The following is a 121,896-nucleotide window of genomic DNA, read 5'->3' on the forward strand; positions in this document are numbered from 1 at the left end:
AGGTAATAGGACCTCATCCAAGGAGATAAATTAGGTCGAAAACCAAACACGTGGTATAACGTATTGCTTACGTTTATATTTTGGCAATTTTGTACCCCTAGAAGGAAACAAGGTGGACCGCCCAAATTTATCACGATACATATTAGGGTCCTATACTATAATACCCAATGTTTAAATTGGGCAATTTCCAAAATTTAAGGGGTGGGCCAAGGTACCCCTCCCAAAAATTTAAAGGGGTGCATTAATATACCCATATGTTATGAAAGGTAATGGACCCCTGTATACGCTCATATAACTATATAGGGTAATAACACCTCATCAAAGGGGATAAATTAGGTCAAAAAACCCCGAAATTTGAATTTTTGGCAATTTTTTACCCATGAAAGGGAACGACATAGACACCCAATACTGATAGAGGTACATACTATGGTCCTAGGCTACCATACCAAATTTTTAGATTTGGCAATTTCCAAAATTTAAGGGGGGTGGTCCTATGTACCCCTGCCAAAATTTAGGGGGTGGGCCAAGGTACCCCTGCCAAAATTTAGAGGGGGTGGTCCTAGGTACCCCTCGGTCATTGACCCCGGGCCAAGGTCATTGACCTTTGACCTATGATAAATTACGTCAAAAACCCCCGAAATTTGAATTTTTGGCAATTTTTTACCCATGAAAGGGAACGACATAGACACCCAATACTGATAGAGGTACATACTATGGTCCTAGGCTACCACACCAAATTTTTAGATTTGGCAATTTCCAAAATTTAAGGGGTGGGCCAAGGTACTCTTCCCAAATTTTTCAAGGGGTGCACCAATGTACCCATGTCTTATGATAGATAATGGACCCCTATACATGACCATATAACTATATAAGGTAATAGGACCTCATCCAAGGAGATAAATTAGGTCGAAAACCAAACACGTGGTATAACGTATTGCTTACGTTTATATTTTGGCAATTTTGTACCCCTAGAAGGAAACAAGGTGGACCGCCCAAATTTATCACGATACATATTAGGGTCCTATACTATAATACCCAATGTTTAAATTGGGCAATTTCCAAAATTTAAGGGGTGGGCCAAGGTACCCCTCCCAAAAATTTAAAGGGGTGCATTAATATACCCATATGTTATGAAAGGTAATGGACCCCTGTATACGCTCATATAACTATATAGGGTAATAACACCTCATCAAAGGGGATAAATTAGGTCAAAAAACCCCGAAATTTGAATTTTTGGCAATTTTTTACCCATGAAAGGGAACGACATAGACACCCAATACTGATAGAGGTACATACTATGGTCCTAGGCTACCATACCAAATTTTTAGATTTGGCAATTTCCAAAATTTAAGGGGGGTGGTCCTATGTACCCCTGCCAAAATTTAGGGGGTGGGCCAAGGTACCCCTGCCAAAATTTAGAGGGGGTGGTCCTAGGTACCCCTCGGTCATTGACCCCGGGCCAAGGTCATTGACCTTTGACCTATGATAAATTACCTCAAAAACCCCCGAAATTTGAATTTTTGGCAATTTTTTACCCATGAAAGGGAACGACATAGACACCCAATACTGATAGAGGTACATACTATGGTCCTAGGCTACCACACCAAATTTTTAGATTTGGCAATTTCCAAAATTTAAGGGGTGGGCCAAGGTACTCTTCCCAAATTTTTCAAGGGGTGCACCAATGTACCCATGTCTTATGATAGATAATGGACCCCTATACATGACCATATAACTATATAAGGTAATAGGACCTCATCCAAGGAGATAAATTAGGTCGAAAACCAAACACGTGGTATAACGTATTGCTTACGTTTATATTTTGGCAATTTTGTACCCCTAGAAGGAAACAAGGTGGACCGCCCAAATTTATCACGATACATATTAGGGTCCTATACTATAATACCCAATGTTTAAATTGGGCAATTTCCAAAATTTAAGGGGTGGGCCAAGGTACCCCTCCCAAAAATTTAAAGGGGTGCATTAATATACCCATATGTTATGAAAGGTAATGGACCCCTGTATACGCTCATATAACTATATAGGGTAATAACACCTCATCAAAGGGGATAAATTAGGTCAAAAAACCCCGAAATTTGAATTTTTGGCAATTTTTTACCCATGAAAGGGAACGACATAGACACCCAATACTGATAGAGGTACATACTATGGTCCTAGGCTACCATACCAAATTTTTAGATTTGGCAATTTCCAAAATTTAAGGGGGGTGGTCCTATGTACCCCTGCCAAAATTTAGGGGGTGGGCCAAGGTACCCCTGCCAAAATTTAGAGGGGGTGGTCCTAGGTACCCCTCGGTCATTGACCCCGGGCCAAGGTCATTGACCTTTGACCTATGACGTCACAAGAGTGAGGATGAGTCATTCGGGCATAACGGGACCACTACTACTTTCAATAATGTGATTTTTTACTTTCTTGATACATATTTTCATTTGTTTCTCCTGAAAATTTGTACGTATCTGTAGGAAGTTATTTACACTTGTTAAGCTTTTATTACATAAATATGTTACAGTATAGAAGTTAGCTAAGAAAATAGCACAGACACAAAACAAACACGAAAAAATATTTTTACATATTTTCTTATTTTAAACATATTTCGTACATATTTCATTGATTTTTGTTACATATTTATGTAATATTTCGGTACTTTGTACTACATAAAAATCCGAGCCTTAGTAATGACATCCTCAAAACAGGGCGCTGAAGGTTTGTGGGGGGAGGAAATTGTCACTGTGTATGGGATTCTGGAAAGAATGCCATCTTTCGTCATACTGTTGAAAAGCTAAATTTCCCTATTTTTATCATATTCGCAAAATTTCACTTTTTCCCTCCGTAAAAATCTTTGTTAAATCTCCCTACGCCCTGGGAAATTTCCTTATGAACTGACATCAATTAAAGGGGTACTTCTAGTTGACGTGGCATGATTGTAGCTTTCCGGACCTAACCGACAGGACAATTGCCAAAAGTGAATATTTTTAATTTTTAGGGGGTCTAAAGAAGAGATGGAGAATTTCCCCATGTTATTTATACTGGCCTTTTTTGGACATATAATCTCATGTTTTAGGTACTTGAAACTGGAATACAAATGTGAAATTCGGAATGCTTGTATTATACCTATAAGGTGTTACAAGTAATCTCTATTTAAATTCGGAACTAATAAGTATGTGAACCCCTTACTCCAAACAAACTGAAAGAATTCTAATGTATTTTGAAGAAAAACTCTCAATGATTCCATGGCTCTGTCTCAGCTGAAGTTGTAACGTTGTTTCTTCAGTTACGTTACATTCCCTGATTCCAAATGTGTATAGTAGGCTTATACCTAAATGTATCCAAAACAATGGAAGGTAAACACAATAGCAACCTATTGTATTTGTAATAGTGAAGCACCAGCGGGGCGCCCAGAGACAATGGATAGAGAGTATAGTTGTATAGAAATACACTATTGTTTAAATGACCTATGATGACAGGTAATGGTTGTTGTACTATTGTATGTATAGTAGTGACACAAAAGAGAATAATAAAAGATGTCAAAGTTGTAAAGATAAATGATTTTAAAAAACCTTGGAAACTTGTTGAACAATGGGAAGCTTGTTATAAAGAATAATAAAAGAGAAACCTTGGGAAAATTAATGAACAAGGGTAGCTTGTTATAAAGAATAATAAAAGAGAAACCTTGCAGGTGCATGTAATGAATAATAAAAGAGAAACCTTGGGAAAATCAATTGAACAAGGGTATAAAGAAATAATAGAACTATAGAATACTTTGCAGGTGTATGTAAAGAATAATAAAAGAGAAACCTTGGGAAAATTAATGAACAAGGGTAGTTTGTTATAAAGAATAATAAAAGAGAAACATTGTAGTTGCATGTAAAGAATAATAAAAGAGAAACCTTGGGAAAATTATTGAACAATGGTATAAAGAAATAATAGAACTATAGATTACTTTGCAGGTGTATGTAAAGAGAAACCTTGGAGCTGTATGCGTTAAAGAATAATAATTTAGGTGACGAACAATAGTGGATTGTTATAAAGAAAAATAAGACTTTTTAACCGGGCGGTGGCGGAAACGCGAACACGGCGCGGATGGTAATAAACTTGAAAATGAAGTAAAAGAAAGGATGATTTACCTTGAACGTATATATGAAAAGAATTTTTGGGATTTTTGTTTGTTAGTGCAAAGAAGAGTTTTTATGTTTTTGTATTGTGTTATTAACATGCTTAAATATTGTTTTGAAAAGGAATAGGTGACTTGTATGAACTTGATGGTAGTGGAGGACGCCATCTTGTTTGTTTGAACTGTTTAAATACGGGAGTTTTGGAAAATGTTGTATGTATTTTAGCTATGGCTGCTATACAGAAAGAAGATTTCGTGTATGCGGATGAAGAGACGATGTTTTCTCCACCGTGTGTGGAGAATAACCCGAAGACCGAGAATAGCAATTTATCGGTAAACGGCAGAGCAGACTCTCCAGAGAGTGTAAAAACTATTTATTTATCATCTTCGGATGATGATGATGATAATGATATTGAAGAAGATGAAGAATTTGTGGGAGGATCACCATCCTTATTGTCGAGGACATCAAGGTTTTGGAGTTTGAATTGCCACTGTAATAATTATAAAGTGGACACGAAGTGCATTGTGAAATCGATTAAAGAGTGGGAAACAGATAAAATGTTAATTTGTAGCGGATGTTATGAAAGTGTTAACAATCAAATGGCCGATGAGTGTTTATTCATGAGTGATGAAGAATTGGTGGAACGTGCCATATTAACTTTAATAGATATAGAAGTTGAAGAACTGTTTTATACATATGCCAAATCGCATATAATAGGTATATGTACTCAAGAATTGTTTTATGAATTATACTATGATTTGGTTGAAGAAAGGGATAAGACATTTTTAACAGACGTAATTGAAATTTTTAGAATGAAAGACAGAAAACATGTGTGAACTGATCTACAGATGAAAACTGAACTTTGTGTTTGTGTAAAGACATATAAAAGTGAAAGAAAGAATTAAATTTTAAACTTTTAACTATATATGTATACATATTTCGTATTTTGAAAATTTTGTGCATCATGTAGTGAAGAACATATTAGTGAAGTTTGTGTTTTAAAAACTATAAGTGCATACTTACGTTTTAATAATAATATTTCTTGTGAACAATGTTTAATTTATCATGATATTGGAACTTTTGCTGTAGGATATCTATCCAACGATATAACTTTGATTGATTTATTAGAAGAACATCATAGTGAAATTTTAAGTATAAACTTTACACGCAAAACGCGTGAACACCGAATTTGTTGTTACGTTTTTTGTTAGAAAACAAGATGCAACCTTTTATTGTAAAGATGCAGAAAAATCACTTGGATTAAAAATATTTTTGTAATATCTAAAATTTTTTATAACATTAATTGTATTGTATACAAAGAAGAAATAATTATTATTATTTTATGTATTGATTGATAATAACATTAAGTTTTTTTGTTAATGTAATTTTATTGTATTTTGATGAAAATATAAAGAAATAAACTTTTGCATTATAATAATTTTTATTGTTTTTCTTTTTAAAATGGTTAATGAAATAAATAATTAGAAAAATTTGAAAATGATTGCAAATGATATGTTTGATATTTATTTTTTTTGCATTTACTTATATTATTTTACAATTAGTATTGTTTCACATGTTTGCATTTTTTTAATTTTTCATAATATTATTTTACATTTTAAGAAACTATTTAAAGATAAATACAAATAATAATAAAATATATACGTATATAAAAGTTTAATACTTAAATAATTTATGTTAAAAAGAAATGTTTTTTTTTGAAAATACTAAATTACTTGTACACTTTGTATTACCGTGTTAAAAATTGCAAAGGAAACTTTACATTTGTATTTTATCGTTTGTTTTGGATAAACTTTTTTTTTGTATTATGTAGAAAATGTTTGGAGAATTTCTTTTATTAACTGAACTGCTTATTTTTAAAGTTACGTATTATCAACAGAATTGTTTTACGAAAAGTATTTATTTATTTAACTTTGCGCATTAAATTGCACAATCATGTTGTGTGAACTAATAAAATTGATTTGAAAATAATAAAATGTGCAAAACATATATTAATATTTATTATGTTTTGGATATACAATACAATTTTATTTTGTTTGATGTTAGTATACTTTAAAAATACATGTAAACATACATACATACCTGAATAATGAAAAGTAAAAAACATATGTTGCAGTTGGAAGTTCTGTTAGCCAATGGAAACTATGTTCACCAATGGAGAGTAAAATACCAACTTATAACACGCATGCGCATTAGTTAAAACTTTATACGCATGCGCAAATTTATTTATAAAAGGAAAACACATAATGCAGTTGAAAGCTGTGCTAACCAATGGAAAATAATACTAAGTTTGTAATACGCATGCGCATTTGTTAAAAGTTTATACGCATGCGCAAATTTATTTATGTATACACAGGAACAATACTTAAATAGTATAGTATTTGTGAACATGTGTAGTAGAAATGTATCCCAATCCGAGTATACTTCGCCACGAGAGAAAGAACTTAAACTTGTTAATAGGAAGAAAGTTATTTGTGAAGTAAAATTATTATATCCTAATGAAGAACATTGTAATTCGTTTAGAAGATTTTATCGAAATGACGATGAAATACAATTTGAAAAAGTGTATCCTAATACAAATATTGAAATTCGTGAATTAGATAATGTAAACTGTAAGTGTAATCGCTTTAAAGTAAGTAAGTTGTGCATAAAAGAACTTTTTGAAAATTATAAACTGAATGAACCACTACTTTGTTCTGCATGTTCATTAAGAATACCAGATGAGCGCCTTCATTTATGTTTATTAGCATATAATAATCGATTGAAACGTGCTGTGTGGGAATTTGTAATTAAGAAGACAACTCGTGACATAGTGTTTAAACTGTATTTGAAGAAACATTGTTTAGACGATAATTACAAACAAAACAAAACGCTTTTAAATAGATTTAATTTATCATATGAATCACTTACATTTTGTAATACTTATATTTCTGAGTTAGTGGAAGTGTTTTTAAAAAGTAACAAAAATGCCTACAGGAATGAGACCGTGTCTGTATAATTGCACTTCTTTTTTTGTGAATGAACAGTGTGTGTTGGATTGTATTTCAAGATGGAATCCAGAATATAAACTTGTATGTGAAGGGTGTTTCGAAAACTCTCATATTATAGAACACCATGATTGTATTACTTGTGACTATGAAATGATGTGCTTTAATGCGTGGCGTGTTATGGTACGAGGGCGTACTTTTGATGAACTGTATGAAATTTTTTCATCATATCATGATATTGAAATAGATGATTGGACCTTTATTTATATGTTATATAATATTTTATTAAACAAAAATTATGTTGCTTACAATTTTTATAATTTTTAATTTGTTTGATGTGCTAGTGAAATAAGTAAACGAAGTAAAAGTTATACATTGTAAATACAATAAATTTGAAAACAATAGTTTTTATAATTTGAAATAGAAAATTTTAGTATGATGAAATTGTTTACATGTACATGAATTTAAAATTAAAATAGAATATAACATTACATATTTATTTATATGTAATCAGTTTTAAATTATGTGAAAAATAAAAATATTATTTCTATAAAAGTATTTTTGTTATTTTTTATTTTTTTAAATACCTAGTTTGTAATTTTTGTACGCACAAATAGTTTGTCATGTTATGTGCAAAGGGATTTAGTTGTAATTTTGCACGCATTGGAATTTATCTTGCATTATTTTATAATTGTGCATAAAATCAAATTACATAATTATTTAAAAAAATGAAATAACATTTGTAAAGAAAAAAGAATAAAATAATCATGTTTGAAATACATAGAAAAAAACTTTTCAAAGGAAAGTAGAAAAGAACTATTGTTTATATTAATACTTTAATATGATAAGAAGAAATTTTTAACATCGAGTTTGTTTTTTTAGTATACGCAAATATTGTTAGGACAAGTTTTTTACAATGACTTTTTAGTATGCAAGAGAATATTTATTAACGAAAAAAAAGTTTATGGAAAACTGTATTATGAACGTTATTGGTTTATGCTATTGATATTTTCGTTAACAGTTTATTTTAATATTTTCTTAAAAGTATAACACTAGTGAAAACAAAAAAGATTTTTTAGTAAACATGTACTACAAATGCCACAACTTATAAAGTTGAAATTGCATACTACACAATAATAAAAATACTGAAAAAAAGTATTGATCATTTGGTACCTAAAGATAGTTTTCATGGTGGAATGTTTTAATGCATTGTACGAATGTACCAGCGAAGAGTTTGTAGCATATTATGATGTTACCAGTCTTTACCCCCGGGTAATGGCACGTAAACCTATAATATACAAGGGGCCTGACTTTCCACAAGTGCAAAGTATTCATGGATTAGTGAAATGTACTTCCCAAAGACTTATATTTTCCAATTTTACCATATACATGTAATGATTGCCTTTTTGTTTGGGTTATGGAACAAAGTGACAACAATTGCGTGCATAATGATACTGAGCGTGTTCTTACTGGTACATACTGTACTCCTGAACTTCATGTGGCTTTAGATTTCGGATACAAAATTCTACAAATTATCGAAATTTGGGAATTCAAATTATCCGGATCAGAAAATAATCTGTTTAAAGATTATGTCAATTCCTTCTTAAAAATGAAACAGGAGTCTTCAGGATTTCTTAGCTGGTGCAAAAGTAAACAAGATCAAGAGAAATATATTGCAGACTATTATGAACATGAATACATTCAGTTAACGGAAAATAACATTGAATCAAATCCTGGTCTAAGATATAGTTCCAAAATATTTCTCAATTCATTGTATGGAAAATGGGGACAAAGAACAGATTTATCTCAATCTGTAATTGTAGATACTCCAGAAAAATTTTTGAGCACCACAATATGAGGTACAAACTGTATTGCCTATTGGAGAGCAACATCTCATTATATCATATAAAAACATTGAGAACAAAAACAAGCCATGGAAATTTTCCAATGTTGTCGTTGCAGCCTTTATCACATCATGGGCTCGTCTAAAACTTTACGAGTTAGTAACAGCTATAGATCCTGATCGTGTATTGTACTGCGACACTGATAGTATTATGTTTGTACAACCACGTAATGAAAAGCCTTCACTTTCTTTGGGTTCCTATTTAGGTCAGTTAACTAATGAAGTTCCTGATGGCTGGGAAATTGATGCCTTTATAGGCTTAGGGCCAAAAAATTATGCCTATAGAATGAAAGAAGTTCAAACAGGAAAAGTAGATTATGTATTTAAAATTAGAGGAATAACTTTAAATCATCGTACACTACAAGAAATTAACTTTGATCATTTTTATTAGCTAGTTCGAGATAAAGCTGAGAAAAAACAGTTACACAATCCAGGAAGAATTGTTCGTAAGCCTGGGTTTGTCATCGTATCCAAGTGTGAAACTAAAACACATCAGAAAGACGACGATTAAATCATAACAGTATTACTGTCTATAGAACATTGCCATATGGTTATCAAAGTATTAAGTGTGTTAAATGATTGGTATTCTATGTATTTGTAAATAGTAAACTGTCTAAAGGTATCATGATGTCATAATATCATCAAATATGTCCATAAGTTTTCCTATGAGTTGGTACTTGTACGTATATATAATGTAAATATCTTATTTAAATATATTTATATATGTATATCAATACGCCAAAATACAATATTGTAGACTATATAAATACAATAAAGCGTTACAATTTATAATAATATGTTTTATTCCTCCAAACAAATATTGATATAATACGAAGTATCTGTATTCTATATAAGATAAAGGAAGAATACCTATGCTTCATATAAGGTTATTTATACAAATTTTATGTTTTTACAATAAATGACTAAGTTGGAAACCAAAATGATGGCATAATGGCTTCTATAAGGTGAACAAACATCTTAAAAGTAAGTAAAGGATTAGAATACTGTAGTGAAAAGATATCTATATGCACATGGGTTATACCACAGTGATATCCTTTGTGCTTCAAATATCAGCAAACATCTTTGGTATGCTCACACATTTTAGTATTTCTCGGAACATCTTTGGTATGCTCACACATTTTAGTATTTTTTCGGAACATAGTTCCTCGGAGCTTGCTTAGCAAGCGATCCAATGAATATTACGAGAGGTTAAATAAATAAGGAGCTTGCTTAGCAAGCGATCCAATGAATATTACGAGATGTTAAATAAATAAGGAGTTTGCACAGCAATTTAAATACGATCACAATCAAATTTTAACAACGAGTTTGCACAGCAAACGAACCAACAAATAAACAGAGTTTACGCTGGAAGCAAACAAATAAAAAAAATTAACAACGAAGTTCTTGCAGAACTGAATAATTGTATAACAAAAACAATAAAACCAGTTTAAACCAGTTTAAACACCTGCAGCAAAGCAAACAAAAGAAATTCCTAGCATTACTAACAAAGGAATTTTTTAAACCCAGTAACATAAGGTACAAATTACATTATATTGTGTAATATTACTAATACTAATTTAAAATATGTTAAAGCACCTGCGTACGAAACTACAAAACCAAATGCCTATGGGTACGAAACTACAAAAGGAAATGCTTTTGGGTACGAGATTACAAAACGAAATGTGTTTGGGTACGAGATTACAAACTGTGTTGTAGCCTATACAAGTAGTAGTGTTATATTCCGTGTTAATATTATAATTATTATTTTTGACGGTAATTAAATTATATTTAATGCATAGTATACATATACTAAACGTGTACGGCAAATCATAATACATTTTTATGTTTATGTTCGGTTATGTTTGCAACCATTCGTGTAATACATGTATAAACATGTACAGGAATTGTAAATAAACTCTTATGTTTATGTTTGGCAATGTTCGGGAAACTTCGGTTAAGTTCGGAACCATTTGTGTGGTACATTAACCAAAATGTACAAAATTGTGGATACATTTTTGTTTGTTCGGCAATGTTCGTAAAACTTCGGTTAAGTTCGTGTTAACTTGTTTAAATTTTTAATTAATGGTGTTTTAAAAATAATGTATACTAGATTAATGCAAAGAAAACACATTAAAATTCATCCGCCATGTTTGTTTCTTGAAACAACGCCACCTGTACCATAACATTTACATTAGTGTGTATAAGACTGTGCGTGTGTGTACATGTGCCATAGCAAGTTACCGAGTGTTGTTTGTTTTCTATAACCGGCAATACCCCGCGCAGTTTCCGGGCGGCAATATTTTACGCGTCCCGCGTCGCGAAAATCTTTTTCCGGGCGCAAATACCGCGCGGCGCGCACCGGTCGCAATAAAAAACGCGCGGCGCGCACCGGTTACGGTAAAAAACGCGCGAAAAAGGTATTTATTTTAGTAATATTATTTATTTTACCTATTCATATAAAAATATATCTTTTAATAAGCATATTTCCAAAGTTTCAAAAAAATCGACGCCATATTGTTTATGCAAATTCATTAAATTTTTATTTTCAATTTACAATGTTCTAATCTATATATTAGTGTTCCTTAGGTCCTAACGATTAAGAAAATACTTTTCTTTTGTTTCTACGACCAATAGTTGGCCGTCAAAAGCCAAAAATGTAAAATGTACTTTTTGAACACCCTGTATATAAATTTCAAAAAAAATAAAAATTCTTCAAGTTTATCATGTAGGGTGTCTTTCTATATAGATTTTGACCTGACAAATCGATTTCTGTAATCCATTTTCTCCTACGATCAACCGTTTAGGAGCTATGCCCATTTAAAATTATTTTAAAGTTACATTGTTCTAATTTGTATCGTAGTGTTCCTTAGGTCCTAACGATTAAGAAAATACCTTTCTTTTGTTTCTACGACCAATAGTTGGCCGTCAAAAGCGAAAAAATAAAAAAACTGTACTTTTTGAACACCCTGTATAAAATCGAAAAAAATAAAAATTCTTCAAATTTATCATGTAAGGTGTCTTTTTATATAGATTTTGACCTGACAAATCGATTTCTGTAGTCCATTTTGCTCTACGATCAACCGTTTTGGAGCTACGCCCATTTAAAGTTATTATACGGAAAAAATTTTAGTCTATTTGCATCAGCGCCACCTATATAGCAACACATGTCAGTACCATGTATGCTTTTGTGCGGTTAACATCAAATCGTATCGGTCTCGTCTTATTTGTACAACCGGCATTCCCTCATACGCTTACCGACAAAAAAATATTTTGTCGTTTCCCGTCTTTTTTTTCCCGCCATATATTAGTGCTTCGTATGTGCTTCAAACATCAAAGAAGACAATTTATCTTACGTAAGTATTAACATTTTAACATTTCTATACTTCACATGTGCTTTTTAGTACACATCATAACAGTATAATGTAGGTTTACATACACATATCTGATAAATCCATTTCTATTATTTCAAATGACACACATATTTTTTTTTAAAAAAATAGTCACTCAAACGCATTTACATATTCACTTAGAATCTTAATAAACGCGCGCATATACGCCACTGATATCAACAAGCAAATTATTCGTTTTCGTCCATGTATTTCAATCAATTCGTATTCGTTTTCTCTTGGCTTACGACAACTTTTGCAGTTTCTGTGTTCAAAAAACAAGATTTCACCGTTCCTTTTAAAGACCGTAAATCCCATTGCATTCAACTAGGAATAAAAAAAGGGCCTGAAGCAGCATTCAGGTTAACCTCACCCCTCTCACGCACACTAACGCATACACACACACCAATACAAAAATACATTCTTTTTCCGCATCTATGGTTCGCGCTCTTCAAGTCAAACTACAAACAAAAATCCTCCCGCCCCGCCACACCTCCGCCCGGGTCCCTAGCCTACAATGAAGCAAACTTTTTTCTTTTTTTTCCTCCCTCTCTCGCTCTCTTACGCTAGGTAACCAGTCTGTACACTTTGGGCTTCTTGCTGTTTTAAATTGCCTCATAAAAACCATTGAGGAAATGCACAACATTTCCGGTTTGCGTATTTCAATCTTAAAAATTCCCGTAACAAAATCTCAATGGCTTTTTCGGTTATAGTTAAGGAGCCGTACTTCCCATTTAGGGAAGGACAAGAAACGCCATACTTTTAGGAATTATTCATTGACTATCTAGGATGTTAAAAAGTAGGTAATAAACTGAGTTCTTGCCGTTGTACTTAGAGTGTTCAGGTAGTGCAACAGTAAGATGTATCCTCATGCACGGGAGATGACAAGTAACTGTTCTTAACTATTACCTCTTTTTCGTTGATAATAACGCTTACAAAAACTTTTAATTCAGCTTTATTCTTAACCAATTGGGTTCATGTTGTACTTTGTGCAATATTCATTTTAATATTCCCATTGATTTTCGTTTATGTTATAAGTTTCACTAGTGAAAAATGTACATAGGATTTCCTTTTTTAAGTATCATACATATTCAGTGGAGTCTTGTACACATAATGATTTTTTATGAGATATTTTTCAAATTAAGCCATTAAAATGCAACAATTGAGGAAATATAAAAATAATCGCTAAACTGTGAAACATAAAAATCCCATGGAAATTATGAGTTATATATCAAAATTTTAAGTAAATTTTGCACTTAGAAAGAAATTGGTCTCAATCTTCATTCCTCCTTCAATCACGATCAAAATACGTTACCAATACACATGTTATAAAACTTCAAAAATGTTTTTAGGGGACAAATAATCTGTATATAATGACAAAGAAAATTATTTTTAAAAACGGGTAACAGATAAGAGGTGAGTTTTATTTATCTTCTTTTTGTTCTTAATAATATTATTTTCATTGCATATAAAACTAACTAACTAAGTCTATGACCTATGGAACCCAGAGGTTCACACAAGCTCTTCACTAACTTTTATCCATACCCAATTGCATACAGTTTCTACTTTGTATTGCAATCTCTGCGAAATTCATCTTAATATTTTCCTACCATTTGTGCATAGGTCTTCCTAATGGTCGTTTTCCTATTGGGTTTACCACTCAAGACTTTAAAAGCGTTCCATTAAACCTATATGACATGCTCACCTAAGCCTCCTAGAGTTGACAACGCTAAAATGTTGGGTAATTCTATAAAGTATGTACTTCCTCAATATCAAGCTTTCACCAATCCCCATTCTCATTTCTCTTGGGTCCAAATATTTTTTCCTAGGATTCTGTTCTCAAATACTTTCCTCAGAGTAAAAGATCATGTGTGACAACAATTTGACTGCATATAGTTTACGAAAAATTGTCTTTTTTTCTTCATATGAGTATAAAAGGAAAAAGTAGAAGGAAAGTAATGGATAGGAAGAATAAGATAAGTATAATTTTTAAAAAAAACAGATGAGTCAAAATCATAAAGCGTAAAAATTATTTCCCAGGTCTGTCGAATGTATAATAATAATAATAATAATAATAAATATTTAGATAGCTGAATGCTTAGTTGGATTCCAGCTTGCACTAACTAAAATTTGTCTTTTATTTGTACATTTTGTAATTTAATCAAGTTCAAAAAGCATCTTTACTCAGCAATTAGAAATTATATTTTCAGCAGTCTTCTTCTTCTTATAAGGTTTCTATAGACTTTTTCCCTGTAATTTTAGCACCAAAACAATCTTAAATCCTTGTGAAACTAATATCCTTCGCTGGGTCTTTCATAAAAAAATATACAATACCTTACTCCAATGCATTTCTTAGCTGCAGTCTTTCTAGAATCCACCAGAAAACTGAAAAAGAAAACCATAAAAAAAGAATGTGGTCGCTATAAAGCCTTCCAACCACCCAAACAACCAAGTAACCTTAAAACCTGATTTTTTCACAGTTCAAATTACCTAAAGTAATCATATTGGAATTAATAAAACACACAAATTATAATGTCTAATCTAATTTTCTTTTTTTTCCTTTTTATTTCTTATATTTACATTTTTTTTTACATTTTTCGTTTCTTTAATTTTAATTTTTCTACCGCCTCAACTCTTTTTACAGCTAGTATTAACAATTTTGCTGTTTCCTCATCTAACGGAAACAATTTCCACAGATCTTTTTCTTCTTTTTTCATTTTTTCTTTTTTCTTCTTCTTCTTCTTCTTCTTCTCTGCCCTTTCTTTTTTCAGAATTGTTCTCTTCATTTTCAGCTGATAATAACATTAGGTCTAATTCTTTAAATGTGGAAAAAACATCAAATGAAGTCGACGGTTGTGATCGCTCCATCCTGCAACAAACAAAAATAAACACTTATAAATATCAAATAATACTATAAAATTTCACAGATTATATTTAAGCATGCCTGCTGTTAAAAATATATCAAAATAAGTATCACCTTATTTTTTATGTCTCTCAATAATTCATTCAATCAATTATATAACTATCAGTAACAATTCACTGTTCTATTCTCAAAATAAATAGCTACTATACAATGAATACTCAGTTATCACTCTTATACTTATTCGCTTAGCGCCTATAATTTGATCTATCAAAGTTATTTCATTATTTAAATATTAGCTCTTAAAACTTGGATCTTCAATACAAATAATGACTCTAATTATTTTTTATTTGTTCTCTTCTAAACAAACTGCTATTATTTATTTATTTGATTTCCATCACTAAAAACTCTGGGGGAGCTAAGCTCCCTAAATCACGTTTATAACGCAATTTACCTATATTTTCAACAAAAGTAATATTTCATTCCTTCAATCATAAACAAACTAATTTTTTCTACAATTTTTTACCTTAATTTTAAAAGTAACCTACATATAAATGTTCACAAGACCTTAAAAATCGCCAGTTTCATTCATATTCTAACAAAATTACTTTGTAACCCTCCCAACAAAAAAATTTGTATGTTTGTCTATCCCTAGATATCCAAAATATCAAATAACATACGTCCTTATTACGAATGTATCAACATATTCGTATCATTTATATGAAATTCCACAAAAATTAAGCAAGAGTTTTTTCTAGGAAACAATACTAACAAGACAATATTCAGTTATCATTACGTTTTTATTTTACTTTTCCTACACAAATCCTAAATTATTTTCTCTAGTACACTTGCTTCATAGTTCTATTTTTTTGCTTAAGTCATCATCATATGTATTTTGCCTTTAATAGCAGGTTCCTTGCCGCAGCTAACAAGCTTCCATGCTTCACAGCCCGCCGCTAACCTTTTCGTCTTCGCGTATAATCTTTCTGTTTTAATATCACTCATTAATTGTAGTCTTCTTCGCCCCCTCCCTTTCTTTCCTGTCAACATACCCTCTAGGACATTGCCTAACAAAACATTTGGTTAAGTAATCTTATAATAAACAATATTATGTTCGTAAACTTTTCGGAATGCTTCCGTTTCCTTCCACATCCTTAATGATCATCTTCTTTTACCCTAACTCGCATTACCGTGCAATATAAAGTGCTAAGTGTCATAAAAAACAATTCAATATTTTCAATAAATTAATATAAGAAAACAAAATCCAGTTTTCCTAAAAACTATTGTCGTTCATAAGCTCCTTCATGACTAAGCGGTTAGCGTACGCGCATTTGGCATGGGTAACCAGCGTTCGGTTCCCGGGGCAAACTCATGTGGTTCCCATTGCACGTAAAGTTGTAGGTCCACGTCTCATATTGCCTCGCTGCTCAAGGGTACGCTAAACTCATAATCAACTTAACCCGAGTAAAATCTTCTTTATACCCACATTTTAAATACGGTCATTTGATTTTTTCTATACTTATATTTCAATAATATAATTCATGAATTTACTTTCAGTCTGACTAAATATTTTAGCCCCCCAATGCTTTTATGTTTCCTGTATTTTTATTTTTTATTCTTTCGGACATAAGGGCAGTTACATAAAGCTATACAAGAGGTATAACGCAATATATATTCCAAAAATAATAATAATAATATTTAAGTCGCAAGCACACTCCCTCAAATAGTAATATTCCCAATAAAAAGTCCATATAGGTATTAATTTCAATTAAATTTAGGCATTAAAACATTTCTCTGCACGTTATTAGTTGAATCCATACTAATATTACACATGCAGGGTTTTCCCAATTCTTTAGCTAACAAATATAATTAGTTTTAAGACACAATAAATTACTAATAATTCAATTATCTCTTTTGCAAAATAATTATGGTACACTTGCACCTACATTACCAATTTTCATGACATAAATGTTGGTGAGTGTTTCCAATATTAAAAAACTGTCATCGCCAAACTACTACATAATAACAGTGTGTTTAAATCCATGGCACTATTACGTAACCTTCTATCTACACGCAAAAATATATGGCAAACTACACTTTTCCAATTAAGATAGCGGTGCCTTAAACGTAAAACAATTCAGTTCAATTCATCACATTCACTCAACTAATTTCAATTCCACATTATTTTACATAACATTGCTTTTGTTTTTCAATTCATGAATTAACTAAAAGTTTATATTTCATATCCTCTTTCTAATAATAAATTCAAATATATGTTAAGGTGAGTTTGCGGTACCTTAATATTATAATGCGCGCCTCCGGTGCTTCAAATCTCTCATACAATCCCAATCCGCAACAAGTCAAATTTATGCTGCGCAAACACCATATGTGTAGGTTTTGTCGGGGTTCTCCCGCTTCCTCCCACTTTCTATATACTTTTTCAAGAGCTTTCTGCATAAAACAAAACAATATAAAAAATTCATTACTCATTATCATCATCATCATCTCCTTTAGCCTAACAGAAATACACAGCAAAGGTGTGCGCCATAGCTACTACGTCACTGTAAAAAGGCATGTAAGTACTGCCATATCACATCTTCTTGTTTCGTATACACTATACAAAACCACCGTAAGCGCAATTCTTCCCTTTCCTCCCACTATCTCATTCCACCATTTCATCCATCTCGCATTATTACCCTTTAGCCTAACCCGCATAAGCGTAAAACGCCAAACTTAAAAATTTTATTTTCTATAGCATTTATAAACTTTTATCTTTGCACCATCTTTTGCTTTCCTTTCGTTATGTTCGAACGGTACCTCAATGTTATAATGCTCACCTCTGATGCATGCAATCCCTCCTTCAATTCCCCCGCAAATTAACTTTCTGTTAAACAACATTCTGTTAGTGGATTTTCCCGTTTCCTCCCACTATCTCATTCCACCAATTGTTCAATTATCATACACATGCCTTAATTATGCGTTAGTCTTAGCGTAAAGGGTATAATCGTCACACGATAAACTGAAATATTCCATTTTGTATGGCATTCATAAGCTTTTATCTTTGCACCGTCTTTGCTTTCCTCTACATATGTTTCAACAGTACCTCTAGTGCCTAAGGTCTTTCATTTAATCCCTAGACATGTAACTTTTTAGTGGACAACATAAGGTACATGGCTTGCTTCACGTATTTCTATTTCCTACCACACTCTCATTCCACCAATTGTTCAATCATCAATCATTTGCCTTAATCACCCGTCACTCTTAGCCTAAAGGGCATAATCGTGCAACGCTAAACTGAAATATTCCATTTTCTATGGCATTCATAAGCTTTTATTTTTCCATCGTTTCCTGCTTTCCTCTCAATAAACTAGGCTACACATACTATAGTCAAAATGTTCGCAACTAAAACTAATCTTTTCCATAAAGTCAATTAAACATAATAAGCTCGGTAGTTTTCCTCTCTTAAGTTTAAAAATAAATAAAATAATTTATTTCTTACCTCAAATCTAGAAATTCCTTCAAAATATCTCTTCAAAATCGATCCAGGAAAAAATCTAAAACAAAAATAAAAAAATAATTTTAATATAAATTCTGCACCTCCTTCACAAACACATAATATCATTCTCTATATATATTAAAAGTTTAATAAAAATTACTTGGGTGGTTTACAAATAAGTTCTATGCTATTATATAAATTTAAAAATTAATTCCACCTCAGCTTTTCAATATTTCTCATTTATTTTTCTTAAAAGTCAACAAATAAAAATAAGCTCATGTTACAATTTACATTAAAAATGATATTATATTCTCACTTCAATTATCTATAAAAGTTAAGTTCTTTCATTATTTCTTTATAGAATAAATATAAAAAAAATTCAACTTACCTTCCAAATATAAGTATTTTCTATTAGCTAATCAATCCTTTCCTTAACTATCAAGCACAAACGCAATGTCACCAAGTAAACTCTAAACTAGAAATAAGCGTGTTCTCCAAAACAACTTATTTATATTTTTTCACAAATAAAGGGTCAAACTAACGCCAAACATTTTACGCTTTCTTTTTTTTCAAATCTTATCGTCCCCTGCAAACACTTACGCTCAATTACTGTATGTCTTAAAGCAATTTTTTCTCTGTAAAAGCCAAAATTCTTTTAAAAGACTACCCCCTACAACTTCCCTTGAATACAACACAAAATTTACGCAACTATCTCTCTACAAACAATAAATTCTCACATAAAAGAAACTCTTTCCCTTAAATACAGCTTGTAGCGTCTAGATACTTCACAATAGCCAAAAAAAAATACAATACACTTTTGTAGGTTCTGCAAAACGAAAACGAAACCAAATGTTTGCCTTTTTCAGTTTTATTATCTTATTCAGCACTGGAAGAGCTCTTTTCCGTCTCTCTCTCTCTCTCTGTAAGTATCACACCATACGTTAACATTTTTTCAACTAAAAATCTAACTTACAATCCATTACAACATGTTCCTTCAATACTAAGGCGTTCAGCTTTCGTGCTTCAAGTCTCAGCTTCAGTCACACTTTACACCACATACATATCTTAATATACACCCATTATAATCATATTGTTTCACTAATACATTACATATCTATAATTTACGTTATACAATATCCCATCTAACGTACCAAAGGTTCAATCCCCGACCCAAACAATTCAACTTTATGGTAAACAAACACCATGCTCGTGGGTTTTCTTGGGATTAACCCGATTTCCAGCATTTCACTCATCTCTCATTATTATCGTCTCCTTCACCCTAGCCGCACACGCATCAAAGGTGTGCGCCCTAGCTACTACGTCACTATAAAAAAGCATCTAAATACTATCATCTTGCAATTTCTCGCAATTCTCCCATTTCCTCCCACTATCTCATTCCACCATTTTACTCATCGTCTCCCTTAGCCTAATCGAAATAACCATGCAACGTAATCTTAAAAAATTCAATTTCAATATTCCATCTAACGTACCAAGGGTTCAATCCCCGACCCAAACAATTCAACTTTATAATAAACAAACACTGTACTCCTAAATTTTCACGCTGTTCTCCCGTTTTCCAGCATTTCATTCATCACTTATTATCGTTGTCTCCTTCACCCTAGCCGCACACGCATCAAAGGTGTGCGCCCTACTTACTAGGTCAATATAAAAAACATCTAAATACTCTCATCATGCATTTTCTCGCAATTCTCCCATTTCCTCTCACTTTCTCATTTCACCATTTTTACTCATCGTCTCCCTTAGCCTAACCGGAATAACCATGCAACGTAATCTTAAAAATTTCAATTTCAATATTCCAACTACAAAAATATAAGTTTGTAAGCATCAGTATTATACACGTATTATTCACTAAGTTCATGTCTCATGTAGCCTCGGTGTTGAAACCAAGGCAAAACTAACATCAAGTCAACTCAAAATCCATTCAATTCATATTCTGTTCATTCCAATTTTCATGTATCTTCCTAACAATTTTAATCCAATTATCACAACACTAATAAAATATTTATCTTTAATGTTTCAAACATCCATGGTTCAATCCTCAGCTCACAGCATATATATTTTCCCATATTTTATTCTATTTTTTTCTCAACTATAATATAATATCAAATCAATCTTGTCTCTTCTCATCTGCATCTTTTCAACTATTTGGCATAAAAATTCAACTAAATTAAAACTTCAAACAAATCCATAACCCCAAAATATCTATATTTTTTTTACTGCAAATATTCTCTTATTTTCCACGTAAGTTTCTCACACTCCTTTTCAAAACTACAAAAAATCCATTCATGATAGTATCCCTAACTTCAACAATACTTTTTTTTCTTTTTTTTTCTCCCTCTGTTAAACCATAGTCATAATAGCAATCTCACTCACAACCTGTCTGTTTTCGCCCTTTCGTTTTTTCACAAAAACAAGTACAAAAACTATTCTTTAAAGTTAACAAGAATCTTTTACAGAAAAAGGGCTTTTTCTTTCTTTCTTTTTCCATTCTATCAGGGCATGCTAAATGAAACATTTTTCTGTCTAACAAGTCAGAAAAATCTTTTTTTTTTAAAAAAAAAGAGTTACGTTCAACTCGAAATTACAGGGGGTCTCAACCATCAACAATAAATGTCACATACGTTTTTTCTCAAATAACTTTCTACATCCTAACAACTTAAAAGATCTTTTTTTTTCAACTATTTCAATTCTTTCTTTCTTTTCTAAAAAGAGTTAGACATACAGGTGTGTCGCAACTAACATGACGTTTTCTCATCCACACAAAATTCACTGTAGGTGTTATAATCCTTAACTATTGCCCTAACAAAACCCACGCCAATTTAAAACCAAGCCTTTTGCTTAAAATAACAATACAGTTCACATGCAATCTTATGTCCCGTCTCCCAGTATGAGGCAATACATTAACTTTTAAAAAGTATCCTTAACTTTTACTTAAGTCCTACGTTAATTTAAACTGGTCCTTTGCTCAAAAGGACAACACAGTTCCCATGCAATCGTGTGTCCTCTCCCTCAGTATGGGGCAATGTAATAACTCTCACAAAGTGACACGTAACTATCTCATTCTTACATTCTCTGTCCTTCAAATAATGATTCCTATTTCTTTTTTTTTCACATATTTTTCAGTTTTCATGCAGTAGAAGTCACAGTCCCCAATTAAGCAATGTTTTTTTACTCCATAGGAGAACACAGTTCACCCCTCCAGCATTCTGGAACACACACATACAAGCAGGTGTCTATGTTCCTTTCTTTAGTAGACATCAAAGGGTTCTCTCCCTACCCATGCCATTCTTAGCTTACATGACTTTCTCACTTCCTGCTGTTAAAGTATTCTCCGACATCTATATGTTACATTAAAGTGACAATATATTCTTTCTTTTAATGACACAAGGTTCAAATTACGAGACAGTTACAAGAACCTTCTCAATTTCAAATTGTATCCTTTTCTTTCATGTTTCCTATGTTTCTAAAAGGCATTTCACATGTCTTTCTCACCTCCTAGGGTTAAAGCATTGTGCAACATCCATATGTCACATTAAATTGACAATTTTCTTCTTTCTTTAATTGACACAAGGTTCAAATTACGAGACATCTCCATAAGAGCTTCACTATTACGAATACAATGGTGTTTGTCGGCAATCCAATGAACAAAGAACACACACGTTGGATACATTTAGGTATAAGCCTACTGTGTATATTGAATATTTATATAGATCACGACATTATCATGAATCACATAACACAATTATTCACTTTTGAATATATATATTCACTTTCAACATATAACGTGATTGTCACATTAAAATATTATACATTCGGTTATTACAAGATAGTTTTTCGTTCTATCTTTCTTAGTTACCGTAACAACAACATCAAACAGATAAACAAATTGTCATAGCAACGAAATTAGAAATATTTCGATATGATACAAATATTTAAATTATTTCTTTATATTTTTCTTCTTCTTCTTCTTAATTGCTTGTGCTTTTAAAATAGCACTTTTGCCCGTAAATATTAACAATACTTAGAAATTACATACAAAAATAGACACTATCGTTGTAAAGTACTATTTGTCTTGCACAGAGAAAATGTATGAGTATGGAATGAGACGTTGATCGTAAGACTTGAATTTAAGGTATCAGAAACTTTATTCAACTCTCTTGTAAAATTCAGTGCATTTGCTGCCTTCGAATTCCGGTGAAAAAAATGTTCCGATAGAACTTATAAACATCATTTACGCTATTGCTGAAAATCTGCAATGCAAGCATTCCATTCATTTTTTGAATCATTGTGAGTTTATGTGTGCTGAAGTTAATTTATGGTCGACCTTTAGTTCGGTTCTGAAGAATCTTCAGGAACAGTTTTCCATAAAAATTGAAATGATCAATTTAGCTTTATAATAAAAATTTTCTATAAAAATTGAAATTGGTAAATTCTCCTTTATAATAAACTCGCTCTTTATCACGAAAATAGTTTCGAATACATTTCAAAATATGAACGAAATCTGAAAATCTCAGGATCAGCAGGATTTAAAATTCAACTTTTCGAGGCCATCCTCTTCCCGCTTATGCCCAAAGATTTTAATACCTTCTTATTTGTTTGGCTGTCATCACATGTCAAGCTTCCAACTTAGCACCTGCTTCCTCAAGCTGCAAAATTACTTGTATGAGAATTTTTTATGTCTTCTGGTGTTACATTTTTGCTGCCATAAACTACTACAGCTCATAGGTAAATTTCATAGGAAAAGAATTATAAATACGAAAATTAGGGTGAGTAAAACAAAATGTTGCTAAATGGACAAGAAAGTTTTATTTTCGTTATATTCGTATTTACTGCTATTTTGACATGAAATTTGTCACATACATACATTTCTTTGCCGATTATACACACACTAACATTGTAAGAAATACCGAGCGAATTCGTTATTAAACTATATTCGTACAACAACGTATTTATAGACATGCGACAATAATTTTGGACATGAGTGAGGCGCTGTTCCCTTGTTTTTGATAAAGGTGTCGAGTGTAATTGTTGCGCGCTTTAAAAATCATATTTCTGTTCGAGTTAGTGCAAATTTTCTGAAAACAAACACAATTTGTGTGACAATTTTAAGAAATCTATAAAACTTTTGGAAATTCTTCTAACTACTCCAATGACAACAGCTGAAGCAGAAAACTGCTTCTCTAATTTTAAAAGAGTTAGAACATTTTTCAGAAGCACAATGCGCCAGGAAAGACTCAATGCTTTGGCTGCCTTATCAATAGAGCGTGATTTCATATCCTCCATACCGAACTTTAATGATAAGAGTAATAGAACATTTTCCACAGCAGTAGACACGTCGATGGATTTGCATTTACAAACTACAAAGCAAGATAACTATAGCATGGACGTGATAACTAAAGCATGGTTTGTAAGTTTTATTTCTGAGATTATGAAGCTAATTTCCTAGAATTTCCGAAACCATCTGCTTTAAGGGAAGCAGGGTTAAATTGAGGTTTTCGCCCAAGCTTTACCTCATCAAATATCACACCATACTTTTTACTACTGCCCAGTTCATCTTATAGTATTGAGAAATTGTACCAGAAGTGTGAGACTTTACTCCATATGGGCCTTTGATTCCTTTACAGAGTCTTCCTAAATACTGTTCCGAGTGAAGAACCAATAAGTCATGCCGCAAACAATGATGGAGTCTCTTAGGGAATTTTATTTTTAATAATAAACTCTCGAGAATAAATTTATTATTGCATCTTATTCCTTTTGAACTGATTACACTTTTCAACCATCACATCTATTACAAATTTATGTTTCTTATTTAGACCTATATAATCCCTACAGTGACATTTCTTAATGTTGAGCAGCTTATTTTTTATTTATTTTAGCGCTAGTTGAAGACAGACTAATTTTAGTACGCACTAATGTTCTGTTCTATATATATATATATATATATATATATATATATATATATATATATATATATATAAAGTTTTTCCTGCAACATTAGTCGCTCTTTAGTCCCAGTTAGAACAAGGAGCAGAAGTATCATATCACACCTGTTTCAGAATAGATTAGGTTTTTATTACACATGTCAGTAAGGTTTTGCTTTGTGCGATACATTGGCCGTTACTGGGAACGGCAATTTTCTCTCCATTCACAATAATGTATCGACTTTTACGAAAAAAAAAACAGAGAAGTGAGAATCACAAATACTCATTGGGGTATATATTGAGCATCTCTAGCGAGTACGTGTGTTTTTATCGTTGCTCCGTAAAAGGAGCAAAAAGAGGTGGTGAGAAGTGTGTGTAGTGACAAGTGCTATACATAGTTGGATCCGTGAATGTTCGGAGAGGACGATAGTGAAAACCATATCAAAATTGGACCACTGGTTCCTAAAATATAAGTGAAAAACTGGCCACAAATCTCACAGTTAATAACATTATAATCAATGTAAAGCATATAGATGTGTTTATAGTGGGAAGTATTTTAAAAAAGTAAAAACTAAAAGATCAGCATTTCCTGTTGTACTCATCGACTGTGTAGTGAATGAACTTGTCAATATACAGCTGCGGATGAACTTTCTAAACGGTGAGTAAGGACTTTGAATATTTTCTACATTTCTCGGACTAGAATTACTCATATAAAAAAGATGTACAGCATGGGCTTTTAAGCCAACTTTGGGGCACTGTGGCACCCGGACCGAAAGGACCAGGGACTGAGGGTCCTCAACCCTCTTTACTTCCTCCCAGGACCTCCCCTCCCCCCTTCATTTTTTTCTTTTTTCTATTTTTTTTCTTTTTCTTTTTCTTTCTTCTTTTATTCTCTCAAGTCCCCTCTCAAGTCCCCCCGTTCGGGAAGGGTGTCTAAAGTGTTCCTACCAAGTTCTTAGCTAAATCGCTCAAGAAATAAAAAGTTATTGCCCATCGTAACTTTCGTGTGGTGTATAGAACATACAAACTCAAACACGTTTGTGACTATTACTAAGAATAATCAGTGTTTAGTACACACCGGTGTGTGCGTATAATCACAATCCGAGTATGGCGATGTATAGATCCCCTCCGGGAACGCCCTCAAGGGACCAATATCCAATCAATCCCACTGTAAGAATCGACAAAACAGATGAAAACGGACACAAAAAAAGGACACGGGAAGAATCAACTACTCCGGAGCTCCAAACAAAGAGGAACACAATGGAAGAACCTGGGTTTGATACCATGGGCCAATTAGACCAAGAAATGACATATATTGAAAATCTATTGGATTGGAAAAAGATAGGCAAGACGCATTTGGAAAAATTGAAGAAAAGAGCAATAGTCTGGGTAAAGGATCGCTCACAACTACTAGGAAGACTGGAGCAGATGGAGAAGATGAACTCCAAACTACAAGAAAAATATGATAGCTTACAGAAGGAAAAACTAATAACCGAAATGGAGATGATGACAGGACAGAAAGGTAACAGAGGAGAAGACAAAAAAATAATTGATGAACTAAAATCCAAGAACAACAAACTAGAAAAAGAAATAGAAGACCTAAAGGTGGAAAAACTCGAAATCAAGAAAGACAGGGAAAGGCAATACAAAAGATGGGAAATAGAAATCATGGAAATAACCGAAAGTAGAAATGAATTAAGGAAACAATTACAAGATAAGACGAGGAAACTAAACAAATTAGAAGATGAATTTAATCTACTAGAGAAGAAACATAATCAGTTGAAAGAAGAACTTCACCAAACACAGCAATTATTTGGCAGAGAAACAATCGAGAATGAGAAACAGAAAAGCATATATAGAGAAAGAATTGCGGAACTAAACGAAAAACGGGGAGTAGATGGAGACACAGTTATAAAAGAGATCCAAAACTTAACAAGGAAGGTTGATGAAATGAACGAAAGAATAGATACGGACGATAACACAACATGGTCGGATGTCGTAAGAGGTAGAAAAGTGACAGAAAAAGAAAAGAAGATTCTTGAAGTGACTGCGAAGACGAAACCAGCACTGTTCTTCAGACCAAATGAAGGAGAAACGGTGAAAGAAACGGCTCAACGCCTAACAGAAACGATAGATCCCAGAAAAGAGAAATTGAAGATAACTGGCATGCGAACAACGAAAGATCTAGTTGTATTGGAGACTGCTACCAAAGAGGACCTACAAAAAATTGCAACCAAAGAGCAAATAAAGAGAGACTTCAGAGTTGAAGAGAGCAGGAAAAGAAACCCTCTGATGATTGTTTATGGAATCCCAGCAGATATGAAAGACGAAGAACTGGTTGCAGCAATCATAGAGCAAAATTTTGATGAGGATGAACTACTAGAAGCCAAAAACATTAAGGCACGGTTCAGAGCAGGCAAAAGAGGCCAGAAGAAATGCCACTTAGTTATAGAGGTTACGCCTATCACTAGGAAAATGCTAATAAACAAGGACAGGATCTATATAGACTATGAATCCCACAAAATCAAGGATTTTATTGTAGTCCCTCAGTGTTATAACTGCCAAGAATTTGGACACGTCATGAAGTATTGCGAGAGTAAAGACAAACAAAGATGTAGGTATTGCGGCACGCTGCGCCATAAGAGCGAGGACTGTGAGGAGAAAGACAAAAAGATTTGCGTTTCGTGTAAATTAAGGCACAAAATTTGTCAAACTCCAAATTCAGAAGAATGTGTCTCATACAGAGTCGCCCGAGAACGCATAATTAGTAAGATTAACTATGGATAAGCTGTATAGACCGTATAAGAACAAGAAAAATAAATCCCCAAGCAAAGTAAGAAGAGACAAACAAAGGCTAGAGGAATTCTTAGATAGGAAAAGAAGAGCTGCAATAACGACAAAGGAAAAATCCATACAAGTGGACCTAACGGATGGAGATAACCAAGGCAAAGAATTACAAGTAACACCGAAGAAGATGAACAATCTTAGACAAAGGGAACGTGAATCAACAAAAAATGATAAAAAAGATGTTAAGATTCACTTTGTGCACGGGGAAGATAAATATCTATTTCCGGTTACGGAAGAACCTATCCAGGATAACAAAATAACGTCAACTACACTCGCGGACAGCAAGGAAGAGCTAGGCACAATTTTTAGGGAGCCAAAACAACTATATGAAAACATGAACCACCTATACAGATTGGCAAAACTGGAGGATAAAAATATACTAAGTGTAGCATTCCGTCAAGTAATCAGAGATCTACATGATAAGGGAAGAACAATCACATATCCAGTTCTGGAAGAAGTAGATAGAATTGAACTTAGAACTTATGATCTACCAGCAAATGGGTGGGAACTGATTGATTTGATTAATGAAATATATGAAAGAAGGGGTATCCATTGGGAACTTGAAAATGTCTACAAACAAATGGTAAATGCGCACGGAAGAATATGTTTAGACTATAGCAGATCGGGTATGGATGCTTACGTTTACACAAAACATGCATAGTATACTAACAACAATAAAAATTGCACAGAATAATTCGCAACGTTCGAAGCTAGGTACAATGGAACTACGAAGATACGCGGAAACTAACGATATAGATATAGTTGCAATTCAAGAACCCTATACCTATAGAAACAAATTAACCACCTTCCCTGCAACGGCGAAAATAATATATGGAGGCCAGGAACCTTTAGCAATAACAGTAATTATGAACAGGAATCTGGAAGTTCTAAAATTGTCGCAATACTGCGACAAATGGACGGTCTGCACAGAGATCACACTGGGATCAGAAAAGATTTGGCTAGTAAACTCATATTTTCAATACAGTAAAGAGATAAACCAGTTTATTACAAAATTGCAACAGATAATTTGGCAAAACCCCGATAAGAAGATAATAATGGTCATGGATGCCAATGCAAAAAACGTAGCTTGGGGATCTCCATATACAGATACAAGGGGAGAAGAGATGGGAGATTTTATTGCGCAAAATGGACTCCTAATTATAAACTCAGGAAACAAACCAACATTTGTGGGACCCATGGGTGAATCGTATATTGACTTAACAGTAGGTACGCCAAATTTAATGGGAAGGATCAACAACTGGGTAGTGCATGATAAACTAACGAATAGCGACCATGAAGTTTTATCCTTCAATTTAATTATGGAGAAACAAAGAACAACTAGCGAAAAACTGAATACAAAGAAGATTAATTGGAAAATTTTAAAAGAAAAATTGATACTCCCGCAATTAGAAATAACGGAAGAAACCGACACGATGGTGACAAGAATTGAAGAAGCAACAGTGTTAGCAATAAGAGCATCAGCTCCCAAACAGATACAGAGAGTAGGTTACGGGGACTTCTGGAATCCCAAACTGGAAAGAATGAGAAGAATAGTAAGAGCAAAGAGGAAAAGTTACCAAGCGACGTGGGTACCACAGCTAAAGCAGATGAGACTCCAGGAGTACAGAAGAGCTAAAGAAGAATATCAAGCAGAGATTTTGGAAGCAAAGAAACATAGCTGGGATCTTTTCCTAGCTAGAAACATACAATTTGATCCATGGGGCTTGCCATACAAACTGATTATGCAAAAAATAAACCCGGTGATATTATGTACTGTTAGAAATGCGGATGGATCATTCACTAACACAAGGAAAGAAACACTGGACAAACTAACACAAAAGTTTTTTCCGAAAGATTTAAAAGAAAACGAAACTGAGGAACAACAACAACTACGAAGGAAATATGAAGAAACAGAACTAGCAGAGGAAATTCCGGAGACAGACCTGGTCACTAACGAAGAAATAGGAATGATTATCAAGAAATTAAAGTCTGGAAAATCGCCGGGATTAGATGGTATAACGAACGACATTTATAAACGAAATAAAGATGTTTGGACTCCATATCTGTCAAGACCCTTTAATATACTACTGAAAAGACAAGAATTCCCTGATAGCTGGAAAATTTCTAAGTTGATTATACTGTTAAAAAGTACAGACAAGGACCCAGTGGATATAGGAGCATACAGACCAATCTGCTTGCTAAAAAACATTAGTAAAATGTTTGAAAAAATAATAGCCAACAGAATAAACAAATATAGGAACGTAAAAGACGACGAACTGCAGTTTGGATTTAGGGCAGGCAAATCAACAGAGGACGCGCTAAATGCTTTTAAAGAACAATTGCAGACAAGTAGCTTCCAGAGGAAATATGCCCTAGCGCTATTTGTAGACATAGAGGGTGCCTTTGATAATCTTTGGATACCATCGCTAATAGATAATTTAAAAAGTATAGAGCTTCCACAATACCTAATAAATGTAATCAAAAGCTACTTCTGTAATAGACGAATATTAATACAACTAGAACAAGGGGATATAACTGTGAATAACGAAAAAGGATGTCCACAAGGCTCAATTTTGGGACCACTCATGTGGGACATACAGTTGCAACCTTGCCTTCATAAAATGAATAATAGCGAACAAATAGACAAAATAATAGCTTTCGCCGATGATATCGCCATAATAGTATCAGCAAATTCTAGAAGAGAATTAGAGGTGAAGACAAACCAAACACTAAACGAATTACAAAATTGGTGTACTGGCTGCAAACTAAAATTATCAAATAGGAAAACTAAATACATGTTATTCGGAACAAAACTGCAGAGAGATCCACTAATTAAGATCGAAGATCAGAAAATAGAAAGAGTAACAGAGTTTAAGTATTTGGGGGTCAATATTGATGACAGACTAAACTTTGGAAAGCATATTGAATATATTATTGAACGTGGAAATAGAGTGACAAATAAATTACTCACAATTGGCATGAATACTTATAAATTACCCATCCAAACACTCAAATTATATCATGAAACTTTACTTTGTGCGACGATGACTTATGCAGCAAGTGTATGGGCACATAGAATTATTAACAATAAAAGGATAAAAGAAAGTATAAACAGACCTCAGAGGAACTTACTTATAAGGTTATGCGGAGCTTTCAACACTACATCAAACAACGCTTTATGTATACTGCTAAACGTTAAACCTTTGAATCTCATAGTCGTACAAAGAGCATGCAATTATTGGCTAAAGAAAAATAATCAAGAAAAAATAAAAGAGTTAATTGGCAAGGAGGCCACAACCAAGAATGACATCGAGGTAGCCATTGAAAACATGTGGGATCAAGAATGGAGGACCTCGACTAAATCTAGGAGGTTATTCAATATAATACCAACAGTGGAGATGAGAAGAGAATTAAAATACCTTGACCCAGCATCAGGATTGATACACTTCCTCAGTGGACACGGACCCTACGAAACTTACCTACACAAGATCACAGTAAAAGACAACCCGTTCTGTGAATGCGGAGAACTAGGATCACCTGAACATCATGTTCTTTGGTGCCCAGTGTTGGAAGATGAGTTACAAGAAAGAGATAGTATAAGAACAAAAACGCTGGAACAGATAATCAGCAGCGAAAGGGATTGCAAAATATTAAGCAAAATCACACAAGCATACTCAGAAATTAGGAGAAAAAATTATTACAATGGAAACAAGTAGGAATCAAATATGGATAAAGTGAGATGGATGCGTGTTGGAGAAAGTGGACCCCTCCCCAGGACCGAAGGCACCTTCTGGAAGGCACCGGAATTCCGTGCTCCCCGGGGAAGAGTGGATGAGCCAGTGCATTCCCGGGCTAAACCTGGATCGGAACTTCGAATGCGCTGGATGCGTGTGTGTGAGTGTTTGTGTTCATACTAGGTGTTTCTTGTGTGTGCGCGTGTGTGCTACAGGAACTGTTACCCCGCTAGGGACTGGATGGCAGGAGTATCTCAGACTGGAAAGGTTAGCCGGTGTGCGGATCTCAGTTCGGATATAGGTGGTAGGACACAACGGACCAGGGCCTACACTAAGTGCTCTGAGTGGGCCCTGGACCTCAAACCTGTATCACTGAGATTACTCGACAAGGATACTCGACTGAGAACACTCCTCCATTGGACAAGCATAAACCACTAGGATCAGCTAAAACTAATGTAGCCATAGGGAAATCGTCTATGATTATAACTATATTGGAATGTGTTGAAATAGTGAGAAGAGTGAATATGTGCAAAAATGTATGTGATTGTAGCCAGTGGTAGTGCTTAGTGTTGTTATTCTAGTGTTAATCAGTGTTTACGGTGAAACTAGAAAAGACACACAGGGAAAAACCAAGTGAAAATTGATTAGTAAATTAGTGCATTTTCTAGTGAAACACAGGAGAGAAGCCCAAAACCATACAGGGATTAACCAAAAATCATACAGGGAGAAACCGAAGAAAGAAGAGGAGACCAAAACAAATAAATAATAAATAAATAACAAAATGAATAAATAATATATAATAACATAATTAATGGAAGAAGTATAAATATGGAGAACTAGTACACAAAAGAAGGAAATGAAATGGAAACTAAATAAAAATAACTAATATTGTAAATAAATAAATAAATGCGAAACAACAAATAAATAAAGAAAAAACTAAATATGCATAAACAATCTAAAAAAAAATTTTAAAAATATTAATAAATAAAACCATAGAATATTTAAACACTAGCAAAAATAACAGTCATGTTAGGCTAGGCTTAATTAGGTAAGATAGTTTAGTAAATAATAAACATTAATAAATTTTGATAAACTATTAAGATAGGAATAGGAAACAATTAGGAACTAAGGTAGGCAGTTAAGGGACATGCAAATGAGCACTTAGGGAAATTATTGTTTTTTGTTTGTTGTTTTCTTTTTTTGTGTGTGTGTGTTGTGTGCTGTGGTTGTTTTCCTTTTTCCCTTTTCCTTTTCCCTTTTCCAGAAATATAATGGATAATGAATAAAGAAAAGAAAAAAAATGGCAATGATGATAACCCGTTCCGGTTTAATTTTTCAGATACCGGATCTGAAAGACGGGCCTGAGCCAAAAAAAAAAAAAAAAAATCACAAATACTGCTTTTTCGCGACAACAGCCTGTCTTTGAATAGTTTTAACCCAATTGCGAAATTCATTCTTGTCCTTGAGTAGTGTAAATGGCAACTTCCCGCTATATTCGAATTTACAACCCGGCACAAGGCACAGTGGCATTGTTTAGTAGTTTTCTTAAAGAAGTACAAAAGAATTTACACTCTTACGCTCACACAAACAATAACTTAACTGCTTCTTAAGATACTTCGGACCAGCACGGAATACTAATTTCTTCCGACGTGGTGCCGTAGTTTTGCAAGACTACAGTTCCCATGGTAAAGGAATAACAAGATTTCAGATAACAATAAAGGAAGAACATTTCATATATTCGCTAAACCTTATATATAGAAACACCCTTCGGTGCTTAGCCAAACATCCATACACCGAAACCTCCTGACCCTGTTGATAAATATTTGTTCTGTACGACTGAGAAAATATGTAGAAGAAGAAGAAGTTTTAAGATATGTACGTAAATATTGGATAAGGAAGAAGAAGAGCAAGTGGTACACACAGCTGCACTATTTCGTCTGTTGTATAAGGAGACAACTCCAGAGTATAATTTCCTAAAGATTTTATGTTGTATGTGTGTTTCAAGTAACTTTTTGGGTTGTAGTTTACGAGAGCTTCATCACTCTTAAAACATTTTTAAAAAGCTAAAATTCTACAAAGGTAACATCCATTTAGGTAATAGTTAAGAACAGCTACTTCTCATCTCCCGTGCACGAGGATACATCTTACTGTTGCACTACCTAAACACCCTAAGTACAAGGGCAAGAACTCAATCTATTACCTACTTTTTAACATCCTAGATAGTCATTGAATAATTCCTGAAAGTATGGTGTTTCTCGTCCTTCCCTAAATGGGAAGTACGGCTCCTTAACTATAACCTCCATTTATTATTATCCCAGTTTACGGAACTATACTAGGAAATTTACAGGGAAAAAATATCTGAATATAATTTATGTACAATATTCCGTGTAGTTTTATTATACGGATCCATAGTATAAGTAGTGCTAATACTAGGAACTGGATAAAAGACTCGCGGGGGTTGGTTGGGTTCTGTTGACATATGATGGGCAAATCAAAGATGCTCAAATTTCCTGTACATTTTACAATCTATGGATCTGTATAGTAAAACTGCTCCCAATATTCCATATGCAACAGTGTTTAGCAGAATGGGTCCACTTTTTTTTTTTTTTTAAAGTTATAATTTCGATAGTTTCTGTTCACAGTAGGATAGGTTAGGTTACTTTTATATTAGATCATAGCGTAGGGGTACGTCATAATTTTAGAAAATATGATAGAATTTCGCTTATTGATATTACGTTAGTTTAAGTTCGTTTAGTTTCGCTTAGGTTAGATTTGGTTAGGTTATGTTAAGTCTAAGCATTTGCATCTTCCATTTCTCCCGTAAATTTTGTATTTTTCTTTTCTTTTTTCTTTCTTTTTTTTTTAACGTACTTCTGGACTCCATCTGCTAAACATTTACCAGAACGGGTTCACTCGAGCACAGTTCAGTCTAATAGGAAATTTATAGGTAAAATAGGACGGGCCATTAAAAGTAATGGTAAAAGAATATTTTTTTCACGATTTGCGTATTAATAGGTATATAATATAAAAACTAGTGAAAAAAAAGATCTCTGCTAGGTGGCCACAAAACACGAATGCTATCTGAGTCAGAGTAGGGTAAAATGTAGCGCCGGGTACATCCGTAGGGAGCAGGTGCGTTACCGACAGTAGGTATACGCGTCAGCGAGGCTAGTGAAAACATGTGGATTTTGGCAATGATGCGGGTTTTAATAGCACTTGTAATAGTTTCATACTAATAGCGCTCCACTTGTAAATATAAAATCAACTTCTTTACACTGTTCAGATTATTATTATCTAACTAACTTAACTCTATGGCCTATGGAACCCGGAGGTTCAATGCCGCGTTCACAAAAGCTCTCCACTGACTTCTATCCTTAGCTAACTGCATCCAGTTTCTACTTTGTATTCTAATCTCTGCGAGATCCATCTTAATATTGTCCTCCCATCTGCGCCTAGGTCTTCCTAATGGTCGTTTTCCGATTGGTCTTCCTGTCAAGACTTTGAAAGCGTTTCTACTTAGCTACATGACCCGCCCACCTAAGCCTCCTAGACTTCACGATCCTAACAATGTTGGGTAAACCATATAAATTATGTAGTTCCTCGTTATGAAGTTTCCGCCATTCCCCATTCCCGTTCCTCTTGGGTCCGAACATTCGTTTCAGGATCTTGTTCTCAAATACTTTCAGTCTATGTTCTTCCCTCAGAGTAAGTGACCATGTTTCGCAGCCATAGAGAACAACGGGCATGATTACCGTTTTGTATATTTTAAGCTTCAAATTTCTCGACAGAATTCGCGACGACAAGAGATTTTGAACCGAATAGTAACACGAATTCCCTGCTTTTAGTCGACATTTAATTTCTCCGTGAATATGATTTTCGTCTGTTAATATTGATCCTAGGTATTTGAAACTATCCACTTGATCAAAAGTATTATTTAATATTTTAACGCATCCATAGTTTGCTGTATTCCGGTCCCGACGCACTTCCATGTATTTAGTTTTATCTGCATTTACTTCTAAACCCATGTCCCTGCAAGCGTTTAATAAGATCTCTGCATTTATTTCTATTGTTCTCCTATCATCATCTATTAAATTTACGTCATCAGCATATACCATAACCTGGTGAATACCGTTCAATTCTAGGCGCTGGTTGCTATCTTTGATTTTCCTTATAGCGTATTCCAGAACAAAGTTAAATAATAATGGGGACAACGCATCTCCTTGTTTCAGGCCATTTTCGACGTGAAAGCTCGTGGACAAAAATTTTCCTACCCGTGCTTTACTTTGGGATTCATTTAAACATATCTTAATTAATCTAATTAGCTTTCTCGGTATTCCAAGTTCTGTAAGGACGTTGTATAATGTTTCTCTCCTAACCGAGTCGTACGCCTTTCTAAAATCAATAAATAGTTGATGTACCGGGGTATTGTATTCCCACTTTTTTTCGAGTATTTGGCGACTGGTAAATATTTGGTCGATAGTTGATCGATTCCGTCTAAATCCGCATTGATAATCTCCAATAATTTCATCTGCGTATGGGGTCAGTCTTGCTAATAGAATATTTGAAAGAATTTTATAGGATGTTGACAGAAGAGAGATGCCTCGATAATTATTACAGTCAGTTTTGTCGCCTTTCTTGTGAATTGGAACAATTATTATCTTATTACTTAAAATATTTACTTTCGGCGCACCACTCGAAATAATTGTTGGAAAATTATAATTCTTTAACTAATTTCCTTATTATTGTCTCTTAAATGATTTGCCCTGGGCGACATGAAAATATCTCACTTGACATAGATAAAATTTTCAGCTATCAGAAGTAATTGTTGAAGAGTTACAATTTTACAATTTGCGTATAAATATGGGATCTGGATGTATGGCACAAAAACTATAGTGTGAAAACACAAACCACCAAAACCACGACTGCTGTCTAACCGAGTCAGAGTAGGGCGAAGATGGGGCCCGAGCGTAATTCAGGGGGTACGGCCGAACGGTGTAGGTGCCTCAGCGACGGTGGGTATACGCGTAAGCAAGGGTAGTAAGAGTAAATAAATTTCGGCACTGATATGAGTTTCAATGGCACTTGTCATGGTTTCATACTAGTATCGCTTCATTTGTAAACATAAAATGTAGCTTCTATTCGTTGTGCAGAAATACACCGCCGGTAGAAGATAGTATCTAATAGTCATCTATCATATGCGCTGATTCATTTTGTCTGTCGTAAAACAGTTATAATGATTTTACACTATTGACACTAAAATACTGTTGTATTATTTTGTGTTTAATTCTATCGCTTGCAGAAATTTGATACAGGGTGTTTATAAAATCCTGCAGGAAAGTAAAACTCTATAACTTGGAAACCGTCACGTTTAAGTGTATGAATTTTTGGGGTTGGAAGAAGGGAAGTTTAAAGTTTTGTTCTGACCATAGCGCTCGATGACGTTTGTTCTGGTAATCACGTGACTTAAGACGGCGTGGTTTGCGGTATTAAAATCTTGCGTGTCAGTGCGGAGAAAGTTCCAAACAACGTATGGGAAAATACCCCCAGCAGAAACAAGTATCAAGATGTGGTACGAGAAGTTCAAAGAAACGGCAAGTGTGTCATATTTACCACGCAGTGGATGGCCAGGAGTCCAATGAAGTCGCTTAAACGTAGGTCATTGGAACTGGGAATACCGAAGTCAACGTTACACAAGATGGTACACAAGAATTTGAAGGTCCGTCCCTATAAGTTAAAATTTGTGCACGAGCTGATAGAGGAAGAGTGTGACTCCGCTTACAAGAAGATTGTGACCTTCTATCTCGATTTCTGTTTTCAGATGAAGCCACATTTCATGTCGGAAAAAGTGAACAGGCACAACTGCCGAATTTGGGGGGTGGAAAATCCACGTGAATTCGAGGAGCACAAGCGGGATGGTCCCAAATTCAATGTGTGGTGTGCTGTTTTAATAGACCACATTATCAGCCCTTTTTTCTTCGAGGAAGAGGCGGTAAATGGTAACAATTATCTGAATATGCCACAGACATTCCTTTTGCCAGAACTTACTAGGTTAGGCATCCTTAATGAGATCCACATGCAACAGGATGGGGCACCGCCGCACTATGCCCTTCAAGTTCGACAGTATCCTAACGAAGAATATAAGGAGAGATGGATTGGCCGAAGAGGATCCACACCTTGGCTTGCAAGATCACCAGATTTTTCACCTTGTGATTACTGGCTGTGGGGACACGGGAAGACCAAGGTGTATTTGCAGAATCCAGCTGATCTGCACGATCTCAAGAACAAAATAACATGTATTTTGAACATTCCAGACGAGCACCGCCAACACGCAATTCTTGGTTTCCCATAAAGACTGCTAGAATGTTTGGACGTGAATGGTGCACAATTGGAGGTTTGGCGATGTACCTTAACTAGCTGAAACAAAACTTTGAATCTTTCTGTAAGTACACCAAACAGTATTTGTTAATGCATTACGCAGTTTCCAAGTTATAGAGTTTTACTTTCCTGCAGGACTTTATGGGCTTCCTGTATGTCTTTTCATGCAAAGTACTCAATTTTTCCTGCAAATCTTCCAAAATATGGTGCGCCAAAAGTAAACCAGCACCTCTTATTCAGTCATTTTTCATATACACTCGAACTTATTTTATCGCGTAATATTTATTTTATTTTATCGTAAAGCACATGTAATGATTTTAGTACCACTACATTTGTAAATTTAAAATACAGATATATTTCCCTGTATTTAATTCTATCGCCTGCAAAAACTTGCTTTTTTCATGCAAAGTATTAAATTTTAACTGTAAATCTTCCAAAATGTGGTGTGCTAAAAGCAAATCAGCACCCTAACTGAATCAAGGCAGAAGCGCAACACGGAGGCTAAGTGATAGCAACAGTTGCGTTAGGAAGCAGGCGTGTCAGTGATCGTGGGTATGCGTGAAAACGAAAATTTCGTTAAAAACACTAGTTTACGTTAGGTGAATTGCTTTATCATACTGCAATTATTTATGTTTACGTTGTGGTAGAAGAATTAAATTAGTACCCTGATAAATGACCTTCCATGTACCCAGTTTCATTCACACCATTACTACAATATTCACATTTAAATATGTCACTGTTTCTCGATTTCTTTATTTTTATGGTCGTCCTATATTTATGACACTTTGTTCCCAATTGCAACATTTCGGGCCTCTTCACAAAACGTAAGAGCTCCTGTTTCTCACCAATATGCGTTGTTATAAAATTGAAAACCTAAGTGGCGCATGCAACTGCCATCTTTCAACAAATTGCCTCATTTATACTCTAATGTCTGACGTCTAATGCCTCTACTTATAATAGTACCAAGATGCAGCTTTTAACATGTCAGAATAGCATATTAAACTTGATTTGTTTGTATGAATTTCACGAAGAATAACCGATTTACCATTTCTTCTCTGTAAATTTTATGTAGCTGTTTTTCATATTCCTAGATCAACTCTCCAGTACTTAACTCAGATAAACTTTAGATAGTATTAACAATTACACTAGTTAACAAATTTAAACTTTTTGTTTGTTATATGAGAAAAATCACCTGATCTTAAAGGAACTTTTTGCGCTGAATTCGAATATGCACTCGGTTTCTCTCCATCACGTACAGTTTTCCCGTAACAGAGGGATTTTTGGGAAATTCCCTCAAAAATTTCCCTTTTTCAGATATTTTATTCCCCTAGCTCCTGTCCCCTTAATATAGTAACATAGAAATTATACCTAAGTATACCTTGATTTATATTTAATAAACCCTAAAAGTTTCGTAAAAATCGCTTTGTTCTTTCTAGAGAAATAAATATATTTGTATGTATACTGTGTGCACTGTTTATTGCACCTGATAGTAATGCTTTCAGATCTCCTGAGTTGGGGTAAAAACGATTTGCTTTATTACTACAAACACAGACATAAAAATGAATATTTACAATAGTCAACAACACACTTTCCCCCCTCCCCCCGCGCATTTCTTTCTTTTTTGTGTTCTTGATACCTGGTGAGGGAGTTTTGTACATTTTTATATTGACGTATGGTTTAACGCTACTTCACTTTCAAAGTTGTCTTTGCTGCTAAGAGTGCTTTCATGTTTGATCTTAACGGCATTACACACTGGTCCAGAATCAAATTCTAGGTGGCCAAAAACGAAAAAATAGAAACGCAATTCTTAGGCGCAATTTGTGCTACAGTGTTTCTTTATTATATACCTGAATAATTCTGTACATTTTTAAGTTTTCTTCTCTTCGCCGCATGGCGCCACTGTCGCTGAAAGAAAGAGCAACGGATGACGCGTTCGCCTAGTAATGATTTTCATAGTTGTTGTGACTGTGGCTTGTCGTTTACGAGTCGAATGTAAGCCTTTTGCGATTTTCTTTAGTTAATAAGTTCCTAAAGCTTATAATTTGTGTAATCAGTTTGCTTTTTTGTCAAGTTGCTTTAAAGGATGGACGAGTGATGTAAACACATAGTGTTTTTGTTTACATTTCGTAATTATTAGACTGAGAAAAAAAAAGTGCCTATTACTGCCAAAAGATTTCGACATTTTCATATTGTTTTGTCAATATTAAGTGCAATGAAGTGGGTTTCGTTGCCGCCGTGCGCCGCCGGTGTCAGATAAATGGACATAATGCAGCTATAGGTGAAAACCGTTGAGGAAAATTATATGTAATCGACTTTGTATGATTATTGTTTAAAACTGTGTGACATAAATCTTTTTTTTTTTATTTGATCATGGAAGAAGTTATTACTTTTAAGACTCTTTTTGAGCAGTGGAGGAAACAAATTAACCCACAGGGGCCTGCTACAAGAGCCACAAGGGATTATCTTGTCGCCTATATACAAAATTTGAGCACAGGTGTAATCGACGAAGAACTTTTAACATCAAAAGTAGCTAACTTTTGTGCAACACTACACAAATATTGGAAAGCAGCAGATCACAGCAGAAACAAATTTTTAGTGAAACATTCGGAGTGGCTAGAAACAAAATTCGAGATAAAACCGAACGTTGCAGCGTGTCCTGGAAGACCTTCAAAGAATTTCGAGGAAAGTAGTGAGCGTTCGAAAAGGCGAAAAATACAAAAATTGAAAGGTGATGTGTCAGTGGAAGAGGCGACTACTTTGTCAATGTCTTATCTACGAGACGAGGGAAAGCGAGCAGCCGCCGATTTGTTAAAAAGATGTGTTGCAAGGTTCGCCTACGAGACCTATAAAAATCAGAAGAGCATACAAACAAAGCATGGATAGGTCAACCGAAGTGACTCAATACACAGATGACCAAGCCCTGGCATTGGTGATGGATGGTAAGTTGTCAAAGCATAGCTACATCACATTACGAAAAGGGGCCATAGAACATAATTTGAAAAACTTTTACCCTCCGTACAACAAAATAGTGGAAGCAAAAAATCGCTGCTATCCTGAAGGGATTGAAGTGAGTCTAGAAGGAGCCAGAATTCCTCTTCAAAACTTATTAGATCACACTGCCGTAAGGCTTATAAAAATAGCAGACTGGACAACAGTGGAAGCGCTCCCACATTTAGAATTAAAGAAAGTGGTTTTAACTGTAAAATATGGCTGCGACGGTAGCTCAGGACACAGCGAATGCATGTATGTACCTCCAAAAAATGTATGTTCTAATGAACTCCCGCCAGGCGATAAAGGTAAACCTCTGGCAGCCGACACGATGGGACAAAAGAAGAAAGGAAAAGGGGGGAGAAAACAACCACATGCACCAGAAGAAACTCCGGATGCAGCACAAGACCAAAATGAAGCACTGGATATCGACGATGAACATGAAGAAGGTGACTCTCAAACTTCAAGTCTGCAAAGTGGAAATCTGTTTTTATTTTCTATGGTCCTTTTAAAACTTGAGGGTCTTTAAGTAATGAAGAACAGCAGGTCATGTAGATCAATGATAGGCCATCGTCAACAAAATTGTGCCGTCCTATAAAATTTATATATGTTAAAGAAACTGCCGAAGTGATTAAAAACCAAGTGAATCAAATGAAAGCAGAAGTAAATGATTTGGTTCCTTTTCAAGTGTATGTAGAATTCCAAAATAATCCTATTTTAGTTGAATATAAGGTCCTTTTTACTATGATAGACGGAAAAATTATAAATGCATTGACAAACACTGGAAGTCAAATATGTTATATTTGTAAATGCACACCGAAAGAGATGAATGATTTACAAAATTTAAAAAAGTTTAATATTAATCCTGAAACCTTAGAGTATGGTTTATCTCCTCTTCACAGTTGGATTAAATTTTTAGATTTAGTGTTAAAAGTTTCGTATAAAAAAAAAAAAAAAAAAACTTAAAAGCGCCGACAATAAGAGGAGCTACTGAAGCTCAGCGACAGGAAATGAAGATGATCAAAAAAGAAATTCAGACCCGATTCCGGAATGAAACAGGCCTACACATAGATAAGGTGCTAGCAGGAAAAGTCGGGACTTCTAATACCGGTAACGTTGCCCGACTTTTTTTCATAATGCACAACAGTCTTCAGATATAACAGGATTTGATGAAGACTTGATTCGAATATTTGGAAACATAATGATTGCAATTTCAAGTGGAGAGGTTATCAATGGAGAAGCCTTCGCTAAATATACAGAGGAAACGGCAAGGAGATTTGTCAATCTATACGGGTTGTACAGAATGCCTGTTAGCGTTCACAAGATTTTAATGCACGGAGCAGAAGTTATTAAAAGCGCCATCTTTCCAATAGGTATGTTATCGGAAGAAGCTCAGGAGTCTTGCAATAAAAAATACAAACAGTTTCGTATGCATCATACTCGAAAAGAATCATGCATGCATACCACGATAGATTTAGTTCATCAGTTACTCATGGATTCAGATCCAGTTATAACCACTCTTAGGAGAGCAACAAGAAATAAGCGTACAACTCTACCGGAGGAGGTAAAAGCTCTGCTATAGCTCCCGAAAGAGTCAGACACGAGAACAGAAGGAGATAGCAGTGAGGGTGAAGAACTATGAACAATCCGAGGACGAAGAAAATACTTTGGACACCTGAATAGACGATAATTTATGTGATATATTTTTTCTTAGTTTAAATTCGTTAGTGATCTTTATTATCTCATTTTAGAATAAATTACATACTTCAAATTGTTTGTTTACTTTCTAAAACTTATTGTTGCAGTTTCCAGTAACATTTATTTATTTTCAATAACCTTAACTCATATTCAAGGAGCCATATAGTTAATTTTACGAATAGTCCGCCATCTTGGATCCGCCATTTTGAATTTTAAACAAAAAACTGCTATCAGATTTGAAATCAGCGACCCCGAAAACCCCCCGACACTCACTCTTGAGCGATAGAAGGAAATGTTTCAATTGTCCGCCATCTTGAATCCGACATCTTGATTTTTTAACAAAACTTTACCAGATTTGAAATCAGCAACCCTGAAAACCCCTCTGTAGCAATTTTTAGCCACCAGCTATTTGAAATGAATTTTGGCCACCTAGAATTTGATTCTGGACCAATGTGCATTATACCCAACTAAGACCAGAAGTTTAGTTTGTGATCAGTACAATGGCGTCAAGAGGACGGCGTTCGTGTGTTAACTCACCAAATAGTTTTTGTTATGTGTGTGGCCAGTTTGTACTTAAAGGACAGTGTAGATCCATTACGCCATCGGTGAAACTAGCATATTATATATATTTCGGAAGTCGTGTGGGAGGTCAGGACAAAACTTGGGCACCCAACATAATTTGTGCGTCGTGCTACGTCACTTTACTTGCATGGGCCGAAGGGAAACGGAGGTTCATGAAATTTGCTGTACCAATGGTGTGGAGAGAACCCACCAACCATCTGGATGATTGTTATTTTTGTCTCTCAGTAGTTAAGGGACATTCTAAAAAAAGCAAATACACAATAAGTTATCCCAACGTTAAATCCGCAATTAGACCTATTCCGCACGGGGACGAACTTCCACTTCCCGAGTCCCCTACCAACTGGGAAGAGATATGGCCAAAAGACACTGATGATGATCATGACCTTGATGAACCATCGACATCAACATGTACATCCAAGGATCCAACGTTCATCCCTGACTGTGTTCGCGAGCCACATTTCATCCGGCAATGTGAACTTAATGACCTAGTCCGTGATTTGCACCTGACAAAACAAGAGGCGGAACTTCTGGGATCAAGGCTCCAGCAGTGGAACTTATTGGATGCAGAAACGAACATATCAGTGTACAGGAAAAGGCATGTTCAATTTTCAAGCTATTTCTCAATGCAAGATAATGTGTGCGTATGTACGGATATAAATGGATTGATGGCGGAGCTAGGAATTCCTTACGTTCCAGAAGAATGGAGGTTATTTATCGACGCGTCAAAGGTCAGCCTTAAAGCTGTCCTTTTACATAATGGAAATAAAAAACCTTCTATACCACTTGCGCACTCAGTGAAGATTAAGGAATCCTATGACACCATGTCAACTTTGCTAAATCTTATAAATTACAAGGACCATTGTTGGCAAATATGTTGTGATCTCAAGGTAGTTGGTATTTTATTAGGACTGCAGTGCGGTTACACGAAGTACCAATGTTTTTTATGTTTATGGGATAGCCGAGCTGATGACAAACATTATGAAGTGAAGGAATGGGAACCTAGAGTGAATTACTTACCTGGAGAATGCAACGTCAAATACGCTCCTTTGGTAGATCCTAATAAGATATTACTACCGCCACTTCATATCAAGTTAGGACTTATGAAAAACTTTGTCAAAGCCATGGACACATCTGGTGAAGGTTTCAAGTATTTGTAAGATAAGTTCCCTAACCTGAGTGATGCTAAGATTTCAGCGGGAGTGTTTATTGGTCCCCAAATTAGGAAATTAATGCTTGATGATAGCTTTGACAGCAAGTTAAACAGTGCTGAGCTAGCTGCCTGGACAGCATTTAAGTGTGTTGTGCGCAACTTTCTGGGCAATAACAAAGCTGAGAGTTACACAGAAATCGTACAGGACATGATACAGAAATACAAAGAGTTGGGTTGTAGGATGTCTTTAAAAATCCACTTTTTGCACTCCCACCTCAGCTTCTTTCCTGCTAACCTAGGTGCTCTCAGCGACGAACAGGGGGAAAGATTCCACCAAGATATAATGGCAATGGAGAAAAGGTACCACGGACGATGGGATCCTTCAATGATGGGGGACTATTGTTGGGGTCTTGTTAGAGAATGCGACATTTCTTACAAAAGAAGGAAGTAGTGTACGTTTTTGTAACCCAATGGAAGTTTCATATATTGTGATAGTTTTGATTGTCTTTTCATGACCTTTTGGTACATTTGTATTATTGTTTATTGTAAATTGTCACACTTGTAAATTATATTGTATTATATTTTATATATGTGTTTGTGGTAATAAAGCAAAACGTTTTACCTCAACTTAAGAGATATGAAAGCATTACTATAAGGTGCAATAAACAGTACACACAGTATACATACAAACATATTTATTTCTCTAGAAAGAATAAAGCGATTATTACGAAACTTGGAGGGTTTGTTAAATATGAATCAAAGTATAGTTAGGTATAATTTCTATGTTAGTATATGCAAGGGGACAAGATCTTGGGGTGTAAAATAAACGAAAAGGGAAATTTTTGAGGGATTTTCCCGAAAATCCCTCTGTTACGGGAAAATCGTACGTGATGGAGAAAAACCGAGTGCATATTCGAATTCAGCGCAAAAAGTCCCTTTAAGAACAGGTATTTCCTTTTATGTAACAAAACCTTTGTTAACTAGTGTTATCCATACAGCACTTTTTCTATAAAATTCGATGCAAGCTCCAAAAAGTAACCTGTTATTCACTTTTATAAGTTCGCTACCCAACAATTGCGTAGAAATAAGTACGAAAAGCATTGCTGGGTGGTCACTATAAGCAAGATTTTTAACCAGGTTTAGTGCAGGGTGGAAATGGTGTGCTTGTACGGGGTTTGACGATGAATCTGCACGTAATCTAAAATTTCTTTTCAAACTGGTCGCTACACTTAATATCCTTTCCCTTTCGTAACAAATTTCTGGTAGCTTAGAACCACAGATTCGTTATCTGTGATTTTCTTCCAGTTCCGTACTTCGCTTTAGACATACGCCCTGTAGCTTGAATTATTTCAGCAAACTGCGAAGATAAAATTGTATTCCTTATCGGGAGCTGCTGTGGTCCTTTAAAGTTGTTTTTAGTAGTTCGTTCAAATAGAAAACTCACATCACCTCTTAATCTAAACGCAAGAAACTTGTCGGAACACTCTCGAAAGTTCAATATGGATTTCTTATGCAAAAACAGTTCTTTTCAGCGGCGGTCGCTGGTGGAGAACCAGTGTGCCATTGCACTACCATAAATAATACAAAAAATTATATTATTTAACCTACTAAGGAACCAAGTGCTCAATTTAACACACGACACTTTAATTGCAGCGTTAGCATTACGAGAAGCTGGTTTGATTCGTGCGGTGATTGAATACGCTCAGAAGCACTCGAGTGCCAGATTTCTCCGGGCTCTCCCGATGGTCTGAAAACTGCTTTTGTATGCATGTGTGTTATTCGGGAATCAGCACGAAAGTATGGGGGAATAAGTAGCTTTTTGTGCCACTGTTGAGGCAGGCTCCAAGCGGGAGATTTCTTTCGGATCTGAAATCACCTGGAATTGCGTCATGTCACTACTGATTTACTTGTTTGCATTCTAGTATTTGCGAACTAGCTACTGTCTAACTAAATATTAGTTATTATTTTTTGTCATTTGGATTTAATTCAGAGAAACCATTAATTGCATAGAATACCATGTGAATTATGCATTTATGGGAAGTTTTGGTATGCCTTTTATTATAGCGCTGTTCTCTACTTTCCTTTTTTATTTATTATTATTATTATTATTATTTTAATGTTGAAATCTACGTTTTCGTCGCTATCACGACGAAAATGACGACAAACTAGCTCATAAAAATTTAGGAAGGCTAATGCCTGATTTAAAATTGTGTATGAAGCAGATGACCCGTTATAAAGAAAGATAACGTCAATTTAACAAGAACGTGTATTTGGAAAACAGTTGAACTTGTGGTTCTGATGTAGTAAATGCTTTATTCTGTTCACCGTGTATTCTCTTCGAAGATGACACAAGCTGGACAATTGTGGTGTCACTGACTTAGTGCATATTTGGGATGAATATATATATATGAAAGAAAAGTCAACAGTACACTTGAACAACATGTATTGTCACGGTGTATTTCACTTTTTTAACGTATAAGCATGAGCCAAAACGTCGCAGCACGCGCTATTCCGAACACGAGGGACCGTAGTGCTTGACGGTCCATAAAACTTCTGGCATACCGCCGAGGCATTCCATGCAGTACCGTGCCTTGAGGGGCGGGGGGCAGCGGGGCGCAAAATTCGGGAGAGAAAACAAAGGAAAAATTACTTGGAATATATGTATGGGGGCGCCTTTGTATATTCGCGCTCCGGGTGCTGATTTTCCACGGTGCTGATTCTATGCGATTTTCAGGACTTAACTTTTGCCTACTTTGGAACCACATTGAAAGCAAAGCATACCTGTTAGGAGCATTCTGGGAATTATGCACCCTAGGGAATCCCTTGATCACCCATTGCATGTTGCTGAATTAGATATTTTTGTATAGCCTATATGTGACTTCTTAACGCTGTTATGAACCGCCACTTCAGTTTCTCGAATTCGAATTAACGCGTGTTGCAATGTACACTGTAAACAATTACGGTCACATTTACTGACTGATTACCGTCAATTCTGGCTACCAGCTGATTACTCCAAAATTTACGGTATTACTGCAAAATTTATGGTTATGGGCCATAAAAAGGCACTATTTATGCCTTATTACCATAACTTTAACGCCAATACCGTAAATTTTAGGGTAATCGGTTGGCAGCCAGAATTGACGGTAATCGATCAGCAAATGTGACCGTAATTGTTTACAGTATACCTTTCCACGATTTTGGGCAGCCCTATCCCTACTTTTCACTACAAGCCTATGTGAAATTTTTCTTTTCATATGAGGAATTATCTCATACAGTTTATTGGTAAAGTTCATTAACACTCTATGTCTGCGTACCTATCACTAATTACTGTGTAATAAAATGATTATAAAATGAGTTATTTGTGCCTTTGTATGTTACTTTTTTTTTTACGGATATACTCTTTTACCTTGCACAATTGTGGCACTACCACTTCATATAGTCACGAGCCTCCACTGGTTTTTTGGTGTAAAATATAAGAAGTAGCTATATTTTCCAACAATTGGTGAAATGTAATAATGTGTATATAATTCTTTATAAACGAAAATAATGTATATATAATTCTTTATAAACGAAAATAATAATAATATTTTACATTTTGTTCGGTGTAAACAAGAGTTTATCTCTCTCGCCCACACTCAGATGATCACACAAATCACACACACTAATAAATAAGCTTGGAAATACGCCTCGCGTGGAGAGAACGCTAGAAGACGAACGGAATAAGAAGTAACCAAGTGATATAATTCATTGTAATTTTTATAATGAGTGATGCATTGTGATAAAGGTTTCTGCATCTTCCTCCATAAAAACACAAAGCAAAGTATGACTATAATATATAATGTTATTTGCATCGAATAATTCTAACACATTTTGTTCGTGTCTCAAAAGTCATCATATACGTAGCTATTGCACTCGGATTCAATATAGGGGCAGCACACCTATAAAGAAAAAAGACTATCAAATGTAGGTCAATAAATATCTGGATATTTATAAATAATATTAACATGTAAAATTAATAATGTAAACATCTGTGCAATTTTACTTCAATAGAAAATTTATAATCCCTTCCAAATTCGACGATAATAATAATAAACAGTTGAAAGACATCTTATAGAAAAAATTAAATGATTTTTCATTCATTTAACAAATTTTCCTCATACTAGTATTTTTTCCATGTAAATATTTTAACTCTATGTGTGATTCAATATTATTTTCATACGCGCACTAGTGTAAGATCTTATTATGGGACGCTATGGGCATCTAAGGTAAAATAATTTATGTGTGTGTGTGGTTCGATGTCCTGTTGGAGTATAGATATTATTGTTGTTCTTCATTTTGCTGGACTAGTAAACAAATTTTGGCCACTGAACGTCGTGATCCTATCTTTCAATGTGTTTATAAACTTTTATTTGTATTTAGTCATATTCAAAACAATACCATTCATGTTCTAGATATAAAACTGTGTGTTCTGGAGGTATGCTCGGAACCGAAACATTGATTCGAACCCCAGCACCCTTATAAGCTTACCTTCGACTTCAATTTATTTTTGTATTTGTACACAATTTTCAGTTATCATTCACAATGTTCAGTTATTAACATTTCCTAAATCTGCAGAATAGAATTGCATACGTACCTCTCGGCCATGGTTGCACATATTAGTTAATATACTGTTTTCACTTTTGCACAACGTGGGTAATGGATTCGTTATAAAGGATTCCGGAGTTAACAGGATTATTTGAATTTTACCCAGCTCAAAAATATACCCAGTGTTTGTAGTAAAATCTACATAAAAAACACCTGCAAAAAAGATACTTCAAAACTTGAATTGAAATAATATTAATGTGATAACTAACAGATTATTGTTGCTTTCTTCAATTGTATTTCTCAGTACTCGCCTATAGTTCAAGAATTGACTTAAAATATGTCTGTATGTATATGAATCAAGAACAAATTACAATTGAGAAACAATGCAATATGTTTGAGAGTCATGCGTAGCGAATTTTGTTCGCGCTCGATGGAATTCGCTGTAACGGTGTTCAACTGTGATTTGGAACGAAAAACAATTCGACTATGTTCCCTTAGTTTTTGTAGTACATACTTGCGTATTAGTACAAACAAATAACAAAATGTATTTCTCCATATGCAGGTTAATTGCAAAACGAAAACTGTTCACTTGAAGAAGAAAATTACCAAATGTATAAAAATCAAAATCTTACCGTGTACCCACTTACGATTTCACTTTCCACTATATTTCGGCCCTCTCTGTGGCCTATAAAAGCTAAAAAGCGAAGTCCTAAGTGAGAGCACCGGTTCGAGTACAAGATAAGATTTTAATTTCAATAATATGATTCCTATAGCTTGTATTAGTAACTATACTAAAGATACATTGAGCCTCTATTTTTTCAACATTGCACTTTGGTAATGTTGATCTTGAGTTACTTCTGGCATGTTTTGAGGGAAGTTAAAGGAATTTTCAGTCAGGACGGCTGGCCCAGGATTGTGAATCCTAAGGTAGTAGGGGATCTTATTCCTATTTTATATTATTATTATTAGAGTTTGGTTTATCAAGACTCCTTTATATTTACTCTGTCCGTGTGTTCAGTCAGGAGAAAAAAAAAAAAAACTCAAGTACTACTTTATAGATCATCATCAATTTCGGTCAAGTTGTAAAGAATCAAATTCGTTGGTGGACGTAATATTAAAACCGGAAGTGGTAAAATGAACCATTTCCGGTTTCTATATTGAAAGATTATTATCGAGCAAGAACGGTAATGGATAGCGAGAAGAGGTTTCATGCAGTCGATTAAGCGTCCAAAGAAAACATTGTATCTCCATCTTTAACTGGCTATTAAAACCGGAAGTAATAGAAATCCACTACAACCTCCTGTTTCAACATTGACCTTCAAAGCAAGAACTATAAGAGATAGCGAGAAGCGTTTGTTTTTCTTTTTTTAATCGATTTAGCTTTCTAAGAGAGGTAGCATCTTCTCCATTAACTCTATTATAGCCGAACGTGGCAGAAATCTTTCACTTTCTGTTTCATCGTTGATCACTATAGAGCAAAAACGGAAATAGACAGCGAGAAGCGTTTTGTGCAATCGGCTATGCGTCCCAAAAATTATTCCATCTCCTCTCTAATCTCTGTACTGAAATTGGAGGTGATAGAAGTTATTACTACTTCCGGTTTCAATATTCATTGAGAAAATATCATCTCATACAAACCAAACTTTCACGTGGTACTGCTACTTGTATACAATTACCTACTTCTTTCTTACTGTACAAAGTTTTCTACTTCCTTCTTTCTAGAAAATGAAATGTAAGCAAGTGGCTAGTGTGTCCCATAAACATGAATAAGCTTCTCGAATTTCCTTTGTGCTACAAGGGCATTTCATCGTTTCATGTATGAACAGAACATGAATGCTTAAAGTAGGTATATGGCTCTAAATGTACTTACAAAATTGAATAAAACCCGATAAAATCCAATTACATCCAATTTTATAAGTTGTCGAAATTATCTCGTGAGCCGTGTTATTCAGCTGTAAACTTAATACGTGGTCGAAATAAAGACCTTCTTACTTGAACTCACACTGCAACCTAGAAACATGATAAATCGAAGCCATATATTAACAGTAGGTTGAGCATTTCAGATTTTGTATAAGCAACAAGCTCCACAAAATGACCAACATAATGTTATTTATAGAATTGGAAAATTTTATTGAGTTATCCAGTCTATTTGCAGGGTCGTGATGTGAGTGAAGAATATGATAATCAAGGAAGTTAAATTAAATATTAAAACTCCTCGCGTGAAAATGATCATTACTATCCAGTCATCCTTAGAACTGTGAGGTCTTTCGCCGTACTTCTGCATCACTTAATTCAGAATCACTTCTAAAAAAGCTCCTTTGTGATTATATAGTTAGGGTGCGCGCCTGTAGCGCAGAAGGTCTGGATTCAATTCCCGATGGGAGCCCATATGGTTTGGATCTCACGTTAAGCTGTTGATCCACGTCTCATGTAGCCTAGGTGCTAAACTCCAATCTAACTAACCAACTAATGGTCTGAAAACTAAAAGTTGAACAATAGTATTCTCAGCCATTATTTTTCTATACACCGAAGGGTTTCTTTTATTATTATTATTATTATTATTATTATTATTATTATTATTATTATTATTATTATTATTATTATTATTATTATTATTATTATTATTATTATTATATTATCAAGGTCAGTGGTAACCCAAACCATTGAATCAGTATACCCGCACTGGTTCAGATTGACCTTGAAAGTCAGGGATAGTAAACAAATATAAAATGAATCAGGGAAATGCTTCAAAATGTGTGGAAGGAAATTTGCTGCATGTCAAAAATGAGTTAGGAAATTATTTTTAGCTCCACATAGAAGATATGAAAAACACCTTAAAGTCACGAAACAAATTCAGAAAGAAAATAGGAAAAAGACTGAAAATATAACTGTAGAAATGAAGAAACTTGAGGATTGGCGAAACGTTATTACTTCAAGCTTTGAAGTAATAACAAATTAAATTAAAATTTAAGACTCTGCTGAAGACAAAAATTAAGTTTGGTTTGTGCGTTGTAGATAATCAAAGATGTAGATCAAATTTTATGTATATTTATGCGTCTATGTTTGTAAGCGTATTCAGAAAACCGACATACTAACGATATATTTTTTATTACAAACAGAAACTTGTAATAAAAGTTGGATGGCTATTAGAATGGTGAAATCTGATCTATTTATTTATTTTTATGTAAACTTAACTATAAAATGATAATGTTTGTGGTGTCATAGGTCAGAGAAATCTACGTACTCAATCCTGTAAATTCAGGAAAATCAATATATAAAGTTCAGTGTGAACCCTGTTATTGTTTTGATATTTTCTCAGACTGTTGGAAGATTTTCAAAGGTGCAGATGGTATAATAATCTTCATCACTTTTAGTTATAGGATTTCAAGAATGCTGCTAGTATAATGCTTTCTGTGGCAGAGGACAGTCCTGAGTTTTTGGAAGAAGTAGGAAGCCAGCTTCAAGAGAACCTTGAAGATGAAGTGGTTCAAGAAGTCGTCAAAACTGGAACAGATTTACGCCAGTATTCACGGCAGATTGAAAAGGAACTTAAAGAGGTAAAGTATTGTTACTTAACGACGTAATAGGGTGTATATCAATTAAACAGAAAAGAAAGTCTGCTAACCAAATCAACCATATACCAACTTAACGTATACGTTTGTAATGCACAAAACCAATGGATAGCCTCTCCATCTCTAAAATTTCCTGTTAGGTTACGATAGGCCTGTCCTGATGTAGTTTTTGTCTATGTGGGTAGTATATGTGATTTTTTTTTTTTTATTAACATGGCGGTAGGTGTAGGTTTCTTGGTAGAATTAATTATCATTATGTCAGAGTAAACGTGAACAGGGATTGTCATTTATTCTTGAATTGACAAAGCTTCCAACGGAAATAAATATAACGATTTTTGGTGAGGATTCTTTTCCCATTAGGAAAGGGACCTATCTTCCTTTTTCATTAATATAATTGGAAAACATGATTTAGTTAATAGAAGGGTCATTGGGCTCTGATTATTCCGTTCATTTTCCCAGTTCATAGAGCCGGTTTAGGATGTTGAAATTTAGTGATTGTTTGATTCACGAGTTGTGTGATAATATGAATTAATATGTGTAGGGATATGTATTAATATTTGTTTTCATAGTTTATGTGAGATGAAACATGTATGTGTGATTTAGTACGTAGATAGTAGAAGTAATGTGTGAGTGAAAGTATGATTTATTTATTTACGGACAGTGTATTCTTGTTTGATTATTCGTCTCTTTTGGTCCGTCGTAATAAGTACATTGATTCATAATGAAAATTTATAGTAATTCCGTACCGTTATTCCATAGTATACTACTTATAGCTAACCGATCATACAGTACAAAGCGTGTTTAGTAGTGAAAAGTTTGTATTCATACTACCATCGCCATCTCTCGCTCGGTTGGGAACTACTCATCGCTAACAAAAACTTAAGGATCTAGTCAACCCGAAAATTGCCCTTTTTTTTGTAATTATTGATGCTTAAATATTAATTCTGGTCCATATAAATAAATATGTAGACAAATTACATTGTAATTCGGTATCTCTGAAAAGTACAATCATTTATATCGTTAGGTAATCGAATTATTAACAAAATCAAACTTTGCGTTTATCCTTAAACTGAAGTTTGTCTATATGGCATTCTTCTGTTGTCAGGCTGCGATTTCAAATTCTCTCTCTCCGTTGCTTTCTGAACAATCGCACTGTTGTCACTTTAAAAATATAATTGCATCTAGTTAAGAGAATAACTAATGATATTGAATTCTCATTGCATATAAAGAATAATATGAAGCCTTGAAGTGAAATATATACTGTAGTTTGCGCTGAAAAAATTTAGTATCAGTTCATACAAATTCACACGTATTGATCAGTGTACTGTAGTGGCTTGTTGATTAATGAGACTACTTTGAACAGTCTAGGGTAGAAAGGTGGAATAAGGTGTCTATAAAGAAGTTTGTTAATAAATATAAATGAATAAAAATAGTGATATTATATATATTTTTATTGAGTGTGAATAAATAATAGGACGCCCGTGCATATATGTGTGCCCAGTTGTAATTTTGCCAGAAGGTATATGTGTGAGGATAGTGTGTCATGTGAAATGGTGGATTGTATTTTCACTTCGTGGCTCAACATTTAATAGTAATCGGACATACTAACTGATCATCCAGCCTGACGATGCGAATAGTGGTCATGTAGCAAATGATTCCGGATAGTTTCCAATTAATCACAGAACATACTAGCTGTTTGCAGAATTGGTACAATTTAAATATATGCGTTCAGCTTACATTTGCGATACTACTCTGCAACTTTAAATTTTTCTTCCACGTCACCTGATTAACCTTTATTCGGGCAAGCGGGGCCTCCCAGGCCCAGTAGCTTCATATTTTTTTTTTTTTTTCTCGAATTTCTCAATAACCATAAATATTTCGATGACATAAAATTCTGAATTCTTCTATCTTTAGTCCAAGTTAGTCATGAACATATCGAGTTGATAAGGCTCCAGTTGCCGTCTACGTTACAAAAATAGCTTGCCCGGACAAGGGTTAAGCCAAGTTCACTACTGTTCGCAGAGGTGACGAAGTGGAAAGGATCGAATAATATAGAAAATTTATTACAGTATAATCTCGTTATATCGTTGTGTGCATATGCTCCTGAGTCTTACCTGGTCTCAGGGCACAGCGCACATTGAACGTTCTTGTCTAGGTGAGGTTTCCGTACCTGCAACCTAGAACGTATCTTCATTTTTAAGTTATTGGGAGAGCATTTTGGGGTGAATGAAGGTACACAGTTTTCGAGGAGGAAAAGTGCGAGTAGAAAGGAAATATTCATTCACAGTAAAGGCAATGTGTGAGGCTTTAATGCGAGTGCCTTTGTTTCTTAAAACGAATCTAATTTGAAATTTAATTTCCCAACAAAATTTTGGGTTGGTGTTAGATTGGAAACAACACAGCCTAAAAGGAAACATTCAGACACGAGAGCAGAATGGAGAGTATATGTATAGAAACTGCAATTGACTCGGATTTGCCAATAAATGAATACTACTTACGGCTTTGGTTCCATCCATTCCAGTTCGTAGTAATCTGTATGAACACTCACACTAGCACATCACTAATACACAGTTCTTGACTGTTGTTAAGTGACACTAGTCCGAAAACTGAGGTGGGAAGGTTTTTAGTCCATCAAGCATCTAAATTGATTGGAGATTAGCTCTGGGCGACGACCAATTATGAGTCTGGACTCCAGCATCGTAGACAGCTAGGCAATCATCTCTTCCTTCTTTCCTTTATGGGCGAAGTTTTCGGTGATGTTCCCTCGTTTGGGCGGACCACGAGGGTGTCTTCTAAGGATCTGAAATACCCTAAAAGTCTATGATAGTCCTTTTCTCATTTTAGGTATTTTCCTCTTCAGATTCATATATACTTGGATAACAAAATAACACAAATCGGAGTAGCTCGCACACAGAGGTGTTGCGAGTTTGAAATACCGAGGTAGAAAGCTTAATGTTACAAGTCCTTGCTTCTATTTGTAAGTTCGCTCGGCGTTGTTCGAAGGATCTGGCGTCCCTATCTCAGCAAATCAATTGCTTGTGATGAGAACGTTCTCTTCAGTGTGTTTCCATCCTATGTCTGCAGTTTCGTTGTGTGTTTTTTTTTCTTTTCTGCCCTATCTGCATGTTTGCTTCCGGCTAATGTTGAACGATTGAAAGCTAATTGCATGGGACGCGAAAAGAAATCATTTCTATGCAATGTAAAATTAAATTTAGAATAATCGCGTATCTTTATTTCCTTTTTACTCTTTTCTGATTTATTTTGTATTCCTTTTAGAAATTACAAATTAGATCTGTTTTACGCTCCCTCCGCGAAGTTGCAATTTTCTCAAATACAAAAATGAAAACTTGAAAAGATGCAATACGGAGTAAAACGAAAAAAAATTGAGTTTCTGAAACATAACAAAGTGAATGAAACTTGAATTTGAAACAAAAGTGAAACATATACATATGTGAAAATTTAAACTCAAAATAAGGGCGAATTAAAATGGAAAGCCCTGTATATCATTCTGGTCGTAAACACGTAAATTGAGTGCAAGACTAACTATGACATAAACATACAACAATCAAAATCAAAACATAAATGCAAATATTGAATATAAAATCAAAGCTGAAAGTAATGAAAATTATTAAAATCGCATAAAAGTATAACGCATGAATCTGGAAATGATTTCTTGAAATTGCATAATGTATGTATCATTCAATAATCAAAATAAATTGAAAAGTAAACATTAAATGAACATAAAAGATATGCGAAAGGTACGACAAAATTTTAAATCAATGTACCTGAAATGGAAAATATATGAGCACATACTTATTTCAGCAAGCACTAAGTAGTTATGGATAATGAATATTGCCAACTAAAATAAAATGCAAAATGAGTTTAAAAAGGAATCAAACTAAAATAACATGTAAATAAATTGATATCATATTCGCTTCTAGAGTCCTGTGTTACATGAACACACTCAAAACACGAATCCTGCACTAATGGAATAAAATTAATTCATCGCTAATTGCAAAATGTCAATGTCATTTTGTATATTACAGTAGCACTGAAAATCATGTCTCTATTAAGCAGGTTCAATGTCTGTTCGTGGAACGGACACCTATCTCAATAGTAATCATTTAAAGACAAGAATCCTCAAAATCATATTACAGTTTCTTAGAATGAGAGGAGGGGAGAACAAACATGTGTGTTCACTCCAACTCAAGGTCAACATATGACAAGATAACAAGAAGTGAGCGAGCGAGCGCTGTCAGCAAAGCTCGTCGCAGAGAAGCACGAAGTCGTGCGAGGAGAATGCAACAGAAACAAGCAGGATTCGGATCTGTGCATTTAAAACATTACGTTGATATTCATATTTTTTTTTTCTCTCGTGTGTATAAAGGAATATGTAGAGTTAAATTTGAGTTCAGGTTTTGACATGAATAGAAGTGAAGACAGAAAGAAAAGAATGATGAATATCCATTAATTCTCCTGGTATAGTCTATATACAAAAGTGTCAATGGAATTCACATGGTCTCTTGGATGCACTGTTGCAAGCAAGGGGGATGTTTCATACATACTCCATTCGCATGTCTAACGCAATTTGTCTTGTACTACCCTTTTGTTTCTCTGTTGTCTTCGTCTCGAAAGTCCTACGTAATAACGTCGAGTTATTTTGTGTCTTTCAAGGGGGGAATGTCTCCTTTTCTTCTCCGACGGGGAAGGAAATGTGAGTGGGAAAAGGAAATGAGAATGTGGGAGGAAAGGGGTTGGGAAGGCGTGGTTGATCAGACCACTCGATCAGGGTGGGGGAAGGGGTTGATTCTCAATTTCCGTTTCCAGTACTCTTTTTCCAAATCAGTGTCCTCTAAGTATTGCCTGAATACCTTTTTTTTTTTTTCGAACTTGAGGGAGAAGAGGCGGGATGCATAGTTACAAGGGGAAGGCTACACAACAGGAATGAGGCGAGGGTAAAACACAGGGAGAGGGGTTGACAGCAAGTTTTCGGTTACCATGGGGTACACAGTCTGCCAATGACCCTGGACTCGCTTGAGTTTCAGAGGCGGGGCTCTGTTTACGGAGTCTGTGGACATCCCTTGTGTATTACTCGCAGGTTGAGCGTTTTGTTGTTTGCCAAGTGAGGTGGGAGGGGGGTTTGCAGGTAGTTTTTTCAATCGTTCTACTGCAATCTCTTCCTCAATTTGGATACCTCTACCATTGACATAACGAACGAGATATTTGTTCTTGCCATGACATCTGCCAATAATGTGTCCACGGAATTTATAGGTATAATCTAAAAATTGCGGCACATTAACTTTAGGCGTGACATCTAGTATGGCTACGGGATCACCAACATCAAAGTCATGTGAACGGGGACTTGGGTGAAAAGCATCTAGCCTTTTCTTGAATATGTTCTTAAGTTTCTCTTGCGCCTCGTCTCGAATTTGTTGCAATAGTTTGAGACGTTGGGTATAGACTTCGGGGTCGGTGCAAGTGTCGAATTTGACATCAAAAGCCGTTCGGGGAAAGTGGCCGAAAAGAAGTCTATATGCGCTATCTCCAGTATTGGAATTAACAGACGTGTTAATAGCAAATGTGATAGCGGGTAATATCTCATCCCAATCATCGCGATCTTTACTTATGTAATGCCGAATGGATGATTGTAAAATGTCACAATATTTCTCACATAAGCCAATACTGTTATGGTTTTGAGTTGTAGCATACTCTGTTTGTATAGAGTATTTCTCAGCAAATTCCTTGAAAACTTTGCTGGAGTGGCTAGGTAATTTGTCCAGTTTTAAAATACGAGGGTACCCGTATACAAGAAAGACATGGGTGCGAAGCGCTTCTATGATTGTGTTTGCTTTCACATCAGGGATGGGGATAGCAATCAAATATCTGGTGGTGAGGTCAGAAACAATTAAGATGTAGGTATTCCCGTGTTTTGTGATTGGTAATTTACCTATCTCATCCAAAATAAGCGTGGAGAAGGGCTGTTCATTTGTTGCATAAGTTTGAGGATATAATTTTCTCTGATTGGAGTTTCGTTTGTGTAACAAACAAGACTCACAAAGGCGAACTTTTTCTCTTAGATATTCACGCATGTTCGGAAAAAAGATACGAGAGTGGGCCAACGCGTATGTTTTCTGTTGTCCACCATGATTACCAAGTTCAGGAAGCGTGTGTATGAGATGAAACGCTTCTTCTCTGAGGCTCTCGGGAATACACAACAGATATCTTGCACAATTAGTGTAGCGAGCAATCTTGTAAAGCTTGTCATCAACAATTTTGAAGCTTCGCAATGCTCTCGCTTCGGTTGGATTACGAGGCGGTTGATCGTCTTTCACCAATTTGTACAGCGGACCAAAGAAGGAATCGTTTTTCTGCGCTGTTACGACATCTACAGGGTTCAAAAACTTAAAATCTGGGATGCCTTTTGTCTTCTTTGCGTTCGACACAAAGCAATTTTCCGCTGCAAGACGTTCAAATGTGACATCTTCGGTATCGCATGGGCGGATAGTGTAACGTGAGAGGGGGTCTGCGAAATTGTCCTTACTTTTAATAAATTTAACATCAAATTGAAATTCACTGATAGTCATGTACCAGCGTAAAAGTTTCGAATTTAGTTCTTTCGCAGTTTGTAAGTAAGTCAAACTCTTATTGTCACAACAAAGAGTAAAATTCCTACCTAGCAAATAGAACTTAAATACTTTGAAGGTGGCAATGATGGATAAAAGTTCCTTATGGAGAATAGACAACTTCAGTTCATTAGGTGTTAACAAACGTGAGAAGTAAGCTATTGGGTAAAATTCAGTGTCAGACTCGCTTTCTTTCTGTAAGAGAATCGAGCCGATACAAGTTTCAGAGCTGTCCGTATATACCCATAGAGGTTTATTCCGATCATAGGGCTTTAGTACTTCGGAAGAGACCAATTTGTCTTTGATCGTTTCAAAGGCGGACTGCATTTCCGGGGACCAGTGGAATTTAGCACCTGTACGTAGGAGAGGACGGAAAGGGGCTACATAGTTGGCATAGTCCCGTATTCCTCTACGCATGTAATTCGCTAAACCTAAGAATTGTCTAAGTTGGCGTGTGCTTTTAGGTGGTTGGTATGTTTTCACTGCATTTATCAATTTCTCACTAATTCTATGTCCGTCTTGAGAGATAGTATAGCCTAATATATCTAACTGATCGAAAAGGAATTTAGATTTGGCAACGCTGCAACGAAGTCCACTAACGCGAAAACGTCTGAACAGCTTTTCTAATGTTAATAAAGCTTGTTCTTCCGAATCGCTTGAATAGACAATATCATCAAAATAATATTCGAGGGATTGAGGTTCCAAATTCGATAAAACGATACTCATAAATTTATTATAGAATGCAGGAGATACGTTTAGACCTTGTGGAAGTTTAGAATATTCGAAAACTCCAATGTTAGGAATAGCAAATGCAGTATATTTTCTGCACGAAGGATGAAGGTCCAAATGGAAATAGGCATTGGTGACATCGAAACATGTCAGAAATTTATGACCACTAAGTTTCTGAACAATGTCCTGGATAGGAGGAAGTTGTACGCTTTGAAATACAATTGACTTGTTAATTTCCCGAAGGTCAATTATTTTTCGAATCGCTCCTGAGGGTTTGCGAAGAAACATGACTGGCGATCTGTATGGGCTACTCGACCGTTGTATAATTTTGGCGTCCAACAATTGATTAATGTAATCACGGACTTCATCTTGAAGGGCAACAGGAATTGCGTAACTCTTACCTCGAAAAATCGAATGTTCTTTCATTTGAAATTGACATTGAAAATTTCGTGCGGAACCAATAGTGTCAGTCCAAGTCATGGTATCAGCATATTGATACGCTAATTTAACTATTTTGTCTTTCGTTTCAGGAGAAACGTTCGGTCCAATTTGTAATTTAGAGGAGTCAAAATTACGCTGACCTTCTTCTAAAAGCGGCGAGTTTACATAGGTGGGGTCAAAGTAGGAGTAAAATTCCTTATCTTGAGGGGCAGTTACCACCTCGTCTGCAGTTCCAATAAATAGCGAAGGCTGTAACGTTATACATTTCTGCCTGGGGTTGATGAGTTCGATGTAATTGCATTCGTTGTTCAGTAAGGCATGGGGTATGAGAATACCATGTTTCGCAAAAACGCGGGGGTCAGGTTCAATACAATATTCAACGCCCGTGTCTCCGTTGTGAAGTCGGAGCGGAACTACCGTACGAGAACGGGGTAACAACCTCGTTCGTTGACCTAAGGTGAAATATGGTTTCGAAGCATTTAAAAGGATGTTATACACGGATGCAGATAAACTAATGGGAGGGGTCGCGTTAAAAGCGTCTGGCGGGGGTTTGCCATGACGTTTGAGCGTCAAGGTGTTCGATTCCATATTGACCTGTGCCATATGTGGTCGTAAAAAATCCACACCAAGGATCAGACGTACACTTAAGCGGTCGACGATATGAAAACGATGGTGGAAGGTGTAACCATGAATTCTAAGGCGTAAAACAACAACTTCATTAAGCTGTACTGGGGCCTGAGAGATACCTACTATAGTGGTTTGAATTTGATAACGCTTGGCCGACTTGGGGACAAGACTTCTATCAATGATAGAGATAGATGACGCGCTATCTATTATACCATGAACGTCATTTCTACCAATTTGTAGTGGTATACGAAGAATCTCATTTGCTATAAGTGGTACGTGAAGGGTTTGAGCAAAGGGTTTGCGTCCTAATCTACCACGTGGATGTTTATTTTCAGAGCAAGTGGTATTGGTTCGATTTCCGTGAGGGACATGTGGCGTACGTTGTACACCCGTGGACCGTTGTCCGAAGGTGGGAGGGGGAGGGGAGCTCGGGGTAAGACTGCCCCCAACTGTCTTACCCGTAGCTAGTTTAAAGCCGGCGAGTAAGTTAAAGGTGGGTGGGGGTAGAAGCCCTGAGCCTCGGGATTCAATTGTCCACTACCACTTGATTGTGTTGTGGGTTGCATCGTCCTAGGATGGGGTGATGATCCCATACCCATAGATTGCGGAAAATAAGGCATGTACGGATAGGGTAATAACCTGGAGGGAAAGGGGTAACGGGATAAGAAGGATACTGTTTGCGTCCTCTACCCTTACCAAAGTTTCTAGGTTTACCTCTAATTTGACCTGCCTGTTCTGTATTTTTCACAGAAGGTGTAGGTTGATTGGAAGCCGTGGTGGAGGCTACTGAGAGAGTTAAGCCCTCTAAGTCTTTCTGTAATTTATCAATTTTGGCCGTTAGGTCCTCCGTATTTCCCTGGGGGGAGGGAGGTGCGTGCTGTGAAGCGTTCGAAGATGGAAGAACATGGCTAGGCTTGCCTTTGTATTTAAATTTATTTTTACGATGGTTGTTGGAGAGTTGAGGAGTAGTCGTATGGGTGGGTGCGGGGTTCGGCACTACAAAAGTGTCAAGAGACTCCGTAAAAGAGGTCGTTTGTAAAGACGCAAGCTCTTTCCGCACTGCTGCTTTGACTTTATCTTCCAACGTTTTGGCCTGTCTGCGTTCGAGACGATTTTTGTTTAGTTCAATTTGTGTGAGAACCTCCAAAAGCTCGTCCGGGTCGTCAAAGGCATGAAAACCAATTCTGTCTAAATAGTAAGGCAAAAGGCCGTTCTTAATGAATGAACATTGTTCTTCATTAGATAAATTATCACATTTATCCAAAAGAATCATTTTCTCGTAGACATAGTTACGGACGGATTCTGTTTCACCTTGTACTCTATCATGTAGTTGTTCAAAGATTGAAAGTTTGTCCCTAGCGCGTTTAAAAGCTTCTATGACAGCATCTTTGAATTCAGTATAGGTAGCGTTGTCCAAGTTATTGCGCTTAAGGAGAACACGAAGTTGACGTCTACCTTTACCTGTAAAACATGACACTACTACTTGTTTTGCCTGGTCACGGGGAATGTTATTAAGGAAAATAACATCGTCCATTTCCTTAAAAAATTCCTGAATATCATCCTTATCCGCATCAAAAGTCGGATAGCGAAAAGCTGCATTATGAACATGTACGACCGGTGGTGGTGGGGGTGGAGGTGGATTTGGTGGGGTTTGTTGACCACCTGGGGGAATCACATTCTGGTTTAACACATTTCCAGTATTTACACCATTATTTTGGTCTGCCATGTCGGATGACGATGAAGAAGAAAAAGGCTGCCTACAAATTGTTCTAGTGCGCAAACGAAGAGCAAATGCCTCTCTAAGCTCCTTGGCGTTTTTCTTAAGGTGCTTACGATTTCTTATCGCTAGCAAATGGATATCATCCAGTAAACCACCGAGGGATTGCTTGGAGTCTGTCGACATGCGGACAATGACCCATCAAGAGACTGGCATACAATGCTTATCTTCGTAGTCGTGCTACTAATAACAACAACGAAGGAAGTCAGCCGATTACAGTGTATGAGGCGAGTAGGTCAGTAAGTTCTCGTATAATAATCACAATGTGATTACAAAACACATGTAGAACGAGTTAAACAGGAAAGGATACCATCACAAATGCTACGCATAAAGATCTGAGTTCGATTCCAGAACCGGGATTCATGATCACGCTGTATGCCTGCAGCCTTAAGGGTACGAGCAGGTTGCGGTAGCACGTTGCATGGGAAGGACCACTGGTTCAATTCCTACCGTTAGAAGAGAGGGTTTCGGAACCACGTTGTGTGTCCGCAGGACCACTACGGGAAGAGCGGGGTTCGGCACTACGTTGTGAGCCAGCGGCCACAAGTGTGCGAACGGGTTTCGGCACCACGTTTCGTGTAAATCGGGTTTCGGCACCACGTTGGATATAGACCGGGTTTCGGGCAATACGATGTGAGCCCGTGGCCACAAGTGTACGAGTGGGTTTCGGCACCACGTTGTGAGCCAGCGGCCTCAAGGGTGCGAACGGTTTTCGGCACCACGGTACGGGTAAAACGGGTTTCGGCACCACGTTGTGTGCATATGCTCCTGAGTCTTACCTGGTCTCAGGGCACAGCGCACATTGAACGTTCTTGTCTAGGTGAGGTTTCCGTACCTGCAACCTAGAACGTATCTTCATTTTTAAGTTATTGGGAGAGCATTTTGGGGTGAATGAAGGTACACAGTTTTCGAGGAGGAAAAGTGCGAGTAGAAAGGAAATATTCATTCACAGTAAAGGCAATGTGTGAGGCTTTAATGCGAGTGCCTTTGTTTCTTAAAACGAATCTAATTTGAAATTTAATTTCCCGACAAAATTTTGGGTTGGTGTTAGATTGGAAACAACACAGCCTAAAAGGAAACATTCAGACACGAGAGCAGAATGGAGAGTATATGTATAGAAACTGCAATTGACTCGGATTTGCCAATAAATGAATACTACTTACGGCTTTGGTTCCATCCATTCCAGTTCGTAGTAATCTGTATGAACACTCACACTAGCACATCACTAATACACAGTTCTTGACTGTTGTTAAGTGACACTAGTCCGAAAACTGAGGTGGGAAGGTTTTTAGTCCATCAAGCATCTAAATTGATTGGAGATTAGCTCTGGGCGACGACCAATTATGAGTCTGGACTCCAGCACCGTAGACAGCTAGGCAATCATCTCTTCCTTCTTTCCTTTATGGGCGAAGTTTTCGGTGATGTTCCCTCGTTTGGGCGGACCACGAGGGTGTCTTCTAAGGATCTGAAATACCCTAAAAGTCTATGATAGTCCTTTTCTCATTTTAGGTATTTTCCTCTTCAGATTCATATATACTTGGATAACAAAATAACACAAATCGGAGTAGCTCGCGCACAGAGGTGTTGCGAGTTTGAAATACCGAGGTAGAAAGCTTAATGTTACAAGTCCTTGCTTCTATTTGTAAGTTCGCTCGGCGTTGTTCGAAGGATCTGGCGTCCCTATCTCAGCAAATCAATTGCTTGTGATGAGAACGTTCTCTTCAGTGTGTTTCCATCCTATGTCTGCAGTTTCGTTGTGTGTTTTTTTTTCTTTTCTGCCCTATCTGCATGTTTGCTTCCGGCTAATGTTGAACGATTGAAAGCTAATTGCATGAGACGCGAAAAGAAATCATTTCTATGCAATGTAAAATTAAATTTAGAATAATCGCGTATCTTTATTTCCTTTTTACTCTTTTCTGATTTATTTTGTATTCCTTTTAGAAATTACAAATTAGATCTGTTTTATGATATCGTACCAGATCGTCCAAAATCACCAGTGTCTATGAATTTTCATTTCTTCTACTTCTAGTATATATAGTGTTTTGAAATTATTTGACGCTTCAAGATATAGCGAATCTTGCGGACTGGGAGCGAATAGTAAGATTTGGCAGACAACTTACTAGTACAAAATTTATTTTAATTTTCTTTTAATTTTGGCAAATCCCTGTGAGGATTTCTTCTGTTTATCGACTTTAGTTTAGTTTTCCATACTTTACTCGTAACTTCTCAGTTTCTGAGGGGTCGGATGATTTTTTATTTAGAATTTTCTAAATTAAGAGAAGGGGCCGCAGTGGCTCAGTGGTAGAGCGTTCACCTCTGGTGCTTGGGGTCCCGGGTCGATCCCAGTCCCCGCCAAGTGAACTTTGTGGTGGACAAACACCGTGTGCGTGGGTTTTCTCGGGGTTCTCCCGTTTCCTCCCACTTTCTTCATTCCACCATTTCATTCATTACTCATCATCACCGTCTCTTTTAGCCCAACCGGCATAACCGTGGGACGTAAAATTCAAAGATTTCATTTCATTTCATTTTCTAAATTAAGAGACCACACTGACCTTCCGGTGGGGCCGGAGTCTCCAAGGTTTCGGCCGGAAACGGCACGAAGTGAGATTTCCATATAGCCACTGTCTTTGTGGAAATCTCGCTCAGGACACAGCCTAGCTCGTGGGCTTGGCAATATTTATCTTAGGCTACATATTTAGTAGGCCACCCGTTTTCGACATATATAAAAATATATTTGGCTGTGGATTGTCATATGTGTAAATTCGACCACTTATCTTTGTAGTTTCAGTGTTATAGCTTATTCTTTTGGCACGCCGTTCTCTTCCCTTCTCTAGCTAAACGTCTATTTTCTCTTCTCTAAGGATGCTTTTTTTTTTTTTTTGTTAAGATTTTCAACCTCCCCTCCAGTTTTGAACTTGACACATATCAACTGTTTAATATATATCATTTGAACCTGAATTACCAACTGAGATGTCGCGAGACACGATTCGTGGAGGTATTCGTTGATGTTGAATCACATTTCGACCCACTGCGATAGCGAGCGATAGTTCAGTATACAATTAAATTTTGCTTTTGTTCCTTATATTATTATCCGTTTGGAATTCTCCGTAGATTATCAGTCATTTCTACTTTCGTTTCCATTGGTTATCGTAAAGGTGAATGTTGTAGTTGTTTGGGCCCAAAAGTTGTATTAACATTTTAGAGTCATATATTTATACATATTCTGTGTTTACGTGTCTGCCTTGCACATTAAATGTCCACTATTTTAAACAGAATGCTTGAAAATATGAATTTTATCATTATGTGCGGTCAAGTAGGTAGATTTGTAATATAGTCGGATTTTCTTGTATGAATTGTTGCAACCTGAAAAATTTATATGTCGGGGTCATTAATTTGAAAGATTAAATAATTATTGACTATATGTATGTTGAGACATAAATACGTGTGAAATATAAATATATTAAAGTAAATGTAGAATGTTTAAGTGAGTAGATAAATATGTGTAAAGGGTCTTGGTATCGTACCCCGAACGGTCGTTGGATGCCATAGTTTCAAAATATCCGACGAATGTAAAAGGTAAGTTTTAAAATACCGCCGCATATTAGATAATTTCCTTCAAGTATTGTGGTATTATTAAGTAATATATGTAACGATTAACATCTTCTGTTATGATCCTAACTGTATGTAGCATGGAATTAAGGCAGGTCGTAATCGTAACCCTAATTTATCAGCAAATCTACCTTCAAATTTACAAACCTGAAAACTTTTTGTAGCACTACGTTTCAATTTTATCCATTATATACTAATCCTAAAAACTGAACAGTGTTTCCATCTCAGTGAGCAAGTTCTTGATACGAAAAGAAATCCCTTTGGACTTAGAAAATTCTCGTTTATCAATACGTTATACGAATATAACTAGGAATGTGTGTACCTTGTGATACAAGGAGATAGCGATTTAAAGCTGGTCAATGAACGAGTTAATAACTAAAATGACCCGATAAGTGACGTAGTCAACGTGGTATGAGTGACAAAGCTTTGTTCTCTTAATCTAGGATATGGAAAAGAATGTATAGACAAATACGTCTACAGACTGAATATGTGTCGTTTATAATTCATAAACATGATCTCATGTGTGTACATTTAGATAAAATGAAGTTAAAAGGCATAAACACCAAAAAGGTGCTTTAATAATACGTGTGACTTCACATATCGTCTGAAAGTACGAGCGAGGACTCGTTGGATTTTTTTTTCTTTCTTCTAGTTTTTTTTTTTTTTTTTATGAGATATGGACTCATTCTAACCACCATTTTAAGTTTTTTATGTAATATTACATCTTATTTTATCAACATTTAAATTATTATTATTTTCTGTCTATCTGTTAGTAACGCATATATGTATCTACATAGCTGTAATTCAATATTATATGGGAAATGATAACATTTATATGTATACTCATTTGCATATTCATAACATTTTGTGTTTAATTTTTCAATAGATGTAATAAATGTCCACAAGTTATAGTTAGATGATGGTTTCTTTAAGACTGATTCACCTATAACAATACATTGCCCTGTATGTATGTGCCTGTGCGTGAATGAATGACAAATTTAGTTTTAAGTGAAAGCATTTAACATTGATTTATGACGAAGGTGTTTATAATAAGTGTGTAATATCATGTTATATGTATTGGTGTATGACGGAGGTCATGAAAGGTAACTAGCTCTAAATTAGTCTAAATCGGCTCTGGGAGGAAAGCCAAAATAACAGGATAAGCTCAAATAACGACAGTCTTTTCAGGAATCTCAGAACTTCTATTTGTGGAAATTGTGGAAATCATTTTGGATTTATTTTTTCTTGGCTAATTCGGATGGGTGTTTAATCTCCACTATGGATATTCATATACTGGATAAAGATTATTAACGTTTGGAAATAACAGGCAATCTATTAAATTGAACTTCTCGTCACCTGGGCTGGATTAGGGCAACTCCCACTTGTGCAGTTGCCTTGATCCAGGTCAGGATAGTCTGAGGGAACATTTGTCTCTTCAGGATTGCTTCAGAATTGATCCTCAAGTAATAATTATGAATCATCCTTTCAATAACTACTCAAGTCCCTTACCATATTTCTATCATTATCCAGTAATCCTTTTATCTCTAGTTTCTTTCTCCTACCTTCTTTTCTTCCTCACCTTTTCTTTCTTATTTCTAATAAAACTGAAGAGGGTTCGTGATTGGGAGTTGTCGGTATAGACACGGTCATTAGATTCTTTGATGTTTCTCTTCGGAAGTCCGATATGAATTAGTTAATCCTAAAACATACATATGAAGCAAGAATTCCGAAATTCGTTTTCATTCATTTTTGTATGATATTTACTAAATTATCAAATTGAAGATTCAGTTTTAAGTCAGCAACTTTATTTCCCACTCACGACTAACTCATTTCAATATATTGAAAAGTGAAGTAATATAAGCCATCAAGGACATGCGAAGAAGGAAGGCCACTGGAGACGACGACATACCAGTAGATTTGCTCAAGGGATTAGGAGACAATGCAATGAAAGTATTGACTTCACTTATTAACAAGATCTACCTGAGTGGAGAATGGCCAAAGGATTTTCTTGATGTTACAATGATTGCATTGCGCAAGACAAAGTAGTGCAGCGGTCACAGAACCATTAGCCTTATTTCCCACACTGGAAAAATTGTTGCACGCATACTGAACAGGCGGCTGGAAAGTAAGATAGAAGAGATGTTAGAATATCAGTTTCGATTCCGGAAAGGAAAATGCACCAGGGATGCTATTGGGTTGATGAGAATTATATCAGAACGAGTTCTTGATGTGAAGGAAGAGCTATGTTTGTGCTTCATCAACTGGCAAAAAGCTTTCGACTAGGTCAGTTGGACGAAACTTTTGAAAATATTTGAAGAAATCGGAGTCAACTGGAGAGCGACGACTCATTCGAAACTTGTACGTAGGACAACGAGTGAAGTTGCGCTTGAATGGAGAAACCAGTAGTGTGGACATCGGAAGAGGAGTCAGACAAGGATGTAGTATGTCGCCACAACTATTCAATCTACAGTGAATGTTTAATGAAGGAAGCATTAATGGGAATTGGGGATTTCAAAATTGCAGGGCAGATCATTAACAAGATAAGGTATGCAGATGATACAATTATTATAGCTAGAACTGAAGAAGGGCTTCAGGAGATGATTGACAAAATAGTTGACACTGGAAAACTATATGGAATGGAAATAAACATTGGAAGTCGAAAGTCATGAGAATATCCCGAGGAAACGCGTCTTTACGGGTCAGAGTAGACCAAAAAGAAATTGAAGAAGTCGAGAATTTCAAGTATCTGGGAAGTATTTTGACCAGAGACGCTTACTAGACCAAAGAGATCAGGTCAAGAATAGCCATAGCCAAAGAAGCATTCAACAAGAAAAGATCACTCTTAACTAGCAGGCTCAATATTAAACTTAGGAAAAAGTTGGCCAAGTGCTATATCTGTAGCTTTGGACTATATCGTTCAGAAACTTGAACATTAAGGAAGTTAGAGAAAAAGTATTTAGAGAGCTTCGAAATGTGGTGTTGGAGAAGATATAATGGACAGAGAGAGATACAAACGATGTTTTAAAACGGATAGGAGAGAAGAGGACACTTCTAGCCAGCATCCTTCGTAGGAATGCCAATTGGATTGGACACATCTTGCGTTGAAATTGTCTTCTTCATACCGCCATAGAAGGAAAGGGAGGGATAGGAAGAAGAACACAACTGATAGATGATCTGAGAAACATTAGAAAATATTGGGAGTTAAAGATCGAAAAACGTAGAAGAAACATTTCCAGACCTAAATCTAAAATTAAAAAAATAATAAATAAATAAAAAAAACTCTTTAGTCCCAGGGCCTGCCGAAAGGCAGAATACTTAATAATAATAATAATAATAATATTATAATAATAATAGTTTTTATGACCTGGGGAAATGGATGTGAAGCAAAACTGCATTTCTCGGTTATTTACAAAATACTGGAAGCATATCGTGACTGCCTCATTGTCTAGCTGTTTGTAAGGGTTGTAGTGACTTCAAGTAGAGGTCGCAGTGAAGATGTACCCACTCTAGTAATGTGTGTACATTGTAGTTAAATATATATCACATGTGTAGAGTCGAACGCAGTAACAAACAGCACGGAATTTCTACGAATACTGTGGTGAAGAACATTCCATGCAATGAAATAGACACACGATTGGATCGACATTGCAAGACAGTTCTGTTTGTGTTACTAGTGTTAATGTGAGCAACATACGACTGGGACATTGTGTTTGATCACTGTGTCAACACGTTGTTAATGTTAGACGAATGTAGGCGAAACTTTCGAAACGCAGCACAGATACATAGAGCTACCCACAACCTTCTCAAAAAATCTGTGCTTGGAGGGACGTCTGCGACAATATGGTAATATCTTCCGAAGACAAGGTTTGGGTCATTACCCTTCTGCAAATGCAGGACATGCTACAGCTCTTTTTGCAGCAATAAATGTCAACCCTCGTGTAACTATTAGAAATCTAGCTCAGGATAACAGACTTAATCAAGGATCTGTAGTACATATTTAACACCAGTACAAGTTGCACCTGAAACATCTCATATTATATCAGGCACTATCAGTAAATGATTTCCATGTTAGAATGCAATTTTGTGTGGTGGGAAGTTATAGAAAACAGAGAGTGAAACTTTGTACCCATCCACCATATTGTTGAGTCATGAAGCTACATTTACAAATATAGGATTCGTAAATTGACATAATATCCATTATTGAGCTAGGGCCAATCCACTATACCAGCCACTACTTCTGCATCAGCATCGGCGGTATCAATGTTTGGTGTGGCATTCTGGGTGACTATGTTATTGGGCCTCATTACTCTGATGGAAATCTTACTGGTAATGCATATGCCACATTTGTCAGTGATATCTTACCACAGTTTTAGAAGACATTCCTATCGACGAACGTATGTGTATGTAGTTTCAATATGACGATGTTTTCGCACACAACGCACGCAAGGTCAAAGCCCTGTTGGACTGACGTATGCCTGATACGTGGATTGGGTATGGGGGTTCTGTTTACTTCCCCTACAATCACCTGACCTAATCTCACTTGATTTTTTCTCTGGGTTTTCGTTAAAGATCGTGTGATTTCCACAGTACCGACAACCATTGATGATACCAAGGCGCATATTCGACGTGCGAGCGCATCGATCACGCAAAAATGCTGCATGTGCGTGCATCCCTACGCCGCCGCTTACGGAGGTGTGTGGAGCAGAATAGAAAACATACTGAGCATCACTTGTGACGCAGTATGTGATGTACGTACTTTGTTTTACATACCTTAACTTTTATTTTCCGTCATCAAAATGCCATTTGCCGACTCCAGTTTTTGTCCCATTGATTATCTCCCACCCTGGTACATTTATCCGAAACAGGATTCCATTTTTGGCAGCCATTTTGGTAATGGTTCCCATACTGACATTTGTTCCCTACCAAAGTTATTTTGCTTTCCAAGATATATCTAACGAGGTATATCTCGACTCATGCTACCATTTGAAATTTTCAAGTTTGGGTCAAGGTCACTGACGGAGAGACTGTTTTTTTTTTTTTTTCTACAGACTTTTTTCGGTCTCTCTGGTCTCTTCATGTTTGGTCCTTACTCCTCCTAAGAATACTCAATTTGACTTTAAAGTATATATAAACGTATTCGTTAATTACATACTAATTCGTAATTCCTTTATCGTAGGTAGAAAATAAATCAATTCAGGACTATATAAAAGAGAGTCAAAATATAGCTAGTCTTCACAATCAAATAGCAGCCTGCGACAACATCCTAGAAGTAAGTATTTGTGAATATATATATATAAATATATAATGGTAGCGTTAATTTACACTTTTATGTAGAACCATAATATTTCAAGTAACTGTGTGCTAAACATGAAGAGCTTGTAAAAGAAAGAAACATTAAGGGAAAAAAATCCGAGAATGAAAGAAAATCAATGATTCGATAGGATATGAAAAGTGGAAGTCGGTGGATGCTTTCTAATTCCAACGAATTGTTTATAGAGCTATGCAATTAACGTTCAACTACAGAAATGTTTAATAGTGTTAGCACTGAAAATTTCATGAAACAAGATTGTAATTTAAAATGTATGAATAAATTAAACTTCATTATAACTATATATCAGGTAGTCTAAAATGTAATGAGCTTTTTTGGCGCATAAGTTGGCGTTAGTGTCCCAAATCACAGTGTGTATGAGTCGCAGCGGATCAATCCTAACTTCATTCGACAACTGACAGTTGAAGCTAGTAGATGTGCAGAAAATTTTGGAGTCCTATAATCAGACATAAGGTATTGCGCCATAAAGAGGAGTGAACTTTCTGTATAACCGCGCTATATTTTACAATTTTATTTCAATAAAGTCGTAGGTGCTGTAGAGGTTCATGAAGAAATTTGTGCTCTTTATGGGTAAGGTACGTTATCAAAAGCAACAGCCAAAAGATGGCTTGGTCACTTTCGTTCTGCAAATTCGATGTCCAATACAGCAGCAGTAGGCGACCAATCTCAAAAGTGGATAATATTCTATCATAAGTCACACAAGACCGGCATGTAAGCAGTCATGACATCGCCAATAACCTAAACATCCATCAGCAAACATTGTTTAACCATTTGGAGAAAGCTGTCTATGAAAAGAAGCTCGACATTTGGGTGCCACATCTTCTGACACAAAAACATTTACTCGGTCGAAATTTCTATCTACGACTCGACAGAAACGTAACGAACCATTTCTGAAGCGATTGATTATTCGCGATGAAAGGTGGGTAATCTTCAACAACAATGTGCGAAAAAGATCGTCGGCAAAGGGAGAAACATCAGTCTGTGGCAAAGCACACACTGACGCCCAGAAAAGTTATACTGTATATTTAGTGGAATAAGGGCATTGTAAATCACAAGTTGCTGCTACTAGTCAGAACAATAGACTCGGGCCTGTACTGTCGTCAAATAGCGTGAGTGCATGTAGGAATTCAAAGGAAATGGCCAGAACTGATCAACAGAAAGTATGTTGTTTATCATACTGACAAAGCCAGACCATATGCATCTTTAATGACCTATCATAAATTGATAGAACTTAAAAAATAAGAAATTTCAATGTATCCACTGCGTAGTCCAGACCTAGCACTGTCAGACTGTCACTTGTTTCGGTTTGTGCAGGACTCCCTGAATGATATTAAGTTAGTTTTAAACGAGGCCTGTAAAAACTATGTGTTACAAATTTTTAACCAGAAAGCACAGAAGTTCTGTAGCGGGGGGAGGGGTTGTTTATCGAATAGAATGATGCATATTTGGTTCTATAAAGTTACTTTCAAATTACAATAAGTGTATTCTCAAATTTAACCTCCAAAGGCTCATACTTTTAGACAATCTAATATAATATTTGTTGAGACCGCTAAAATTGAACGAAGAGAACGTTTAAAACGGTATCCATCAGTTTCTTATTCAAAAATTTCGACACAGTATTACAGCAAAGAAAGAAGAAATTATGTAAGTAATGATGTTAAATTGATATCATACCCAAAATAGTCACTTATGGCTTTAGTTTTGTAAAGTAAACTACATGAAATTAAGGTAAAATATGTCGCAAACAGAGATCAAGATATAAGCAAGATTTATATATATTTGCCTGAGGCAACTATAACTTCCAGATACTCATTATTGTTAGGCAGCCATAACGATATCTAGGATATGGTTGTTGCAAAACCGTATATTTGCTTGCAACAACTGCGGTGCCAATCTGAAAATCAATCAAGACAATCGGCCTCGTGCAGGGACCTATATATATATATATATATATATATATATATATATATATATATATATATATATATATATATATATATATATATATATGTAATAGTTTTACATACATTCGTTTTCATTTTATATAGTAATGGTCAAAAATAGGTTATACCAAATGCGTAAAAAAATGTATACACACTGGAACTGCCACAGAAAATTTATTTTCCAACCTACAAGGTTAAATTTCTAGGAAAAATAAGACTACAGCCCAATTTGAAAAATAAGTGTATTTTATGATCAAACTAAAGGTTCCAAATGCTGGTTAAAGTAAATGTTCAAAATGAATCGATACATTTTTGAGTACGACACACACAACTATTTCCATTCGCTCTAAGTATAAAGTGTCCAGTTTACGTGGCTTATAACGGTACACCTCATATTTTACTGCGCCCTATAAGGAGAATCGAGCGAAAAAGGTCTAGAGAGCGTACAAAAAACTTGATTGGTCCCATCCACTGGCCTGGTACATTTTGATCCAGGTATGGTTAAACATCCCTGTGATAATGAGATGGGGCGCCATCTCGTTAGTAATAAGACCGATCGTTACTGTACATCGTACGAATGGCAGAGAATATTGAATCAGCAAGCATTGTTAGGCACTTTTCTCCAGTTACAGTACCGTCAAGACGGAAAGGCTCAATGAATCTTCTAGTAGACAAACTACACCACACATCTACACAAAGTGAATTCGTAGCCTTTTCAACAATAATGTGGGGATTTTCTTCAGCTATACACACAATTATACCTGTTGATGGTTCCATTAAGGGTCTTCACTACAGCGAAATTAAACTACCGCTAAGTTTAGAGTTTTTCTGTAATATCTTCAAAATAAACAAAAATATTGGAAAAGCAGAAACGTAGTGAACTAGACAATACGATTTTGCATGTGATACGATTATCATAACTCATCTATCTGATTTCGATTTGCAACTGTAGATGGATTTAGCATTTTTTGTGGGTTCTGCAAATAGCGCATTATCAAAAGCAGATAGGTGAATTATGGTAAAGGAATCACATGCAAAATCGCATTGTCTAATTCACTACGTTTCTGCTTTTCGAATATTTTTATTTGTTTTGAAGATATTACAGAAAAACTCTAAAATTAGCAGTAGTTTAATTTCGCTGTAGTGAAGACCCTTAAGTTTGAATTGTGTTTTATCCGATCAAACAAGGCTATTTACAAATCCTGGTTTACGTGTAACCGTCTCCTGAATCCATTATTCACAAAATTGTATCCTGCGATCTGTGTCGTCTTCACGTAGCTGTTGCACCAGCTTTGAAATGAAAATACGCAACTTTTTTTTTCAGTGTGCATAGCACACTACTAGCACGTACACCGCTCTTACGTGATCCTTACGTTGAAATTTTTTGTGGTGAACGCTGAAACAGCCAGCACCGCAATTGAGCATTCAGCACTTGTACTATTGCGAGGTCGCTCCGATCGATCTTTTTACATATCACACACTGTTCCATGAACCTCGAATTGTGTGTAACTGTTACCTTTGAAGATGGATCAGCCCATGCTCACGTCTCCATTGTCTCTGAACCGCAGTAATACTCTCAAATTTCCAATACTACGTAATAACCTGCTTCCGCTCTTCAAAAGGTCAGTTTGCCATGTTGATTTTACTCTCTTGCCACTAACTGAGTTGCGCATCTAGACCGACGATTCTGCTGCCCCCTGTTGAGGAAACATTACATTACATTTTGTCAGAACTTTAGCTTCGTAGATTAGAAAATAAACTTTCTATGATAGTTCAAAATGTGTACACCTTTTTATTGACACATTCAGTATATGAAAATTCAGGTTATAATCTTCAGCATGCACTTGATCGTAGTAGTATACTGGATGCAGGAAAATTAAGTTACAGCTGTTTTAAAGGTGATTGTATACTTTGCTATTTTTAGAATAAATTCAAGGTTTTCTGATAGAATTGAATACTTCCTGTAATATGTTCTGTGTAAGATGCTGTTAGACGAATACAAGAAATATTAAAAATTTATTTCAGAAGAACTACTGTTTGTAATTGTATGATGTCGTTTAAGAGTTAATTCCCGTGATAATTATTGTCTTTAGGGTCTTTGTCTTACTAATTAAGAAAATCGTTACGTCATTTAAGACCGGGTTAACTTGCTTGTCACTTCTCGTTTACTTTGTAACTCTAGGAACTATAAGAACACCTGTAAGAATAGAGAAGTAACCGATTGTTTATTTTTTTAAAAATGTTTTGGAATACGTTGTAATTTATAAGAAAGTGTTCGATTCTCTTTGAAACACACTCAACATGTGATAGTTTAGTTTCAATTGAGTTCAGACTTCACTAATGAAAATAATTATTTTGTATTGTTTCTTTGTACTTTGTAAGAGAATGGAGTCTATGCTGCTGAGTTTTCAATCAGACCTGGGCAGCATTAGTAGTGAAATCTTGTATCTCCAGCGCAAATCTGTAGCAATGAGTCAGCAGCTACATAATCGACAGGCTGTTAGAGGCCAGCTGAGTCAGTTCATTGATGACATGGCAGTATCAGAAGCTCTCATTACGTAAGTGCTGACTTTTTCCACAGCTTTCCTACATTTTGTCTTTTCGTACTAAAGGTTAATTTTTATAATTGAGAAAGCGTGTAAAGCTTTCAATCTGTATCAGATCCACATTCAGAATATGCATTTGTCGTAAACTATAGCTCAAGAGTAATAAATATATAAATGAAAAATGAGTATTGAGGGCTTCCTGCTTACGTAAATGTATACTTGTATTGTCAATTCTGATTTTTTTTTTTTTTAAAGACAGTATTAATTCAAAAGTCATATAGCCTTCTTGTACCAAACAGCTGAGTGAGTATAACTATAACATACTTTTTAAGGTACACATCATTATTTCCTTATATAAACTTGATATATTCAGAAATAAATAGTGTATAAACAAAGGTTTAAAAAAATATTGTCTTGCAAAGGTCCGCTATTTTCAGTTCAATGCCACATTGCTGAAGATTTGTTCTGAGAGTAGTAAAAGTACATGACAATGTGATTGACATCAGGAAACAATTTTTTAGAACACAATTTATATATGGAGAAGGACGTCTGGCAAATGTCCTCCATTTTCATTCAAACATTACTGAAGTCTTGCTCTGAAATTTTTCATTATATCACGAAGCTTGTTCATCGATATTGCCGTAATTTCACTTGTGATGACAACCTTCATTTCTTCTAAAGTGATGTCTATCAGTGAGAATTTTCGACTTCAGATGACCCCACAAAAGTGATCACACGCATCCTGATCGGGTGATAGTGTTGGCCAGGGGATATTTCCACCAAGTGAAATTAGACGTTGTAGGAACATGTCCCTAAAGACTGCTGTGAAAACCTGTAATGTATGAGGGTTGCTTCACTTGAGGATTTTTATTCGCACTTCAAATTAAAGGTCTGAGGAAGTTTCTTAACATCGAGATATATCGATCAGAAGTCACCGTCACAGTTTGACCATACTGTTCGAAGGAATACTGACCAATGACCTCACGATGTCACCCCACACTATATTATTACTCGTTGTGATTGATGTGGGCACTCACGAATTTCTCTTGGGTTCGCTGCAGACCAATACTGACAATTCTGTTCATTAACGAAACCCGAGAAATGAAGCGTGACTTTATTAGACATGATTAAAATAGTGTTATCGGTCAGTTTTTCCAATATCCTTTGAGCAAAAGCATGTCGATTCACATGATCACGAACTTTAAATTCCAACATAAGCACTAATTTGTACGGGTGAAAATGCAAATCTTAAGTGCAGAATTCGTCAATAGATTCGGTGTGAAATGTTCAAAGTGGTGGAATCGTGACGAACTGAATGCTCTAATTTCAGTAGGATGTTGTACTCTCTCTACGTTTTCTGGTGTTCTCACAGATCGTAGTCTTTCTGGCTGTTCTCTTTTTTGTTCCTTGTGCAGTTTCTCAAACCCACAGCAAAATTATGTTGCGAGAAGGCACTCGACCATAACGACCAACATTGTAATGACGATGGAATGCTAGCTGCGTACACTCAACAGAATAATTGTTTTCGAAAAACATTTCCACGGAGAAAGCGCGATGTCCCGCATGCCACTGCTCCATGGTTACTGAACTGTCTGACGAATAGCGTAGAGTGACCACGTCCTTCTCCACGTGCTAATTGAATTTGACGCTAGATTCCTTCAACTGAAAGTTACCATCTAACATGAAATCTTGGCATTACCGATAATCGTGCTTCGTGATGTCATGGCCAATTTCAGAGCAAGTCTTCAGCATTGACCAAAGTAGTATATGTATATATATATATATATAAAGATAATATATTTGTATTACAGTTTCGGCTACGTACGTAACATAGCCTTCATCAGATACATTATCTAATCTGATATCATTGAATTTGATCACATTATCTGATATCTGATAATGTGTCTGATGAAGGCTATGTTACGTAGCCGAAACTGTAATACAAATATATAATCTTAATATATATATATATATATATATATATATATATATATATATATATACTGCTTTGGTCAGTTGGAGTTTTATTGGCAAGTCTTCAGCAATGAAAATAAAAATGGGGGACATTTACAAGATGTTCTTTTCTAATTTTTTTCTTTTGGTGTCAATAATAATGGCTACATATGTTGAGTTTCATTAACAAATTCGAAAATACAAAAGCCGTTCCAATTGTAAGATCGTTAGATATTTCTGCCAGACCCTGTATATATATATTTCTACTCAATTTTTCTTATATATCTACATTTATTTTTTACAGGCATATTCTGGATACTCCTGTGACAGAGAAAGAATTTCTAGTTCAACTTTCTATTCTGAACCACAAGATAAACTTCGTTAAAGAACAGAGTTTTAAAGGTAGTCTTTTACTTTTAACATCTTAGCGATAATTCAATGTAATAAGATGTGACTTCTTCATAGCTGACAAGTTTGAAGAAAAAATGTGAACTTTTTAACTCGTAATACGTGAAATTCTGTTGTAGGTTAATAAAATGAATATGGGATATACTATTACTAGTGATGTCCGCCCTCCCCAAAAAACTTAGGCTCATCTACGAATTGCCTGCACACTTCTTGATGTCATGTAGGAGGCAGTGCAGTTAGCGACAACTATTAGCCTGATTATGAACTATTGGGAATTAGCGTTATTGACAGACAGACAGGCGTCTTTCCTTTGTAATGAGGATAAAGATTATCTAAATATTTTCATCTAGATGTGTATGCAACTCGTAACTCTTAAACAATGTTTTTAAGTTTATATTTTAGCATTATTCATAGGTTAATATGTTTTTACTCGTACTTTATAATATAATTTATTCGAGTATGTGTAGTGGGGCCGCGGTGGCTCTGTGGTAGAACTTTCACCTCTGGCGCATAGGATTCTGGGTTCGATCCTAACTCGCGCCAAGTGACCTCTGCGGTGGACAAACACCGTGTGCGAGAGTTTCCTTGGGGTTCTCCCGTTTCCTCCCTCTTCTTTCATTTCACCATTTTCCTTCATTTCTCATCATCACCATCTCCTTTAGCCTAGCCGGCATAACCTGGGAGTAAAACTTAAAAGATTTCATTTAATTTAATTTCGACTATGTGTAAAATTTTGTACTTTTTTTTCTGAATATTTGAACAAGCAAAATTACTGAGTTAGCGTGCATATATAAGCAAAGGAAAGGAAACACAATATTAGGTAATATGAAAGATTTTTCTTTACTTATGCTTATTTTACACTAACTGTCTCCGTTTTATCAGCTCTATTTTTTTTTCTATTTCTTCAAAATTTTAGCTTTGTCTAATGAAACTGTTTTCCAAAGATAAACTCAAATGGGATATAGTTTTTGCTCTTCCGTGTCATGTAGTTAGCAAATGCATTAAACATTCAATTTTCACTCACAGCTGTTAGCATTGTCATTACATAGATAAGAAGGATTTTTTCCGCACATGTGTGTGTGTGCGTGGCGGGGGAAGGGAGATTAGGTAATACTATCAACACTTTTATTTAATATGTAGTAATTTCCATACATCCTATCCCCACTAAAGCCTTTTCTTACCTATATCTTGGCAATGTTGTTAACTTCAGCGAAAATTGTATGTTTAATATGTATGCGTGAACTTAATTACGGAGTACAAAAAAGTAAGTTGAGTACCTTTTGGGTTTCTTGGTAAAAGTGTTTGTCAAGCTTGCATTATAATTAATATCTTCCATAAAATTAGTTAATTAATTAATAATGTTATAGCAAATCCTTCAATATTTGAAACTTACCTTCTGTCATTAGCGGCTAATGTATTAACGTAAACACAATACTCACCTAATCGAATTTCTAGAAGCTGAAATACTTTCCGTAAGTGACTATCCTTTTTCTAGGAACATGGAGTCTCAATATATGTCACGCAATAGGTTTTTCACGTGTTTAATCATGGACGTCTTTAATTTCTATACAAATACCATTGTTATCTTGAAATATGTATTCCATACGCTCTGTCAGTCAGTATAAAATTGTCATTATCAGTAGTAATGAAGTTAAGAATTTTGTTTTCTGTCGCCGTACTTTTGCAGTGGTATAATTATAAAATCTGTTAATCTGTTAAAAATTATATATATAGCTATTAATTAATCTTTTGCGTTGCTACGAGCTTACAACAACTAGATTTCTACAGCACGTACTATTGAAGTGAAGTTTAAGTCTTCTATGTATTAATGAAACACACACACTGATTAAAGTATTAAATACATTAAAAGCACTTATGTAATAATTTCAGCAATATATCATCGTCTTCGTCAGACATGTTATGAAAGTATAATCTAAGTTGACAACTTAAATATGAACAGAAAGTGTATATAAACAGTTTGGCATGACCTCTCTTCACTTTTTCCTATATATTTTTCTGATAATTCTGTGTAATTTGTCACAGTAAACTATTGCGAATCTTAGCATTGTAGGATGATTAATATTTATTTATTTATTTATTTATTTATTTATTTATTAATATTCTTGAGCGTTCAGGAAAAAGATTATTATATGATACTTCTTCTTTTAACCTTTTCAGAAGCAAAATCGTCTCAAGATGTAAAAGATATATTAGAAAAGCTGAAGGTAAAGGCAGTTGCAAAAATTAGAGCTTACCTCTTGGAGCAAATATACAAGTTTCGCAAACCAATGACAAATTATCAGTTTACTCAGAATGCTATGCTGAAACACAAGTAAGTCTAATTTTGTATTAAAAAGATATATTTAATAGATTATGTTTTGGAAGGCTTCAGTAGTTTCTTAAACGTGCTGTATCCTAATTTGTCATGTGTTTGATTCAAATGGTGAATCACTAAATCTAATCTATTTGATTGAAGTAGTTCTAGTATCATTCATGTGTTGATTAATAGTGCTGCTTTCTCTGCTCTAAGTTCGAGAAAAGTGGCAATAAGTAACAGACATCGAACTCGGGACATGATGGCATCTTTAAATAAATTTTCAGGCTTCATTCTTTACTTCAACTTTTATTGCTGTTAGAATTTGACCTATCATAATGGGAATAAGGTAAAGGTCTTGTACTTAACAACCTGCATGTACACTCATGTCCAAAATTATTGTCACATGTCTATAAACAAGTTGTTGTAGGAATATAATTTGATAACGATTTCGCCCGGTATTTCTTATAATGTTAGTATGTGTATAATCGGCAAAGACATGTATGTGGCAAATTTCATGTCAATAGAGCAGTAAATAAGAACAATAAAACGAAAATAATACTTTCTTGTCCATTTAGCAACATTTTGTTTTACACATTCTAATTTTCGTATTTATAATTCTTTTCCTATGAAGTTTACCACAAATATACATTTCCCGATTATGTACATAGTATCAATATTAAAAGTACCCTCCAAAACCATTATCGAATTATATTCTTACAAGAAGACAGTTAGAGATATGCGACAATTATTTTGGACATGAGTGTACCTATTTACGCAGCGACCTGTACAACTTCTAATTTGTTTCTGTATCTACTCTTTGTCAAAGTATTCGGAATATTTTATATTTGTTATTTTGAAAACGGGTTATAATTCGGAATTGTTAAATGTATGATAATGTGCGGAGACGTTACTTTATTTCAAAAGTAGAGCAAGACTCATTACTAGAGACACAATTTTTTGGTGACACGCGAAAACGCGAAATGTATCAGTTTTGTACGAAAATGTTGTGTACCTAAAATATATATTTTTCAATATTTGTTAGGCCATATAACACTCGCGATTAAACGCGAAATTCTGTCGAATTAGCGAAATTAGCAATCAGTCTCGATATTCCACGAAATTGACGCAAAAGTGGCAATTTTCGATGCTTTTGCGATTTATTCATTAGTCATTACCATTATTTCTCCCTTCTGCATACTTGACCGTGAGTAAACGCTACTACTTCGTCATTTGTCTACCACAATGAAATATGGGACTGCCGGATGTCCGGTGCCAGTTCTCAATCAGTTTGTCTTTTCTTGGCTGCAACGAGTGTGGTCCCAGATTTGCCTCGTGTACTTCTGAACGGCAAAGCAACCGGTACAATGGCGAAAATCGCAACATGTATCGACAGAGCACAAGAATTTAAAGATCATGGTTATTACGATTTCGATGCACGTCAAAAATAGTTATGTGTATATTTTGTAATATTAGGCTAGATTGTTTGTAATAAAGAACAAATTTAACACCAGAAAACATTGAAACATGGGCGCCCGAAGGTGGGGGCAGGGTGGGGCCCGGGCCCCCCTCTGGCTCACGAAAACGTATACGTAATATAGCAAACCACGTAATATTAAATACCAGAAATACCAGAAGTAATACAGCAACCATGGAGATGGCCCCTCCTCTAGAAAATCTTCGGGCGCCCCTGCATTGAAACAATGCGTATGTGTTATCTGCATAAGTAAAATGTGAACATTAAAGTTATTTTCTTCTATTAATGTTCTCTTTTTTTTAATGATACTTTTATTTAATGAGGATGCTTAGTGTTATTATTATTTTTTTTTTTTTAAAAAAAAACTCAAATATTGTTTAATATAGTCATGCATGAGCTGATGTTATGATGATTGATGAGTGGAAATTAAGGTGAAATAAAAGGTAACTAAATGTAATTGCCAAGGAAAATAGTGTTCTTACACTGAATTTTTATTCACCAATTTTATCCCGCTTTACGCATATTTTTAAAACGAAATTACGAATTCTTATTTACCAGAAAATAGTCATCTACTCATCACACATACTATTTAACTTAATGGTACAATTTTCATTCAAACACGAAAAAGTGAAACCTCAGTGAATTACATAAAACAGTTTTGGTGTATAGAATAGTCAGTTATGTAATACAGAAACACCTTCACGTGTTCATTAATCTCTATATATAAAAATATTTAAATTAACTTCAAAGTCTTGAGACTATATTGTAACTTGAAGATTATACTACTCAGTTTTTCAGTTACAATCTTTCTAAGATCTATTTATTTTAGAAACTGAAAACTTCTTGAGGACCTGTAACAAAATAGTTAAGTAGTTTAGTGCGTTAAGTATTTTAAAGGCGAACCTTTTTAAATTCTGTAATTAGGTTACTATCTTCTTTTTTTCATAAATGATTGCGTTTAACCCTGGCACTATGTAGGTATTTTTTTGTAACGCGGACTACCAAGTGGGGGGTTCATTTTGTACCCACCTGTTAAGATTAAATATATCTCACAAAAGAAGCAAATTAGAAACTCTCACAAAAATCTACAGTGACTGAAATGAACAGTACACGGGATAAGACTAACAGCTATTTATTATACTGCCATCTAGGAGTGACACTTCTAAATAAAGTCACATCTCCTACCGTACTTTGTGCCCACCAACTTAGAATGGTAAATTTATGAAATTTATGAGACATACTAACTTTCAATTTGTATCACCGTAAGGTATACGCTTTAGCTAAACAGTAGAGCAACAGGGTTGACAAAAACCATGGTTTTTATTTTAAAAAAAACAAAAAAACTGTTTTTTTGGTTTAAACCAGGTTTTTATGGTTTAAATGATTTGCTCTATATATTCATATCATATATGAACAGAAATAAGTTTGTTTCGCCTTGATGTTATTATGCAACAACCGGGTTATGCTGGAAGGGGTCACATAAGCTTAAAGCGGAATAAAAACCACTTCTCGAGTTACATCCGAGAGAAATTGTCCTCCATTTGAACTCAGAACCAGGACTAATTGGCCACAAATGCGATACGTCTGCCGACTCACTCACGAAGGAATCCTGATAAAAAAAATACGTTGTACTGATCTTTATATGCTTCTTAATATAACTGTCAAGAGTCATTTCAGAAGGACAAAAAGATAAACAGTTGCACAAGTGAAACCATTACACAGAATTACATATGAACAATTTCAAAGTACTACGGAGTACTGAAGAACTAATTTAGTTCAAGTTAGTTAACAACGACTTTTATTGGTCCAAATTAAAGAAATACACCGACTTAATCTGCATATCAATAAGAAAAGTGAATAAAGATACGAATTATTTGAGTCCACTTTGACTCAAACTCATTTATACATAAATAGATACCAAAGATACTTATTTCACTAAATGCCTCTCGTGGGGTCTGTATGACCCCCGCACACACACACACAAAGTACGGAATTTTCGATGTATTTTATCAATAGTAAACATTGAAACGAAACAGTATTTAGAATTTTTCTTCGATTGCAATTACATAACAATAATAACTACAAAAAAAATCACAAAATAAACATTTATAAACTTGTAAAAAAAAAAAGTTGCTTTTGTAGTATAATCTTTTTGAGTAATGAATGGGGAATTTAGGTCTGAATATAATACGAATAATATACGGGAGTGAAACGTGATAACCCACAAATGTGTGTTCATCAAGATTTTACAAACACTTACACTTTTACGAACTTTTTTTTTTGTTTTTTGGTTTAAACCAGTTGGTTTTTTTTAAAAAAAACAGCTGGTTTAAACCTTGGTTTAAACCAGCCAACCCTGTAGAGCAATAACTTTTTTTTTTAACAATTTTAAAGAAAGGTTTAAAAGACTAATTACAAAAAAAAAAAAAAAAAATACTGTGGTGGGCACAAAGTACCCCCTCCCTTCCGTTAGTAGTGCGAGGATTAAGGCACTGAAAAATCGAAGGCTTCAGAATCGTGCATTATTAATATTAGTTTGTTAAGGAACCCTACATGAAGTTGAAGCAAGAAAATAATGTGACATATATCTTCCACACGATTAAATACCTTACCCTACGTATGAGGGGAACCGAATTGTTATCCAAAATATTTAGAAGGAGTTAATCATTTGACTGTTTTATTGGGGACGTGAAGGCTAGTAACTTTGAAGTTAATTTATATTAATGTTTTCTTACGTTCTATTAGTGAAAAAATAAAACATCTGTTCGTCTGACTTTAAAAAAAAGTAAATAAATAAAATTATTAAATACCAGCAATAGCATAAACTGAACAGTGTGCAACCTGCAACACAGTTTATTTTGTGTTGTCTAACTGTGAAGGGCTTCTAAGATACTTATACTTTATTGTGAATTGTAATTGTACTCCAGATAACTTTTAAATTTCCTGAATTTCAGGTTTTTCCTTGAGTTCCTTCTTTCCAACGAGAGAAATGTAGCAAGGGAAGTTTGTGATGAATATGTAGATACAATGAGTAAAATCTATTATTCATATTTTAAGACCTATTCAACAAGACTTATGAAACTGCAGGTAAAGTATACTAATTTTTTCCATCAAATATTGCGAACCATCTTTTGAAATGGTATTTTCAGTGGTCCGAGTCCCTATCTTCCGTTTTTCCGTCGAAACCTGCTGATACAGAATTGACTCCTTTCGTTCTCACTTTATATTTTTTTCTTCTTCCTTCTCTCCGTTCCGACTACGTATTTCTGTGTTGTATATTCAGCAGGTATTAAAAATAGAAACACTTAACCTCCAAGTTACGTCGTCAGAGTGTAAAGAAATTATAAAGAATATTACAATGAATCAAAGCTGTTCAATCGTGTGTTATTGGATGAATTCGTACTCTGACATGGCCTGGCTTCTCGTACTTTAGTTAAAACAGTCTAAACAGCGTATACTATAGACACAAAACCGACATAGTTTAGAGTTACAACAAAATGTAAGAGGGGAAGCCGTCTCTAAATATGATGTTTTCAATCTAAAGTGAAGGAATTTTTTACATCGGAATTGCCGTTTTGGCTGTACACTCTTTATGCGCCCGATGTTAAATGAAAATGCAATGTTGTCATTTACCTGACCCACAACATAAGTGAATGAAGTGACTGTCTTTTACACTAACGTGTTGATGGCCAGCCCCCATTTCAAACATGCCCCCATTTACTTTGTTGTGGATCTAGATAAATGACAGCGTTGCATTTTCATTAACCATTGGGCGCATAAAGAGTGTACAGCCCAAACGGCTTGCGCGATTTAAAAAATTCCTTCACTCTAGTTGAAAACATCATATTTGGAGACGGTGTCCCCTCTTACATTTTGTTGTAACTCTGATAACAGTTACCTTATGTCAGGGGACTTTTGAGACACTCTGTATATGTTCTACACAATAATAAGTGTAACTATGTAATTTCATATACACTAAGTACCAATATGCATAGAACAACGATAGAATAACAAAAATTTGTCTCAGGCTAGTAGAGTTTGAGGAATGAAGCTGTAAAGTACAGAAAAACTGGTCGTGCTCAATAGGTAGAGCAACTGCGTGGCAGAGGAAAGATTGGGGTTTGTGATGTGTGCAGTCAATTTAGTGTAATATTTAAAAATAGATACCGATAATTATGAATTAATGTATTTGTCAAAAGTGTTACGTAAGAATTTAATACAATTATTGCGCAACTACGTTAATTGATTGAGTATTCAAGCTTTTTTTTTGTATTATTCGTTCAGTATGAAGAAGCTGCTACAAAGGAAGATTTGATGGGAATAGAAGACAACATTCAGCGTAGCATTTTCTCTAAACCATCACTTAAAAATAAAGCTACAGTGTTTACCATTGGTAATCGAGGAGAAGTTTTAACTACACATTTAGAGGATCCTATAATAGTACCACATGTAGCTCAGAAGAGCGAAACGAAGGTACGTTATTTTTATATAACTTCTGTTTAATTATGCAATTTAAATAATCACCAATGTCTTTATTTTGCTCATATTTTTATTAGGGGTATTCTAACGAAATTCCTGATGACAGCAATTTTCATTCGATGTCAGGAGTGGCGTGAGGACGAGTACTAGATTGACGAGCTAATGACCTGCAACGCAAGTTTTCTGGCATTTGAAGCCATGCCTATTTCGTCTCGCGTATGCTTACTTTTGCCCGAGAAATAAAGAAAAATCTCATGTTGTAGATGCACCTTGCTGATATCCATGTGATGTTGCAGAAAGGTCAAAGATAACCACAGACGAAGTAGGCAATACCGAGAATGAGCATACGACCGATGTTTCATCTCACTTGTTTCTTGCACTATTGCTCTCTTGTTTGTTGCTAATGTACTTTGCCTAAGCTAATGTTCTCATCTATAATATTACTCAGTCATTTTTTCTCTTCTAATATTTTGAGTGCGACCCTTAGGAACAAACACAGGCGTAAGTCTTTTTCTCAATAAGATCTTCACATTATTTATGTATCAACAGTGAATTTTTTTAAGAACAATTACCAAAATTAAATCAGTATTTGTGGTCACTTGTTTCTCAGTAAAATTGTGGGCTACTCTTTTTTATCTTGTACAACAATGAAGAATATGTGTACATTATTTTCACTGCTGATATAAAAATAATGAAAAAAAGGACAAGCCTATTTTTCTCCCTGAGGAGAAGTATCCGAGGAGTCCACTCCAAATATTGGAAGAGAAGTTGATTGAGGAACAGTAGCAGGTAAGCAGGGTTTGAAAAAAACAAACCCACCTGGGCCCATGTGGGTTTTTTCGAAATATTTCAATCTCTTTGGGGTAAAAATGTTAAAATATAATTTAAATTTCAAGATTGTCATTGTCACAACTTGCAACAACTTTTTATTCACTGCTGTTTTGAAAAAATTGCTGCCATTTTGAAATTTTATATCGGATCGCCGAAAAAATCTATACAGCAAATTTAGTATGTCTTGTGCTTCTACCCACAAAATTTCAACTTAAAAAGTCCGAAAATTGCACCCTGTAGCATGGATACTCGCTATTTTGAAAAATGGGCGCCATTTTGAAATTTTATGCCGCCAAAATATATACAGCTGATTTAGTCTCTCGTGCTTCTACTCTGAAAATTTCTACTCGAAAGACCGAAAATTGCACTTTGTAGCGTGGATGTCAGCTATTTAAAAAAAAAAAAAAAAAAGCGCCATTTTGTAATTTTACGTTGGTATGCCGCCAAAATCTATACAGAAAATTTAGTGTGTCTCCGGCTTGTATCCTGAAAACTTAAAAGACCGAAAGTTGAACACTGTGTGGTACAGGCAGACAAAGGAACAAATGTAGATCGAGTCGTCCCAGAAGCCTCACTGACGTTCGCCAAATATGAATACCAAATAGCTATATTAATTTAAAACAAAGACATAATTCATCAAACTGTCTTAAATATTTTTCAACGTAAAATAGATGGTTTTATTGTTGAAGTTCACTTTCGATGCTTTGTGCGTTCAATTACGGGAATTTCCCGACCACTTGTTGCAAGACAGTTCTTTTCCGAAAATTAATTTAAAACAATTAACAAAGATAGGCCTATAATTCATATTTTATAAAGTAAATATTTTAAAATGTCTTAAATGAAATTAAATTATCTTCCAGCGTAAAATAAATAGTTTTATTGTTGAAGTATTCACTTCCGATGCTTTGTGGGTTCAATTGCGGGAATTTCCCGAACAGTTCTTTCACGACAGGTTTTCCCTGATAATGCAACTTGCTTTACTGTACATCGAAACATCCATTAATACTTGCAGCACTTGAAATAGTAAGCGTTACGTAGTCTTCGGAGCTCCGAGCATTAAGCCTCGTAATTTTGACAAGAATTTTTACGCTATTGCTGGTGTTGATTCTACAGAATGCTTATGTGAATAGTAACAATAAATGACTGAACTAAACTGTTGTCGTTGGAAAACCAAATTTTGCTGAATACTTTTGTTACCATCAAAAGTAAGAAATAATACTAATAGTTTTACTAATGCATTTACATGTTTACTGTTAGTACCGGCACGTATGACCTTAAACCCGTCAACGTATGAGGGAGCACCGGCATCTATGACCTTAAACCCGTCAACGTATGAGGGATAACGTCCCTCGGCAGCGCCGAGTCAGGGAGCACACTATTCACGGAAAGTATTGTCTAAAATATAAAATTGCATATTTTACTTCAAATAGGCTATAAGCATAATCCATACATTAATTTGTTCTCAAGCTAAGGTGAGTTCTTTATTATTCATTCATTCAATGCATTCAGAACTTTACAAATGTTTTACGTTGAATGATGTTGTCTAATTTAATGTAAAAGGATCTAATTCGCCCAAAGAAAGTTCAAAATCTGATAAAAATAACTTTTAATGTGATCATCTTAGTTGTACCAATAATACACTAACAAAAAGGTCAAAAACCCAGGTGGGTTTTAAGATTTTTTTTTTCGGACTGGGCCCACTTGGGCAATCCCTGCAGGTAAGTAAGTAATTCGTTATAAAATATTTGTGTTAATAATGCAAGTTTATTTTTTTCTTATAAAGTTCGTCGTAAAAACCTTTTCAAGAAAGTAAATACAGCAAATAAATCTGTATTAAATAACGCAAACTCATATGTTATAATGCTGACCGACATCGATTAACACTGATCATATTCATGCCTTCATTTTATTAACGACTATTTTAATGTGGGTGTCTTCAGATATGTCGAAGTAAAACTATTTTGATCGAATCTACGTACAGTGATGTCCTACCCAATTTTCGAAAGCTTTTTTCCTGTCACGTGTTTGGAATAACAATACCTAAACGAACTTTTTTTAAAAAATGGCTTCTCTATAGATAGGAAACTAACATAAATAAAATGTCTCCATGATATAATTAGTCTAGAATTTCTAAAAGTAGATAAAAGTGAAGAAACACAAACTATGCGAAAACTTAGAAAATGCCTAACTAAAGTGCATACAAGCAGAAGAAATGAGCTTGCGCGATATATATATATATATATAATTCATTATTAGAAAAATACCAAAACTGTTTCAAAAATGAAATAAAAGCGTACTGACTACATCATAACCACAAATGACCCTTGTGCTTTGTCGGAAAATGTTGTAAGGATTTTTATTTATGTTTCGTAGACCAGTATGTCGTTAAGCGATACTACAAATACTGTTTTTCATTTCCTTTGAGAAATTAAGAAAATAGTATACTGATGATGGGTTTTGTTCATAATTAAACTATTTTCATCATATTTCATAAACCAGGATACAAATTACCCATTCTCTCTATCTTATTGAAATAATTATTTTATTGTAACACAACATATGCCATGAGTTTCATTTAGAGATTGATTTTAATCTGATCACCAGTTGCTGTTGAACGAAAGAGCGTGATAGACCTATTTGAATATTGGTGGTTATTTGTTGTAGCCTTGTTCGAAGAATTTGAGAATTTTTAAATGCGCTTCGAACAGTAAGCAATAAATGAAGTGCTATAGATATGAGAAAAAGGAAGAAAAGTAAATTAGGCTATTGAAGAGGAGATCAATAAAATAAATAATGTATTAAATTATCGTCCAATTAAGTAAGTTTCTATCCACGATGATGGAAATGAGACTGTGGTTAGGAGAATGATTTGAATAGTCAGGTCGTTATAGAAAGTTCAGAAATATTTTGAAAGCCTGTTAGAACTTCATACAAATGTAAATTGTGGATAGATCCGATAAGTAATCAATTTTTAATATCATTTTATTGTTATTGTTTTAAAAGTTAATCTGATTCGAAATCTTAATAAGATAAAATTATGTTGTGTTTAATCAGGAATCAGAAAAAGTAAACATTGTCATGCAGTAAGAAATTACGCATGATGTTTGTTATTGTTTATATGTCGTCTAGACATAATGTGTAAATCATGATGAAAAGACAGAAATTAAGAAAAGAGCTTGTAAGCTCTATGATGTAAAATATTTTGTGTATTCAGCTTTGTTCACAAATACACATTTCGGGTATGACATAATATGCAGATTAGCAGAAATAAACTGTCTGAGAATTTTGGACATGGCACAACAATGGAGAAACGAAAGTTTCTAACAGCTATGACATTTTGACGTCATTCCAAAGTTGAGGGGACACATTCCATCGTCTGAAAGATGGAATAAAAAGCTATTCTTTGTTGGATGAAGGAGGAAGTTTGGATAGAGCGATTGAAGCGTGAACATCTTAAGAAGAAGCTGAACGAGGTTTCACGATACCTCGGTCGCAGGTTCGAGACCAGACGACATCCAGTTGTCGGGTGACAGCTGGACACCAGACATCAAGTTTCCAGTTCAATCATCGCCCATGGTTCTAACAACAGGCTTACCAGGTATGTCATCGGCTGTGTTGTGGCCTATGTTAAATTCTCAGAAGTTTATAGGTTCTGCGACTGAGAGTGTCATGTTATATCCAAAAGCATAAACATTACACATCACACTAAAATCAACTTAATTAGAATATAGTTGTTATTTAAAGATATTTGATTTCACTCATTTATTATTAACCTCTCGCTAAATTGTGGTTTATACCTGTCCATTCCGGATAGTGGATAGAAGCGGCCTTACTGCATCACATTAAGCACTTTTCATCCCCATTAATTCAGGCACAGATGCAGTTAGGTTGTCAAAATAAAGGATTTTTAGAAAAGAGCAGATAACAAGTTTGTGGAACAAAGCTATAGTGGCAGCACCGGAGCTCACTACTATCAATAGTGACCTTGTATGTGACACATACCAGGCAGTATAATTATGTATTTGTTTTTCTTGTATCATTACTTCAGTTGTACTGCTTTGGTGATTTTTTAAAAATGAAATTCAGTATACATTTCCACTCAGTTGTCACTTGGTTTTCAGTTCATACATGGTTATTATTTTGTTTGGAATGTATCATCCTTTTTCAGCACTTATGTTGTATGAGATGTGAACTTATAGCTTAACGTGGAATCCGAATCACATCATAGATGTTCATTTCACTTCGACCTCCCTCACCCTCGCCCTCGCAGTAGCAGTTAGCCCTCGCCCTCGCGAATGGAATTGTCCATCGCCCTCGCGCGCCCTCACCCTCGCTGTTGAAACTTGTCCTCGCCCTCGCGGCCAAAACTTGTCCTCGCCCTCGCGCACCCTCACCCTCGCCATCGAAGCTTGCCATCGACCTCGCGCACCCTTACCCTCGCCATCGAAGCTTGTCCTCATCCTCGCGCACCCTCGCCCTCGCCGTCAAAGCTTGTCCTCGCCCTCGCGCACCCTCGCCCTCGCCGTCAAAGCTTGTCCTTGCCCTCGCGCACCCTCACCCTCGCTGTCGAAGCTTCTCCTCGCCCTCGCACACCCTCGCCCTTTTCGTCGAAGCTTTTCCTCGCCCTCGCGCACCCTCACTCTCGCCATCGAAGCTTGTCCTCGCCCTCACGATAGGAGTTGTCCATTATCCTCGCTCGCCCTCGCCTTCGTGCTCAAAACTTTTCCTCGCCCTCGCGCACCCTCGCCCTCATATCATTGAGGGTGAGGAGGCCGCGAGAGGGCCTCCTTCGTGAGGATCAGAGCATCAATTATTCAACCTATTTGTTGAATTATTTCCTTATCGTCAGTGGCGGATCCAGGGGGACGATCGCTCCCCCCCAGAAGAGGAAACTTCTTTATTTTATGTATACAAATAAAACGCATCCCAGAGTTTGGAGCTCTTAAAAGTAGCTCTAAGTAGCAGTATTACAACCCACCACCCCCACCAGAAGTCCGTCCTGGATCCGCCCTTGCTTAACATACGTCCTAAAGAAAGGAAACTAAACATATCATCGTATAACTTACTGTGGAACACCTAAAATGGAACAACTGTTACAATGGAGATCTCGGTCGATAGTGACGTTTACATCATTTATCAACAGTATCTAATGCCTTTACTTCAAAATGTTCCTTGAACTACGATGCAAGCATAAGTATTCAGCCACACAAGGGCGACTCTCATGAGGGTGAGGGTGAAATCAAGGTTTGATGAGTGGCGGTAGAGTGACTGCCGCGGACTATCTGTCAGAATTTGACAGTCAACACGTTGGCCAACCCTGATGTATGTAGCGTAACTGAGGAATTTGAACAAATTCAAAGGGAAAGATCTAAAGAGCTTAATTTTGAAACCGTCAGCAAACAAATAAAATACTTCAGAACACTATTGTTGAATTATCACTCGGAAATATATACCCATTCTAACCTATAACATGAATGACTTCATTGATTTGAATGTGAATCTAAGTTAATTGGTATTTTAAAATATAAACTGAAATGTGTCAATGTGCTTGTAAGGTTAATTTCGATGCTCAAATATTGTTAATATTCACCACTAATAGAGATACATTTGTTCTACCTTAACAATGTTAAAATTTTAATTTTTTTTCAATAATTGCCATAAATATGAAACTTTGTCTTAAGAAACTACCCTAGGGGCCAATTTGTGCACTTTATCACTTTGGTCTTGGTTCATTTTTGGCAGCTATCATTGTTGGAAAGTTTATTTTCAGTAATTCCCACAATTATGAAATTATATCTTTTAAACGTTGTCTCAAGGATTCCTTACACTACAAATACGTAAAGGCAAATGGAAAATGAAATCTTTAGTTTAAGATCCCACATCGATTCAGATAATAGTTTGGACTGTCACAAAACTATGAAAAGTTAAAAATTCCGATTAATTGTAACAACTTCATCAGTGGTGGACATTGGAGGAGGATGTATGCTATTAATCAGCCCATTTCATGGGCATCCAAACTCACGAGCCCAACGCTCGCTAGCTCGGCATTCGCGCTCGACCGTTCTCGGGTTCAATAATTAAGCGCTACCCCGAGCGCCAATGAAATAAGTCAGCGCGAGTCCAACTGAGGGAAGTGAGCCCGAGCACGATTCCCAAAGGAATAAATGAGCGAGAGCCAGTTGAAAAAAATGAGCCCGAGTCCGAGAGAGTCCAGAGCAAAATGGCCATCTATGAACCAAAGTTATTCCATCGAGTCTTTTTCCATCTGATCTACTGCATTCTGATGGTTCTCTCATTGATTGTGTTTGTTCAGATATCAGCGCTCTTGTCATTTACAGCTGAATGACGTGAGTGACTGTCTGTCTGTCTACCAACACTCTTTAAACATGACAGTGTAGTAGACACTTCTTATCTAAAACGTCTCCAGCACAGGGAGGGCAACAATGAGGCACACTTACTTCTTAATGTAGCACTATTTCTACCCGGAAACTTTCATGAGAAAAATCAAATATTATTCTTATTTGCATTATTATTTTTAATAATTATGTACGTACACACGAGAAATTGTCTACTGCAATTAATTGAAAGGAAAAATACGATTAATGTATAACCTTGCTATGACACTAACTTTTCATCTAGGGGACATGGCAGATGATATTTTAAATTTTGCCTCTCTCCAAAAGAGGTCAAACAGCAAACTCCAAAACAGTTGCTTTTAAAGAAGCTTGTCCTCCTCCCTCGCGTGCCCTCGTTCTCCTGAAGGAAGTTGTCTCTAGCCATCGTGCACCCTCGCTCCCGCAGTAACACTTGGCCCTCACCCTCGTTCACCCTCGCCCTCTTCGTCGAAGCTTTTCCTCGTCCTCGCGCACCCTCACCCCCGCCATCGAAGCTTGTCCTCGCCCTCGCGCATCCTCACCCTCGCTGCCGAAACTTGTCCTCACCCTTGCGCACCCTCGTCCTCTTCGTCGAAGCTTTTCCTCGCCTTCGCGCACCCTCGCCATCGAAGCTTGTCCTCGCCCTCGCGGCCAAAACTTGTCCTCGCTCTCGCGCTTCCTCGCCCTCGCGTCACTGTGGGCGAGGGAACTTGAGGGTGAGGATGCCCTCGCGAGGGTGAACATCTCTGAATCACATATCCCAAAAAAACTGAACTAGGATCTCCTGTACCAAAGAGATGTACGCTAACCGAATAGTCATGAGGGAGCTCAGTCTTTTTACATCTATACTGTACATTACTAGATAGTGTTCCGACTCCTAGAGCTTTGGTATATGATCTGACTACACCAAGTGTGTAATCACCGTATATATTGACTTTTTTTTTTTTTTTTTTTTTTTGTATTGTGATGTTGGTCACTAATATTTTTTTTCCGGAAATATTTCTTTTTGCTTACATTTGTATTGGGAATGTAAAATTAAATAGTGTATATTTTCGAAAAACGAATAGTTACCTTTATTTTTTAATTGTTGCTTAATTTTCTTTTTAGTACCCATTTGAAGCACTGTTTCGCAGTGAACAATATGCACTTGTAGATAATGCCTGTAGGGAGTACCTCTTCATTACCGAATTCTTTATGGTGAAGAATTTCGCAGCATTAGAGTTATTCAACCAAATCATGGGCAAGACGTTGAATATGTTTGTGGTAAGTGTTAAAAAATAACCTGACCGTTGATTTTTCTTTTATTGATCATATTAAAAAAAGATTGAAAAATCACGATTTTATTTTTAAAAAATATTTTTGTTGATTTTTTTATTTCAATCACTTGCGCTTGATTATTTTTTTTTTTTAAAAAAAACGGAATAACATTTACATCATGTTCCTTTTCGTAATTGGTAAACTGTGGGGATTTCAGATTTCTTTATTAAGTAATGTTAGAGTAAAAGCGATATCAAGAATTTCCCAATATTCATGTTGTGTTTTCTCTAAGGTATTTCTCACATGTGAGAGTTATTCAGTAGCAGTACAATATTGTTGCCGCGGCGTTGTCACCGTGTTCTTGCAAATTCAATCCACAACTAGCTGAACCTGCGCTCTCTACACAGCACATCATTCACATATGAGCATGAATCTCCTTGTTATTCCTCACATCAGTACATGTCCCTTTACAAACACAAGTGAAACACGTCTTGATAAAAAATGAGCAAGAGTTACCATAAAGGGAAGATTTTTTCGAGTACTTTTTCAATATCTCGCACCGTTTGCAAGATTTGAGCCTACTTCCGTTTGGAGTTCTTAATTCATGTATGATCAGTGTTTTCTATCTTCTTGCATGCAGTATGTAATAAGCAAATACATTACACAAATAATTAATTATAATGTCAGTGATATATGGTGTTCATTGGGCAAAACACTCCAAACAATAAAGATTCAATTTACTGTTAGAGTGAAGAAATGGTTATCCTTCGTTTTTTCATTATAATTTGCCCATGAAACAACCGCCTGAGAGGTATGCAACCCCTGTATACAATTGTGTTCTTGAAATGTATAATGTAGTTTTATATGATGCTTTAGTTTTTTCTTTTTTAATTTCAACACTTTCTGTGTATCCGTAAAAATGTAATAAAGAAATAGTGGCCATGTTTTTTTTAAATATTCAATTAGAACTGGACAATCTACACAAAATTTGCAATCGATCAGTGAAAATGTCATGTTTCTACAGCCTGTAGTTTCCGAGATCTCAGTGTCGAAAGAATTGGCCACAAACATATAAGCGCCCACAAACGTATAGTTTGAAAGAACTCCAAAGATGGCAGCACAATTCATTTGCATTGATTTTGCAAAAGGCTTATTAAAATACAAAGGCTTTGAACAATAATTTAAAAATATAAACTTTATATGAAAAAGATCTACTTAAATAAGTTATTTAAAGTACACATAGTTTAAAATATTTTTTTCTGTTAAACGTGAAATCACAAATAACCGTAAATCAAAGGGTTGAAATCCAATGTTATAGGTTGGAGCTCAGGCGCTTTTTGTTGTGATTGTAGCATTTTAGTAGATAGATGATTGAACGAAAGAAATATAGCGTATAGTAGCCATAATTAATAAATAACCAGGTTAAAGTATGTAGTGTAAAATATGTTACCATTTTGCAAACTGCAAAAGACTTAATTGCGCTACAAAGTGAGGAAAACCTATAGTAAAATATAGAATCCGAACCACTAAAATACAAATATAATGTTGGAAATGTGCAAAGCTTATTTATTATTGTTATATTTGGTCTAACTTCTATAACGTTCGCTATTTGTTCTTTATACATGTATATTCCAATCTAAATATTATATTTTATAAATTTTAGATTTAACAATATATATGTAGAAACATAGACTATGAGAACAATAATATTGGAAATATTTTTGTAAAATTATTTAAAAATATATATATAATAATACAATAAAAAAAAATTACAATCAATAGAAATCATATGTACTTATATCAGAAGAATAATTTGTGAATTTCTATATAGAAATATCAATAAAATAAAAGTCTTTTATTTTATATATTTATTTATTTACTTTTTTGGTTATAAATTGAATACTTTTTTTATACTCCTCTCACCATGAACATCAATACTTTTGTTTTAAAATTGTGAAGTTATTCAAGGTAAACTTATATTCCAATATGAATTAATACAAATATAAATATTTGATTTCAAGTTATCTGCATTCAGTATAAAAAAGTAATATCATAATATGTAAAACATTTTGGGAGTATTCGATCCCAGCCCTCGCCAAGTGAACTTTGTGGTGGACAAACACCGTGTGCGTGGGTTTTCTCGGGGTTCTCCCGTTTCCTCCCACTTTCTTCATTCCACCATTTCATTCATTACTCATCATCACCGTCTCCTTTAGCCTCACCGGCATAACCGTGGGACGTAAAACTCAAAGATTTCATTTCATTTCATTTTGGGAGTAAGGTGTTTTTAATTGAGAATAGCTGCTTTTTTGATTTTTTTTAATTATTATTATTAATGTCTGGCTGATATGCCCATTCTTAATTATATGCCTGTTCTTACGGGAAATATTTGAACCCCTCTTCTTATCCTTTGAAATGCATATTTGAATAGAAATGAAATAATAAAAAGAAGCTCGCCCCAAGTGTTAACTACCTTTAAAAAAATCACTTCAAATGGTGTAGCTGTTACTGTTACGAAAAATTTACCGAACTCCTATCCTTAAGAAACACATTTTAATTAAAGTGTGCGAATAATGGTAAACATCCAGGTCTATCCAACTGCTAAATTTAAAAATTTATTTTAAACGATTCAACCGTTTTTGGGGCACATGCCAACTTATTTTCAACGAGGAATTTATATACCGAGTTCCATCTCTCTAACGTAAGAGGATCGTGAGATACTCAATTTTCAATGTATCTATTTAACTCCCCTTCTCTCCCGAGGATACGGATTTTAATGAAAACTGACATTATAAAAACCCGACTCAAGCCAGTTATTGACTATGTACAAAAATTCATTTCAAACAATTCAATTGTTTTCCTGTGATGAGAGAAAACGAAGATGTTATTTTAGTATATTAAGCAAAGCATATAAACAGTCTCCCCATCGCCTCACCTAAGAAAACTGGAATTTTCGAAAACGCTGGACACATGTCCACTTATTTCTCGTAAAGAGTGTATATACGAAGTTTTATCTTCCGAACGTTAGGGGCTCCTGAGATAGTCTATTTTTGGCATACATTTAAAACCTCTTACCCTTGGGATACGCATTTATGAAAGTGAAATGATAAAATTCCAGCACATTTGTCGTAAGGCAACGTTGATTTGCATGTAGAAATGAATGAAAAAAAAAAAAAATGAAATTTCTCCCTTCTCTTCTTAGAAGTCGAATTTTCGAATTGGCGTATCAAATTATTTTTAATGTTGAGCTTATATACAGGGTAGGACAGAAAGGATGGACGTTATGTAAAGTCATAAAATCGTATTTTTAATTTTTTTTTTTTTTTTTTCAAAACAAAATCTATTGGCAAGATTCGAGTTCGTAGTAGCATTTTACAAAATCAAGTGTGGAAATCAGCATCTGGCATGTGGTATCCTTTATTACTCATTCATTTCTGAAGTCATTCTTCAAAATTGGCATGCACTCTTTACAATATACGTCTATCGATTCAGTGACTTCCACGCTAATAGCTTCCTTCAGATCTTCCAATGTACGGGACCAGTGCTTGTATACACGTGCTTTGAGGTAACTCCACAAGAAATAGCAGCACTTACACAGGTCCAATGTACGGGACAGTGGAGGCCAATGAATGTCCCCAGATCTGGAAATATGGCGACCAGGAAAGAGAGGGCGAAGAACGGTCATTAATGCTGTAGCTGTGTGGGCTGTAACCTCATTTTGTTGTAATTTCACACAGCAAATGGGAATACTTTTTCGTCGTGATTCAGGTAAGAAGTTCATTATCTCGATATAAAGCTCCAAGTTCACAGTAAACTCTATTCGCTATCCTCTTATACAGTTTCAGAAACTCAAAGGCATGGTCCCTTTCCACCAAAAACCTCAAAACAGCGCTCAAATAACGCCAGCGGACAACCCTCTCGCTGGGGAAATCCATCTGTCAATGATTGTGCGACGTCGGCTCATGTCTTTCCAATTTGTCAGGAAAGCAATTCTGATGGTCAATGACTATTTTTCCTTTCTTCTTTTTGTCAGTTTTTAAAAATCTTTTTCACAACACACTTTTCTTTTACTTTCCCGTAACTCAGATAAAGTAAACATTTTCAAGGAGCAATGTAACACAACAAGCATAAACGTCTCCCCTGAATGATTAAATATTATAGCAATAAAATGATAAGCTCTATATAAATAATAACTATTGACTGTTGCAAAATCAAAGAAATGTACTGTAATAGACGCACTCTTCAATTTTGGTAAACACGGAAGTGTAACACAGATCGAATATTATTACCATTATAGTAATAAATGCATCTGATATAGCGCTGTCCACGAGATGAGACGAGAAATAAGGTTTCCTTGTCTCACTTCGTAAATTTTATAAGTCACATCATGTCTCGCTTTCGAATAATTTCTTTCTCTAGTTTCGATTATCGAAAAAGATGTCTTCGCCTCGTTTCATTTTGTAAATTCACATACAAAATTTATGACCCGATTTTTTGAGATTTCCAAACTGTTATACATAAGTGTCGGAAATGTTACAGAACAAGTTTATCTGTCTGTCGTCAGGTATCACAGCCAAAACAATAGGAGGTATCGAGATGCGGATTTAGCATCAATTCAGCGTCCCAAGAATAGGTTCTATACCCTCCCTTAACCTCTGAAAGTGGTTCAAATTAACGATTTTTGGTTTCAGCATTTATTGCCATAGAACGAAAACAGTAAGGAATAGCGAGAAACGTTTTATATATACATACCGGGCCGGATTTATGCACGTGCACCTCCCTTTGTTTTAAATATACACTGTCTAAAATGAGAATCTAGCAGTGAATATAGCAACATTTTCCGAAACTTTCTGCCATCATGTTTCCGTTTGGGTCTTAAAAGAAAGCAGAGCTTTGCAAAAGCAATAGTTTAAGTCGATTTTCAAAAGGTTAAAGGAAAATGATTCACCAAGGAAAACAATATAGGATTTGACAAGTAGGGAAGAAAACAGAAGCCAGGAGGAGAGAACATTTTTTTCCTGCATAACACTTGCGACCTTCTTTGAAATACTTTTCTCCGTTCTATGCATCAGTGTTGTCAGGGGTAAAGAATACTGTCACATATCACTTTGAAGAGTTTCAGTGTGATTGGTTATTTTGGTAGTTATTAATGCACACCCCTCAGACAGTCTTTGATCCGGTCATATATACATGGTGGTTCAGTAATGTTGGACAGCCCTAAATAAATCGGAAACCAGAAGAGATATTAGCAAGAGTGTGGTGGATCCATATACTTGTGGAAGGGGGACGTCTTGTGAGGTACCACACAATGTTACCAGGTCAACAGTGTTGCCAGCTCAGTACAAAGTTGTATTTTTTTAAATGGAACATATAGAAGTTTATGCCATCAAAAGAATTAGTACAGAATGTGAATACCAACAAGCGAAACCGCACGTGTCAGTGTTGCCAAATAAGGAAGTTATAAAGCTTCAAAGATCAAGAAATTAAAGTGTCCGTAGAGCAAAACTAGCAAAAAGGCAAGAAAAATAATACTACGGAATGAAAAGGAGTAACCGAAAGAGTAAATTAAAGAACGCACAGCATCCAGTGAGTAACAGGGGGAAAAAATTGAAAATTTTGCAGTTGCTATAGGAGGAAAAGTGCCCATATGACATAATGCTGGAAACACCATAGAAAGTCTATGTAAGATTCAGGAATCCTAATAGCGTTTGTTCGAAAGCGATATCTCTAACCGTTTTCGAGATACACCAAAGGTGTGCGGGGTTTGCAACACTGCATAATTGATTTGACGATTAGACCCGTGTAGTTCTTACATTTTGTTGGGCGTATCATTTTCATTACTCGTTCCTGTAGTTTGGAGGGCGATGGAATTATTATGGTAGAGCGTTCACCTTTGATGCATATGGTCCTTGGTTCGATCCCAGCTTGCGCCAAGTGAGCTTCGTGGTGGACAAACCGTGTGCGTGGGTTTTTTCGGGGTTCTCCCGTTTCCTCCCATTTTATTTATTCCACCATTTCATTCATTTCTCATCATCACCGTCTTTTTTAGCCTAGCCGGCATAACCGTGGGAAATAAAACTTAAAGATTTCATTTTTATTTTTTCTAATAATCAGGTCCCAGGTGGCTTCCTTCCTTCCCCAATACTTTCTTCCTACCCTTTGCTCGGAGAGTGTGATGATGGCCAATTGACGTCGTTCCTCATGCGTGACGGGCTAACATGGCCATAGATGCTGAAAGCCCAGAAATCTAATTCCTAATCCGAATCCTTCAATTTTAGGGAGAAAATTGTATAATGTGAGTGTGATGAGGTTCATGAGTTAGATTTGTTTAATTTCTACTAGCTGAAGTGTCCGTTGCTCATACGGAATGAATAAATTTATGTAAAATATTCAAAAGGTGTATGTGAACCTAGTTTCTTTCCCCATGTAGGTATTTGAGTCGAAATGAAATGAAAATACAGCTTGACCGAAATGCTAAGTTCAAAAATTCATGATAAATAGTTCAACTGTTTCCTTATTTTTGCTATTTTATAAATATAAAATGAAATATCGCAAAGATATAGAAATTGTCGCCTTCCCAGCTTTAGAAGAGGAAATTTTGAGAACGTTTGGAAACGTGTCAACTTATTTTTAGTAAGGAGTACATCCTAACTTACATGCCTAACTTGAGGAGGCAGCGTTTATAAGTCACAACAAAGTTAGCACAAGTCCATAATTTTAGGACTTGTGCAGTTAAATTATTTTAGAACATTTGCCGTTTAGGATTTGTGCACGTAGTTGATTTTTAAAACTTGTTCATGTTCCAGTAATTTGCTTTAGTTTTAAAATTCCCATTGCCACACACAACTGTCATAGTGCACTAGCTGTCACAATGCTGTTATGAACGCAGTAATTCTAACGATAACAGCTATATTAGTAATACTAAAGCTAATTATCTGTTCTTCAGTTATACATGAATTATCTAAAGTAATTTACTTTGTTGTAAGAATGAATTAAGACACTTTTTAAGTATAGCCACATTAAAGAAAGAATAAAGAACCCTGAAATAATGCATCTGCTTTCTTGGAAGCTTAAGAATTATTCATATTGGTTAGGATTGGATTTCATGAAATGTCTCGCAAAACTTAAGAAATGCATTTCTTTTTCACTGGAATTTGATTCTGCCCCAGTGTGCTCTTCTACAAACTAGGGGTTCCCGTCCGCTTTGGTAGATAGGTAGATAAGCATGATAAGAAAACCTACTTAATTTTTCAACGTAATGAAATGAATAACCCCTCTTTGTTCCCAGTGTGTGGTGGTTGTTTTTCTTTTCCTTTTACGAAAAATTAAGAAAAATGTAGTTATCTGCAGTATACTGATGAATGACCTATGTACAGTCATTAAATTAAAATACCACCTGTATCTTTGACGTCCATAATCCACTACCAGATTTATAAGGGAAGAGACCTATTATTTAATTGGATCCGAACCACTGCTGGGATTTTTGTTCGAGTTGTATTTCCAGCAGGGGTTTCTATGGGTGAACATGTACATCGGAAGTGAACAAGCTCTTTATGAAACTTTGGAATCCTTGCATCATGCTTTTGATTTTCAAGTTTATAATAAATTCTTGCGAGACTAGGAGGTTTTGCATTTGCTCAGTAAAATTACAGAACTCTCAAATTTAACTCAGATATTGAAACGAATTTTGATTAAAACTACGTATAAAAATGAATAAAAGTGTTTGCGATCGTTATCTCATTTTCTTTTGTTTACAGAAAAACATGGATTTGTATGTACAAGACTGTTACGATGCTATCGCACTGTTTCTCTGTGTTCATATTATCCTGCGATACCAAATGCTTTGCCATAAACGTGCTGTGCCTGCTCTTGATAAATACTGGGAAAAACTGCAGGAGATGCTCTGGCCTAGGTAAGTTGACAAGGTTGCATGTGTTTTCGTAGATTCGGTGCGACTCCTATAAACTGAATTTCTTTTCCTGGATTTTTCTTTAACAAGATTAAGAGGGTAAATTGATAATTAACAATTGTGGCTTATTCGACGTTTCAAGTAATTTGTGTTATACATTTGATAGAATAAACTTAAGCTATAGTTGTTACATTGAGGAACTTTTTAGTAATTGATGGAAATATTCTTTTTTGGTGAAATTTTTAAATCAGTAATGCGGTTGTAGATTATGAGGATGAACTATTTAATAATGTGAAACATCTTAGAAATATTAGTAATTTTACTAAATGTGGCTTCCATGTAGCTGTATATGGCTTACAAGCGTGATTCGGGAAATCCATGAGGCCACATGCCCTAAACTTGTGAGATTTAACACTAAAGAAAGAAATAGCTTACAAATACTGTTTTACAAAAATATTTTTCCTTGATTTCTGAAATTTCTACAATCAAGAGGAATGTAGAGATTAAGATTGGCGAATACTCTGAGATTCTAGAGGATGGACCGTATACTGAAATGGTCATATAAAATTCTTAATTTTGTGTTCTGAACTTGTAAATTTTGTGGCAAGTAGCTGTAGTTGAAGAATAATGGCAGTTGTTGTCGATGACGCATATAAACGATATAACTTTTAGTATGTGAAACATGACTAACAGGGAGTAATTGATACTTGAATAGAAAAGGTAATGTATGAATGGTCAGAAAATTCGAAATTAATGGCTGTTGAGGAGAGAAAAAAATTCGGTGCCTTCAGTCCACACCGTAAAGAATATTGGGGCTGTAAGAGTGGCCGTATTTACTTCTGATGTTAATCGCTGTATCTACTTGTGTTAGGGATATCTGAAGAAGAAAATCTACCAGCATATATAGTGCATCTGCGAGCGCGATCATGACTTCCTTGTGGATTTGCGAAAATGAGTGTCAGATAGTTATCAGTTCGTCTCGAAAGGATATCCAAGAAAGTGAGGATAGTAAACGCGGTTTATGCACTGGCTACCTGTGCATATTCTGATAAGTATTTTAATACCAACCTTTCTGTAATATTTTGTGTATTGAACATTTTTGTTAGCCATATTCAGTTTGCCGTTTCTTGCGCCATCCTGTATATATTCTGTTATTTATTAAAAGAGCGAGATACTGCTACAGGTACAAAAAGTGAAGAGTAACAGAATACATTACATTATCATGAAGTGGGAGAAAATATCAATTGAGTTGTTACAAATTGTATTTTGCTAATATGTACGTCCTAGAAGATTGAAGAGGGTATGGCCATAAACACTTTTTTCTTTTTTTAATGAGTGAAAGTAAAAGTACATTGTCACCCCGACAATATAACAGGTACGAAACTGAATATTGAATCTAATTCGAACTACTCAGTCTATAGAACTTGATCAGCAAACAAAAATAATCTAAAGTGAAATCAAAATTAAATTTCCCATGAATAATGCTTACGTTACGTGGTGGGTGAGTAAAGTAGTTCAGTTTAGTATAAACAACACTTAAGAACCATACATGATCAAGTTTCGAAAATTATAGGTGATGATACTTGAACAGAATAGACAAAGCTAGTACCTCTTAATTTACTAATGTGTATTAATGTGAAATGTAACTATGATTTCCAAGAATAAATCCGTAATTCGGAGTTCACTATTTAACAAACTATTATTTATTGAAACGAATTATTACCTTTTGCAGGGAAAAATACATAGGAAGACTAATTAACATAATCACTGTACGTTTCCGATCAAGAAATGCGACGTGTTCAAGTTATGTAATGGGTGCAAATGGCTGAATGTAATATATCTCTGTAAGGCCTCTACGTTAGGTGTCTGAATAGAGCTAATAAGGCATAAGTGGTTGTGTGATGTCGAAAATTGGATTTTTAGAAATACCTAAGCGCCATCTGTTGTGATGGAATTTCACACTTCTTACACTATAAGACTAGTTCGTTAGTAATTACAAGGAAGCGAACGCTGCCATGCTCACCGAGGTGTACAAATTGTGTTCATTCTATTAACATGAAATGTTATATGGGATTCGTAGAAACGGCATGTAAGACGCAAAATATGCAATATATTATATAGAGAACTAGCAGGATCTTAAAAGCCTTAGTGGGTGGTAATCGGAACTGTCCGAACAATCATATCCTCTTACTAGTGACATTGTAACTTAACTTATGTTCAACGACGTTGCCATAGCTTTGGTCCCCATTACACTGTGATTAATGGGTTACACATTGGGTTCTTTCTTTCTATATAGAGAAGGGGGAAATAAACAAACACTGACCAATTTGCCTGCATATATAGATCATTCCGTCTCAATGGAAAAAGAAATATTCTGTTGAAAGCAGGTTGAAAGTGTCAAATAACAGCAACATCAAGCACTCGGAGTTTCCAGACTACTTTTTTCTTCGCCAAAACATTTGAGACATGCTATTCCATATTCATATGACTGAGAAGATCAGCTTTTGCTCACCCCCTATTTTCGCCGAGAGCTGCCGTCCAGTTTGAATTTTGTTCCTCTCTCCAAAAGAAGAAGGAAGATTTTTCCACTCAAAGTGTCAAATAACAAAACAACACAAACCATTCGGAGTTTCCACGCTACTTTTTTTTTCTTTTTCGCCAAAACCTTTCTCAAGTGACAGAGAGGAATACGCACTCATCCCTCTGGTCGAAAATTGTCAGCTAGCTTGAATTTCTTGGCAACACCGGATTTCGGAGAAAATGTTTGTTTTACTACCATGTAGTGGGAGGAGAAGGTTAATAGGTCAATTTTCCATACCTCCCCCAAGGTTTTTAAGAAGTTTCTAGAACTGTATGCGTTAATATTGATGAATAATGTAGTAGCGAAATATCTTCTTACAAAATGCCTGTCTGATAGTTGCCTTATAAAATATTGGAATACCAATTTGCAAGATTTTTATATTGCTTTCTGTTCAAGAGTACATACTAGAAACAAAAGATTACACATTAGAGATTTTGTACAATATATATATTATAATTGGGGCCCGGAATTTTAGGTTTTGTGAACATCATTTTAGCCTTTTAAACAAATAAATTTAGTTTAGACATTTTTATGTTAATCTGACATTAGAAACTGGAGCTTAGTCAGTCAGTCTCTCTCTCTCTCTCTCTCTCTCATTCACTCACTCACACACACACACACACACATACTATATATATATATATATATATATATATATATACACTCACATTACCTACTGTGAAAGACTTCCTATTGCGCCTTAAAACATTTTTCTAGCAAGTAAATGTTCGCTCAACGCCACACAAAGTTACCGACATATATTTTATACTCTTTACTACTTTCGGTCCCCATGGACTACTATTCTTTGACTACCTGCTGTTACTTCCATCATCGTCGCATACCTCGGTTTTCGTTCCAGAACTCGAGAAAGCTATATCGCCCATTATTCCTGATAGGACTTTCCTTGAAACTTTTTCAGTTATGTACATTGTTCCGTCTAGTCAAAGAGCTGAACGTGTTCAGTCGAAGCAGATGAGTCAGCGAAGTTGGCTCTGATAAATGCAAAGTTAGTGATGTTTTTCCTATCCTGAAGAGCATTCTTTGCCTTCGAAATACAAGCCGCTTTGGTGTTGTCGAATTTTTCTTTGACACTTTTTATTTCCTCATAATGGTGGCGTAATACAATGCGGCTAGCAACCAAGTTCCCCAGCGAGTAATTATTGGTCCTGGAAGAAGAAGTATTCCTGATATCATCTCTCCGAACGTCTGAATTCCACTAGGTGATTTCAGAAAAAAATTTCCTGGCAGAAGAAACTATATCATTTACTCTCGGCAAATTATTTTTTAGTTCTTCCGCCAATCGATGTAAACCATGTAGATTTACGTAGAAACTTGTTAGAACCTCTCCTGCTTTTAGCATGTAGGTGTCATTATCGGTAAGCAGAAGAAGAAACTTTTCACCTGAGTTCTCTGTAGGCCAAGAGATAAGTAAGACTTCTCTAACGACGGAATCAATTGTGCTGAGACTTGTTTCCTCTAGTGCTTTATAAAGAAGTAGATTCGGTTTACCCGGTTCTGCTGGATTTAGTTTCCTGGCAACAACATTGGCAATATAATGGCTAAAACCATCTGTGATTTCGTCTACTTATAATCATATATTATATAATTGTCATCTATGTCAGTTCATATTGTATCAAGCATATACGTGCTTGGTGAAATACTTAACATTATTTTCTTACATTATTTGATAATGCGAGTTGTGATAATTGAATACGGTAGATTATCTTCACTCTAATGCTAATTTTCTATTTCAGATTTGAATATATTTTGCAATTGAACATTCAGAGCGTACGGGAATGTGATCCTACTAAATTTACAGCGGTTGATATGAGACCTCACTACGTAAGTAAATATTTATTTTCTTTTATGTAGAATATTGTAATATTGTAATTGCTGATTTATAATGTTTTAATTTTATGTAAGAAAAAAGTTTTATATTTGGAAATAGTTTTCATTTCTTACACAGTGGATCCAAAACTACTGCATGCATCAGTAATTAGATAAGTGTGAAAATGCCGTAACAGCCAATAACTTTTTTTTTTTTTTTTTTTTTTTTGCTTTATTAAAAATGAAATGTACGTTCCATAATTATGCTCTGTAGGCTAAAGAATACGGTGATGATTGTAATGAATGAAAAAGTGGGAGGAAATTTGAGAACTCCGAAAAAGCCCACGCACACGATGTTCGTTTACCACAAAGCTCATTTGGTGCTAGCTGGGATCGAACCTTGGACCCATATATCAAAAAGGCCTGAGCTACTGAACTACCGTTTCCTTTTTTATTTTTGTAGTGATTGCTTAAAAATAATAAACTTATATGAGACTATTTGAATTAATTAACTCATGTGTGTCAAACCTAATTGTCTGGGCCGAAAATAAATATCCTTAAGATGATACGTACTTTGCAACATGTACTCTGTAAGATTTCGTACTTAGTTGTATTTTTTTTAGAATGTTCACAAAAATTTGATGAATCTCTTTGTCAGTCATATTCGTGTAAAGCATGAGTAATTCTACTTTTATGTAGCTCAAAGTGCAAAACATTATTGTCAAAGAAATGGCGTTCAGAACGGCGTGAACTCTGTTCAGTGAACTTCATATTGCTGTAACGTTCTTGAGAGTTCGTACTGTTCTGAAGCTACCAGTTTCTTTTATGGAGGGCTATAACTGTGGCTTCGAGATCTCATATCTCAACGCGGATTGACGGTATGGGCGGTTGTGATTCCCGAAATTGACACTGAACTTACCACATACCTATCACCGTTTTACTTGTTAAACAGAGAAGTGAAACAGTTACTTCGTTGATTGAATTTGTAAGAGTTCTCAAGCACTGTTTCAGTCAATTTTTGTATACCTTCTTCACTAGATTAAGTCATTCAACCATTGTTGATATAAATTTTTTGGGTGATTTCATACTGATGTGTATCAAAAGATTGAAAAATCAGTTTCGGGTGTAAAGTGATTCGATCTTCAAGTGATTGACTTAACCTAGTGAACAAGGCCACAGAATAAGTGACCGAACCTGTGCAGGATAACTGAAGATGCAATCATCGAAGTAAGTTTTGCACTTATTTCTAAACATTTGATTAAAGATGCGTCAATTACTATTTTTAAGAAAATATCACCGTTTTAATAAAATACTTTTACAATTAAAGAGTTTGTATTATTTTCTGCTACATGAGGAAGTGTTGACATCTTTCCTTTCTTAAATTAGGTTTGTGAAAATATTGAAAATTGTCGATTTTATTCTCATCTTCTGTAATGAGTTTACTATGTAATTGGTTTCATTCAAATTTTGTACACTGATTTATAAGTAGATGTCCATGTAGTTGATTTATTTTACCGTTTGTTCTTTTATATTTACACACACACATACACACGTATATATATATATATATATATATATATATACACGGTGGCCCAGTTTATTCTTTCCACGAAAATCTCGAAGACGTTTGAACATAAACGAACTGAACAAAAACTCAAATAGAAAATACCATGGGGCAAATTGAATGGTGATGTCGCGATGCCCCCCAGGGCCCAACTTTAAAATTTTAAATGGAAATATGGAACGAGTGACACCTCGTTCGATAGATCTTTAAAAACTAAAAAGTGATGTGGCAAAAGATTTGTTAAATCGGTCACCGTTTTCAAAATGTTTGCCAAGACATGGTGTCTGTATCAGATAAAACGTCCAGTACCACTAATATGAAAACGGTTGAAGATAATAACGGATGAACAGAATAAAACTTCTATGGGAAATCATAGAGGGTATTTATCATTCCACTTCTCGAAAATGTTGCTACAGAGGAGATGAAGATTAGAGTAAAAGTGCCATAGTGCAAAGGAGGAACTCTAATTCCTAGAAAATCATCGGTCCAACGACCTCCGTAAGTAGGTAAAGCGGGACGGGAAGGAACGGTGAAACTGCAAATGAGAACCTTAATTTTTTCAAATTGTATCTACACAACAAAATTATCTGAAATGTGTTTTTATAAGAGGTAGATGTCTGTAATGGAAAATAGTTGGTAAAATTCTTGTTAAATGGAACCTTCCATTTTGATTATAGACAATGATTTGTGCAAAAATGAAACAACTGCAATGCGAAACCAATTTGTCGAACAATGCAATTTTAGAACAATGTGTACAAACGTTGGTTTTGCTCAAAAGCCATCTGTACAATATTGGTTCATTAGTACTAGTCACTTGTACACCCAAGTGTTTCAGACAAACCATACCTATTGCAAGTAAAAGTGGGGTTTTCATTTGAGATTTTACCATTCATTCCCGCTTCACCCACTTAGGGAGGGAGATCGGAAAGATAATTTTCTAAGAATTACATTTCCTCTTTAGCATATACTTTAATAATCTTTTTCTCCATTGGATTATTCTCGAGGCGTGGAATGATAAAAACCTTCTGTGATTTCCTATATGAGTTTTATCCTGTTCATTTATCTTCAACAATTTTCATATTAGTGGTATTGGACGTTTTATCTGATACAGGCACCATGTCTTGGCGGGAATTTTGAAAACGGTGACTTATATGAAAAATCTTTTGCCACAACGCTGTTTAGTGTATGAAGATTTATCGAACGAGAAATCACTTGACCCATATTTTCGTTTTTCGGCCTGGGCCCCCATGAAAGGTGGCCCTGGAGGGCACCGCGACATCATCATTCGATTTGCCCCATGGCTTTCCTATTTGAGTTTCTGTTTGGCTCATTTATGTTCAATCGTTTTCATATTAGTGGTACTGGACGTTTATCTGATACAGATAACATATCTTGGTAGCCATTTTGAATACGGTGATCGATATGAAAAATCTTTTACCACATCGCTTTTTAGTTTTTAAAGATCTATTGAACGAGGTGTCACTCGCCCCATGTTTTCATTTAAAATTTTAAAGTTGGGTCCCGGGCCCCCTTGAAGAGCAGCGCTGGGGGGCATCGCGACACAACCATTCGATGGTATTTCCTATTTGAATTTTTGTTCAGTTCATTTATGTTCAACTTTTTTCGAGATATTTTCGTGGAAAGATTAAACTAGGCCACCCTGTATATATATATATATATATATATATATATATATCGCTTCTTATGCTATTGTGACATTTCGATTTCATCTTTACATATTAGATATTTTATAAATTTTAATTATCATTTTGTAAGTTTAGTCTAGCTATTTCCATTACTTCTTTCAACTGTATTTTTGACAAAGTCATTTTTCTTGCAGATTACCAGACGGTATGCAGAATTCAGCGCTGCAATTGTTGGAATAAGTGAAAGCTTTCCAAATGAGCGAGTAAATAGATTGCTGGCTCAATTGCAAGAAGAGGTAGAGTGTTTTATTCTTAGAATGGCAGCGGTTTTTCAACAGAGAAAGGAGCAACTTATATTCCTAATTAATAATTATGACATGATGTTGAGTGTGCTAATGGTGAGTGTAATTAATAGTACTGTTGATAGGTAATGGTTTGAAATATTCACTATTTTTAAAGCATATATACATACACTAAAGTACCGATAGATACTGAATAACGATGAAATATCAGAGAAAATAATGTGCGAAAACATAAGAAAACAGGTCGCCCATGGTAGAGCAATCGCCTAGCAAGGAGATCTGAGTACGAATTTGCTATTCCAGCGGGTAAATTTGTCTATTATTTCATTAAGAAGTGTACCTCTTAAACATCTATTCTTTGCAAATCCAGTATAGCTCTATAACACTGGGCAAAATTAGATATTTTCTTCAAAGAAATCTTGTGATTATAGCTGCGTGATATTTTTTATTTGAACTTACATTGTAAGCGCTTGAGCTTTATAATATCAAAGGTTGAGGGAAGTATATTTTTGGACAAGGAAACGTTGAAATCATGAATTTATTTCAAGGAGTTATATATAGAATATCTTAGTGTAAATAACAACGGTATAAATTTGTGTGTAGTTGAAAATTTAAGTTTAATACTGTAATATCAATGTTATATCAGTGTAGCATATGCTTTATTTAAAGGAGCAGTTCGACTTAGAAATGCATTTTTTACAATTTATTTCCATTTGTAGAGTTGAAAATTCTAAAAGGAATGGTGGTGGTTTGATCGCGATACGTTCAGTCGTTAGCGAGTTACAGAGGAAGAAATATTTTGTGATGACGTCATAGGTGGGCAAGTAGCGAGAGCAGGCTTACACACTACACAGTGCCAAGCATTTCCTTTGTGAGAGGTGCGTGGCACGTTCTAAGTGCGGTTTCCTTTTCCAGAACTGATTGCAAAGACTTACAAATATTATCTGCATGTAGAAAATGATATCTGATGGTGGGCTGTACAAACGTTTTTATAATATTATAAAACGTATCCTATAAAGCATGAGTTCAGCGTTTCAAAAAAAAAAAAAAAAAAAAAATCAAAACCAATATGTAAATAGATGGCGGACGAGATTGCTGCAACACCTAAGTACCTTTCCTTTAAGCATTCTTCCGGTTCCCGAACATAAGTATGTTCATTTTCACGTTTTGTTGCAATTTTTAACACTGACCCTATAATTTTGTGCTTCAACGTATGTACAGGAGCGCAACATATGAGGCAAAAATGAAATAACATCTGTAAAGTTTGCCAGAATACGAAAAACACTTCACCGGTTAAATTTCTTTTATTCTCATAGCTGTCCGCGGAACAACTCTCATAACCCGTTTCATCATTGTCACATGATACAGAGAAATTAAACGATGAATCAATGTCTTGAGGAACAGTCATCGTCACTCATTCCTTCTACAAGCCGGTATATTTCACTCCCTAATTCACATTGTATAGCTTATTTCTAAAGCAGTATCTTCAGAATCATGAGTGACAACGTCTCTATTACCCTCTAATGCCTCGTCTTGACTACAACCGTCAATTGCGTCTTGTACGATATTTCTGTACGTTGGTAACTGGACATAGATCGGTGCTCGTTCAATGGCTCGGATTTTAAACCTTTCAATAATATACTTGGAACAGCATTCTTTCTCAGTTTGCGTAAAAATAATTCTCCTGGCATTAGCCAGAAGTGGATCTAGACGGTAAAAACTCAGGGGGGGGGGGGAGTCAGAACCCAGACTATGATATGTATATCATGCTTACTAAAAACTTTCAAAAATATCTAAATAATAGCTTAAATCAATTTTGTCACTCAAAAACTGGGGGGCCTAGGCCCCCGGCCCCAGCCTAGATCTGCCACTGGCATTAACTTTTCTTTTAGTAGACTTGACTTCTCGAAGGCAGGCTCTTCAAGATGTTTGGAACAAGAGTGATTTTATTTAGTACATTTTTTCCCCATTGATTTTCTTGAGCCATAATTTATATCGATCTGGTGATTTCTCACGACTTAGAAACGTAAGAAAAGATACTTTACGTCCTCAGCTTCAATTGCACAAGAATTACAACCGAAAACACAGCAAGTGTTAGGCATTTCTACTTCACTTCACAAACACAGCACGCGCTGTACTAACACGTGTTTTCTACTTCACACTAGTGTTTCTTTCAGAAAAAAATCCGGGGGGAGGGGGGGCAAAGGGACACTTAGTATTCGGCGAGGCACATTATTTTTACACAGTACTATTATATTTATTACATTATAGACGTAATATTTTGGTCTCCTCCGGGGGAATCTCTCAGAGCTCCGGAGACAGTGCCATCCTAAAAACATGTATGGAAGAAACACTGTTTCGCACAACAAACGTAATTACTGCTCTCTCTCTCTACTCTTTTTTATACTAATGCTATAGGAAAAACAACTAACAAAAACTTCCCTCAAGGATTCAACAGAGCAAGACTGCTAACAAATCCAAAACACAATCTATTAAATCCAATGCACTATTAAAGGTTCATCAGCTGCGTACAAGGGAGTGGTTGGTGACTCACATTGAGTTTCTCGCGTATCCCACCGGTGACGTCACTATTTACGATTCATCAAAAACAAATGTCTGTAGAAGCTGAACGAGACGGCCTATCAAGGTATAAAAAAAATACGGGTCTCTTATTTTTTGTTACTCTTTCTATTGCACCAAACTTGTTTTTAACTCGAACTGCTCCTTTAATTAATAAATCATATATAACCATCATAGATCATTTAAACCACTAAACTTGCAAAAATCTAGAACTAAAAGAGTCATCCCCCTCGTTTAGGTTAAAAGCCAATATAGAAAGGAAGCTTGTTTGTCGGTTTCATAGAGTTATTGTATAACTGCTAATCATTACCAAGCCCATTTGTACGTACAGTAAATAAAATGTTTTCATACCTTAAATCATCCAAAGAATATAAAAACTGTACGGTATCTAGGTATTACTCACCTATTCCTCGGTGCATAAATTCTCTGTTTGTGTATTTTGTAGAAAAAAAAAGCAATGGAATGTTTGGAATTCCTTATTAAGATCATCATCATCTCCTAATTTATGGGTAATGAAAAATTCTTAGTGTGTATTCGATTGGTACAAATGAAATGTCTGTCCCAGATGCGTCATTTCAAAATGCGAAAAAATACAATATTTGATTAATGGAAACAGTCACCATCTGCTATCACAATTTTTACATTGTTCAACCTACATTTGGATTCCGTAGAGGAAGATAGGGGCCGCGGTGGCTCAATGGTAAAGCGATCACCTCTGGTGCATGGGATCCCTGGTTCGATCCCAGCTCGCATTAAGTGAACTTTGTGGTGGACAAACACCGTGTGCGTGGATTTCCTCGGTGTTCTCCCGTTTTTTCCCACTATTTCATTCATTTCTCATCATCACCGTCTCCTTTAGCCTAGCCGGCATAACCGTGGAACGTAAAACTCAAAAGATTTCGTAGAGAAGGATATCCTGAGTCTACGGTACGAAGAAGTCGTCAACTGCACATTGTACCGCGGATAATGAAAGAAGTGATCGAGATGCCAGAAGAGGTGATAGTGAATGGGAGAGATATCGGCAATTCTTGTTGGCCGGTTTGAACTCACGTGATACACATATGTCTAGCTTTTTCACCGTGCCAATTGCATGGAACCTCCGAACGAGAATAGTATGGTATATGCCTTATACGTTTGCAATGGCATGAACATTTTTCCAAGGGTCGATGCTCATCGGTTTCATTTGCAGTGGTACGAAATTTGACAAACAGCGGCGAATAGTGCATTCATACGACCCTGCTCAACACTCCTGACTATCTGGCTATCCTAGCCTCTTTGCTGAATGTGTAAGAGTTTGTGATGCTCGACGAGTGACCTTTCATCTTGCCATACTTGTGTTGTGTAGTTAAGGGGTTTCCGATCAGTCGTCAAAGCGGACATTTCATTCACACCAACTTAATACTTCTACATATACATAATTGTTATATCTTCTGGGTGATTTAAGGAATGAGAATTTTTTTATTTACTGTTAGTAGATCTTGTCAACCATATCATTGGATATGTTAGATATTGCTGAATCATATGTTGAATAGGGTAATTTCTTTCACAGGAAAGAACGCGAGACGATTCAAAGGAAGCAGAGAGTTTCAGGGAACAATTGAACGCTCGTAGTAATGAATACGTGGAAGAAATTCTTTCTCCTCATTTTGGAGGCATCATCCAATTTGTGAAGGAAGGAGAAGCACTTGTGGAGAAGGGACAAGCCGAGCAACTTAAGAAACAAGAAAGTAAGTAGGTCAAGAAGGTGAGAGAGAATCTTATGGATGTAATGACAATCCTTATTAGATTGGCTCCAATGGTGGTTTATTATTTTTGTGATGGGGAATCACTGTAGCTAGATTGTAACATTTATTTTCTTCTTTCAGCAACGAATACAGCACTGAATACTTGAGAATTACTTAACCTTTTTATAACAATCGGTAAAACATTTCATTGCCATTGTCATTTTGTAATTAGTAAATTATGTACGGTGTAAGGCAGCATACTCGTGTCATAAAACAGGTTTCAGTTTCAAAGCAGACCGTTTACATGAATATACTTGATAGACATATTGTCTTTCGTATTCGTTCCCTGAGTTTGGATAATCAGATTACAGTAAACTTTTTTAGTTTAATGGAATTGCAGTATTAATTAAGACAGCGAACTTTCCTCTTTTCTTTCTTTAAAATAAAGGAGATTGACGCGATGGTTGCAACACTAATTAGGAGGAAGAAAGATTACACCATAACTGCTGTGAGTGGTTCACGGTTAGGAGGAAGGATTATAAAGTAACTATTGAAAGAAAGAAAATTACAATATGGCAAAATCAAATAAACAAGAACAGATGCAATGCGCAACTTTAACCAAAACTTCCGATTATGACCTTATTGCTAACTGATGTACAAAGGATTTATTTTCGGAGGGAGCTGGAATTATAAAGTACATACATTCAAATACATATCAATTTAATGGAAATATCTGTGGTTGGAAACATGTAAAATGTCTGGGTTGACAACGGTCAGGCGGCACTAGAGTGGCAGTCTACAATGGACTAGACTGATCAGATGGCGATACTCCAAAATTGGCGACTTCTCTCATTCCCAATGAGGGCACATTATTGGCTCTTGAAACCCTCAGTGACATATTCAGCCGAGCATTAAAATACTATCGTCATGCGACTGCGGTGCGACTGATGGAGGAACCCAAGCAGCACCTTCGGCAATCACAGTTCGCCGTGACTTACATGACATGGACATACGGGGTCAGATTGTACGGGCGAAACTGCCAAGGGACATAACGCTTTTAACACGACAACGATTGGGTTGCAAAGATACAAAATATACCGCTGATGACTGGAAATGTTTGATACGTATAGTCGGATGAGTCATCGTTGACCTTATTTGAAACAATGGTGGCTGTGAGTCCTACGACAGGAAAGTCATATAGGCAGTAAGTCAAATTAGTTTTGTACTCTCGTCGCAAAATCATTCCCCGGCCTCCAGTAATGTTTTACTTTGAAGAGATTCTTTTAACTCTTATATTAGGTAAAAATATTACAGGAAAAATTGCCGTTGTCCTTTATCCAGTAGTTCTTATATACAGAATTATTTAACTTAATTTTACATTAAGTACATTGAATTCCTTCAATTAAGTTTTCTCAATCGATTCTGTAAATAAAATGGAATTTGTAGATTTACGTCTCATGACACTGCCTTTTAGGCTAAAGGAAACGAAATAATTAGTAAAATGAAAATGTGAGAGAAAACGGGAGAACCCAAGAAAAACAACGGGGACAATGTTGTCCACCTTAAACTCCTGTGAGCGAGGATCAAACAAGCGACCCTTCGAACCACTGAGCTACCGTGCTTCCCTGTGTTGATTCTATAAAAATTGTTCGGTTACAAACCCATTAGCATATATACTTAGCAGTGTAGCTTAGAACAAATACAAAACTTAAGTAATAGTAAAAGTTAATTAGCTTCGTTTCTCGTACATGTATAAAATGTATTTATAAACTTCTAAAAGAGGGACAATAATATTTTCATGATGCATTGACACAAGTGTATATTCAATTTCAGTCGTTCAAAAAAAAAAAAAAAAAAAAAAAAATCATTCGGCCATTCATTTTTAGCATTAAGACGTAGATCGACTTGTTTGATATAGATTCTGAATCACTCGTCTATCGAGAATCGAACCCTGGTATCCCATGCCAAAAATGGGTTTGCAAACCATACATCCACGAGGAAGTTTCCAATACAATAAAGTATTCATGAAGCTCTGCAGGTCTACCGGAGAATGACTGAACCCCGTGAATCCCCTACATGACTTGACAATTAACTGTTCCATACTTATTGTTATTGTATAATTATTTATTTGAATACAAGTGTAACACATATATTTGTCTATGGCTTTACATGTTTGCTTTCACAGTAACATAAAGTACACTAACAAGTATTTTTAATTTTTTCTTCATAATAATTAAATCCGTCCCATTTCCCGTCGTGTTGGAACACGTCATCACAGCCACAGAGCTTATGCTCTGCTTTATTTTCTCCTCTTTTTCGGTCCCGCGTACCGATCGAAACGATTTTTTTTTTCAGTCACCAAAAATTTCTGATTACATTGTACGTAAGGCAAGCAGTGTCTTTGGTATGTGTGGTTTCGTGTCCGATTTCCAGTGGCAGAGCATTGAACGAATTGTGGTGGTTTGGGTTCCACCTTAAACTTTAGGTCCACGTTTTATATAGCCTCGTGTTGAAAAGTACGTTAAGCTTCAACGAACAAAAACTATGAGATGTGGAAAAACTAACGGAAATGGTAGATTTGAGTAGGAAATATCTACATTACTAGATTAAGGAATCTCAACCTTAACTACTACGTTTGAAGATAGTTACTGGTTTACATGTCCGACCTCTTACTTTTGTGTAATTTTTTGCAATTGCAATTTTAGTAAATTTTTTACTAGGTACAACCTATGACATTAAATTTAGTTTTATTGTATTTAATATTGAAAAGTTTTTTTGTCATTGTTGGATAAGGACTTGCCTACTTTGAAGCAAGTAAGTTCATGATAAAAACTGGTATTTGTTACTATTTTTGTAAGGTATTTTCTATGGATATGGTCATATTTTGAAATTCACTAATTTTACGTGGTTTTCGACAATTATAACCTAGAAATATCAAGACAAAAAAGGGACAAAACTTCCAAAAAATTCCGAACAAGCTGGATTTTGGTGGACACCTTTATTTTGCTGTTCTCAACATATCCTGAAAAGTACTCTTGATTTGAGCTTTTTTTTTTTTTTTTTTTTTTTTTTTTTTTTTTTTTTTTTTTTTTTGAGCGGAATACTAGCTTTTTGCAATTATCTCGAAAATTGTCAATTTTTCAAAGAAAATAATTATGAGGAAAATTGTAGTCTATAAATTCCACACAAAATAGGTTCGTACATTTTCTTCCCCTCTAGAATCAATCGCTTCAAAGATAGAGATTGAATTATGTCTGCACAGAAATAGGGTGAGGTTTTCAACTTGAAACTGTAAAACATCTAGGCAAGTAAGCATCAGAGGAAAAATGTTTGAAATAAAAGGTTTAATACTTTGGAGGGGAAAATTTACATGTGATGAAATTAGTCTGCTCCTACTCCCCCCCCCCCCTCCCAAGGAGTGGGATGTGAACAGTTTCGAAAACTCAAATAGGAACCACCATTTTCAGATTCGGAGTATACGAGGAAAAATAAATACATTTTATTCGAAACGTTTTTGTAGATTCTTGATAGATGGCATTGTAATCAGTGAAAACTAGTTTCACTAAATTTTCCTCGGTTGGGATGATTGATTTCCTGTTGGCTAGCCCAGGAAAATTAGAAAACAAATCTTCGAAAAAAAAAAAAAAAATCCATGTCTAAACAAAGAACTAAGTAGTATAAATAACAATGAGACTGCCCCTATCAATCTCTGGGCCATTCGACATACATGTTGTTTGCTGAACTTGGGCTTAAATGTCATTGGGTAGTGTTACCCATCAGCTTAGCGACCACAAAAGCTATGGGTTCGGCATTAAGCTCGATCATTTTGGACGTGTTATTTTCTCCTTCTCATTTCCCATGCAGATGGGGCTGAACGTGAACTTAACGGCACCGAGCATGTCACTATTCACCTCAGCGATTGCAAAATCTCTAATATCGGTTATTCTTACGTCATACGCTTCCCACTCCCCTCAGTGCTAGGGGTGTCTTAGCCACTTTTTTTTTCTTCTTCTTAGATTGTAAGCCGTGTGTGTATATCCAACCAAGATTCACCTTCTTGACATGAAGACCTCGTGAGAGACACTATTTTTGACATAAATCTTAAACCACCTCTTCCCCTTTGAACTCCCCCTTCTCCCTCACGGTACGCATCAAAAAAAAAAAAATATTAATAGCATACCAGACTATGGTCTCTTTGTTCAAGTTCTTTAGAAGTATGCCAAGCAAACGACTTGGATTTTATACTGGACAAAGAAACAAAGGTTCTTTATACATAGTGGTATGCGCTATTTCTGTTCAGATATAATTGAGCTTATATCTTTGAACTCAGATTCTACAAAGAAAGAAAAAAATATGAGGACCTTTTTTGTGTAGACTTTTATGAACTCCAGTTTTTCTCATAACTATTTCCTCCAAAAATAATCGCAGAAAATAGAATCTTCTCTTCGATAACGAAAAAAAAAGAACAAATTAAGGATGCTTTTTAGGATATGGTGAGAACATCAAAATAAAGGTCTCCACTCAAATCTAACTTGTTCGGATTTTTTCCCAGGTTAAAAGTCTAATTTTATAGAACATGGTTTTGTTCATATTTTTTTTCTAAATACATAATTATCTATTTATTTACAGAGAAAGCTTTAAGTCTCGTACAATCATTTTCTGTTGGCTGGAAGAAATCCTTGGAAGATCTGAATCAAGAAGTTCTTGCTTCGTTTCCCAGTTTGGTCATGGGCTCGAAACTTCTTCAGCTTGCTCTTACACAGCTGGTTCAATATTACCACCGGTTTCATAAGCTTCTGAGTCCTAATGCTCGTGGTCAGTTAACTAACATACACCACATTATGGTAGAACTGAAGAAATATAAAACTAATTTCTAATGGAAAATGTGTAGTTGAGTTCCATGGTGTTTGAGTGTATGTATTATTGTGTGTGTGAGGAAATCAGTGCAGGTGCTAGTGAAATTAAATGCGCAAGTGATTTGTAATTATTGTATTGTATTTATAGAATGTATATGGTGAAACGTTGGAAATAAGATACTTATTTCAGTAATTATCTGATTTGTTTAATTTATAGGTTCTTGCATACCTGTATAGGTTCACTAACTTAAGATAAAGACGCAGTTTGAGTTTAATGTTAACGTTTAATTATGCATTGAGGGGTTTCAGGTAGTAAGGGCGAACGCAACCAAGATTTGTTTCCTAAAGTTACACTCTTAACTTTTTTTTTTTTTTGAAAATACATTTTTTAAGAGAAAGAGAAACAATTTACATAAAATATACATTTACCGGGGGAAAAAAACGTTGCCACAGAGCAGTTTGATAGTATACTCCAAGACCTTAAATATAACTTCCGAGAATTCAGATTGCACATAATATCGTTGAGTTCGCCCTTACTACCTGAAATGGCTCAATTCATGTTTTTAAGTAAAGATTCTTGTTTAATTTACTTCTGCATAAGGATAAAAGTAGAGGGCTTTTTATAAAGAGTGATCATATTTTTTAAAACTAGACTATACCTTGTGCGATTTGTTCAATATATTAAGTGTGTCTTCCATTGAATCTTTCATTTATATCTGTGATGACCAATCTTTTTTCAGCTACAGTGTTATTTATTATTTTAGAAAACATTGCCGGTTGACGCATAAGATATTGAACTAAGAATGTGAATGCCGTTTGTGATTTAACATAGTGTGGCGAGCCGGCGCCCACACAAACGTTTAGTAACAAGCCAAAGTTCTTTTTAAAAAGTGATTAGGAAAAATCTCTGCAAACCTGTGTGAGATCCGAGCGGCAAAATCAGAAACGGGAACAGGAACTCAGCTATTAATCAAAAGGAAGATTTTAGCTTTACAGGGTAGTGGTGACCTCGGCTCACAAAACTTCAGATAGCTGTAATCGTTTTTCTTCTAAAGACGTGAGTCACAAACCTAGGTCGTATCTTACAGGCAGCAAATTAAACACTTTACTTCCTTATAGATTAGCTGCATTTATTACGTTGGGGAAAATACAGGTTCCAAGAGCGAGTGAAACAACTGTCTTTAAAAAAAAGTCTATAAAGTATAGCTCTATTTACAACACCACAGAGCTTCAGGATATCAGAGCACTTCACTAAACAAAATAATCACTTTTTAAAAACTCGGAGAGTGATAACCAGAACCAGATGCATGGTTAGATTTTCTACGATATTTCCAGGATGTTCAATTGCGGCCCAAAGAAAGTAAAAGGTTCGGTATTAGACCTTTGTTGCCTGTCCCACAGGCAGTGGCACTATTCACAGGAGCGTTGTCCAGCCATGCTTAGGCCCAAAACGACTAAACGACTAGAATAGTCTACTACTCGAGGCATAGGATTACCGAGATACCAGGCCGTGAATCAAACGGTTGAAGAGCTAGGCGTTGGCTGATTCTTCGTAATAGTACGCAAGGTACTTGTTCAATGAACACAACTCTCAGCCACGAAATTTGGTTAGGAATATCTAGAGCTGATTCTCGAAGAGGTCGGTCGTGCAAAGCGAATCACAAGGACTAGTGGTATATAACCAATTGCGTACTCCTGATAGTATACCGTGTCCAGGTGTGTCGAGCACAAAGAAGTACGTGGCACAAATCTACGGTAGAGCATGTGTGCAGTCAGAACTGCTCCAAGGGTGTCGAAGAAGGTGTGACTATCTGTGAATCAATTTTGATTGGACCCGAGCTGTAGGAAGTTTTTTCGGACATATTCAGAGGGAATCTTCCAAAATATAACAACTCTGCGATTAGAATCACGTCATGAAAGCAAGCAGAGTTGTGT

General features: G+C 35.4%; 1 protein-coding gene and 1 long non-coding RNA gene across 4 annotated transcripts; one reads left to right on the forward strand and one right to left on the reverse strand.

Moving 5' to 3' along the window:
- Nucleotides 1–33,141: 33,141 nt before the first annotated feature.
- On the forward strand, nucleotides 33,142–120,157 carry Vps52 (vacuolar protein sorting 52). 3 transcript variants are annotated; one of them, XM_081743506.1, is made up of 14 exons: nucleotides 33,142–33,295; nucleotides 52,058–52,240; nucleotides 71,238–71,330; nucleotides 75,716–75,891; nucleotides 78,137–78,234; nucleotides 80,419–80,572; nucleotides 84,986–85,118; nucleotides 86,316–86,504; nucleotides 94,823–94,978; nucleotides 102,730–102,884; nucleotides 107,217–107,304; nucleotides 110,694–110,897; nucleotides 114,931–115,108; nucleotides 119,735–120,157. In XM_081743506.1, exons 2-14 carry the CDS (start codon nucleotides 52,088–52,090, stop codon nucleotides 119,980–119,982), a joined length of 2,025 nt encoding a protein of 674 aa, XP_081599632.1. In that variant the 5' UTR covers nucleotides 33,142–33,295; nucleotides 52,058–52,087; the 3' UTR covers nucleotides 119,983–120,157. The 3 variants fall into 3 exon arrangements, with proteins under 3 accessions (XP_081599632.1, XP_081599639.1, XP_081599625.1); XM_081743513.1 differs by having other exon boundaries at nucleotides 33,204–33,400; XM_081743499.1 differs by having other exon boundaries at nucleotides 33,204–33,385.
- Nucleotides 47,493–80,304, reverse strand: LOC145673767 (uncharacterized). Its single transcript, XR_014128799.1, has 2 exons — nucleotides 79,680–80,304; nucleotides 47,493–48,037 (listed from the first exon to the last, which is right to left on the reverse strand). It is a non-coding gene; the product is annotated as an uncharacterized LOC145673767 (long non-coding RNA).
- Nucleotides 120,158–121,896: the final 1,739 nt, after the last annotated feature.

Source organism: Thermobia domestica, chromosome 2, assembly GCF_964235325.1.
Source record: "Thermobia domestica chromosome 2, izTheDome1.hap1.1, whole genome shotgun sequence".
Classification (NCBI taxonomy): domain Eukaryota; kingdom Metazoa; phylum Arthropoda; class Insecta; order Zygentoma; family Lepismatidae; genus Thermobia; species Thermobia domestica.

What these genes read in the sequence shown, in the direction of transcription:
- Vps52 (XM_081743506.1), top strand. Translation starts at nt 52,088, where the DNA reads ATGCTTTCTGTGGCAGAGGACAGTCCTGAGTTTTTGGAAGAAGTAGGA. An exon ending in CAAGACTTATGAAACTGCAG is followed by an intron (nt 85,119 to 86,315) that starts GTAAAGTATACT and finishes TTATTCGTTCAG; the next exon opens with TATGAAGAAGCTGCTACAAA. An exon ending in AGACGTTGAATATGTTTGTG is followed by an intron (nt 94,979 to 102,729) that starts GTAAGTGTTAAA and finishes TTTTGTTTACAG; the next exon opens with AAAAACATGGATTTGTATGT.